The following is a 104,631-nucleotide window of genomic DNA, read 5'->3' as shown; positions in this document are numbered from 1 at the left end:
AATCACGGAGTTCAAATTATAATCATAAATTTACAGATTTAGATTATAATTAATACTTAAATCAACTAATCAAGTTTCACTTAAAACTAGCTTATAAAGTCACACATTCACGAGATTCAAACCATCCCATTATGTGTAGCATATATAAAAATATAGTTTATTGCGAAAATTTGTAAAGTGTTAATTAGGTTTTGAAAAGTATTTTTACTATGAAGCATGCTACTGCCTCCGTTTCATATCATAAGTTCGTTTTGATATTTTTTTCTAGTCAAACATTTTCAAGTTTAATTAAGTTTATAGAAAATATAGCAATATTTTCAACGCAAAACAAATATATTCAACGTTATATTTAGCGAAGCTTATTTGGTGTTGTAGATTTTGCTAGAATTTTTCTATAATCTTAGCAAAACCTAAACAAGTTTGACTAGAAAAAAAGGTCAAAACAACTTAAAATGGAGGGCGTATAAAATTGTTGTGTGGAAAAATATATAATAATGCTATTAGTTCAGCTAACAGTGAAAAGTAATTTAAAATTTTGTCAAAAACATATTGTAAGATCGGAAAATAAATAGGATAGTTTATAAATAGTTTATTTAAAATGGAGCATATGATAAAAAATAATAATAATAAAAGAGATATAATGAAAAATATCAAAGCCTAGATGCGTCGAGAACATCACTTGTGGACTTTTGGCAACCACCTTTCCACCATCTAAGCTACTGCATAGCCTCTTTGTTGTTCTCTTATATTTTATTTATCTTCCACTTCTGATATATATGTTTTAACTAATTTTATTTTGTTATATATACTTGAATATGTATTCAGATTTAACAAGAAATCTAGATGCAACACAAATAGTTTTTTTCTTGGCATGTAAAAGTAATTTAATATGATTATACTAAACTTGTAAAATTTATCGTGAATCACCAAATTTGTAGGACTTTACTATATGCATGCTGTGTTGCCAAATTTCCTATACTATGTACATTTTTAAAATAATTATAGCACTTTTTAGATTCTAATTCTTTTTTTTGCGGGGGTTTAGATTCTAATTCTAAGATTTTGTTTATAATAATTTTGTTAGTTATGTATACAAACATTAAAAGGGACAATTTATTTGCAATATATGCATTGTATTACATTTTTATAGTATTTTTAAGTGTATTACTAGCGTGCATTGTAACGGAAAGATTACCCGCTTAAGATCGTGACACTTTGTATTACTAGAAAATATTTGGGTGTTATGGATCACGACATTGTGTCGCACTTGCTTTGCCGCCGCGCTTGCTTCGCACTTGTTGCGAAAATCAGTTCACACTAAGGTGGGTGGTGTTCTTTTCTTCTGTAGATGAAGATGAAGATTAAATATTTTACGTAAAATGAGATGGTATTAACATATGATTAATTAAGTTTTAATTATTATAAACTTGAAAATAGATTTATATGATATTTCGCATTTGCTATTTTGCAGTCGCCTGCAAAATTTTAATCGATCAGTCAACTTTTGTGCGCGCTATCGGGCTAGTGGAAAGGCTCTTTTTTTGATATGGGTCGTGCTTTTCCATCACCTTTTCCTTGCTAATAAGCCAAGAGCCCGCAGCCCACAGCCCACAGCCCACAAATAGCTCTGGAAAAATCCACCACACCTGTGACTCTCTAGAGAGCGCTTCTGCTTCTCGACGTTTCTGTTTCTCGAGCAGGAGGCGGAGTCCTGCGAGTGGAAGGCGCCGGAGATTCTTCTAAGGCAGGCAATGGAGGAGAAGGGGAGGGGGGCGGCGAGAGGTGGCTGTGCACCGCGAGCGGCCGCGAACAGCGCCGGAGAAGAGAGGCGGGGGAGAGGAGTTGATGCACTGCAGGTTTTTCATCTCTCTTTTTTGTTCAAATCCTCACGTCGTGGCGGCCTGATTTCCTTTGGTCCAGATTTCTATCCTGTGGATTGTGAGCTATTAGGGCTGGATTGGCTACCATTTCAAGGGGAGGGGGAATCCCGTGGAGTTTGTTTCATTGCTTGAGTTTTGAGTTGATTTTGCCCAATGTCGAGTAAAGCATCCTGGATCTGAAACCACATGGTGTGTGTGCTTTGATGTTTTGTTCGATGTAGTTTGGGAAATTTTTTTAGGGTTTTACTGCACATCGTGTATGATATAGTCGGCGGGAGGTGGGCTGTGCCTCTGCCTGGTTCTAAACCTTGGCACTAATTATTTTCTCTCTAACTTCATTTGTTAGGGAGTTTTGCAGTTTCACTACTTGGATCTGATATATCATGGAATGCACACACATGGTTTTACTCTAGATTTAGTCGTTAATCCTGTAGGCCAGTGATGACCTCTGTGCCGTGGCATTTTAGAAAGGGGTTTAGGGATTTGGTAGCAATTCGAGCTCAAGAACTAACCAATATTTCATTAAATCCCAGCAATGCTCTTACATTTGTCCCTCAGTATTGTCAGATTATACAGGGAGTTAATCAGAGGTTACTGTATACATGGATACCACAATTTTTTTGGATTTCAGTGTCACTGTATACAGGGAGGAGTTGTGTTTTCTACTTGTAGACAAAAGCTATCTTTTGTTTTGTGTGCTGTGTATTTTTTTTTAACGGTAGTCCTGCTCAACTGTGACATACTCCTGCTCAACTGTGACATACTAAGCCACTTTTGCTTCCATTCCATCAGTGATCAATCTGAGATAAGCCTCCCTGAAAATGAACTCCAGGCTCTGCTCCTATCAATTATGTTTAATCTTTTTGAGATTACTAGTAGATCACTGAGAGAGGAGAGTAATCGCAATTCGCAAAATCATCGGTCTGTGTCATTAGCAACTCAGCAAATGACAGTGGCAAACGCAAACGAGGGTGAGATTAATGGAAACAGTAGGATTAATCTGAAACTAAAATACAGAGAATAAATGGACAATATAATTTGCGATAGTACTGTATAAATGGACAGTATAAAGCATATCTCTTCATATGCTACATACAGCTATGTTGTATCAATGATTCACTTATTTACTGCTTTAAATATGGCCTCAAACTAAAACCTATGCTTTCGATCAGCACATGGCCTTAAATTTTCATTATTTCTTTTTCTGAAAATTATGTATCTACGCTAGTTGCACTCCCTGACTATTGTAGTAGCCATTTTGAATTTTCGTGCAAGTCGTGTAATAATTTTGTGCAACTAATGTTTTTTAACCAAATTTCCGTTTACTTTGATAAATAGCGTTTGTTGTTTGGGAAAACATGCATACAAGTGAGGACTTTTGGTAGACAACTTGTTTTCTTAGTAATTTCATTGCCTTTTCTTTTTCTTTTTATTATGATGGGAAGGGGATTCATTTGGTGTTTTGCGGGACTCGGGATCAACGCCACAACAAATCGGCGGTTCTTTTGGATGTTTGGCGAGCTCAGGTTTTTCTGGTGAAAAACCTGAAAAACCTGATCTGGTGAAAAACCTGAGCAAACTGCTGTAACATCCTGAAAATTCCCAACAATAAAAATCACTAAAATTTCGAACTTTTTAAAACTTTTGCATCATGCTGGTTGTAATGATTGTTATGGCTTGCCAAACCGTAAATGATCACAAAGAAAGTAAAGAAAAGATCTACATTTAAGCAATAGATATAATTTACGAGAATATATTTAACCCTACAAATATTTATGCACAAGATATTAAAATCAAATAAAAGAAAAGTTATCATTAAGCTATTTCATCAAATATTAAAATATTTGAATAATGTAGGTGGGTGCCATAATATAAGTACACATGAAATAATAATTATTCGCATAAACGAAGCTCTTTATATGAAATAGAATTATGGGAGTATTTAATTCGATATGTAGATCAATATTGCACCAAGTTTCAAATTGCATTTAGGGATTGAAATTTAATAGATTAAACCCCTCCATACAAAATAAACTAACATCTAAATAAGTTGAGCTAATGTGCTACTATGTTAATAATGGTCTCATTAGGAAATTATAGAATCTTTAATTAGTCTTAAATATTGGACAATATTAATTTTGGACAAATTCACATTTGGACACTTAATAGGAGCACTCAAATGCACTAGTGAAAATACAAATTTAATTTGCAACTTTTCTCAATTTATAAATCAACCAAAGCCCTAAACGTAGGAAAATAGGAAAAATTAGAAAAATATATAATAAGAATAAAATATGGGTAATATTAATCTATGGTAAATCTTTTGGTTAGAATAACATGAATATTGGGTAAACTCCATTTGTGAGAAAATTAGGATTTATAGAACAAGATTTGAAAAGGAAATCAATCAAATAGGCAAAATAGGAAAAATTCACTATTCATTAGCCCCTAGGTGTTCGATGTGGTCCCCTAGCCCTTCCCCCTCCTCTGCCACACTGCGCCTAGCCGTCCTCGCGCCCCGCGCCGCCGCGGGCCGTCACTGTCGCCGTCGCCTCGCTGCGCTGCTGCCGCCGCGCGCCGTCGCCGTCGCGGTCCGTCGCCGCTCCCGCGCCGCGCGCTGTCGCCGTCCATCACCGCCGCCGTCGCGTCACCCGTCGCGTCGCCATCGCTGCGCGCCGCGAGCCGTCGCCGTCGCGCTGCCGCGCCCTCGAGCCCTGTGCGCTGCAGCGCCGCGCGCCGTCCCAACGTCGTCGCTGCCGCGTGTCGCCAACACCCACGAGCCCCGAGCCGCCGCGCGCCGTCGCGTCGTCGCGTGTCGCCGTCGCGTCACCGCTTGTCTCAAGCCCCGCGCCGTTGCCGTTGCCGCGCCGTCTCCATCCCGCCGCGCGCCGTCGCCGTCGTCTGTCGCGTCGTCTCGAGCCCCTCCCCTCCGCATGCGCTGTCGCCGTCGCCCCCGCATCGCGCCCCGTGCCGCGCCGCCTCGCGCCGCACGCGTCACTGTCGCCCGACGCCGTCGCCTCGCTCTGCTGCGCGCCGCTCGCCCGTCGCCATGTGCCGCTACCGCGCCCCGAGCCCCACGCCGCCGCGCCGCGTCGCCGTCGTCATTAAGCACTGCCCTCCCCCTCCCCCTATATAAACCCCTCCCCCTTGCCGCCCATTGCTTCCCACACCACCCTCACCACCTCCCCTCCCTTTCCCCTCTCTTTCCCGTCCCCGGCGTCGCCGCCTCTTTGGAAGCCGCCGCCGCTGCTGAGCCGACGCGCCCCGCCGCCGCGCTGTGCCTCGTCGCCGCGCCGTGCTCCGACGTCGACCCCGCCGCCGTGTCCCCGTCGACGGTTTTCCTGCTATGATAATTGCTAGCTTTGCATGTAGAGAAACCAACCATATAAGCATAGCCATTGTAGAAGTCAAAAGCTTCATTCTCATCAGCAAAAACTTTGTTGATTGACGGCACATGTGCACTGTTAGCTTCCTGACCACCTCTCTGAACAGCTGTTACACTTTCATTCTCCAGAAATATGTTTATATCTTCCTCACTAAAATTTTGATTTGGATTTTCTGCACTTTTATCTTGTTCTATTTCCTCAACTTGCTGAAATGTAACTATTGCATGATCAGACAATAAATCCTCTTCTGTTGCTTGCTCAAAGTGCTGGTCAAAACAGGCATCAGCCTCAATGTTTTGAGTCTGCATTTCATTATAAATCACTTCTACAGATGATGCTTTCAATTGTACTGTTGACCTGCACATCTCAGCTTGATTATCAACATCAGCACTTGATTTCTGCATTTCATCATATAGCATGTCCAGTGATGCCACAGGAGGATGCACATCTACACTTTGTGGCAAAGAGTTGCAAATCTGAGAGGTGTCTGTTTGTGCATTTTGCAGGTCATTTTGTTGATAACCATTGTGAGGATCGAAACCCCAAAAGGTGTTGTCATACTCAAATCTATTGGATGTCAAATATAGAGCAGTCTGCAATGGTAAGAAAAAAAATTCTAATAAAGAGACCTTTTTATAATTCTATTTTGATTTGAACTTTTATCCATATTAGCTATATCCACATCAATCATGAATATGTTTTTAATCAAATAATGGGATGGCACAGCACAAATCAAATAAACAAGAGGGAACACACCTCTGATTCAATAGGAGCTTGCAATAGCTGCATGAAACTGCCACAACTGTTTTGGAGCAAAGGAAGACCACCCTGTTTTGCAAAAAAAAAAAATACAGTGGGGGTTATGACTGTGCACATAAAGTTTTAGTTTAAATATTTTCATTTAATATGTGTTTTATTTCTACTCACTGCCACCTGAGCACCAGGAAGAATTGCATTAGATGAGACAGAGACTTGCTGGATTAATTTTGTATAGGTGATGCCTCCCTCCTGTGATAACCTGAATAACATCCCATAGTCTTCATTTGATTCTGTCTCTGTGCCCTGTACATTTGGATAGATGAAAAAAAATGACATTACATCCTTTGTACAATGTAATGGGTGGTCATTCTGGTCATTCTTTGAATTATGGGAGAACAACTACTTGAACCAGAGCAGTTTTAACAGTTAGCGAATCAAGATATTCTGAGTTGTGCACTATTAGAAATTCAGTCACTCTATTATGCATAAGGAAAAGCAGACACTCTGCACAAGATTTGCTATAGTTGACTGCAGTATTGCATTACAACCACATGAAAAAATAGACCAGATCAATATTTTGTGTTGCTTATGAGTTTTTATATAATAAAGTTTTGTGCAGGGAAGCAGCAGAAAACGCAGGGACAGTGGAAAGGTAAGAAAGGAAGAAGAGGTTAAACTAGAGAGAGGGAACACAGAACAAAAAAAACCTCCATCAAGTAAATTTCCTCCAAGTTCTTCCTGTTCTTTCCTCAACACACGTTGTTCTTCAGAGGAAGGGAGTGGTGGAAAGGGAAGAGAAAGCAAATAAAAATCAAAAGATGGGAGGAAGAGGTGAAAAGGAGGGAGGTGGGAACAGAGAACAAAAAGAAAAACCTCCATGAAGTAAAAATTTCTCAGGTTCTTCCTGTCCCCCCCCCCGAGCACACGTTCTTTCTTTTTCTTCGTGTTCTTTCTCTCCCTTTCTCCTTTTTGCTTTTCCAATCTGAGTTTTGATCTCTCCTCTCGTTTTTCTTTTGGATCTAAGTTTTGATCTGAGTTTCTATCTTGGAGCACAAGATATTTTTTTAAGGGAACCAGGGAGTAGACCATTTTTGTGACAGAACCCAAATCGGAGCTAAAAAACCCAAAACGGGTATCATGTGAGAGCCTATTTGTTTTGTTGAAAAAAGCCCAAATCACAGCTAAAAAACTGAAAATCTAGACTCACTGAACTACAATCCAAAAAGACTTGGGCCCATACCTTCGCTGGCCCATAACACAGCACAAAAAACTGGGCCCAAACATTGGGCTTTTGTAAGTTTTTAGACCCAAAAGTGTGTTTTAACCAACTTTGGGCTTTGGGCTTTTTGTTAGTTTTTGGGCCCAAACATCTGCACCAGATTGTGATCTTTTTTGCACGTCACGTTTTGATTTTTTGAGCTTTACCGTTAGATACATATCTAATGGTGCACAAAGTTGACTGATCAAACGCAAAAATTGCAATCAACTGCAGAATAGGCGGTCCCATGATATTTTAGAGCAACTTTTATATAGAAAGTTTCTGCACGAAACATATCGTTTAGCAGTTTGAGTATCCAAATTTTCATCCAATTTTTTTAAGTAGGAAGTCATACATAAGAAGCACTAAAACAGAGCTGGATACAATCTCATAGAAAACAGAGTATGATACTATGACTTATCGCCCGGGAAGCAAGGAAAGCATAGAAATTCCAAAATCATAAACGATAGCCCTAACTGGGAGATAAGATAACCATGGGTGTTTGTGCAGCCAACCCCTATTATATTATTTGTATTTCAACTGGACCAACATTTCATCACAGTGGATTTATAATTAAGCAAATATTTTGATTTTTCCTATATGTACAAACCTAAATTATGCATAGCGAATTTTGGTAGTCGACGTAACCGTCGACAGCGAGACGCATGTAGTGACTTCGTCAATCTCCAGGGTATGTTGGTCCAGTCTTCGAATATGCTCATAGGAGTAGAATTTACGTGCATGTGTTTATAGGGGTGAGTGTGCGTGTGTTGTGAGTCTTGTACTGTGTAATTAAAAAAAGTAGGCATATGCCTAGAGCAGGCTGTTTGTTTCCGTGTTTCAACGAAAATAAGTAGATTCACGTGGGATCTAACTGATGCTCCAGGCTAGGAGAGCACGATATGCTGGTCGATTGTGTTGTAAACCAACACATTTATTAACAGATCACCGGATCTATTTCTTGTCTCTCTTATAGGCATGAGATGATGTAAAACATCTATGCCATTCTCTGTCTCCAAGAACATTGTATAAGTAGAAAATGAATACAGATATAAGGTAAAGCTCTCTCTTTATTATTGATTTGAACAACTTCAAATAGTTAATTGCCATATCTAAAAGTGGCATATAGTTAAATATCTTCTTAGGGGAGGAGATATTTATGTCTAGTCTGATTCGAATTGGTTCAAAAAGAAATTTATCTCCTTAGGAGAGGGTGGACCGTTGACCCAACGACAAATGAAGCGGATTTGTCCGATACCGAGAATAGAAACATATTGGTAAATAGAGTGGATGATGGTCAAAATATTTTGGCCCAAACAATTTTATTTTTTAAGTAGTAGGGATAGAGATACATACATATATGTCTTTACCTATACTAGAAAAAATACCCGTGCTTTGCATCGGAAAAACTAATTGTTTAGTTTCATGACGTCTTGCATACGTAGTATTTTGATATCATGGATCATGATGTTGACCCACATGGCAAGCTATCGCTAAGCGCTTGCTTCACTTAATTGCCAATATCTCTTCGAACTAATAAATGGTGTCACTGAAGCTGAATATGATTTATCACAGTGAGGAGAAACATGATAGCAATTCAAATTTGTTAATGATAGCACTAATATGAAGATAACCAAGGATCCACCTAGGCATTAAGGAAGACAAGCCGCCAGATCTGTATTCCAATTCAATTAGGATTGCATTGTAGCCAATCATAAATCTAATTTGATCATACATATTTAAAAAGTAATGTATGCTATTATATATATATATATACCTTTAAAAAAATTGCATTAGAATTTTCATCAAATTGGAAGAATAGGTTCCTTCAACTTGGTGGACCTCTATAAAGGAACAATATAATCAAATGGAAATTTAGCCTAATTTAATTCAGCTTTACCAATTTACACATAGATAGCTAAAAAAGATAATGACTATGGATTTCACCTTGTTGATATTTTACATGATTAGAAATTTGATAAATACTTTAAAATATATTCTGGTTTGGAGATTACTGTTTACTTGGAAGTAAGAATTACTACCTCTGACACAAAATATAAGCATTTTTAACTGTCCAGATTCATAGTTAAAAATGCTTACATTTTGAGACGGAGGTAATATTAAATATGATTAATTGTGTCTCATCATTAGCAGGCAGCTACTCATGTGCTCGACGGCTCGAGTCCGTCTAACCACACACTTGAGTTCGCATGTGGTAGTTCTGATCCAGGGGGTGTTGGGAACCTTGACGGTGTGGGTCCCACAGTAGCACAACCGCGAATGCAAATATGCTATTTTTATGTAAATTCTAGTTCAGAGAAAGTAGATAATATAAACTTGATCGATAACAATCCTGAGAGACATGTGCGCACGAGGCCACGCAACCAGCCCAATGACCGATACAAGATTTTAATTATGGGTATTCAAGATTTACACCATGACATTTAAAAGAACTATTCTTTGTGTTATCGATGATAAAATGCTAGTTTTTTTTTATAAAAAAGATGATAATGTGTAGAAAAACATAGTAGAAAAATATATATATGCCGATTTAACATGAATTTCACCATGAAATTTGAAAAAACATAGTAGAAAATTATATATATTGCCGGTTTAACATGAATTTCACCATGACATTTGAAAGATATTCCTTATGTTATCAATGAAAAAAAATGCAAAGTTGGTGATAAAGTGTTAAAAAACACAGTAGGAAATTACATATATTACTGGTTTAATATTAATTGCAATCACATGGACGTACTTTTCAAAATGAATTAATAAGAGGAGGTGATAAAAAAACAAAGTGGGAAATTAAAAATATTGCTGGTTTAATATTAATTTTAAACATATGGATGTACTTTTAAAAAAATATAATCAAGCTTAGAAGAGAGAAAAAAATAGGACATACTTTTCAAAAAAATTTAATAAGAGGAGGTGATAAAATGTAGAAAAGCACAATAAGAAATTACATATATTGTTGGTTTAATATGAATTTCAAATATATGGATGTACTTTTAAAAAAATATAATCAGCTTAGAAGAGAAAAAGGAAAAATAAGAGAGGATAAGCAGCAGAAAACTAAGGGGTGGTGGGGGTCGAACTCCAAAACTACCATTAATAAGCTTTCGTCGGCTAACCAACTTGGAATTGTGATGCTTTCGTCGGCTAACCAACTTGGAATTGTGATGCTTGTGTCATAGGATGTTGCTAAAATTTAATAATATGAATATTCTTAGTGATGCAACATCCACGATAACAAATCGGACTCGTTAAATAAGGATCGCTCGTGTGGATGAACCGGAGGATGGACGAAATTTTCTACCGGAAACCTTGCGTATTTTTTAATTAGGTATAAATATTATAAAAGTTTAATATGTTTTTGCCACAAATTTTTCGTACGTCGTCCCAGCGTAATACGCGATTTTTCTGTGCACGATTGTTGAGATTTTTCAGTCCGATTCCCACCCGTATAGCACACGGATTTTTCGCGTTCATCCGTCCCCAGTGCGCCTTCAGCCCTTGCCCGTAAGCCTCACCCCCGATCAGGATCAATAAAAAATAAACAGAATCGAAATATGCCTCTTAACATGATAAATACAAAATCCGAGCAACCCAATTTCGCAGTGTAGAACCATATACTCAAATACACATCCTTCCTACATATTTTCAATAGGATTTGTTCAAAAAAATAAAGAGAGAAGAAAAGGAAACAGAGAAGGAAAACATATGCCAATTTGGAAACGGAAAGACTGGCGAGAGAAGAAGAAAAAAATAACTAGGGAACAAATCCAAGCAGAGCCAAATACGGTAGGATATGCACCGAGATCAATTTGACCACCACCTATTCTTAACAAATCACCGTATGAACTGGAGGAGAAAGGAGGTCAGGACGCTGTCGGGGCGACAAACATCGACGGCGATGGTGCTTATCGCCCACGCCCATACCTCGTGCCACAGGGCATTGGCCGGCACGGCGGGGCAACGGGGAGGAGGAGAAGAGGCTGTTGTCGGCGGCTCGACGCAGGGACCATCAGTGGCGCGTCGGCGCGGGTGCGACGTCGACGTGAGGCTATTGGCGCAGCGGAGACATGCTGCGAGGAGGTGGCTTTGTCTTCGCACTGCACACCATCGCTGCCCGCCGGAGACGTGCGCGGCATTAGCCGGAGACGGGTGCCTTGTCACCCTCGCTCCGCAGGAATCGCCGCCGCCATCGTCGCTTTTCGCGTGAGACAGGAAGGGGATTGGGGGAAATGGCTCTAGGGTTAGGGATTACGGCAGTTTTTTTGTCCATGTCTCGAGCGATGCTGGCCGATCGATAGCATTTGACGGCTCTCAATTCATGGACGCCAACTCGGGCCAGAACCTGGCACATGGGCCTTCAGGCAATTAATCAGGCCACGGCTTGTGAGTCAAAAGAAACTGAAATATGCATGTGGGCCTTCGCGCTCATGTTTGTTGGCTAGATTCTCAACTGTGGGACAAATCTTATCTTAACTACGGCGCTAATTTTCCGCATTATAATAAGGCAGATAAAGCAAAAAAAAATAAAAAATAGATACAAAATCCAATCAGACAATCCAGCGATTGTGAAAAAGAACGGGTAGAAAAATAAAAACATTATCATGAAGCCACCAACACCGTCGTCGCCACCGGATCCGTCCATGGGAAGCTGCTGGTGCCGTCGGTGAAGCCGAATCAACGACGTCTACATCGCCGTTGGATCTGCCGCAGGAAGCCGCCGGCACCAAATCTGCCCACGGAAAGCCACCGACGTCGTTGTCGACGCGACCGTTGGGAGGGCGACGCCAGATCTTGAGGGTGGAGAGGGAGCGATCACCGACAAAAACAAAGAGGCCGGGAGGGAGGGACGGTTGTTGAAGGCCAACAGGGAGAGGGGGAGGGACGGTCGTCGCCGCTGTCTTCGCCGTATCCCGCCGTCGTTGGGCTATGCCGGCGAGACGGGAGGGAGAGGGGAGAGAAGGGGAGGGGAAGCAACGCCGCTTGTGCCATGCCGGCGAGACGGGAGGAAGAGGGGAGAGAAGGGGAAGGGAAGCAACGCCGCTGGAGGGGAGGGGGAGGGAAGGGACAAACGACTCAAGTCGATCGAGTGTCGGGCTGGTCTCCATCATTGGACCGTAGCACTTGGGCTGCACGCGGGCCGGCGGTCCAACATAAACGTGGAAGTGAGAGGAGGAGTATGCGGATGTTAATTAGACTTTACTCGCTTGCGGCCTGAGAAAAGTTAGCCGGCTCAGTTACAGGCTGAAGAAGAAAATGGATTAAAAATGGCACATAGAGAAAGAACGATTTTTATTTAAATAAATGATTAAATGATGTTTCTATTATCAAAATTAAAAATTAAGCTATGTAAATTTCAAGAAAATTTCAAAGGGGTAATTAATATGGAGAATTTAATAAAAATTAAATCCAACCATATAATTTTATTTCTCACACTTACTTTATTTTTAAATTAATTTAATTATATACCTACCTACTTAAAAAATACCCAAAAATTCCAGAAAATTTGTATTTCAATTAATTATAGTTTAATATGTTTCAATTCAGTTTTCTCGTTTTTTCTTCCCGTTGCAACGCATGGGCATATTTGCTAGTATATATACTACTTAAAAAATTTAAGATGTTTCCGTCGTCCATCAACAACAAAAAAAATAGCGAAATAAAACAAAAAAAAAGAAAGTCCGATTCAATCAATGACACGGAGAAAAAAAATTCGTTCTTCAGTCGCCCACATCAGGCACACCCCCTCTCCAAATCCCAAACCATCACAATCCAAACTAAAAACAAAATCCAAATCCAAATCGGAATCATCACAAAATCATCTAAAATAGATCACAGGACAGGAGATAATCCAAACACACCACAAAACAAATCACACAGGAGAGGGAGGGGCGAGCGCTGCTCTCTGCCAGACCTCCATGGCGCCTTGCTGCCGGGAGCCGCCGACCAGCCGTTGCGCAGTCGCGCCGTCGGTGAGCCGGGGATCCGCCGACCCGCTGGTTCGCCGTGGAGAAGCCGAGGGAGAGAAGGAGGAGCCAAATCAGAGTCGCCACGCCACCGAGGAGCCGCTGACCCGCCGGATCTGGAGAGGAGAGGGTGGCGGCGGCACCCTGACGAGGAGGAAAGGGGTTGCCGGTGCAGGCAGGGAAAGCGCCGGTGGGGAGAGAGAGAGGCTGAGGCGCCGCCCACCGAGCGAAGGGCACCACCGGCCGGGTGGAGGGCGTCGTGGCTGAGGGGTAGAGGGAGCGGCACCGCCGTGGGGGGAGGGGGAGGGGAGGGACGGAGATGGAAGGCGTCGGCGCGTCGCTGGCTGAGGTAGCGCAGCAGAGGAGAGAAGGGATAAGGGCGAGCGGGTAGGGGAGAGAGATATAAAGACGGGAGAAAAAAATCGAGGCGGGCGCGCGCCGCTCCCTCCGCTCTGGTGGGTGGAAAAAAAAGCGCACTTCAATCTCTATCTCTATTATTTAATTTAAAAACTGAAGAAAAAGGCGAAAAAACAATATAAAAAGAAAAAAAGAAAGTCCGATTGACGTGGGAAAAAAAAAGTTCTGGCGACAGTTTTTTTAGAAAAAAAATCTTTCAAATCTAATTATAGTGTACAGTTTAAGTAATGTGTAATTCTTGTTTTAGTTCAAATTTGACTGACTGCTCACTCGGTTGAGGCGTGATGCGTGCAACCAGTTGGTCCTAGGATCTAATGTCCGTACTTGCAGTCTAAACACAAAATCAATGGACCCGAAATCTGCTGTGTTTTTGTTTCTCTGGCAACTAGCACGACTCTAAACACAAAATCAATGGACCAGAAATCTGCTGTGTTTTTATTTCTCTGGCAATTAGCACGACTCTAAACACAAAATCAATGGACCAGAAAATCGAAAATTTTCCATAGAAAAAACTGTCAACAGATTTGTAGCCTTTCCGAAAAAAAAAGACCTTCCAGATGGCTCTCTTGCGTTCAATCCGAGTTCGATTAAAGCCACCTATTTCTTTATACCTATTTAAAAAAATAAAATTTGATCCAATAAAATTTGGTTCATTCTTCTGTCGTTGTATTTGATAAGCTCTGTTTTTCGTCACGCACGCGCCACTGCCTAGGGCAGGTCGCTGGTATGTTTCTTGAGGGGGGTGTTCAAGGGGATTTCCGTATTCGGGCTTGGATTTGATTAGGGGGCAATGGCTGTGTCGGTTTCAGAGGAGATGGTGACTATGGCGAAGTCCGGCCTGGTCACGAGCTTAAGACGACACTGTAGTGGGGGCCCACCTGGCAACTTGGGAGGGACAAAAACAAACTTGGGCGGGCTGGGCCTCTTGGGCCAAGAGGCCCACACGGGAGAGGGAGGGAGGGGAGGTGCTGGGCGAGATGAGAGGTAGCAAAACTGAACTTGGCTAGCTGCTTGGAGGTAAATAAGAGGATGCAAGGAAGGGATTGTTCGATTAATGAATCGTCTGGCTCTGGTCTCAGTTCGTGCCACTTTTTTCCCCAAAAATTCTTGATTGTTTAGAAATATTTGATGCTTAAGTGAGAGACCTGTGAATGTTAGGATTCAATTATTTTGTGATTTGTTTTATCAAGAAGTATAGTATAAGTACATAATTATTAATTATTTTATTGTAATTTTTTTTATCATGAAATACTTTACCCGTAGCAACGCACGGGTAAACAAATTTCATACTTTTAAAGCATATTTCATGATTCACTTCTTCGATTCTGATTGGATCTTATGACATGGCACTCTTCTGGATATATATATAATGCCCGTGCTTCGCTTCTGACTAGTAAAATGCCCGTGCTTCGCTACGGGTAAAAAGAACGTTTAAATGTAATAAATATTTCAAGAGCGGATATGAAACACTGTCGCATTTTGATATACTCATATTGTTATAACGCGCTCTCTATCAACTCTCACATGGCAAGCGCATGATATCATTTACAAAATTGAGATGGTGCTTGGACTGTAATATATCGTGTTTTGCGGATGACGGAAAGAAAATAATTACTTACTTAAAATTATTGATTTTTGAATTATCCGTTATTGCTCGTATATTGTCTGCATTATGCACCACACACAATATCCGTGGATCCACATAGTTGCCGCGTGTTGCAACAGATAAAAACTAAATTAAATTTGTGTTGACGTAAAAATTATACTATATATCATAATTATGAAAGCTAATGGCATAGCCAAATTATGAAAATCAGTGTTATTATTTTTTCAATGGGAGTATTGTTTTCCATTTATAAATCACATAGGCAAATATCGAAAAAAATAAGAAGCAGATTAGACGTAGAGAAAAAAAAACAGAAATAAAAACAATGGAAGCAGAGTGACAGGGAGGGGATAAGAAAGCAGCAGCAGAACAGTCTCGGACCTCTCGGTTCTTCCATTCTCAATTTATCTCTATACACGATACTTTGTTCTTATCCTCCCATCTCACTCTCTTAGACACTGGCAGGGACATGTAAAAAAACCACTCCCCATCACTTTCCCCATTTCTCCTCCTCCTGCTCAGCTGCTCTCGATGAATCCGCCGTCTTCCTTTTTCTGCTCTTTCCTCTTGGTTTTCTCTCCTCTCATCTGCTGCTCTCCCTCCTCGACCACCCACCGACGGCGCCGCTCCTTCTCCGCCGCTCCCCCTCCTCGTCCCTCCACCGAGCCCACCGGCGATGGATCCAACTCCCCCGAACTCGCTGGCGATGGATCGGCCTTCTCTGAGCTTGCCGACGACAGATCCACCTCCCCCGAGCTCGGTCCAGCCGTCGTCGGCGTTGGGTGGTGAATCAGTCGACGCCGATAGCAGATCGAGCTCCCCAACGGTGGATTGAGCTGCCACAACGGTGCAGTTCGGTGCCAAGCGGATTGGGGCGGCTTTGGCCTTTAGGCGGAGGGAGTGGTCGAAGACGGGGGGAGGCTGAGCGAGTCGTGGATGCCGGATCCGGTGGGTTTTTCTTGTCTCGTGATGTCCTCCATGATCACTATTTGGTCTGATTGGTGTTTGTTTTGTTGGATTTCTCAGGATCTGGTACAGTGGACGAATGTCCGGCTCGACGTCCCGTTGGTGCTTCTTCTGGTCGTCCAGTCGGCTCTCGAGGCCTGGCTGCGGCCCGCCGAGTTCGAGAGCTCGCCTGCCCCGTGCCTGCCAGTGACTGATGTCCTTGATTCGCCGTCAGTTCCAGCCACTGCCGCCTATGGTAATTTTCATTTTTAAGATAATATATCATGTTGTTCATGTGAAATCTTGGGATCATCTTGCATTGGAGCAATTCTGTTTTTGAAATGGGGGAATTGCGGAACACCAGTGTATTTCCATGCTGATTAATTTGGAACATAGCATAGTGAACAGGGTGACAGGTGGTTATCTTGATCTTAAACTGTCTCCAACTCTTAATTGAATGTTTCTCAGATGAATTGATTCATTTAATTCATTTAAGCCACAGGCATATGCTGACCACTGCATTTCTTGTACAATTTTGAACAGGTACATGGAGTTGGCTCACTGAGTTGATGAGGCTTTGTGGTTCATGGCAGCTGATGGACTCACTATGGATCACCCTATTATGACAACAGAATTCTGGACATCACATGAGTGCCTTCTTCTTCCCTATGAGCAAGCATTACCTGAAAACATTAGAGTGAAACTCCCTCACCTCATACGTGCTGTTCATGTTGCTGTCCAGATAGTAACATGGGTTACCGACCCGATGCATGGTAACACAATGAAGGCTCCTTGTGGCCTCAAGACTCGCTCCTTTGCTACTTTTCAGTATTTGCTTGTTCCTATTACTTCTCAGTAGTATGTAACTGAGTAATTGTCTTATTTTTGCTGGACAACCTAATTGCATATGCACTATGCTGCTATGCAGAGAGAAGCTGTTTATAGGGTGTTTGATGGTTGATTGCGGCGTACGATGTCTGACAGGTACGCGGAAGTTTCCGATGCTTAATTTGAATTGTTGATATTGCAAATTAAATCAGTAAATCTCATTCTAAGTCTTTTAACTCCTGTTATTCATTTTTTATTCCCCGCACAACATACACACACACGCACAAGTTATATCTCACCTTCCAGTATATATGTTTTTTAAGATTGCTTTTGTATTCTAGTAGTTTTTATACTGCATAAGAGTAGTTTTTTTAAAAAAAAAAAACAGAACAGTTAGTTAATTTGATTTCATTGGTTTGTAGCTCTACGACTTATGGAATATTGAGATGAATATAAACCTAGGTGGTACCTGTGGATTGTAATTTAGACTCTACACACATGGGTAATCTTATATGTCTTTTCGATGAATTAAAAAGCTTCACAGTTAAGAAAACATAATGTATTTAAATAATAAAACAATAACGCGAGGATCTCTGCGTGCACAATAAGTTTAGGCCATTAAGAATAGAATGACTGATCTACATGATATATAATAGATTTCAAGGTTCTATCACAAAGCAGAATTCCATCAAGTTTATAGTGACAAAACACTAACTTTTGAAACATTAACAAAGTTCAGGAGATCAAAACTCAACCAAAAATAGCAAAATTAGAAGAGACCTTTAGATGTTCTATCTAAAAGAATAGCATGCAAAGTATATTTATCTAGCAAGATATTGATTAGGAGATTATTTACTGGTAAAAACAAATAATTAGTTTACATTATGTTAAATAATTAGAAGAAGTCAATTTCTAGTGTATGGTGCTTCTTGCTTGATTCTCAAGTAATTTATCTCTCTGACCAGAAGGTCTGCATGATGTGTCTGTTCTGGCTAGAAGGCCATATTGGTGTATGAGAATCTGTCAAATCCCTATGGAATAGCGGGAACTCTCCTTCATGTCCAAGTCTCGCAGTCCTATCTTTCGAAGCCGGTAAGCATTCTGCTTTCATTCCTACTTTTCCAGGCAGCTTTCCTAGAGCCTATTCCTTACGTAAAAAATGACCTCTCGTGGTCCTACTCTGTCTATTCGTCTAAGCCAGCTGTGCTTTTCATTTTCTTTTATCTTTCCGCGAGGGCCTCTGCTTTCCTTTCTATCCCTTTATTTCTGGGGGCATTCTAAGGTTTTCATGATGATCTACTCTGTGGTGCTCAATTATATTACTGATTGATGTCTTACATTTTTACAGCTGTTTTTGTTCGTTTTATTGAGCTGCAGGAGATTAGATCACTTCATTATTTTGACACTAATATGATATTCCAACATTGAATGGTATCCTATTGTGCTAATCATTTTCCTATGTTGATTCCTGTAGAAGTTTATTTTCAATGGCGGACATGAACTTTGGGAGTGGAGGAGAAGCATATGGTAGGTGTTTTGCGCTGCCGCCAGTTGGAAATATGTAAGTTTTACGGTCTCTCAACCTCAACTCCTTCCTGCTTGTTTGTGTTGCGTGATGTTTCATGGTCTGTACTGTTCAGTGGATGTGGTCATATGGATAGTCAACCTCTAAATGATACTACTACTCGTACTGAAGTAAGTACTTCTAGCTTGTGTGGACACTAAGATCTATACTATTATGTGGGTGTGGATGTTCAACCACTAAATAATACTTATCATACTGATTTGTGCAAACATTGATAATACCTCTAAACTGCACTTAGTTAGCTGTGATTTTGAGTGCCACCACGCAATCATGGAAGCAATCTCAGAACAACTTGATATGGATGCATGATGCATATGTATGAGTATTTTGCATGCCACTGTTTGTCTTTATTTCATATTAGAATTGCATATAGTGGAGTAGTTGTTCTTGCTCCTACTACATTTGACCTGGCAGAGTTGATGCAAAGTTGGATCATTCTAAAAAAAATTAATCTGGTTCTAACCTTTTCATTTGTGTGTATGTTAAGAGTGAAAAATAATTGCTGCTAATGCTTGCTATATGTAATTGATTTTGTCTGAATTTACTCAATAATTTAGGTAAAAGGTGGGAAGGTAGTGAGCAGGAAGTAGAAGAATAATTTACAAATTCCAGTCTACGAGAGCATACGAATAATTGAATATCCAGATTCAATTGTGATTGTTCCAAAAGTTATGCCAAAAAATAAATACAATTTTTAATATGTGCATCATTAAGGGCTAAAGAATTACCTGCGACCATCATAAACGTAGATTTAGTATCACGTTGAACCAGAAATTGCTCACTTTGAAAAAAATAACAAATTTGGGGGCATATATTAGTGCCGAGCGAGAGATTGCTCAGTATCCACACCAAATTTTGGGTGCATACGAGTCTTATTTGTGATTTGTGATTTCAGTTTTTTATATAGGTTGATAAGATGTTTGTATTCTACTTGGGCATGTAATTTCAATAGTTGGATTCTGTATGTAATTCGGTATGTAATTTCTATCATTGGACTGTATGCAAATTTTTGGGCCATCTAATTGTTCCTGACTCTATTTGGCCTTTGTAATTTCTGAGTCATGTATTTGTATCCCACTAAATTTGTGCTTCAACCCAATCGGATGGAAAAAAAGAAAACCACGGTAAAAAAAAAAACCGGACAGCCCAAAAAAAACAGGGTAGAAAACTGCGAAAAAAAACCAGACAGAAAAAATCAACGAAAAAACCGGGCCAGGAAACCGTGAAAAAACCGGACGGCCCAAAAAAACCGGACAGAAAAAACGACGAAAAAAACCGGGTTAGAAAACCAAAAAAAAACCGGATGGCAGAAAAAACCGCGTGTGCGTTCAGGAAACCGCCGACGGACGAAAAAACCTCACGGAAGCTTTACGAATATTTTTATTAGGTATATATATATAGATATAGATATAGAGTAGAAAACCGTTTGTTAACGAGCCCTCTTCTGGATGGAATTTCTTATCATGTTTCACTTCTTGTTGTGATTGGATCTTATGACATGACACTGCATATGTTCAGTGTTCTTGCCTTAATCAACTGCCGTAATTCTACAGCTGTTTAGCTCCTGATATTTAAACATAACACTAACACATCTGCACACTGCGCCTACTGAAAATTCATAAACCGAGGAAGGCAACAAAAGCCATGGTTTCTGATTTCCGATGAGCTGTTTCGTCTGGTGAAGTTCTTATCATTGAGTAGCCTATTTCTGATTAACGACTTATTTGTAAAATTAAATTGTACAGAGGATCAAAACATAAAATTGCATTCCATATCCGCGGCAATTTCTCTCGGCCATCTCTTCGTCGCTGGTCTCGTTTCATCTTGAGGTGGCCGAGGCGTTGGAAAGCTCCCGAATTTATTTTTTTTTTTACCGATCAGATCCAACGGCTTCTCTCCTCTTTTTCCTTCATCGGATGGTCTATTTTTTCTTTCTTAAGCCATTTTGGATTTCACACAGAGATAGAGATACTTTGCTAGACTGCATATGCAATTCTGTATGCTGGCCACCAGATGTCGTCACAAACTCACAAGCACAAATTGGGCTAGAACAAACTGGGCTTCAAGAAGTAGTGAAGTATAAGAACAAACTACGAATGCTACACTCCCGCATCCACCTGTCGTCCCTCGACATTCCGTCGAGTTTGTACGACGTCTTAATCTTCAATACCAAAAATCTTTATCTTAAAACTGTGTAAAGTAGGTCTCATTATAGTATAGATAGCTGGTTTCACTAACGTAACACCCTAGTCAGAAAAAAAAATAAATGTGACCCACGTGTAAGTGAAAAAAAAATATAAAGCTTGCATGCGCTCTATCTCTCTCCCCTACTATTGCTGGAAAAAGATCCTCTGACGTAAAGTTACCCCTAACATAGTTACTGACAGGTGAACCCGAGAGCGGTGGAGCCCACATATCAGTCACCACATTCCTGTGACTTTACGTCAGAGGATCTCAATCCAGCTTACTTGCTTCCCCATAAACATACACTCCCGTGGTACGGCACAGCGTGGGTGTGTCCTGGATGGGCCAGCGGTGGGGCCATGTGACACTGTCGCGCGGAAGCAACACGTGGTGCAGTACTGTAGTGCCCACGGACACATCACGGAGGATTTAGATTGAGTGACATAGGGTAGACATGTCATAATGTGATATGGGGTAGATCTCGATCCTCCAAAACAAATCTAACAAATCTAACGCCTCTCAGACGTTGAATTTATTTTAGAGGGCTGGCTTGTGATTCTCAATCTGAATCCCATCGCGGACTACCTCACCCGACCAGACCACCAACAGTGACACCTCCAACAAGTAGAACGAGTCCTACACCATCGCCTGTGGCGAGGAGTTCTTCTCGGTGGCGGCGGCGGCGAGGAGAAGGAGAGTCAAGGAGGACATGCTGTCACTCCTGGCCCTAATCCTGCATACAAAAGCTCCACCAAATGGAACAGAAAGCTCGCATTTTCATCCGGCGCACCACCTAACCCAACCAGGCACCTAGGGTGATCCGGCTCGACGGCGGGCGCCGCTCCCATCCATGTCCAACAGTGAAAGGTACCCGGCAATCCGCTCTTTCAATCCTCCGTAGTTGCTTCCTCCATTTTGATTTTTTTTCTTTTTCTGAGCATGGGTTGATCTACCCGCCGGGGCTGCACTCCGGCTGTTTGATTAAATGCCTGAATCCATCTTGTTGCTATATATAGCCCTACTATCTCCATCCCGTTCGGTTGTACCCGTGGTTTAGGAATGTAGTGTTTTGTAGTTGGTAGAGATGTGTCGAAACTTGCTGGAAGGTAAGACAAATTGCTAGTATTCACGATCACAATCTGGAAGGAAGCAGGAGTTTTCAAACAACCGAGGTTTAATCTCTCCTTTTGTTTTGGGGAGGGTGCTTTTCTATCGACACCGCTTCTGTTTCGACAGCCTCTTGTCAAATTTCATAAACTTGTATATTTGTACGTACCCTCAATCTTAAGTAAATTTGGTCGGCGTTTTCTTCGGCCGGCTCGGCAAGTATTCAGATCATTGTCAGGAGGAAACATTTTATCGATTATGAAATGTTTGGATTGAAAGGGAAGGTTATACAACCGATATACAAGAAAAGACAAATACAGGGAATGGATGAGATTTGGTATTCTGCCACTCCACAAAATTTTCCTGAGTGCACGGTTGAGCTTAAAGAGCTTAAATTTTGGGCTGGATTTTCAGATGGGATTGGAACACGATTACATGATCAGCTGCTATAAGCCCCTAGGATTCTGTACCATCAATATGTTATCTGATGCAGAAATGTGCACAAAAATCGAAATGGATGCTTCCTGGCTGTCGTCAAGTTGAATGCATGGCTATCAACAGTTTTGCCCTAGCCACAAGAGAGGACAGGTGCACTTTGTGCTCCATGAGCCCTGCTTTGCCCAAGAAAAGCCTGTATTTTTCAGTCTTTGACGGTGTCTTCTCTACCCTTATCAATGCTTCCATCAACCCATGATTTCTGAAGTATGTCGCATAACGAGAGTTCAGCTCCATCATGTATGTAAGCTGCTCAATTATCACCCTTCTGATTCCTGGGAACTGTGCATTAGGTTTGCTATTTGCATTTAGTGCATTGATTAGCTTCTCCACAAAAATCTCCTCATTTTGACCTTGTTTAAACGCTTTTGTAAAGCTTTCAGGACTTACACTGCATATTTGTGAACTGAGGCCAACAAGGACCTCGAGTTCTTTTCCGTCTGCATCCATTACTCGTCCCAACACCTGTGGAGGAAATAACACGGCAGTATGTAACTTAGAATCAGATACCGATATTTTTGTTCTCAATACAGAATCCGCAGCCCTCTTGTTTTTTTTTAAAAAAAATAGTTTCTTTAATCTGTCAAGGAGATCTCACCTCTGGTAGGACACTGAAAAGTTCCAGCACATCTGAATCCCGTAGTTCAACTCTAGAGTGCTTGCAGAGGTTTTGCAGTACATTTGCTGCAACATATATGTACCTGTTGTCTTGTAGCATTCTTGCCAGATCCTTAAAGAATCCATGTCTAGGTTCCTTCATGATAGCTGAGCAGTTGTCTGCATTTTCTAATGTTAGCATTGACAGTGCTTGCCCTGCTTTTATTGTTGTAGAGAAAGTGGAATAGATGCCTCACCAATGTGGGGAGGTGAACTCTCATATATATAACAGAATTACAATCAATGCTAGTGCTGAGTTACAATCAATACTAGGGAGTTACATAAGACCAAAGGTCTAGGAGAGTAACTATCTAGGAGTGTAAAAGTTTAGGAGATAAACAGCGTATAGATTAATAAATAATCCTAATACCCGCCCGCAGTCGCAGCGGGAGGAGCACGAACGCACAGACTGGACCGAAAATCAGTAAATAACTGAACCGGCAAGCCTTTGGTCATGATGTCCGTGAACTGGTGCGATGCAGGGACATGAAGTACCCGGACTTGTCCCAAAGCCACCTTTTCACGGACAAAGTGGATGTCAATCTCGATATGCTTCGTCCGTCGATGATGCACGGGATTCGCTGTCATGTAAACAGCACTGACATTGTCACAATAGACAATAGTAGCCGAAGCAATCGGGACATGAAGTTCCAGTAGCAGTTGCCGCAACCAGCAGCACTCGGCGACGGCATGAGCAACGGCACGGTACTCCGCCTCAGCACTGGAACGAGAGACAGTAGTCTGGCGCTTGGAGGACCAAGAAACCAGATTGTCTCCAAGGAAGACACAGTAACCGGACGTGGAACGATGAGAATCGGGACAACCCGCCCAATCCGCATCGGAGTATGCTGTGAGGGACTGACTCGGGCCGGAGCCGATGTGGAGGCCGGTGGAGAGGCTTCCCTTCACGTGCCAGAGGATACGCTTGACCAAGGCAAGATGAGGCTCCCGCGGATCATGCATGAAGAGGCAGACCTGCTGAACGGCGTAAGCCAAATCCGGCCGAGTCAACGTGAGGTACTGTAGGGCGCCAGCGATGCTCCTGTACTCTGAAGGATCGGCAACGGGCAGGCCGTCGGTGGCGGAGAGCTTGGCACGAGTGTCCACTGGTGTCGATGTAGAGTGTCACTCGGCCATGCCAGCCCGGTGAAGAAGATCCACAGCGTACTGGCGCTGCGAGAGGAAGAGGCCGGCGGAGGAGCGCGTCACAGAGATGCCGAGGAAGAAGTGGAGGTCACCAAGGTCTGTCATGGCGAACTCGGAGCGGAGGCGAGCCATAAGCTGCTGAAGTAGTGACATGGTCGAAGCAGTGAGGATGATGTCGTCGACGTACAACAGAAGATAGGCAATATGATCTTCATCTTTGTAAACAAAGAGAGATGTATCGGACGCCGAAGGCAGAAATCCCATCTGTCGAATGTACGTGGCAAACCGCTGGTACCACGCACGGGGAGCCTGCTTGAGACCATACAGGGACTTCTGCAATAGACAGACAGCATCAGGGGCAGTGGGGTCAACAAACCCGGAGGGTTGCTGACAATAGACGGTCTCCTGTAGGTGACCATGAAGAAACGCATTCTTCACATCCAGTTGATGAATTGGCCAAGCATGGGATGCAGCGATGCTGAGAACAACCCGTATGGTGGCCGGCTTGACAACCGGGCTAAATGTCTCGACGTAGTCGATGCCATGCTGCTGCGAGTAACCACGGACCACCCAACGGGCCTTGTGACGAGCAAGAGTGCCGTCAGAGTGGAACTTATGCTTGAATATCCACTTGCCCGTCACAATGTTGGCCCCAGGGGGGCGAGGAACGAGACGCCAAGTGCCGTTGTCAACCAACGCCTTGTACTCATCAGCCATGGCAGTGCGCCAGTTGGGATCAGCCAACGCACTGCGATAATTGGCCGGAACAGGAGAAGCAGCGGTGGCGTGGGTAGCCGTGTAGGTCAGCCTGTCAACCGGCCGTAAGGAGCCAGTCTGGGAGCGCGTCACCATGGAATGCGGCTGAGGAGCAGCAGCCGTGACAACCACATTGGGTGAAGATGATGGCGGGACCGTCACGGTGGGCCGACGGGTGTAGACATGGTGGAATGGTGACACGGTGCTGGCTCGGGTGGCACTGACCGACGGGGCAGCGCCGATCGAGGAGGCGCTGACCAAGGGCGTGCCAGCTGATCGGGCGTCACGTGCCGCAGGGACGGTGTCGTTCGGCAAGCGTCGGCGGAAGAGGGGAACGTACGGTTGCTCAACCTCCGTGGAGGGAGCCACCGTAAGGCGTCGCGGTTGCTCAACCTCCGAGGAGGGAGCCACCGTGAGAGGTCGCGGTTGCTCAACCTCTGATGAGGGAGCGACCGCTAGAGGGAGTCCCTGCAGCAAAAAATCAAAAGACGAGGGAGCAGGGGGAGTTGCCGCGAAGGGAAATCGTGATTCGTCAAACACGACGTGGCGCGAAATGATGATGCGGTGAGTGGAGAAATCCAGACATCGGTATCCCTTGTGGGAGGCCGGGTACCCAAGAAAAACGCAAGCTGTCGAGCGAGGGGCAAGCTTATGTGGAGTCGTGGCACTCAAGTTTGGGTAACAAAGACAGCCAAAGACGCGAAGGTGGGAGTAGTCTGGGGTGGTGTGATGTAGGAGCTGAAAAGGTAGTGAGTGGTGAACAGAGGAGGAGGGTCTCCGGTTGAGAAGGTAGGTGGCGGTGGCGAGAGCCTCAGCCCAGTAGGACGGAGGCATAGAGGCCTGTATAAGAAGGGTGCGTATGGAGTTGTTCATGGTGCGGAGCATCCGTTCGGCTTTACCATTTTGGGGGGAGGTGTAAGGGCAAGAGAGTCGTAGCTGGGTGCCACGACTAGTAAGAAATGAAGTGGTGGCGGTATTGACAAACTCTCTGCCATTATCAGCCTGAAGGGTTTTGAGTGGTAAGCCAAATTGGGTGGAAACATACTCGGCAAACTCAACAAGATGACGATGAACATCAGATTTGTGTCGGAGTGGAAAGGTCCAATAGAAATGACTGAAATCATCAAGCACCACTAAATAATATTTAAAACCCGAAGTACTCAACACTGGAGAGGTCCATACATCGCAATGGACAAGCTCAAAGGGAGCGAAAGTGCGAGACAAAGACCTATTGAAAGGTAATCGGGTATGTTTGCCTAACTGACACGCATGACATAAAGAGGTGTCTATTTTATTACAGGAAATAGAGGACATATTCCGAAGACTGTGGATGGCGGCTGGACCAGGCTGACCGAGACGACGGTGCCAAAGCGTGGAAGAAGTGGCGAGGGAGCAGGACGCGGTGTTGGAGGGAGTGGCAGCTGGAAGGGTGTAGAGTTCCCCGTGACTATTGCAGCGAAGAATCACGCGCCGGGTCTGAAGGTCCTTAACAGAGAAACCAAATTCATCAAACTCAATGGAACATTTATTGTCGCGGGTAAATTGACGAACTGAAAGTAAATTACGAACTAAGGAAGGGGCGACAAGGATGTTTTTGAGTGCAAATTTGGTGGTTCCTATGGGTAGAAAAGAGGTCCCATGACAAGTAACGGGAATAGTTTGACCATTTCCAATAGTAATAAAAGTGTAAGAGTTAGGCAAGCGTGTAACGAGGATACCATCAGTGGAGGACTTATGAGATGTCGCGCCGGTGTCCAAAACCCAGTTGTTTGGGCTTTGGAAGGCCATCTGGTTCAGTGCTACAATGAGGCCAGCTTGCTCCCAATTGGGCTGGCCTGTAGGAGCAGATGTGGGCGACACAAATGGCCTAGCATATGTGGTATTGGCCTGGGAGTAGTGGGCCATCGGAGCCTGCCCAAGAAGGCCGGCCGAAGAGGGGTGCCAGGCCTGTTGCTGGGCCGGCCAGGGGTTAAAACAAACCCAAGGCCCGGCCGGCCTCCAGCTAGAGTTGGCCACCCAGCCGGTCGAACTCCCTCCAGCAGAGAAGCCGCTGCCACCAGAGGAAACGCCGCCGCCACCGCCGCCAGAGAAGGCCTGGCGAGCGCCACCACCACCCCCACTGCCGCCGCCGTTCCCTCCTCCATTTCCGCCGCCGCGTCCACCGTTTCCCTTGCGGTTGCGGCGGTTCGTGTTGCCGCCGGTGCGGGCCTGGCCAGCAGGGAAGCCGCCGCCACCAGTCCCACCGCCCGGGAAGGTCTGGCGTGCGCCGCCACCACTCCCACTGCCGCCACCCCCACCGCCAGAGGAGATGCAGCCGCCGGGAGGGCAGGAACCGGAGCCGAAGCCGCCGCCGGCCACCAGCGCCGTGGCCGCCGCCACCTTGGCTTCGTTGGCGATGCGCAACTCCTTCAGCAGGAGGGTGTTGCGCTCTGAGGTGAAGCTTGGGAGGACGGCTGCGCCGGCGATGTTATCTCCGGTGTTGGAGAAGCGCTCGTTCAGGCCTCGGAGGAGATTAAGCACGAGTTGGGATTCGGTGACGGCGTGGCCGACGTCGCGAAGAGCGTCGGCAGCAGTCTTCATCTTCTGGCAGTAATCGTCGATGGAGGAGTCGCCTTGAATCATGGAGTGAAACTGGTGGCTGAGGAAGATCGCTCGAGGCTCTTTGTTGGCGTGGAACATGTCCTCGATGGCGACCCAGAGCTCCCGCGCGGTCTGATTGGGCTCCATGGCGAGGTCAAGGACGTTGTCGGCGACTGACCCAAAGATCCAGCTGCGGATGCAGCAGTCGGCCTGTTCCCAGGCCGGGTCATTGGGGCGTGGAGGAGCGGAACCGTCGATGTGAGCCATCAACCCGAACTTGCCGCACAAAGATGTGAAGAAGGCCCTCCATTTGTTGTAGTTCGGGTGGGTGTTTTCTAGGGTGATGGGGACGTGGGATTTGACGGCGACCGTGGCGTAGGGGTAGAGGAATTCGCTGGTGGTGCTGGAAGAAGAAGAACCACTCGAGGCCGAGGAGGTGGAGGACTCGAGGCCGAGGAGGTGGAGGACTGAGTTGATTCAGTCGACATGGCTGGGATGCAGCTGCGATGGCAGCGTGCTAGAGCAGCGGAAAAGAAGGTAAGAGCCTAGGCTCTGATACCATGTAGAGAAAGTGGAATAGATGCCTCACCAATGTGGGGAGGTGAACTCTCATATATATATAGCAGAATTACAATCAATGCTAGTGCTGAGTTACAATCAATACTAGGGAGTTACATAAGACCAAAGGTCTAGGAGAGTAACTATCTAGGAGTGTAAAAGTTTAGGAGATAAACAGCCTATAGATTAATAAATAATCCTAATTATTGTCATCAAGCAGCCAGAATGTGAGTCTGGCAGACCATCTTGCGCAACGAATGCAAACATCAACTTCTGAACAATCACCTGGATGCTCCCAATCTCCTTCCTTGTACTCTCATCCATGGCAAGTTTTGTAAGGATATCTATTGTCATCTCCCTCAGCTCCTGATCCTGATTGCTCCTGCTATCCTCCAAAATCTCAGCAAGGTTGTCCAGTAGGAAGGGATCTTCTGATATCTTGTGCCTCAATGTTATACCAGTTTCCCCACCAATGCTTGCCAATATTCTCAGCACCCTCAGTGAAAATTCAATCAGTACTTTCTGGCCTGTCTCATTGACACACATTTTCTCACCGTTGTTGCTGGTGAACCCTGTGATTTTTGGGATTATGTCCATTGATCTGCTGATCTCCACGCAGTTGACAAGATCATATGTAGCTAGCCTCTCAAGAATTACCAGGCCAAGTGCTGGGAGGATATCACTTTCTGCCCACTGCTCCTCCTCCAGAATGGACCACTGTTTAATCATCTGACGCCAACGTTTGAGCACCCAGCAATTCTCCTCATCACCACTATCTGTCTGAATTGTGAGTTCATGTATCTGCTGTTTGTTGTGGTTGTCCAGAAGCGATGATATAAAGTTCATTGCACCAGAGATCGCGACAATCCGGAGACCATTGGCAAGCTCAGCTGTAATCTTTGCAGCAAGTAATCTAATTTGATTGTCTTCCGGGTTCTCCCAACCCAGCATTTGAATCAATGTGGTGACTGTCTTCCTGGAGTTGGTGACTTTTGATAGGACTGGTTTGTCATAGGGCTCTCTGCACACAAGGCTATACAGAATTCGAACCCCACAGAACTGCTCCTTCCTTGAACCTGATTTGAGGGAATCCATGGCAAAAGTAGTGAGGTTCATCTTCTTTGGAGCAAGAATACTGGTGTTCATGCATTTCTCAAAGGCATATTCATAGTACATATCAACAGATTGGACTCCTTTCTGACCCCTGAACCCACCACGACGAGCCAATGATCTCCGAGGAAAGAATGAGAAGAACTCCAATATGCGGGCTGCAAGGTATAGTATCCCTTGACCGAGCACCATTCCATAGAAGACATTAAGCGTTGGCTTGAGGTTTATCTTGCCAGAATCATTTGCAGGATCACCTTCGCTACAGTAATCTTGTGGCAAAAGGCGCATCAATGCAATCTCAACACGTATGACCGCTGCTGGAATCTGTAAGCTGCCACATACAGTTGTCAACAGAGTGAGTACTATCATCAGTATTAAGTTTGGAGAAAAGAACACCAAGGGCACGGCCGCAAGGCACATGCAGAAGACAAGAATCACTTGGTGGCAGGATTGTAGTTTATGGATGACAGGCCTATGAACTATTCTGGTGATGCTTGGAAACTGTAATTTGCTGATGATCAGTAGCAGCACAGTGACCAGTGATATCATGTAAAATGTCCTAGCTATTAGACAATTCCCTTTGTGTGCTACTGCTGTCTGTTTGCATACTATAGAGGGAACCAACAGAAGCATCACAACCAAGGGGCTCCACAGCAATATAGCATTGTGTAATGGACCACTTTTAAGTTTGTGAACTCCTGGAATAGGCATGGTGGCAGCAACAAGCATCAGCATTGACACAACTAGGCTATGGAATTCTCTCCTCTGGTTGCTCCTGAGGTATTCGCTGACATCATCTAGACATATGACCACAATTGCTCTGTTCCATGAGAAAGGCCTGAAAGCTCCCCAAGTCCTGAAGAAGAGTTGGTACTCTGATCTGTTTGGGCTGAACATCCTGAAAATATGGATGGCGCATCATATGGAGACCGACCCAAAAATGGACTATCTGTCAACTAAATGAAAGACAACCACCTTTTCTTGTGCCCAATTAATTTGGCAAAATTGGTAATATAGTACTCCTAGATAATTTTTTTTATAATGGAAATGGTTTACATCAGTACTGATTTGTGGCTAACTCTTAACACTTTCATATTTTTTAGATAATACATAGAAATCTGGCCTCTATATCCACAGGAAGATATACACAGCCAAACTCTAAACACTTTCATGACTAAACTCTAAACTTTAAGGTGCATAATGGGACTCAATTGAGATTTTGGGAGGACTGTTGGGCAGGTAACTCTTCTTTTGATAGGCTTTATCCTTCGCTATATCAGTTAACGAGGAAGAAAAATGTTACTATGGCTGAAGTCTTAGGAAGGGAACCGTTGAATGCCTCTTTTAGAAGGGCATTGGTTGGGGATAATCTTGATTCTTGGTTTTCTCTAGTAACAGAAGTGGTTTCCTTTGAGCTTTCAGATCACCATGGCTGGGATTTTCTCCCAATTTCGCGAGTAATCACCATGGCTAGAGCACGGGGTTTTGCCCTGCCTATCTTCTTCTCGTTCTTTTTTCGTTCTTGGCTGGGCTGGGGATCTTCCCTGGCCTGCTACGACATCGTAATGTCGTTGTAACAATTTACTGTTTTTTCTCCCCAAATCTTAATGAAATTGGTCGGCCGACCTGGCAAAAAAAGCTTTCAGATCAAAATGATGTCTTTATTTGGAAGGCTCATAAGAAGGGGGTCTTTACAGTCAACTGAATGTATAAAGCTCTCATATGTGACGGGGTAATACCAAGGAAAACTTTTATTTGGAAACTTAGAGTTCCTTTAAAAATAAAAATCTTTCTTTGGTATTTAAAGAGAGAGATCATTCTTACTATAGACAACTTGGCTAAGAGGAGATGGAAGGGGAATACCAAGTGTTGCTTTTGTAATGCAAATGAAACAATACAACATCTTTTCTTTGATTGCCAACTTGCAAGATTCATGTGGAATTCCGTGTACATCTCTCTTGGGATACATATTGGGCACATCAATGGTCGGTGTTGATTAAGGAGGAAGACGCTCTAAAGGTGAAAGAAGGTTGCAGGCTTTTGGGGGCGGGATTGTTGGAGCTCTTCTCAAAATTTAGGTGGAATGGGAGAAGAAGATTGGAGGCTTAATTTCGCTTTTTGCTGCCTCTTGAAGGTGTCGTATTAAGTGGTGTAGGAACCTCTCATATGTTTGGGGTTGGAGTCTATGTACTCAGTTTTTCAGGTGTTGGTTGAAACTATCTTGTAAGGCGTCCGAGACTTTGTACTCTTGATTACTTTTGGCTGTGTACATCCTCTCATGTATGTAGAGGCTGGGTTTCTTAATCCATTATCTAAAAAACATAACTAATGCATACCTTGCAGCTTCTAAGAAGAACAATGTCGTGGCGAACACAAAATCCTCGAAGTTGACGCTAGTCGGGTACCCTCCAAGGAGGACGACAGTGGCCCAGGTGAAGGCCAGCGTGCCGAGGGCGTTGCCCGCCCTCTCCACGGAGGCGACAACTCGAACGAAGAGATTCAGCTGCTTTTCCGGTGCCGTGTTAGGCAGCTGGGATGCACAGCTCGCCTCAGGTTGGGCAACCGTAGTCTCTGCTACATCTATCACGACACTCTCGGTTTGTTTCGGCATCCTGACGAGACGTCAGTCCAGGTTCTTCTTTTTATCTTTGCATGCAGGTATCTGTGGATGCTGTGATGACTGACTGGTTCAGCTTCTTTTAAAGTATCAGACCTGATTACCTGAAGTTGCAGGAGATCATGAGACAGCCTATACTCCCTCTGTCTCGTAAAAATACCAAGCTAATACTGGATATGACATATCCTAATACTACGAATATGGATATACTATGCTCAGATTCGTAGTATTAGGAGTCACATCTAGTACTATGTTGATTTTTTGTGGGACGGACGGAGTAAGGCTCTCACGTACGGTTAATCCAATGATGAGACAGCTGCGACTTCGATTACTTCGCATGCGAGGTTTCCTGGATTGTTCTTGCTGTAGTGAAGTTTGGAGAATAGTGACTTGGTGAAGTGGCAGGCGTTGCTGATTGGCCGAAAGTCCCAGGACACCTTATGGATGATGAGTGAGTGACACTCTTTTGCAATCACTAATGGGGATCTCGGTTTAATACGCTGCCCTGAAATTCAATGCAATGCAAAATATTTCTGGAGATGTTGATAAGTCATATATTTTTTATTACAACACCAAAGCGGATATACACTTAACACAGAAATTCTGGCGGAACCAGGCCTAGACTTTGCAATTGACGGCCTCTACGAAGAACACCCCCACAGCCAATCAGGAAAATTTTGGTAGCAAGATTCTTGCAAGGAAAAAAAATAATTTCCTTAAAAGAAGATACTTGCAAAAGGCAGCATACAGTGCAAAAATCGCCCCACTAGTCATGTCCTTGATGTAACAATCCTTCTCAGCGGAGCCTCAAATCGTGTGGAAATGTAAAGTATTTTGTAAGATGGATATGGGTATTAAAATAATAATGATGGAAGAAATGTTGTGATTAACTGAGAAGAAAAACCATGTGAAAAAAATTAAATGAAGAATAATTGTGATTGGTTAAAAAGAGGTAGGCGAAGATATAGTTTTATTTTAGTATAAGACATTAGAAATAGATAAATTTTGGGACGGAAGTTCTCATCATCACAAGAAATTTGCATATTGCTAGTAACTCCTGTATATCAGTATGTGTAGCTACAGTTTGCATGTTGGTATACACGATCGAGTAGCTCTTTCCAACTGAACACGGTCTCTGGGAACCTCACCAATTTATAGAATTCAATGTTCCTTCCACCATATATAGAATATAATGTGTCAAGGATCCTCAGATCTGGCAATCTGCTCGGGTTGAGCAAGCTCACCTCACCAGCCATGAGAATTCACAGACAAGCAGAAACTGGGTAGGCTGGATACATCCCATGAATATGCATGCCACTACAAAGAGGAAAACCCATCCGAAACAATATCAACTTCCACTGAGGCCAGCCACCATATGATATACATAATGTTATATAATATCAACCCTCGGTTTTGAGCAGGGGCTAACTCACACTAGGTTACATATCGAGCAAAACAAAAACCAATACATTCCTTTCGACTCATCAGCTACTGCATGCATGCATATCTTCCTAACTTTGAATATAAGCTACAAACAGGGCCCTGGGGCAACTTCTTTCAGGGACAGCTTGCTTGACAAATGGATTAATGTTACATTATGTACAAGGTCGCTCCCGCAGGCCCTAGTAACAACAATACCCCAGGGTGTAAGATATTCTACATCAAGGCCGCCCCCACAAGGCCACAATTTCAACACAAAACTCACTTCAATAGTGGAGTTTATCATGGTGGCGGCATGTATACCACTCAAGCCCAACCTGGTCCAAAACCGAAAAATTTTCCTCAATCCCCATCTTGAATTTGTGCAACGTCAGCAGTGATAGCGTACAAGCATGATCAGCTATCATCATCCAGGGACCCAATATAGGTTAGTTCTGTCCTCCTCACTCTCACTGCACCCTTGAGCCAGCTACAAGCTTTCAAATTACCATGATCGCCAGCCATGCCACTGGAACTGTTACTTCCAGATGACATGGAGGGGCAACTTGTGCCATCCTCAAGCAATGTCCATGGATCTACTTCCATCTCAGGATCTTGGGTTGCAAACGCCGCCTTGTTTCTGATCGATACATTAGTAGGAACCCAGCTAGTAGAGTTGCCTTTCTGTTGAGGACCTGAAGTAGATGTACCGCTCTGGAGTGGTGATAATGCGGCCAAAGACAACTGAGGTGGTTGGCATGATATACAAGGGTGGCGAGAAGGTGGGAGAACTGGCATAGCTGCTTGGATTCTTCGCCTGATTATTCCAGGCATCTCCAGGTGATCTAGTGCAGACTGCAAAAGAAATTTAGCATTAGAAGTGAAAAAACAACATTGGTTTCAGAGGTGCAAGTTCTATTGAAGATTATCATTTTTATTGAAAACCAAGTGACAGCATTTATTAATTTAAGCATTGATCTGACCTGTAAGCCCTCAGCTGCTTCACTATCAAATGCAGGGAAATCTCTTGGAGTTCTAGTGGTCGACTTAGAAACTGACTTTGACTTCAGCCAACTTGGTTTGCCATTGCCAAGTAATGCATGGAAAACACATATGAGCCTCTCAAAAAGACTTTCACCAGGGCGGTCGAGAAGGACATCTAAGGGAGGTTCCAGCAAAGAATCCACGTCCCGCCTTAAAACGGTAGTGTTGGTAGGAGGAAGGGGCAAATCTGCATCTTCATAAATTATGCGTGCTGAAAGAAGGCCTAGAATTGCAGAAGCAAGTGTATGTCTCATACTCCTGAATCATATAGTAAACGTATGTAAGTGTAAGAGGCAACTATTAATAGAAAAGAAAAGTACCATGATTTCCAATAATAACAGTAGAAAACATTCACAGTTGACCTATTGCCTACTAATATTTAGCACGTGGAACAGAAAGAAAGGGTAATTTTGTGCATATTCTTAGTTCTATTTTATATGAAACATTGAACAATATATATATATATATATAGAGAGAGAGAGAGAGAGAGAAATAATTATAATCTAGGACGACCAATAATAAGCATAATTGTTGAAAAAGACAATACTAGAAACCATCGCCAAGCTCAATTAACTTCAAATGACATGTGTCCTTAATGAAGCCTCACCTATCCGCCATGATTAATGGAAGCAACCTAATGATAAATTGGAGGCGCAACCACACTGTTGCTCGCAGAGCAGATGCTGAAGGAGGAGTTGGATCATTACCAACTGGAGCTCGCCGTCCAATATTTGGACTTCCACCTCGAATCCCTTTACGGCTACTGGATTTGTTCGATGCTGCTTCAGTTCCTGATGGAACTAAACCAGATTGTTTCGTACCATTCCTTGCTATTGCTTTGATGTGTTCACTGATAGTCCCCATCTGCTTCACCAAATCACCAGCAAATATACTACGAAATTCAGCAGAGCTTCTATCAATGCATGGCAACATTAATTCTGAAAGGGCTTTCTCAGTCAAATATTTATTAATAGATCTAATCCCCTCGAAGCTTCTGTCCACATTATGGGGGTTAGCCTTGCTAGGCCTTTTAGCATCAGCAGAGTCATCCACAACTTCTCCTTCCTCAATTGAAGTGACTTCCAATTTCCTCTTGGTACTTTTACTGGCTATTACATCACTAAGCAAGCTGGCCCAGCCCCATGGTTTCCAAACCTGAGTCTTTGTCGAGAGGCCCTTTCTTTGAGCAATATGAACAAGCTGCTGCCTTGTGGATTTGCGTCCCAGAAGGGCATCTTGCCCTTGCAGGAGCCATTTGACATCCACGACAAGTGACTCTTGAAGCTTCCCAAGAAGATGAACAAGTTCTGAGTAGAGGGGAGCAGCATCAGGTCTGGCAAGTAATCTTGACAGGATGATTTCAGTGAACCCTTTCTCACTATCAGAAAGGGCAAAGCTTTCAGCATTAGGGGAAAGCGACTGGATTGCTTCTGCGACTGATGTATTACCAGCTGCAACTTTTTCCAGAAGAGCTTGTTCATCTAAAAGAAACCTCAACTCAACCCATTGCCAATGGAACTTTGCTGGTTGGAGGGTATCCAGTAGTTGTATAAGTCTGTCAGAGAGTTTCAACTCACTCTCTTTTGCCTCGCCAGACTCTGAAGCACATGAACCATCTCCTAGAATTGCCCCAGCTGTTTTACAATCAACAAGGGAATTCAAAAATAGCCGAGCACGAAGAGGTATAAATGCCATTGCTTTTGAACCCTTATCTGGGTTATGCATTTCAAGCATTGCCGCAAACTCTGAATCACCAACATCAGCGGCCAGGAGATCATACAGCTGATGTGTATTACGGAAGCAGATATCCCGAAAAGGCTGATGCATGGTGATGTCATTTATTGCGTTTGACAGAGACTGGTAAAGCTGCACATCTTCACGGCTAAAAGTATATCTCTTCCAAAGGACCATGGCAAAAATTGAATAGGCTGGAGGAAGGACCATACTTAAAGGAAGCATCCGCTGCAACCTTGAGAGTGCAAGAACATAGGACTCACCAAGAATATCAGCAATAAGCCCATCATAGACAGTTCTGCAGTTCCCCAAGAGAATCCTAAACCAATGCACCAAAACTTCTACTGAATTCTCCATCTTAAACGTTCCAGTGGACCGGGATACACCATTTGTGCTTGATCTCAAACCTCTTAGGAGATGCAAAATATCCAAACCATCTTTTATTTTCAGGACAGCAACCATCCGCTCAATATTAACAACTCCATGAATAACAGATCCCACAACAAGTGCAGAAATAGCAGCGGCTACCTTTGTAGTTCTCCCAACAAAACCTTTCCCTGTGTTGCTTAGGTCATTTGTATGATTTCCATATACATCATGGGTCTCTGGAGATGGTTGAAACTGATTACGCTGCATCTTTGGAGGGGCAAAAGTTGCTGTAATAGCTGAAGACGCTTCAACAGCCAGAGCTATTTCAAATACACGGCTGAAGCGATCCCCAAGAGCATCTTTCAGTAAGCAAAGAGAACTTATGTGGACATGCAAAATGTGCCGAATAGAGCTCAATGAACTACCCATGGAAGAAACACCGTGATAGTTACCGGCCGAAAGATCCAAATGTTTAGCTATTGTATGCCCAGCATTGAGAACAATTGCAGAGACAGCAGAAGCAACAATTGAAGGGTCTCCATCTAGACTAGCTCCCCCATTTTGCCTGATACATTCAAGTAAGCCCAAAACAATGTCATGTGCAATTTGATAGCTGTCTTCCCTATCAACAGAGGGGCTCTTGGGTGCCGTAATACCTTTCTTTTCCTCAGTTTGCCGTTGTATTATATCCTTCATGTTTGGAACAATTCTTGAATTCCTTACATTCATTTTTTGACGGATCTGTTCATCAATCTCTTCACCTGCTGAAACCCCAGAAGAAGAAACCAGATCACCATCAACTGAACGTCCATTATCAAGCTCAGCTAGCAGTCGCTGATCACATGTGGTTCTAAAACTTTTCTCCCACCTTGCCACACTAGGAACATCCCTGTATTTCTTCAGGAAATATCGAGTATAAGCAAATGCTCCTGAAGCAGGCTGCCTTGCAGTAGCTAACACAAAATTTCTGCTCATTGAAGCACTTAAAACTTCGGGCAAGAGATCAGTTGCAAGAAGTATGTTCTCATACCTGCACATATTACATGCTAAAGCAATCAAAGGAAAGTCATGTAACAATATAGTAAAGTTCAAAGTATTAGAAATAGGAAGAGAGTCATACGAAACAATAAGTATTGTACACTTTCTGATTGGTGAGTAACAATATCTCTTCCTCACTCTGATCAACATTAATTTTATTTCAAGTAATGCAATAACATCCTGGTGAGTTTTGTTTTTTAGTAAAGGGTTTGACTGGACACCAACTTAGAAAGTACTTTCATGATAACTTATGTAGCAATGTTGAAAAGTTAGCGATGCCAATCATCATATGCACAAAACAAGAACTATGTGGATTAAAAAACATAGCAGAACATAAAAGCCCAAACAAAAGAGTATTCAAATATTGCCCGGTTATCGCAGAGATGGTGAGGTGTAAATACATAGACTGCAGAGATCCTGCAAATATTGGCCGTTTGTTGTAAGCCCTCTTGTCAGGTACATGGACAAGAAAGACACAGGGTTTTTCTTTTTTCGGGAATAAGAAAGACGCAACTGACGTCATGAAAGAACCTACAGCACATTTTACATTGAGACATCAAAGCAGAGAGAGATGAAAAAGGAATGGGGAAGCATAGTTCTCTAGTAACAAGAATCTTCATAATCATTTGCCAGCTCACCCATTTATTCAAATCAATCATTGCGCGAGACATTTGAAGAGAAGTAACATCAAAAGCAACGTACCTTAGCAAGGATGAGAACACAAGTGCCTCGCCAATCTGGCAAACTTGGTTTTCTCTATTTTTGATATGAGTGGCACTTCTCCCTGTTTGACCAGAGGTTGCCATTCCACCACGAACTTTTGTTAGCAACCAAACAAGAAACCTTGCACCAGAGACTAAATCACAGCATATGTCCAATATATAGAGAATCGACAGTAATTCTTCATCACCAAGCCTCCATTTCAATAGAGTTTTATCATCAGACTGCGACGAAAAAGAACTTACGGAATTGCTAGCTTTAGAAGCAGCCATCTCATTTACTTCAATAAGCTGTCTTACTGATTTCAACAACCATACAGAAACAGATCGTCTTTCAAGCAATCTGAGCCTCTTCAACGATTTCCCAACTTCAGACAGATCCACTATCTTCATGTGATCAACATCTTTGACATTGTCAACATCAATGCTAGGTTTATGGTGGGAACAGCCCACCTTGCTCTCGCAAAGATGACTAGTAGATGCCCCTTGGCTGCCTTCAATTCTGGAAGACGCAAGCTGTGCAAGACTTTGTGTTTTCCGAACCACCTTTGCTCTACCTCTAGAGTTTTGTTTAATGGGTTTCTGTGCAGGTTCAGCCTTCAAGGATTCATGTAACTTTGTCCCTTTCCTCACCCACCAAATATCTTCCTCATCTGATTGAATCAATGGGAACCCTTGTAATGGAGAGGCCCTCTCATCCAATTTCTGTCTCTTGGTCCTCGCACAATCCTCACAGTCATGTTTCACATCTACAGTATCAATTTGTGTGACCGTTGAAGCTGACGATCCTTGCGGGTTTGTTTTGATTTGACAATGCTCTTCTTCCACTGAGTGAGGATTTATAAAGCGCAACATGCTCGACACCAGAGCTTTCACATCTTCGACTTGTTCCGGCACCCTCCCATGCTTATCGCCTCCTGATGCAAGAAAAAGATCACTTGCCTTCGGAACACAGGAACTTGAAGCATATTCACCTCTGCTATTTGCATCGAATGCTTGGCCAGTTGAAAGTTCGGAAAGCACAAGGCGACGCTCACTAGAATATGTTGACATCATCTCATACAAATGCTGCTCTTCAGTAATTCTATCTTCTTCAAGAATTTCAAATAAAGATGACCCAGGAAGCTGCTTCAGAATTCTGCGGTGCCTCCTTTTTCTTTCCACATCCAGCAGTGTGTCATTCTTGTCAGTAATTCCACTAATAATTAACTGCCTAACATAAGCCTGAGGATAAAATATACCACTGCGGATAAGTTCTATGATGAGAACATCCACACGTTTAAAACCTACAGCACTGTTAACCTCATGTTGATCAAGCCAACACACAATAATATCATGCAGTGGACCAGGGCTTTCAAATATATCCTTCTTGTCCTTCTCATCCACGCTCTTTGCGTTGTTTCTCAATCCAGAGGAATCACTCACTGTAGCTGCTAAAGAAGTGTTGTTTAATGAAGAACCTTTAGCAGTATTATTCACTGCAATGCGACTGCTACTCTTAGAACGAGACAGGTTATTTATCTCATCCATTTTATTCTTCAAGATGGAGACTGCCAGATGTACCTGAGATAAATCTCTTCGTCCTGTAAATTTTACGTTCCGCAAGAGAGATGTGCGGCAATCACGATAATCACACGTTGCCCATTCACAAAGGAAGAATACTGAGCAGATTAGGGATGACTCAACAGTCCCGATCCACATCAAAGAAGACTGCAAGCAAGGGCTCACTTCTTTAATCCATCTCTCCTCCATTAATGCATCAGATAAATCATTAAACAGCGACAAATATGCCATTGTCAAATTTCCTGTGACAAGAGCCTTGTCCAAAGCTTGCACCACTTTGGCTGCACCACGTGCCTGAAAGTTAGGGTTGGCAACTGTTGCAAGATCATATGAACGTTTCTGAATTGAACAAACAGCATAACCACAGGACAAGTAACGATAACCATCCTGCCTCTTTGAACCAGCAATACCACCACCAGCAGTTATCTTCAGTAAAGCACCTCTACTGTAAACATCAGGAACCACAAAAGATGGAAGAGGAAAGCAATCCAAAGAAACAAACGTATCAGGCACTGCAAGCACCATGTATCGCAGTACCTCAGCTATAACAGAAGAAATATGTGCCCTTTTGGGGTTATCAACAACAGGGCCATCACTCAGACGTCTAACCAATATTTCCACAAACATGCGCACATATGTTTGTGAGAGAGTGATGATGTCAATCATACCAAGTGCCACAGGCATAAGAAGCTCTAAAGCTTCAACTGCAACTCTCTCCTGAGTAAAGGGTAGAAGCATATCACTGGTAAGTAAAGAAAATAAGAGATAACTTAAACATCATTAAATAAATGAGCTACTCAGTCAATGGAAATAAAATCACCTGAAATTGGTTAAATAACCATTCAATAAGTACCGAGGGAACAAGCAATTCTTCGGCGAGATGCCACTGAATAAGGCGGACCATATACCACCATTTGAAGTGCACCAAAGGCTCGTCTATGTCTCCAACAGCTGGGGGTGCTTCGCTTTTCATTTTTACTTGTGTGACCCCAGCAATAAGCCCTGGTGATGACTGTTCTCTAAAAGATGGAGGTACCTCTTTTAAACAAAATTCATCCAAAAGCTGTTGTAAATATTCAACGACATCGTTTGTCCATTGATTAGATCGATGATTGTCAGAGCCTCCTGCTGATGTACTGACCGATGTTGATCGAACCTGTGGCTGCAATTAAGTATATTTGGTTACAACAAAGTAGCATGTTCTTTTGTATTACCTCTGGTCTTGAAAACATGTTTTTTTGGACATGTTTCAAATCGAACTTAAGAAACTTTGACCATCAATATCTTTTAAATATTTAGATTGGATGGAAGAAAATCATGTGTTTAGAATTAGATTCATTTTGTCAAATACTTTCATAATATTATAATCTCGTCAGGTTATAAAGATATATTGCAATAGAAAGTAGTGGTCAAAGTTGTATTTCAAAGACCATCTCGATATCCAAAACGACTTGCTTTCAAGAGCGGAGTGAGTAGTAAGCAAGGCTTAGTTTCGAAAAAGAAATACAAACCTGATTGAGGTACGTGACTTTCACAAACCATGTTGCTCTTAATAATGGGACATTGTATCGAGTGAGAACATCAAGAAGAGATTTCCTACGATAACCATGAGGAACATGTTCAGATAATGAACGCAGTCGCTTGTTTGGCTGGGAAAGGGCCTGCATGGCGATGGCACATGTAATCAAAAAGTTAAAATGGGCAGATAGCCAGATACATGGCAGCAGTGATATCACAGAAGTAGAAAATGATGTCTGTAAACAAAATAACTCAATTTTCTTAGGTTATTTGACTTGCATTGTTCCAACCGATGAGATGATAAGATGCATTAAGGGAGGTCTGCCTCACACAAACTTGACCCTTGACTTCAAACAATAATAAGCAGTTTAAAGTCAAAGCAACACCAAGCAAAAAATAAAGTTTCTAATCGATTGTATGCTAAACCCATAATTCCTAAAAAAAGAAGATTCAAACTAGAGCAGAAAAGTTAAGTATTAACTAGCGACAAGCTCAAGATAAAAGTGCAAGAAAACTTAAATGACAGTTCATAAATTATGCCAACAGTTCCATTGAAAAAAGCATGTGAAAACAGATAACAGGCAAGTATGTCGACCTCGGCCCATTTCCTGCGGGTGTCCTCGTTACATGGTCTTTGCTCTGGATAAACTCCAGGTTTTATCAACAGTGATCCAAAAAGAGGAACTCCATAAACTTGGCCAGCCTGCTAAAACAGGAAAATTAGTTGGTCTGTTTGATATGATGTCAGGAGGTAAATACATCCAAATCAAGAAATATTGCACAACTACCTTTCTCTTCTGAGCACGAGAGTCATTTATAGCTCTCAAGCGCTTCTTTAGTGCCTTCAGCAAATAATGAAGAAATTGTTAAATGTTATACTAAGTACTCTATATCATACATCAAAACAGATCATAAAATAAAAACAAAAGGATGAAGCTACCAATCAACCATGTTAATTAAATGTATCCATGCATTTATAGTTGTGGTGTCTTACAACATTTAAAGAACTACATCTTCAACATACATATTTGAGATTACGAGAGAAACAAGATTTCCTAAAAGAGAACAGAAACACACAACCCACAATCTACAGCAACTTTTTTGCCTAAATGTTTGCACCTGATGATAGCTGGTACAACTGTGCAAGCCAGAATCAATTGTTGATAAAGACTTAATAATCACTAGACTAACTATCCTTGCAGGATGGAATAAGTTCTGAGATTTAGTCCTAATAGTCGGTGACACTTTATAACTAAAGGATATCAGATTAATCTCCAGTAAGTCAAGGTAATCAAATAGCATGGGTAGTAAACCAGCCAGGCAACAAATTATGCCTAGATGCCAAATTGATATACAGAACATTGGAATATAAGGTTGGTGCCAGTGGCAATTTGTCTCTTTGTTACCATGAACTGTCAATCCATTTGCTATTGCAAAGAATTTTTCGTATTTCTTCCGAAACACAATGGCAAAATAAGATCATGCCACGAGCTTACTGAGAAAATATTGGCCAAGTTTCCTCACCTCTTTGCATTTTACAACAATATCTGTCTTGCAGAAGTACGGGATCTGGCTAAGTACAATCTCTCTGGCTTCCTATGAATCCCAAGAAAAAACTGAATCAGTCAATATACAAGATTGGACTATATCCAAACTCAATAAGCATAGCACAGATAGATACATTAATGAATTTCTAATTGGATTCAAACTCATAATACATTGTATACAACATTCATCTCCATACGCACCTCAATTCCTTCAACGGTCTCCTTATACCCAGATTGTACATATTCTTTTGTCAATGTCTCTTCAGGACAGTTTGGTGTTTGAGGATAGTAATCAGGTGGTCCAAGCCTGCAAAAGAGCCATCGTGTACAGTTGGACTGCCTAAGATCAAGTGAAGTAATATCTTATAGGATAAAGAAGTAGTATTTTACTATTTGTTGCTAACTTGCTATTGGACAACACAGATGTGTTTTTTTACGCAAAGAGCACAGCCAAAGTTAAAACGAAGGGCAAAGAAAGTAAAGGAAATGCAATCCCTGAAAGATTAACATCTAGATTAATAAACACCCACTTAACTCCCTGAGTGAACTGTCTTTGGTAAGAAGTATATGCGTACTTGTTATTAAGTGGTTCTTTATCACACTTTAGCTTGTAAGGAGCTAGCTGCTGCTGCCGCCTGAAAACAACAATGAAGAAGAAAAACATATCAAAATTCAGTTATTGTGATGATAAAATTGCACAGGTTTGGTTTGAATTAGGTACCCCCATTTCTGTTGACAGAAAATCGATACTAAGAAAGTGATTGTGACAGTAGCAAGTTCGTTGTACTCTTCATCAAATATTACTTCCGATATTGGACAAGCAATAGAGGTGAAGAATTGACAGAGCAGATATTCTTTATTCCATGTTCAATTATTTGTGAGGGTTGAGGTTTGATCCACCCCAATGAGGGTCGAGACAATCATGGAGGAGCTATGGGTGTGGCGTGCAGCAAAGCTGTTATCTTATCCCTCTATCTTGGCTTCCTAATGTTGCACTTTGATTTTGTCAGGTATGTTTGGCTGCAGCGGTTAAGTAGCATCCAACAATCTTGTTGTTATGTAAACCAACCATTTTCCTCTCTGCTCTTAATAAATTTGGCCACCATTCCTTTGCTGGCCCGGCGAAAAATAAACTACTCTTTTTAAAAGAATGGAGTGATGGTGCTGAGTGAATCTGCCACCCCACTTACTCCCGCTGCAGTTTTTATATATTACCCGTTGAATTCCTTAATATTACACAACAGTCGAATATAAATGAATTGCCAGTTATAAATAAATTAAGGTGAGTATTCCATATAGATCAAAGGTAAACAACATGTTTCATGACAGAAAAAATGCATTTACATATTTTAGCAATATTATGACATATTTTATTTTAAACATGGCAAAGCATATGCATGACAAGTATAAGATTTGAGGCAGTAGTAAATAACCTCTTTCACTACTTCATTCGATCACATATCAAAGAGAAAATGACTGCTCCTTCTCTAACCATACCACAAAGATTGAAGTGGTGCAATATCATACTAATGATACAAACTTGATTATCTATGGCATTCTGATTTCCAAAGCATGATGTCATATATATACGCCTATTAATCTGTATGTTCTACATAATCAGATGGTTATACGAAATACAACTAGGATGGAGGGATTTATCGCGATGAGCTATATTCAATAAAACTGAACTGATGATGGTCTTGTTGATATTCATGGCATGGTAATATATATTCAATCACTATACGTGACGGATTAGCTTGTTCTTTAACTAATAAATGAACAGCCTGACGGAATTTATCTAATTTCTAGAGAAAGTATTGTCGTAACCATACAAATATCAGCAACATCAGTTAAAGAAAATATTTACTAAAAAAAATTTCCTTTGGTCAGAACAACATTCTATACATGTTGATTGCTTGTGGTTCAATAACAGTTTGTGTCAAGGTTATCAAGTCATTCTGATAATAGCTGGGAAATTATACGTAGAACATGTGGTGAGTTTGATTACGGCAGTTACTTCATGCAAGTAACGCAAGTCATAAAACAGTACGGAATCGTTATGATTCGAAGAAATGCCATTACTGTAGCATCCAAAATGTACACGCATCATATCAATTACAACTTGGAAGATTCCAACTAAATAAGAGCATACTAGGGCATCTTATTGTTTACATGGCTTAAAACAAGAAATCATGTTGGATGGAGGGAAAAAAAAAGAAATGGAGCGATAGCGCGTCACCTCGAGCTCAGGGGATAATTGTTGGCGGAGTAGGGCGACCCATCCAACCTCGAGCTGTCTCTACCGCCTCCACCCGCGCCACCGCCGCCACTAAACCCACTGTTGTTACCGGCACCCGCGTACCTCTGCATCTCCCCGAGCAGGTCAGCGGCATGCTACCCCCAACATCCACACCCACCAAAAAGGATCAATCAAGCTGTGTACAGTAGGAGCAGGAGCAGCCAACCCTATGGCACGGGTGGGGGTGGGGGGGGATCACCTCAACCCCCCAAATTCCTCCTGGAAACGAACCAAAATCACTGTTACTACTAACTCTAGGGCAAAGAGAGAAGCAACTTCCAGATCTAAAACCGAAGCTTAAACAAAAGGGTCAAAACAAAGAGGCGGCGGCGGCGTGGGGTGAGGAGGATGACGCGCTCACCGGCGAGGGGAAGCAGCGGGGACTCCGGCGGCGGCGGCGGCGGCGGCGCTGCCTCGGCGGAGGGGGAAGGGGGGGGGGGGAGATCGACTAGGGTAAACTAGGGAGGGGGGAGCAAAAGAGTCAGAGGGAGGCCGACTACGGTAGCGCAGGCGCAGGCAGGAAGGGAGGCTGCGCAGCTTAGCTGGGGGGAATTTGACTATTTGCCCCTTCGTTGGTAAGGATTGAGGATGGGCCCCCTCTCTTTTTTTCAAGAAAATAGACACCATGTGCCCTACTCCACGTTTCTTCCTAAACATAGGATGTGTCTGTAGTTAAGTTTCTCAATCTTCACTCACTTACTTTTCCGTATGTGTTTATCAAAGGGTTAAATGGTGTGCTTTCTTAAAAAGAATATATAAAAAGTTGCTTTAAAATCATATAAATTCATTATATAAGTTTTTAACTAATATTTAATTAATTATGTGCTATAATATATCACTCTGTTTTTCGTATGCGAGTGATTCGATCCCAATCCATACTAAAGAACACAAGTAGTCTTCTTAGTCCTCAATAATACTACTAGGGGTGCAAAGGCAGCGTGGAAATTCATATTTTGTATCACCTTATAGCATCCCCAGCAGCTCGTCCAAATTTGATCTTTCATATGGCTATATAGATGGTTATCCAAAAAAGATTCCTCTTTCATATTTCTCTCCACTCTAACAAATCATCTATATTACATCATCTATATCACATCCTCCTATATTTTAATAGTATCTTTCAACTACTATCAATTAATATTATTTTTCTTTTTTTCTTTTTTCATCATTATCTTCTCTTTCACACGATCTCTCTGTCACTCCAGAGAGATCGAGAGACGCGAGCGAAGGGCGGAGGAGCGGAGGGGTGGCACGAGCGGCTCGCCGCCGCCGACCGCCGGTGGGAGCGGAGCGGAGGGCGCGGCGCGAGCGGCTCGCCGACGGCTGGGCAGACTGGCGGTGGGAGCAGAAGGGCGGCGCGGCCGAAGGTGGTCGACGGCGGGAGCGGCCGACGAAGATTTGCCTCATCCTCTCTCCTCGATCTACCTTCACTGCTTCACCCTCTGCCTCGATCTCGATTCGGATGAGGGCAGTAGAACGGATGGGAGCGGTGGTTGCAGGATGGCGTGAGGAGAGAGAAACGCCAAGAATAGCGCATGTACCATCTATGGAGGCCCAGATGGCGTATCCGTTGGAGCCGGATTTTCTCCCCCCATACGCCATTTTCTGGATGGAAGATGGGATGCCGGAACTGCTGGGGATGTTCTTAGTCCTCTGCATCTTCAACAGCAGTAGGACTAGCTTCAAAAAGTTACGCTTTTGACAGAGTTTGATAGCTGACTCGTGTTCTCGAGCATACATGAGTTTTCTTTTATCGACAGCAATTACTATATGTATCAATATCGCATGATGTATTTTGTTGCTTAACTAGGCCTTTCAGAGAGTCATGACATATTGTTTGTGTGCCTAACGGTAAGGGTTGAAGAAGTTTTTCTATAAGTTAGCAAGTATCATTTTTCTTTCTTTAATAAAACTCTAAAGCAATTCTCCCTCTGTCTCCAAATAGTCTATATACTATTTTTTGATCATTTTGACCTTCGAAGAAAACATATAAAATTTGAAGTACTCCATTAATTAAGTATATATCATGATTTAACTACTTAAAATTTATCAGTGTTCAAAGTATTGTAACATCAGTGTTCAAAGTATTGTAATTAGTTACAAGTGACAAATATTTAAAACAAAAAAAAATAGGAGAGTGAATATATGTGCAAATACTCATTGCACCATTACAAGTTTATAAAAGACATGCTAGAAAACAAATAAAAAAAATTATATAGCTCATTGCGTGCGTGGCATATGCAAGCTCCCCTATATACTAGAGAGCTGCTGATCGTAATTGTATCCAACTTTTAAAATGATCAATAAAGCATTATCTTCCTCAAAAAAAATTTATATAGCTCGTTAATTTTTGCCAGAGGTCAATTTCAAACCACTTGAAAAAAAAAGGAGAGAAGGAAAATTCCATTTTTTTTTCTGCAGAGCACATGGACGTTTTGGTAAAATTTGCTAAAGAGTGAGACTGTGAGAGAGACGGGCTGCCTTTAGTTTCACTGTGTCTCCATGATCTCTGCGATGTGACCGCTCGCAGGTCGCAGAGCCCCCGCTCTGGCCTCTGCAAGGAGCACGGTGAGTCGATTGCTTCCCTTCCGTGTTCCTCCGATGCATTCCTTTTTTTTTTCCTCTCGATCGCGGTTTCGATCGAAAAAAAATTCGATTCGATTCGGTATTAATTTTGCCGCGCCGCGCCCAAATGCTTGGGGCCTAGATCCGCGGGGGAGATTAGGTCTCGATTCCCCGTCCGCTCCTGCGGATTTGGTTTTTCCCAACCTCGAAATCTTAGGTTTCCTCATACATCATGAAAAGCATTTTTGGCGATTTTGTTTAAGGGGGTGTGTGAAAGGCACCCGAATATTAGCTAGGGTTCAACCGTTTAAGCGGTGCTTTTGCTCTCTTCTAGTACTAGTTCGGTGCAAATTAGTAATTTCTCCGTTTTAGAATATAAGTTATTTTAGCATTTTATACATTCATATTGATGCTAATGAATCTAGATAAATATACATGTCTAAATTCATTAGCATCAATATTAATGTGAGAAATGCTAGAATGACTTATATTGTAAACGGAGGGAGTAGTATATTATTTTGGGGGATTAATTTAATTTGCTGCCTAGTGCGCCGCACACTTGGACCTCACGATGAATATAAAAAATTTTCACAAGAGGAAGTGGGATCAGATGCTGCCGGGGGCGAGCGACTAGGCCCCAGCCACTCGGGCAGCAAAACCCAAATTTCACAAATTCACATGGAGCATAGAGTGAGTGCACCAGCCATTCACCTTCCATCGTTGTTCTTGTTCATACGAGCAGTGACGGAAGCACTCACAGACCCACTCACTCCTGCTCAAATTGAACTTGCTATACTAGCTGCAGGGACCAGATAAGCCATATCCGTTCTTCTATAGTCAACAAGAACCGTCCCCCATGCTCGCGACAGAAACTGTTGAGTTTTTCTGCTGAATATATACGGTATACTTCAGGATTTACTTCGAACATCAGAACTGTGTGGTGCTAGTGGTACTGTAACTCCTATTTTCGCTGCCATGGCTGATTAGGTTAGTTGGTGGTGAGTTGTGGTTTTCGTGCAGTTTCCCCTAATTTACCGTGCATTGTAAGGTTTTGTCATGTTTTTTTTTCTTAAAATGAGACACTTTCTTCTTTTATATAAAACGTCGGCAACGGCCTGACCATTAGAAAAAACAGACCCATCCGTGTTAATGTCAGAATATTCTCTTATTCATCACTTATTTACAGGATCATTTATGCCAAACTTGCCTTATTTGATATTTAGTCCAAGAAAACAAAATAGGTTAGGAATCATAGAGTATTTATCAGTACACCATTTGGGATAGTTGCTTAACAGTTCAATTGACATGATCACTTTGATTGGGGAATAAAACAAATGTTGAATATTGAACTCGATGTATGTCAAATAAACATGCAATTTTGATTTTTTTTTCCTTTTTGCGCCTAAGAATCTTTATGTGCATTTGTTTGTTTTGTTTATTTCTCTATAGTCCTTTTTTAAAAAGGATCAAGTTTAAACTGTACAGATAAATTATTAGCCAGAGCTTAGCACCAGTGTTTTCTGGGCCAATCAGTATTTTGAATTACAAAGATATCCTAGTGGACCAGGATGATCCAAAGGCTAGTGGTAAATATGATCGAAAATCTAATTGGATTCTCAAGGCTGTTGAGTTGAATGCACGGCCATCAACTGTTTTGCCCTCTCCACAAGAGAGGACAGATTCACTCTGTGCTCAATGAGCCCTGTGTTGCCCAAGAAAAGCCTGTATTTTTCAGCCCTTGATGGTGTCTTCTCCACCCTTATTAATGCTTCCATCAATTCATGATTTCTGAAATATGTTGCATAACGAGAGCTCAGCTCCATCATGTATATACACTGCTCAACTATCACACTTCTGATTCCTGGAAACTGTGGATTGGGTTTCATATTCGCATTTAGTCCATTGATTAGCTTCTCCACGAATCTTGCCTCCTTCTGACCCTGTTCTAGCGCTTTTGAAAAGCTTTTAGGACTAACCCTGCATATTTGTGAACTGAGGCCAACAAGGACCTCGAGTTCTTTTCCCTCTGCATCCATTACTTGTCCCAACACCTGTAGACGGTATAACGCAGCATCATGTAAGTTAGACTCTAGAATCAAATATCTGGTGAAAACAGATATCCTAAATAAGAAGCTAAAATTTTGGTTTCTCAGCCCCTTCTTCATACAAAATATGTTTGGGACAACCTTTTTTTGCGGCATGCGAATCGAGACAAGTCAATAACGCATGATTAGTCAAGTATTAATTATTGCAAGCTTGAAAATTGGATTTATTTAATTTATTTAAGAAACTTTTATATAGAAATCTTGTACAAAAGACACACCGTTTAACAATTTGGGAAGCGTGCTAACGGAAGACGAGAAAGTTGTAGTTTAGAATGGGGCCAAAGCCCTCCTGTGCTTCTCATTGTTTTTTTTTAAAAAAAATATGCCAAATATTATCATACATAGGTGGAGATCTCACCTCTAGTAGGACACTGGAAAGTTCCACCAAAACTGAATCTCCTAGCTCAACTCTAGAGTGTTTGCACAGGTTTTGCAGTACATTTGCTGCAACATGTATGTACCTGTTGTCATGCACTAGCATTCTTGCCACATCCTTAAAGAATCTATGCCCAGGTTCCTTCATGATAGCTGAGCAGTTGTCTGCACTTTCTAGTGTTAGCATTGACAATGCTTGTCCTGCTTTCATTGTCATCGAGCAGTCAGAATATGCACCTGGCAGATCATCTTGCGCAGTGAATGCAAACATCAACATCTGAACAATCACCTGGATGCTCCCAATCTCTCTCTTTGTAGTCTCATCCATGGCAAGTTTTATAAGGATATCTATTGTCAACTTCCTCAGTTCCTGACTGCTCTTGCTATCCTCCAAAATCTCAGCAAGGTTGCCAAGTAGGAAGGGATCTTCTGATATCTTGTGCCTCAATGTTATACCAGTTTCCCCACCAATGCTTGCCAGTCTTCTCAGCACCTTCAATGACAAATCAATCAGTATTTTCTGACTTGTCTCATTGACACATATTCTCTCACTGTTGTTACTCGTGAACTCTGTGATCTTTGGGATGAGGTCCATTGATCTGCTGATCTCCATGCAGTTGACAATATCATATGTAGCTAGCCTCTCAAGAGTTACAAGGCCAAGTACCAGGAAAACATCAGTTTCTGTCCACTGCTCCTCCTCTAGAATGGACCACTTTTTAGTCATCTGATGCCAAAGTTTGAGTATCCAGCAATTCTCCTCACCACCACTGTCTTTCTGAATTATGAGTTCCTGTATCTGCTGTTTGTTCTGGTTGTCCAGAAGTGATGATATGGAGTTCATTGCACCAGGGATTGTGACAATCTGGAGACCTCTAGCAAGCTCAGCTGTAATCTTCGCGGCAAGCAATCTAATTTGATTGTCTTCTTGGTTAGTCCATCCCAGCATTTGGATCAGTGTGGTGACCGTCTTCATGGAGTTGTGACTTTTGACAGGACTTGTTTGTCATAGGGCTCTCTGTTCACAAGGCTATACAGAATTCGAACCCCGCACAGCTGCTTCTTCCTTGAGTCTGATTCGAGGGATTCCATGGCAAAATTGGTGAGGTTCAACTTCTTTGGAGCAAGGATGCTAGCGTTCATACATTTCTCAAATGCATGTGTGTAGTACATATCAAGAGATTTGACTCCCTGCTGACCCCTGAACCCACCACGACGGGGCAATGATCTCCGAGGAAAGAATGAGAAAAACTCCATTATGCGAGCCACAATGTATAGTATCCCTTGACCGAGCACCATTCCATAGAAGACATTAAGGGAGTGTTTGAGGAGAAGGGGATTGAGGAGATTGGGAAGATACGCAAAACGAGGTGAGCCATTAGCTCATGATTAATTGAGTATTAACTATTTTAAATTTTAAAAATAGATTAATATGATTTTTTAAAGCAACTTTTCTATAGAAATTTTTTGTAAAAAACGCACCGTTTAGTAGTTTGGGAAGCGTGCGCGCGGAAAACCAAACAAACTCTCTCTCTTTCTCCACCCAACGAACGCAGCCTAAGTGTTGGCTTGAGGTTTGTCTTGTCAGAATTATTTGCATGGCCACCTTTGCCATAATAATCTTGGTGCAAAAGGCAGATCGATCCAATAACGATGCGCATGACTGCAGCTGGAATCTGTAAACTGCCACACATTGCTGTCAACAGAGCGAATACCATCATTACTAACAAAAATGGAGAAAAGAACACCAAGGGCACTGCTGCAAGGTACATGCAAGAAAACAAACTGACTTGGTGGCAGGATAATGATTTGTGGATGACAAGCCTATGAACTAGTCTGACGATGCTTGGAAACTGCAATTTGCTGATCGTTAGTAGCAACACCATGACCAGTAACAGTGTGTAAAAGGCCCTAGCTAGGAGTAGCAAATGCCATTTTGGTGCTGGTGTTGTATCTTTGCACCATAGACAGGGGATCAACAGCACCATTACAACCAAGGGGCTCAATAGTGATATAGCATTGCGTAATGGACCACCTTTAAGTTTGTGAACTCCTGGGAAAGGCAAGGTGGCAGCAACAAGCATCAATATGGAAACCGACAATTCTTTACTTTTGGTGCTTGGGAGGAATAAACCAACATTATTCAAACATATCACCACAATCACTCTATTCCATGAGAAAGGTCTCAAAGCTCCGCGAGTCCTGAAGAAAAGTTGGTACTCTGATCTGTTGGGGCAGAACATCCTGAAAATATGCACGGTGCATCACATGGAAACCGAGAAAAACAGGATGATATATCAACCAAATGAACAACAATCCTTTTGGACTTGATAAATTGCTAAGTACTAGATAATCTGATCATGGTCTTACGAATGCTAAGTGTAGTGATAACATGAGTACACAGGTTTGTGACTAACATTATCACATGTGACTGATCATTGATGCATACCTTGCAGCTTCTAAGAAGAACAATGCTGTGGCGTACGCAAAGTCCACACAGGTGATACTAGTTGGGTATCCTCCAAGGAGGACAACGGTGGCCCAGGTGAACGCCAGTGTGCCGAGGGCGTTGCCCACCCTCTCAACGGAGGCAACAACTTGAACAAAGCAATTCAGCTGCTCTTCTGGCATCGCGCTATGCCAGCTCGCCTCAGGTTGGGCAACTCTCTCTGCTACATCTACCAGTACATTCTCTGTTTGTGTCGACATACTCATGAATCAGTTCAGGTTCTTTGATGTATCTATCTGGAATTCTGTATATGCTACGAAGAATACTGATGCACTTTCTAAAGTATACCTCCTGAAGGGGCAGGGTTGTAGGCAATCAGGAGACAGCTGACACGAGAGCACCGGTTAATCCAATGATGAGTCAGCAGCAACTTCGATTACTACGCATGCGAAGTTCCCTTTATTTGTATTATTCTCCCGATAGAGCTGGAGCATAGTTTTCTTGACTGACATGCCAATGTTCATCTTCTAGGAAAATGTCACAGCTGATGGCATCTTCCTCTCTATCTACCTAAGAGTTGTACGCATTACAGAAAAAAAACAAACGGAAGAGGTAAAATATACCATCATGTTATTACTTATTGTCAAGTGGTGCTAAATTGCCAAAGTCCATGAACCATGAGGAGTGATGTGTAGTACAAGAGTTACCTTTTTATTGTAATTGCTGCCGGTTTCTCAGTAGAATTCGATGCACTGAAATTCAATTGAATTTGTTTGTTTGGATGCAGAGTAAACTCCAAACTCCAGAGGTGTTGGATTTGGTGATTGGTCATTGGTTGCGGCGGCGCCGCCGGCCTACCGGGCGTGGAACACCGTACGGCCGGAGAATGATTTCCTCGTTGCGCGGCACGAAATGTACTCTTCCATTCCTGAAGCTACGGGTACGGTTTCTGCTTAAAGAATACACTGAATTCTGCATGTATAAAGCCTGAACCCGTAGGTCTTCAGCTACCCGGCAGTGTTCAGATAAGCAACCCGGATGATTGTTTTGGCTTCTGGATTTATCAAATGAAGTCATTTTGCCTGTTGACTCAGACATAGGATTGCTTGACGTACCCATGATCAAGTAACATGTATATATAAAATCCGAGAAATGTTATGTGATCTAGTCTAAGAGAATGGTTGAATGAAGAGGATCCTCTTAATTTGGAGATTAAAAACAAGTTGATTGAGATGCAATCTGAGTGTACGAGAAGCAGTTATAGAGTTGGCAATGGTATGTAAACCTCTGAAAATGACTGTTGCGTGAAACGGTGAAAGGTTGTCTATAAAGATTTTATTTACTGATTATTGAAATGGATTATGGACTATTTGCTCTATTTATTATTTTTATTAATAAATATTTGATTATAGATAATTCTCACCAATAATCCTTCCAACAATCAAAATCAAACATGTCTTGGCTACTGCACTGTAACATGAGAAGTTCAGCAAGTCTCAACATTACATGACACAAGATGATGTAACCTGCAGGTTAAACAACTTGAAAACCGGCAAGGTAAACACAGCTTTTGCTCCATTGCATTGCGCAGGAATGCAATAAACAACTTGTAATCTACTCGAGCGTGTATCTGAACTTGATGAAACTTTGTTTCTTGCACGTTGAAGCCACACGAATCTCATTTCATCTTTCTCTTCTGATTGCTTTCACACAAGATCCAGCAAAATTAATTTAGATGAAAAATTAGCCTCCCGCCCAATCAGCTCCAACCTTATAACATCACCATGCAAAAAACCATGGAAATTAAACCCCAAGTGCACTTGTGCACGCACTCGGGAATACAAGGCTAATGGCCATCGACACTACGGCTGATCATGGCGGCGGCGCCGGCGCCGGCGGCGTGGACATTCCCATGCAAATACTAGTGCAGCCGCCGCCGTTGCCGCCGCCGACGGCGACGGCGACGGCGAGGCACCGGAGAACGCACACCGGCGACTCGACGGCGTCGTCGTACGAGCCGCAGCGGCGGCCGGTGGAGCACCAGGTCTCGTCCATGCACGCCGCCACCGCCTCCGACGACGGCGGCGGCGTCGACGACGTGGTGCCGGAGCGCAAGGTGACGGCGTTCGCGCTCCACGTCGCGGTGCTCGAGAAGGCCGCGTCGCACGTCGGCGCCGTCTGCTTCGTGTGGGCGACGGTGGTCATCCTCGGCGGGTTCGCCGCCGACCTCGACGCCCGGGACTTCTGGCTCGTCACCGCCATCCTCCTCGTCGAGGGGACGAGGGTGTTCAGCCGGAGCAACGAGCTCGATCTGCAGGAGCAGCCGATGCACCTCCCGGACGCCGCCGCCGCCGCCGCCGGAGACGACGACGACGACCCGCCGCCGCCGCACAAGGCGGCGGCGGCGGCCTCGCCCATCCACCTCCTCCCCCTCGGCGGCTGGCTCGTCGAGGCGAGGAACGTGAGCTACGTCCTCTACTGGCTCCAGCTCCTCTCGGCGTCGGCGTGCGTCGCGCTGTCGCTGCTGCGCCTCGCCACGCTCCGCTTCGCCGGCGACAATGGCGGCGGCGGCAACAAGAACGCGTACTACGCGCTGATGCTGTTCTACGTGCTCGCGCTGTCGGAGGCGGTGATCTTCCTGGTGGAGCGCGCGTACTGGGAGTGGGTGCTCAGCTATCGGCGCCTGGTCGAGGCGGTGAGCGGCGAGTGCGACCTCGGCGACGCCGGCGTGGTGCCGATCAAGCGGTTCTTCTACCGCGCCTTCTCGAGGTCGGTCGAGGGCGGCATCCTCGACGCCACGCGGATGGACCTCGTCTCCTTCGCCGTCGAGCTCCTCTCATCGGACTCCGGCGACGAGCAGCTCATCGGCGCGCACATCCTCCGGGGCTCCATCGCCAACCGCGACTCGGCGAGGCGGGCGGTGCGCAAGATCGGCACGTCGGCGGCCACCGTCGAGCGGCTGGTGGAGATGGTGAGCTGGAAGAGCCCCAGCAAGCGCCGCGTCAGGTCGCTCGCCGCCGAGGTCGTCCTCCGCCTCGCCGGCAAGCGCCGCAACCTCATCCGCGTCGCCACCATCCCCGGCGCCATCGAGTCCATCTCCACCTTACTCGAGACCCCCACCACCGACGCCGCCGCCGGCGACCTCGCCATGAACGAGATGGGGCTCCACATCATGAAGAAGCTGGCGCGCGAGCACGGCAACGCGGCGAAGATCTCGAGCACAAGGGGTGTCCTCTCCAGGATCATACACTTCACCCGGACGAGCAGGGCGGCGCTGCAGATCTGCGCCGGCGGCGAGGGGAGCCTGCCGGCGAAGACGGTGCTCCGGTCGCTGCAGGTGGTGAAGAACCTCTCGAGCACGCCGGGGCACACCGGCGAGGCGATCAGGAGGGAGATCTCCGACAACGTGTTCGTCCTCGGCAACATCCGCAAGGTGCTCCAGCACGGCGGCGAGCGCCACGGCAAGATGCAGCTGACGGCGATCGGCGTCCTCGCCGACCTCGCCATCGACGGCGACGCCAAGGAGAAGATCGGCTGCACGGGCGACATGATCGCGCATCTGCTGGACATGTTCGCCGGCTCGCCGGAGTCGGCTCCGGCGGTCGCCTACGCGGCGCAGGGGGCGGCGCACATCAGGCTGCAGGCCGGCGAGGTGGTGGCGCTGCTCGCCCTCGAGAGCGCCGCCAACTGCGACCGGATACTCCGGGAAGCCGCCGTCGTCGAGAGGCTGGTGATGACGCTGCACCACCCCGGGCTGCAGATCACGTCATCCAGAATCCTACTGAACCTGTGCAGGTACAGCAGGAGCGACCACTTCTTGCAGCTCAGCAGCCTCACTGCAGCTGTCCCAATAGTAAGTTCTCAAAAACCAACCAAAAAATATGAGAGAATTCTTTTTTTAGAAGGGTAATTTTTACCTAGCCTCTACATCTAACCAGATATATATAGCCTTTTTAATAGGGAACTTAGCTGTCCCAATAGAAAGTTCTCAAAAACCAACCAAAAAAGGATGAGAATTCTTTTTTTTTAGAGAAGGGTAATTTTTACCTAGGCTGAGTTTAGTTCACGCTAAAATTGGAAGTTTGGTTGAAATTGAAACAATGTGATGGAAAAGTTGGAAGTTTATGTGTGTAGGAAAGTTTTGATGTGATGGAAAAGTTGAAAGTTTGAAGAAAAAATTTAGAACTAAACAAGGCCGTAGCCTCTACATCCAACCGGATATATATAGCCTTTTTAATTGGGAACTTAACCTATCAAACAGGGAATTTAGCCCTCAAATAACCCAAACTGAAATTCGCTCCTATAGAGACTTGAACTCAGAACCATGAAGTGCTACTCATGTCACTGCAACCATGAGAGAATTCCTGTGTTGATGTTCTTTTGAAACAAATCAAAGAAACCAATAAAAAACATTTAACTAGAGTAAACTCAAGGGCATAGAATAGATTCTCTAGAACAAGATCACTTATTTCATTCTTCAGTAGACATCGTTGCTATGATTTGATGAATGATGTCTGCTACATGATTTCACAGGTGTTCAAAGCAATTATGGTTGAGAAGAGCAGCTTGCTTGAGGTGTCTATAGGATTGGCAATACAGATTACAAGGCTTGCAACACCTGAATTTCACAAGGAAATCTTTGGAAAGGCAGGTGTACCAGATACAGACATTGCAGGGAGGCTAGTGGAGATTCTGAAAGAGCACAGGACACCCAGGGTGAAGGTTCCGAGGATGAGAAGGTTCGTCATCGAGCTCGCCATCGCCATGATGAGAGGCGACGCCGAGCTCGTCCCCTTCTTCAGGAGCATGGAGCTGGAGAAGGAGCTCAGGAGCGTCGTCAGGTCGACGTCCGAGCTCGAGAGCTTCAACATGTTCTCTGGCAGCATTGGGCTGAGCAGGCACAGCTCAACTCTGGCCTCACTTGTAGATGATGCCATGGAGATCATGCAGGCTCTGCAAGACAGTTAACAAATGACCACAGGACAGACTGAAAATGGTAAATGCCTGTGATTGGTTGTATGTTGGGATATGCGATGAATCTAATTGTAAATTCAGAAATAATCTATTCAATTGATCAGTCAAAACTGTAAATAACAAAAGGCAAGTGTATTCTCATCTCAGGCTTCAGTCAACAAAACTAATAGAGGCAGCAGTTTCTGGCATTCAAACAGGAAAACTGAAGCCAAGGTGCCATCTAGAAACGTTACAGGGAAACTCAATCTTCATCTAGAAACGTTACAGGGAAACTCAATCTTCGTCTGGTAATGTGGAGATGGGATCCCGGTTCACCCTGTGCTTCTTGCGCTTGAGTTTAGGCAATGCCTTTATCCAAGAAGGAACCTCGCAGCCTGAAGATATCAGCACATTTGCGATGTTCCGCAAGAATGGCTTATCCTCCTCGGTGAAGAATGTGATGGCCTCCCCTGATCTACCTGCTCTTCCAGATCGTCCTATATAACAAGAAAGGAGTTTTTTTTTTCCCTAGTTAGTTCATGAATCATGAGATGGCGGAAGAAAAACATGATGCCAGGTCTTTCATAAGAGAGAAAAAATTGCATATACATGAAACTGAACTAAACTGATCAATAGAGGTATATGATATATCTGGCTACATTATCAGACTGGAATGTAAATTTAAACAAGCCTAACAGGCAAAATAACAATAATATAAATTTGAAAAGAGGACCATATAATCAGTATCCAACCAATCAAATGCCCATCAGAACTCAGGCCTTCCACGCAGATGCTTATGTACAAGACATCATTCACAAAAATGCACAGACGGGTGCGTGTAGCCTGTCAAAGCCAGATACTTACCTATTCGGTGAATATAGGCAGAAGCTGACTCTGGAAAATCATAGTTGATAACGCAGTTAACACCTTTGAAATCCATTCCCCGGGCAATGACTTCGGTAGCTATCAGTACCCAAGTCTTTCCGGCTCTCAAGTTGTCAACAGCATCTTGACGCTTCAGTGAGGAGATAGAAATTGAGCCAAGTGTAGCAGTGAAAACAAAACTACCACAAACATTTATTAGCAACTAAAAATGATATTAAGTGATACCTGCTCCTCATCAAGGTCCGCATGAATTACATCAGCTCTTACGTCATCAAATGCCAGTTCTTTGTAAAGTTCTTTTGCCCTCTCTTTGCTTTGAACAAAGATCAATACTGGAGGATTGAGAGACTACAGTTGAAATTGTTTAATCAGCTCTCGGAAACAGCAAGATGGAAACTAGGAGAAAACCATCAGAGAAGGATCATGGCTTACTTCTGCAAAGCTTTGGCGAAGAGCTAGCAACTTCCCCTTCTCAGTTCCAGCGAAAATCAACTTTTGCTTAATCAGTGAAGAGGCTGAATTCCTGTATGTGAAGAATTAATGACAAAAATAACCCTGAAAAAATAGTTTTCGCAGTACACACTGTGAAAGCAATACTTACTTTCTTCCCACGATGACTCGAACAGCATCGTGCATTATCGTGCGTGCAAGCGTTTCTATTGAATCAGGCAATGTGGCACTAAACAGAGATCGAATTATTGAAGGATTCGAGCAGGCTTTGACAACTGAATCAATCACTTCAACAAATCCAAGCTCAAAAAGTTTATCAGATTCATCCAAGACAAGGTATTCCACTCTGAAAGACAGCATATGTTACTGTTAAATCGAACTGGGTGCCCACGAATAAAAAGAAAAACAATGGCGAAAATTGCAACCTGTCATTCCTTTATAAATGGCATGCAGACATATAGTTGTGATGCCACTAAGGGACGGTTGAATTGATCTAATTAAATTTCCATTTCGTAAGTAAATTGGTGGGAATTAACAAGGCACAGGCTCTATAGTATTTTTTGAGATGAATAAACACTTAAGATTGTTTTCAGGGTAATATAGTGAAGGAATTTTACCTTCCACTAAAAAGCTAACATTCATGACTAAATACGTGCATTCACTTTCCAATAAAAACGTTAGAATATGGAATTCCAAGGTTGAAAATCATGATAATCCACTAGACAGAGTCATAATGTACCAAGTGTAGCTTCTAGCAGGTAAACCATCACTTCATTACTAAATACCATTATTATCCGGATTGGTATGCATGCATTCGCTTTCCAACAAAAATGTTAGAAATCGGGATTCCAAGGTTGAAACTCATGATAAACCATTAGACAGAGTTCATAATGTATCAAGTTTAGCTTCTAACAGGTAGTAGTGTGCAAATCAAAATAATGAAGGTATGATCACAGACCTACTTAAATCAAGGTCTCTTTTTTGTACAGCGTGGTCCAGACGAAGTGGGGTGGAGATCAGGATGTCACAATGCATATCCTTGAAATTCCCAGATTTTGATAGATCTTTTGTCATTAGTTTAATATAAAACTTTCTTCCTTTTGCTAACTTCTTGCACTCTCTTGTGGTTTGTGCTGCCAATTCCCTTGTTGGGCAAAGAATCACAGCTTTAACACCCTCTTTAGATCCTGGCTATAACAACATGGCTTAAAAAGAATGTACAAGTACAACACATACAAACAGCATAAAACAATATCACAAAGATAAATACCTTGATTTTCATAAGGATTGGGAACAAGAAAGCCAAAGTCTTGCCAGAACCTGTAGGTGCACAGGCAAAGCACTCTCTCCCCTGAAACAAAGCAATTTCAGATATATGACCCTAAAAAACTAAAATTTTCAATCACTAGGGGGAAAAATATCCAAACAGAGTCAAAATGACTTACGGATAGAAGAATTGGAATGGCCTGCCTTTGGATAGGTGTAGGTTCTTGAAATCCAAGTTTTGACAAGTTTCCAACCAAATATGAGTCGCAACCATACCTAGTGCACAAAATCAGGTAGGTTAAAATCCACCTCAGACGGTACCATGATGTGTTGAAGTTAATATGTAGCAGCACCTATAATAAAGAATTTAGTATGTCTGAACTCTTTGAATTATTCAGATACTAACCTTGAAACCAGTTCTTCAAAGTTCTCTAGCGGTGCTGGAACATTTTGTCCTGAAATGTGAATATCAAACTTCTTCCGTAGTATTGCCGCTCTCTGCAAACCAATCCAACACATGCAAACCGAACACACCGAAATGTTAATTTCTGCCATTATTTCTAATCCAAGATAGTTGCTGGATGATAAACATTTTTTTCAAATATTTTACATAAGCACAATTTTGCGAAAGAGAGACACAGCTAGCTCAACGGATTTGCAAAACGCCATTACCTCGATTTCTCTCTCGACTTCCTTCCTCCGCCTTACAACCTCCGAGTCCTCACTCTTACCAGTCTCGACCTTCTTCTCCGAATCGTCCTCATCCTTCTTTGCTGCCAATCCCTTGAACACACTGAACCCTTCCACAGCATCTGCAAAGCGTACAACACTCGACAGAGTAGTCAGAGTCAGATTACACTCCCAAAAAGCAACAACCTCTTGAGAAGAAGAACTCACCGGAAGCAGAGTCGGCGCCTTCCGCCCGCCTCTTCTTGCTCTTCTTCGCCTTGGCCTTGCTCTGGCGCTTCCGCTTCTTCTCCGGCGACGGCGCGGCGGCGGAGGCCACGTCTGGGGCAGGCGGGCCTTGCCGGAACCGGGCGAAGTCGCCGGCGAAGCGCTTGCGGTCGAAGTGCGTGCCGGCGAAGAGCGCCGACGAGAGCTTCGCCTTCTCCATGGCTAACCTTTGCCCGCCGCCGCCGCCGACGAGAATCTCCTCCTCTTAAAACCCTAGGTGGGTCCCACTTGCAGCGTTCGAACCACCGAGGTTGACCAGGCCCCACATGTAAGCGAGAGGAGCTCGCCCTACCTATGCCGAAGGTTAAGATTACGAGAAACAACCGATTAGTAGATACAGTAGTTTTTTAAAATCTTCTAACTTTTCAATTTTAGTTTATTTTATGGATTTCACAACAATAGTTTTTTAGAATCTTAAGAAAAATATTTAAGCAAGTTTTTGATTATAAGAGTAACTGTGGCTGACTACCAAAACTAACTAAGGTCATACTCCATTTTGGTAGCTTAAGGTTCTAAGAAACAGCTAGCGAAAAACTAGAAAAACTAGAAGTCTCAGCTTTTAAATTATAGTTTATTTTCTGAATTCTCCATATACATTCTCTACATGGAAATCGGATAGTTTGGGAAGCTTTGTTGTAGCTCCTGCTGCTCCCTCAAACAGGCCCTAGGGCCAAGTCTTACTAAAAGCGCTTCTGGGCCAGTATCTAATAGGGGCCGTGGCATATCCCTGCGGGGCCCGCATGTCAGGGAATGTACTCACTGACATGTGAGGCCCACCCCCACCGAGGCCGGTGCACTCCTCGTATCCTGTTCTTTGCTTGCCTCCCGGTCCCCCTCCCCGCCGCCTCCTCCTCTTCCCTCGCCGCGAAAAAGGGGGGAAAATAAAAATAAAATTTCACGGCTTCATCTCCTCGTCGTCCTCCTCCTCACTGATCTCCCCCCCCCCCCGGATTCGGTGCTCGCCTGGCGATTCCTTGCGAGATGTTGATCCCATGGGGCGGAGTCGGGTGCTGCCTCAGCGCCGCGGCGCTGTATCTCCTCGGGAGGAGCAGCGGCAGGTGCGGGATTTTTGCAGGGCGGCATTTTTTTGGGCGATTTTTTGGGGGGATTTTGGTGGTTCTGACCGGGGATTTGTTGCTCAGGGATGCGGAGGTGCTGCGATCGGTGGCGAGGGCCGGAAGCACGAAGGATTTGGGTGAGCGAGCGAGCGAGGGTTTGGTTTGGTTTGATGTTTTGTTGGGTGTCTGCTAAATACGTGCTTAATTAGCTGGATTCTGCAGTAATTCTATTACTCTGCGGTTTTGTTAATTTATTGTATTGAGGTTAATGTACCGTGTACGTGGCTTTTGGGGAAATTTTTATGCTTCGAGCTAATTCAATCCTAGTGATGCATGAGATAAAGTGTTAGGAGAATATTTCAGGTCCATCTAGATTCAGTGATGAAGCAGTAGACCTCTGTGTCACCACTTTCTCCAGAGAAGCACAATTTGTTCTTGTAGCACGCGTTCAAAACCTGAGAGTTGTTGTGGTAATTGAAGTCCAGCATTAAGATACTACAAGAATTTATAACTTTATTGTAGTGTGTCAATCTGTTTTTTTTTTTATAAATGAAGTTTTTGTAATTTTGTCCAATTAGGTACATACATAATACTACCTTTTTGTCAGTTTTGTTTTGACCTATCTGTATTGTCTTCAACAGCTGCTATATTGGACACTGCAAGTAAGGTCCTGCCACTTGTAGTGGCAGTCTCTGGACGGGTTGGTTCAGATACACCACTTATCTGCCAACAAAGTGGCATGAGAGGTGTAATAGTAGAGGAAACGGTATCTATTGGTTCCATTTCTACGGTTTCCTTTTCTTTTAGTTTTGTGGCAAGCATATCCTAGCAATTTTACTTAACCATTTTCCTCTGGTAGGCAGAACAACACTTCCTAAAGCACAACGATGCTGGATCATGGATTCAAGATTCCGCTGTGATGCTTTCTGTTAGCAAAGAAGTTCCATGGTACCTGGTAATTAACTGCTGTAGTTGTTATATACTAATTTTCTTTGGTTCTATTGAAACAAGTAATTCAGTTTAGTCTCGATATCAAACAGTGCCATTATGTGTCCAATCTTGGTGACTGTATATCAGCTGATTTATTCAATCTTGGATTTATAGTAGATGAACCATCTAATGTCATATGGATGTCTGGACTTCTGTAATAATCTTGCTGATATAGCTTGTTCTGTGTATAAACCTTGTTTGTCAGCCCCATAGCCTAACCCTACCTACATCGAGCTCCTCCATGTAAACCTAATGACAAGACCTCATCATCTAGATTATTTGTTAAAAAGCTGATGAACCCAATTTTAAGGTAGCAAAAGAGTTTTTTTAATATTGAGCACAAATGGCTTCTCAAGAAAATAAAGGAAAGGAGCTTGATTCTTTTAACATACTATTTAGAGCTCTTTTAGTATCATAAATTGCATATTAGGTTCTTAGATGCTCAATACTACTTTAATATAATTCACCACAGGATGATGGTACCGGCCGTGTTTTTGTTGTTGGAGCTCGTGGTGCAGCTGGGTTAGTTTTAACTGTTGCTAGCGAAGTTTTTGAGGAGTCAGGGCGGACACTTGTGCGTGGAACTCTAGACTATTTACAAGGGCTGAAGGTTAGTACTTAGTAACGATTGCATTTTTATTAATGTAAATGCTTGTAGTAGTATTATTCATGTTTAAGAAATAATGCTTGTAGATGCTTGGAGTCAAGAGAACTGAAAGGGTTCTTCCAACTGGAACTTCATTGACTGTTGTTGGTGAGGTAATTCATAGCTTTAATTCGTCTGCAATGCCTTGTGTTGGTGCCCTATTTTCCTTTACATGGCTAAGTCTTGCTTTCGTTTTTGATTCTTATGTTGTATGAATAGGCCATTAAAGATGATGTTGGAACTATTCGAATTCAGCGACCACACAAAGGACCATTTTATGTATCCCCGAAAAGCATCGATCAACTTATCATGAATCTTGGGAAATGGGCCAAGTATGAAGATGCAGTAGAATATTCTCTCTCTTTTTAGGCTTCTTGAGGCTAATAGTGTGTTTTACTACAACAGGTTATACCAGCTTGCTTCCATGGGATTTGCAGCATTTGGTGTCTTTCTTCTTGCAAAGCGTGCACTACAGCATTTTCTCGAAAGAAAACGACGACATGAATTACAGAAGAGGTGTGTGCTAACCAACCACTTATTTGGATTTAGACGGACATGTTACTCCCATTTACATTCTTCAGTGGTTTGCTCACTTTGCTAGACATGGTCAGAATGAGATGCTTTGGAACATCTTGTAATGTTCAATAGCATTGTGATCTCTGTATCTTTTAAATTGTGGAACCTGCATGTGCTTCCAGCAGCTAATATATATCATTAGGACAAAACTGAAATGGAAGACATTGGAGATGCTGTCTTGAAAAAAGTTTTACCCTGGGAGTAATTTTATATCGGGGGTGAAAATCACAAACTAACATTGTAGCATACAGATGGACACTAGGATATGTTTTGTAACCATTGACGATTTTGCTAATGCAAGATACTGAAAATGTTGTTACAATGCATTATTTTTTCCATACAGGGTTCATGCTGCTGCTGCACAAAGACAAGCTAGAGAAGCTGAAGGTGATTTTTCATTTTTCTTATCAATTGGTTAGGCTATTTTATCATAACTTGTTCATGTCTTATAACATCAGTTTTATTTTGTACAGGGGGCAATGGTACATCAGATGTAGATTCTAACAATAAAAAGGATCAATTGGTCTTGGACATATGTGTCATATGCCTTGAACAGGAATATAATGCTGTTTTTGTGCCGTAAGTATCTTATATTTTGCATTCCATCATATAGCTTTACTCTTAGCCTCTTAGCAATGAGAACTGTCTATATATTGCTGAATAATAAAATAACTCTTTAAACATTACTATAGACTATGCATTACATTTTTTGTTGGAATCTGATCAAATATTTGAATTGAAGAGTAGTTACCTTATCATTACATTTTGAGCTCTGATTGGTACAAAATTTTGATTTTGTTTCTGAATCACCCCCATTGTCATCTTTGTGATCGATACATCTCTTTATGCAACTTTTGTTCTCATTAAACTGTCACCTCAAAAATTTATGAATGAATATGTAAATCAAACACCGTGCAGGTGTGGCCACATGTGCTGCTGTATGAACTGCTCTTCTCATTTGACGAATTGTCCACTTTGCCGGAGAAGAATTGACCAAGCTGTGAGAACTTTCCGCCATTGACAGCACTTCGATGCAAAATCTGGTACCGCATCTTTCAGATCCACTTGATTCTTGGAATGTGGACTGCTGTCACCTGATTCTTGGAATGTGTGTCACCTGCGTACTCCCTCTGTCCAGAAAAACTCAACCGAGGGGATGACCCCTCCTAGTACAACGAATCTGGACAGAATCCAAGAGGGGATGTGACCCCTCCTAGGTTGAGTTCTTTCGGGATGGAAGGAGTATGACATTTGATCTGCAGTATTGCGCCGAAGCAACGCAGGTAAAAACTCATAATAGGATATACTTTCTGGCCATCATGTCGATTGCTGTTCTTGCCTGTAGTGTACAATCGCGTCCAGAATGTCTTGTGTAAATGTGCATTGGTTTTCACAGCACGCTTACTTGTTAGTAACATGGATGTTAATATTTCTTTGTGCCCAGTGTATCCTGCCTATTAGGGGTATGAACTTGTTTTTTCTTTTTTCTTATGAATGGAATGGTTCTTGTGTACTCAGTTTGGCCCCTGCTTGGAACACATAATTTCAGAGTTTCCAGGGCAATTGAATTGTTTATTGTGAAATTTCAATGAAGCCATGTTTTCGTCTGGAACAAAAAGAAATGGTAATGCCTTCAGCCACTCCCATCATCATGTGTATTTTCATCAATTAGAAGTTGAACAGATTATATGGTGGTCAAGAAACCTAGAGGTTATATTTAAAACTAGAAGAGAAGGAACCACAAAGAAATTTGAAGAACTAGGAATAGTGAAGATGAGAGGGCCGGGGTGCCTCAAAGGCTGAGATCGTGAGAGTCATATAATAATAATAATACGAGAAGGGAATGCCGCCATGCAGCCACACGCTGACACGCCGTACACCGTAGTATGATGGATCTAGACAAGCTTTATGTCCAGACCACTTCACGGATCCTTCATCAACTAACCCTTGATTGAAAAAAAAAAACATGCCAGATCACTAAGCCAATTCATAGCATTATGTGATCACTGTTATTTGTTTTCCAAACAAATACAAGGAACTGGACAAGCTGATCTAAATACAATAGTTGCACAAATACTACAAATTCGTAATGAAAATGCATAGGATAAAGTGATACCACCAAATTGTCTCATATAGAACAAAGTCCCCTAACTATTCAGACGACAATGATGGATAATAAGATAATACATGGGTCTGGAAGCAAACCAAAGTACGTTATTCAGAACACTAGCCTAATTGTACCATCTATGCCATAAGATATGTGGCTTTTCGAGTTGTGCTTGATCATTCGGAGTTCCACTTTCCCATTGCTGCCATTGGCGTAATTGCCATTGCCAGTCCCATTGCCATCATGGACGCACGGCACTACATCCGTACCGGTCAAGACAGTAAAAGAGTGCTCCTCAAACTCAATTGAATCAGAATCAGAATCAAAATCAGAAAAAGAGTGCACCTTAATTGAATCATAACCAAATGAGTTCGGTTCCATGGGAGTAGTCCAAGTGTGGAAGAACCTTGCGATGCAGAACCTGCCTGAGCCCAGGTTGGCAAGCTGAGGACAACGCATCTCACTCCAGTGTTGAGGTGCCTCAAGCTCCTTCCAAGTGCCTACTAGCTGTGGCTGGAAGTCCTCCATGGTGGCTGTGGAGATAATAGTGGAGAGGTCAATAGCTCCCAATTTCCAGTCATTGGTGCAAATGCCAAACCACAACTTCAGCTCTGGCACATGCTCAACCTTGCCTGTGAAGGGTAGTGTCCAATCCCCAACTCTGATCCAGGTGTGTTTCACTGTGTCCAAGCATTAGGTGCCAACATGATCCACTGAAATGCAGATGTGTGATCTGCCACAGTCGTCAACAAGCACTGCATATGAGCTGATCTTGGGTCGCTTGTACTTGGGGTCGTAGATGAATGGCGGTGAAGGCAGTAGTTGGTTGTACCAGGTGTTGTGCCTTCCATGGACAAATGCCTCAAATTGACCGCTCAGCAACCGCTGTTCTTGTTCATGGCTGGGACAACGCTCCATGATGTAGATGCTGCTGCCGCCACCACCATTGTCGTCACAGCCATTGGTGTCAGTAGCCGCACCAGGGATGAAGATGGAGAAGGTCGAATTCTTGGGCTCGTTGAGGAAGGGCAAGTCCTCCACTTGGCGCGCCTCGGAGTTGAAGAGGACATGGCGGCCATAGTTGTCCGTGCAGAGCAGCTTGCGATCTGTGAGCGGTGAGCACTTGATGTTCCAGCTATAGCCCCTAGATGAGGCTTCAAGGTCGATGGTTGGCGCGGGAAGATGAAGCATCCTCATCTTTACTGTCTTCTTCTTCCTCTTCTTCTGATGATTGTTAGCATTGGCTACACATGGCGGCCGTTCTGATTCAGATACAGATCTGTTGATCAATGGCAGATCAGCAGGTGTTGTTGTGTTGAACAGCTTGTGGCGCCTCAAGTCGATCGAGAGCAGCGATACAGCGCCTGGGAAGCGGTTGTCCACGATTAGATTCAGGAACCGACGCGAGAGGCCCATCGTTGATTCGATTGTCAGCTTCAAAAACAAACAAGGCATTATACTCTACAGTATGTTAGTAAAATGTATACAACAGATAGGAAAGGTCAATTATTAATTGATTACCTGAGGTGCGCTGGAGAATGGGGTTGGCGGCGCGGAACTTAGGGATTGATGGATTCAAGGTCTGGAGGACAGGATATTTTAGAGGAATCCCCATGGGCTGTCCGTAGGCTCTGTTTTCTCATGAGCCCATGGGCTGCTTTTCAGGATTCTTCACTCGAAGAGGCACAGTGGTCAGCCGTTGGAAAAAGTCCAATTCGACTCCCTCGAAATTATGTGTTCAATCTGATTTTTATCCCTCAACTCAATTGCAAACAGGGTATATCGACCCCTCAACCGTAAAACCGGTGTAAATGACTGCTTCGGCTATTTTGAGGATGGTTTTCCCTAAGCGTGGCTCGTTGACATAGTCCAACCGACTGAGTTAGTGTGTGAGCCCCACATGTCAATGTCCTCTCCTCTTTCTTCTCCTCTCTTACTTTTATCTTTCTTTCTTCTCTCTACTTTCCCATGCTTGGAAAACATTAATTTCCTGTTCCCAGGGAACTTTAATTGTTTATTTAAAAATTTCGATGATAGTGCTCTGTGCGTTTCAAACAAGCCTATTTTGTGAGGCCTGCTTTCATGTGAAACAAAAACTGTGATGCCTTCAGTCACTCCATCATGTGTACTTCAGTTATTTGAAGAAGGTATGATGGCGAACCAACCTATAGTTACCTCAACTATCATATTTATTTTTCAAAAAAAAAAGAAGTTAAATACAAGTGCCAATTTATCACTACACCATGTCCTAACCCTCCCCCACCCCCACAGAACACCACCCCCCACAGAACATCTGTCGGCAGAGGTCACCTTCCACGTCATCTTATCTATCGGAAAAGGCCCTTACCGACTTGATCTAGGGTCTAGGTGATGAACATTTATATATTTATTGCGAGAATGATTATGGGTTGTTTGATTGTGATCCAACAGATGAGTCTATGCCGACAGATAGTTTGACACGAGATTAACAATCAGCGACATATAGTTTGTCCCCAAAAATCCGTAGAGTTCCCGATCTGTCCTGTACCGTAGAACTGCCTACAGATGGTATGTCACAAACCTTTACCGACAGATGGTTAGATGTTGATTCTCTATTTTTACCCACACACATCTGTGGGCAATTCTGTGACATGGCGTAGTGTGTTTTCAGGTTTGCAAGAGATTAATTATAAGCTATCCTTTACTTGATCTACAATATTAGAGCAGCTACAATAGCATACTATAAGCCAACTATAAACATATTTTAAAAGGATAAAAGAAGAGAGAGAAGAGCAGCGGGTTATAGATCTGTAGCCAGATACAGCACGGACTCGGAGACATAATACGTGAATGACATGTGGGACCAGATATTAATAGTGTAGTAATTAACTATTATATGAATTGGCTATAAATGATTTGGAGTTAGTAGTTGGCTATACTATTAAACTTGCTCTTACAAGTGTAGGATTTTATGGAATTTTAATAATAGTCAACTTTCCATAGAATTACCCTAAAACTTTTGTCTTGGAAGAGGCCAATGTCTGATCGGTCGAGCTATCGCTGGTAAACCGTAGATAAATGAACAAAGCAACAAAAAAAATAATTAGTGTAAAACTTTTAAATTATTGATCACGGTCTAAAAACCAATGCTACAGAATAAACTACAATAAAAATACTCCAAAACCAACTTAAAATAAAGTTTCAAAATTTAAATTTCTATTGTGATTGCCAAACAATCTCTAGAGTCTAGAGCAAGATTGTAATTATCCCGATCCATGCCCTAGTATCTTATAATGCTACGATACTATCAAGCCAAAATCACACATAGTATCTTATTTTTCATAGCATCTCGATCTTATTATTCATTTTCACACGATTTTATATAAAATCTTAGGTAGTATCCCAATTCTACGATCTCTACTATCCTACAAAATATTATTTAAAATAAGATGGATTGAAAATAATATGAATAAATATGCTCATGTTTACATTAAAAACCAATTAAATATATCAAAATCAATATTATATGTTTTAATATATATAATACAGTATATTACTCCCTCCATCCCAAAAGTTTGACGCCGTTGACTTTTTTAAAAATGTTTGACCGTTCGTCTTATTAAAAAATTTAAGTAATTATTAATTCTTTTCCTATCATTTGATTTATTGTTAAATATACTTTTATGTATACATATAGTTTTACACATTTCATAAATTTTTTGAATAAGACGAACGGTCAAACATGTTTTGAAAAATCAACGGCGTCAAACATTTAGGGAATGAGGAAATATATATTTTATATAAAAATATGTATTTTATAAAATCTGATAGTATTCCGATCATAGTATTCGATACTATGATAATACAGATAAAAAACGATTATCTCGATAGTGATTACCGGGATGTGCCCATCGTTTCCCTTCTGATGGAAAATGCTTAGGAAATCCTAGTCCTAAAGACCCTAACCCGAATCCAGTGGTATTGGATCACAGATGTCCAAGCGACAAAGCCCAACGAGATGAGGAATCCAATTACCGGCCTGCCTCCCTCCCATCCCAGTCCCAGTCCCACTCCTACACCCACACCAACCAGCAACCCTAAATCCCTAATCCGGTTCCTACCATTCCCAAATCCCAATCCCATCTCCCCTCCGCCGCTTTTGCTCCCGCCGTCCGTCCCGGAGCCGCCTCTCTCCGGCCGCCGCCGCCGCCGCCGCTGCCTCTCGTGACGTGAGGTATTATTCCCTTCCTCCTCCTCCTCCTCTCCCCTCGCCGATGGCCGCAGCGGCTGGCTTTGACATCTCCCCCGCCGTTCGCCTCGCCCTCTCCGACGAACACGCCTCCAGTACTGCCGCCGCCTCGATGACTTCTTCTCTCATCGGCTAGCCGTCGAACTCCTCCTATGGACATGGATAATGGAGTGATATACTACGTTGTTGTAAAACCCTAGCTTGTATGAACTGTTCTGTACATGTAAGGCTGTGTTCTAATGTTCAAAGTTACCAACCTCTGTTCGCTTGTTTTTCGCGCGCAAACTTCCCGAACTACTAAATAATGTGTTTATTAAAAAAAATCATGTTAATCTATTTTTCAATTCTTTTCAGATAATATTAATTATTATATGTTAATAAGCAACTCCTTTTTATATGCACCCTAAGCTGATTATGATTTTGTTCTAGGGATGAGTCAAACTCAGTGCTCCAAAGTTGTGCGTGGCAGAGGCAGGAACAAAAGGAAATGGACAGCCGATGAAGATGAGGAGCTTGTCAAAGCATTGTGCGAGGTTTCTCTTGATCCTAGATTTAAGGTCGAAGGAGGGGGATTCAAGAACTGTTATTCTCAAGGGATAGAGAACATTCTTGCGCAAAGGCTGCCAGGCCGTGGTATTAGATCCAGTCCTCATGTCGATTCTCGGTTAAAAGTGCTGAAGAGGAAGTATTATGCGATCAAAGATATGTTAGCGTTGCCCAGGTTCTCGTGGGACGGCATGCGGAAGATGATTCAGTGTGAAAAAGAGTTATATGATGCTCATTGCAAAGTAAGCCATTCTAAGTATTTTTGTACATTTGTTTTTATCATAATGTGTTTTTGTTACGACTTGTTTATTTTCTGCAGGATCATCCTAGAGCCAAGAGTTTGTATGGTATCCCATTTCCATATTTTGATACATTTGATGTAATATATGGCAAGGACAGAACAGGCAGAGAGGAGGAGGAATTGTCCGATGAAGTGGTTGCTGACATGGAGAATGAAAACACAGACGAGGTCGGAGATGAGGATGGGGACAAGGATAGGGAATCCGCAGGGCCATCTGGTCGCTCCTTGGATGTGGCATCAAGCTGTAAGAGGCAAAAGAAACATAGTAATGGCACGAAAAGGAGTAGGACTGAATCAAACTTTCCTTCTCCAAGGATGCTTAAGGATGTGCATAGCCACTTTCAGAGTTCCATTCAACATGTCAGCACCATGGTGACAGCAATGGAGTTGTTCAAGGATGTGCACAATCACTTCCAAAATGTTGTTCAGCATGCCAATGCGATGGCCACGGCAATGGAGATGTTCAGGGATGCACATGATCACTTCCAGGGTGCTGTGCAGAGTGTCAGCAGCGCAGCATCAGCCATCGAACGGTTCAAAGACGCACATGATCGTTTTCAGAATATCACTCACCATGGAAGCATGGTAGCAGCAGTGATGGAATGTGGTACCGATCATACACAAGAGAAGAAGATGTGCGAGGAACCCCAACAAAAGGCCAAAGTGACAGCTATAGCTGAAATTCAAAAGCTTGGCCTTACTGGAAGCGAGGTGGTCTTCGCAGCAAGTATTTTCGCAAAGGAACCAAACCAAATGGAGATGTTTTTAGCACTCCCAGAAATCTATAAGAGGGACTACATAGTCCAAATGCTCAACGGTATGTTACGCGATCCACAAATCCCTCATAAATTTCATGATTGCAGCTCACTTCATTCTAAGAATGATGAGGGGGTGGGACAGTAAAGGAAAGCATTTGATGCAAATACTAACCTTTCTACTTCACTACTCTTGGATAACTTATCTTAAGATTTTCATGCTATACTTAGTCTTAAATAGTATATGTGCACTAGCATGTTAGGCTGCTAGCCACCCATGAGTACTTGCTAAGTTAGTAATTGAGGGTAATTAAAGCATATAAATAGAGATCAGAACCACCATGTCCCCATTACCAATTACTAATAAAGTTGACTGTTTTTCATCGATAACTTGACTATGATCTTGTCTTTGAGAATTTTAGATTAAACTCTTGCTCCTTTTGGCATTTCTTGCCCCTAGAGTGATATCTAGCATAATACGGAAATACTGTCCCTTGATAATTTGTAGTTTCAGTTATTTGTTTTGAGTTGAGCTGCAGTATTTTTCTTTGTCAAAATGATGCTAATCCAGTGTCGCATTTCACCTTCTCTTTTTGTTCCAGGTGGGCAATCTCTCCGGTATTAGCTGAAGCTAGGGATTGAAACGGATCGGAAACGGACGGAAACTAGCTTTAACATATTCGTTTTCATATTTTTTTCGGAATCGGAATCGAAAACTCGGATACGGAAATGAAATCGAATATTATCGAATACAGATACGGAGCGAATACGAGACGGAACGAATACGGTAGCGAATATTTACCGGTATATAAAAAACCCCTCAAATTGAGTTTCTTGATCAAGGAAGAGATATCACTTATTATTTTAGTTCAACATCTCTAACATTTATATCGTCAATTTTGTAGACTGTCTCACAACCGTATGTGAAAATCGATTTTCATGGTTGTTCCTCTAAGAGATCCATATGCAAATATGATTATCATTTTCTATTCTCAAGACCTTTTACTAGATGTATAACTTACTTGCCATTGTATAAATTGGAGATGTTATTTATTTTACTTCACATCTTCGAAACTTGCAATATTTGTTTTATGCTTTAAATGCTTTCAAATACAAATGTTATAAACTACAAAGTGGTAGATCCCGTTGAGCTCTACAACTTTGATATAGAACACATCTCCATCAGATGTCGTTTGAATTGTAGATCTGAGATTTTATAAAAATTAATATGGTATATTATAATAAATATTTAGACCCTTAAATGATCTCAAATAATAAAATAGTCAATAAGAAAGTTGTAGATCTCATCGAGCTCTACAATGTTGATATAAAGTTTATCTTCATCTGATTCCGTATGAAAAAGTTATGTATATATACGTGTTTTTTCTAAAATTTTATCAATGTATGCAAAAATTCCAGATAGTTTCCGACCGTTTTCCGATTCCGACGGATAGTACCCTTACTGTATTCATTTTCGTTTCCGAGAAAAAAATTCGAATTCGTTTCCGAATCCGAGAATTTTCGGATAGTTCCGACCGAAATTATCCGAATCCGAAAAATGGTCCGGACGAACGGAAACTATCCGAACCATTTTTATCCCTAGCTGAAGCAATATTGGAGAAAGTGAAGATCTTCAAATACTAATTAAGTACTCCCTCCGTCCCATAATATAAGGGAATTCAGTACTCCCTCCGTCCCATAATATAAGGGATTTTCAGTTTTTGTTTACAACGTTTGATCACTCTCTTATTCAATTTTTTTGAAATTATGTATTATCTACAGTACTTTAAGCACAACTTTTCGTTTTTTATATTTGCAAAAAAAAAAATGAATAAGACGAGTAATCAAACGTTGCAAGTAAAAACTCAAAATCTCTTATATTATGGGACGGAGGGAGTATAGTTTAGCGTTGTTAATTGGACTTATCCATCTACATTTGGCTAACGAAATCTTTTATTCTGCGGGCTATTAACGGGTGTTTAGGGTTCTCATTTTTAATGATGCAAATATTCCTGGGAACATGATTCCTCGTTGGCTCATTCCTTTCGTTCCGCTCATGTGCATTCCGTATCAATAACATGCCCTTTAAGCTAGTATGGCCTACCCGTAATGAGTACAAATCACTAACCCACCAAAATGCATGTCAAACCGTTCTACATTCTGAGATGTTTCGCGTTGCAAGATTTAACTTCGGAAACCAAGCCGCATCGTTTCGTTTGTTAGCGAACTAACCAATAACATCCGAACCGAAATTAAGATGCCCAAGAAACCAACCAGATTGGAACATACGCGTCAGGAGTTTATTGCTACGGTGTGTCAAAGTATATCTCCACGCAAGAAAATCTCAGCAAGATGCCAACTCTCACAACCATCATGGTATCGCAAAAATAATACTCGCAACCATTCAGGATCTTAAGGCTTCTCAGTTCTCACCATTTGTACGCCATGCGAATGGTGAAATCAGAAAACACCATGTCACCATAGTGAAGCAACGAGTACATGTAGCCATCACCAATCAAAAGAAAACACAAAGCAGGAACATGCAATTAAATGGGGAAATGCAACGATGCCAATGTTCTCACATTTCTGATAAGTTAGCATCAATTTGCTGACATCAGATATAAACAAATAACAACAAAGCGAACCAAAATGTGCTCAGATTGACAGTATTATTTTGCAACCAAAGACAATGTAGCCTGGATGGTACCACTTCCATGCCAAGTTGAGATACTGAACCGCCTACTCTTTTTTCCCAATACCGTGGGACATGTTGTAAACTCCACGGCCCTGTTTATAAAACAGCAAATAAGTTATTGACTGAACAAGACTACAGGAACAAGAACAGAGTAGCATAGGCAACAAATTGAAACTTTCAACTTACAATCATGAACAAGCTGGTGCCAGCCAGCGCAAGGGGAATGGCAACAGATGTGATCACATCGTAACGCCCCTTCAGGTAGGTGTGCTTGGTTAAATTCTGAAAATATTGCTGTTGCTTAAACAGCTTCTCACGTGGCACAAATGGTGCCTCTGTCATCCTGCATTATGACACAAGGAGCTAAGACAACTTGATCATATCAACACAATAATTTCACTCAAGCAAATCCTCACTTCCTCAGAGAGAATATTAATCTCCATGAACAATTTTATATAATCATTGAACTATTGAATTTGCTAGCCATAAACATCATAATTGGATTTAAACTCCCGTACTGATCTGAGTACCGCACAGTTTTTAAACAGTTAGCTGTCTCTTGCTAGCAAGAAATACTTATTTATAATTCTACAACATAGCACAGTAGTCCGTTTCCCAAGCATTTTCTGAGCTCTTTGAACAGCAAAATGTATTTGAACTTTGTACACAAACATAACCATATGAAGCAGATTCGAAAACTATATAGCAACAGATAATATGTACTTGAATGTGTAACTAGTTAAAGTAATCACCCTAGATCTTACCCAAAATAAAAGCAGACGAGGTCAACATATGTAGGCTGCATAAACTATTTTTGATTGAAATTAATATAGAGCAGTTTAACGGTCGTCATTACATAGTTGATTAGATAGTTGATCATGAAGAACCGGTATTACAAATCATAAAATTAGAACACGGTGAGGCATCTGGAGTATGAGTATGAGACAAATCAGTCATGTCATTGTACGGAAAAGGAAACCGACATAACTATTTAGTCAACACTTGAGACTTCATAATGGCACTAGCACATCTCTAAGAGTACGAGTTGAAACACATAAGCACCGCTACAGGAGCTCTCAAATATCAATGAGAGCGCTATTTCATGTTCAATTAAGCATGTATTCATCACACCGAAGCAGACCCAATAAACCATGAAATGCATGTGAATTCACTCAGGGATACCAAATTCCAAGATATACCAAGCCATATAAAACCCCACATCTAGCAAATTTTAATCAAACAACGGAAATCACCTAGACACCAAGCATACCATATCATCCCTAAAGCGCGGCCGAGCAAAGAGTTCACGTCAAGACACGAAACTTGGGCGCATCCCGCATCAGCTGGATCCTAGCCATAAGGACGAATCCCTCGCCCAACGTCGCAACACGGCATGAATCCTCCCATCCACCGAGCCACGAATCCCGCGAACAATCGAGCGCGATACGGACGAATCCCTCCCCCCAAGTCAACATGGCCACCAAGGGACACGAATCCTTCCATCCCATCTACCCGAGCCACGGATTCCGAGAACAACCGAGAGAGGCGCGCAGAGGGAGAGGAGGGGACGACGCGTACCTCGACGGCTGAGACGCGCGGGTCGGAGGAGGCCGGCGGCGGCGGCGGCGGCGGAGCAGGTGGATCTGCGAAGAGATGGTTGACCTGACGGAGGAGGAAGGGAAGGAGGCGACCCGGCAGCGGCTTTTGTGGACGCTCTCGGGCGGGCCGGACTGGGCTGGGAATGTCGTAAATGGGCCGTTATATTGGGTAAATTTTGGCCCAGGATATTGCTCTTGCCTTGTTCGACCCAGGATAAAGTGTGCAGCTGCTTGCTGCCACATGATCATATATTGGTTTTGTTTGGGAGAGTTTTAAAATTCTGAGTAGTATAAAAAAAAACTATGTTTCTCGGCTTCTGGTTTCTAATTCATGTCCTAGATTATATAACTACAGATTCTTAGAATATAAGAATCTAGGTGAGAAGATTTGAACTGTTTAGGGAACTGGAGATTTTAGAAAAAGCTCCCCCCAAACAAGACCATTATAACTTGTGAGGCAGCTTGAACAATGAACAGATTATGAATTAAGCAGGTTAGGATTCAGAAGATTTGAGGTTGACAGAAATTCAGCGAATCAGAAGGGCAGCATAGCTGTACCAGCATCTTCCCAAATGAAAGTTCTCCAAAAAAAAAAGAGAAAAAGTTCTAAAGAAAAAGGCTGCTGTTGATACCCAAACCGGAGCTAGGCAAACAGGCACAATAACTGGAGCTAAGCCATTTTGTTGGTAAAAACCATGGTAATTGAAATTTTGTTTGCTCTGTAGTTACATACATCTTGGGTCTGGAAACAGCCATATGCCGATATTGTATCATACAGGAATGACAGGCAAATTTCTGTACATTTTGCTTCCCTACATTCCAAATTCAATACAGAAAGAACTCATACTGCTTTATATGCTAGTATGATGCATAAGCTTCATCAGCGTTTTGCCATGACATGTATAAGGCATGTGCTGAATGAATATTACCCTGTTACAAGGCACTGAATAATGGACAACTGTTGGAAAACGTAATAGCAGTAACAGATGACTATTCTCTACTTGATATAGTTTTTTAGTGTATCATACAACTAGCAAGTAAAATTGATATAGAAATATCTTACATAGAGAACTGTAAAACTTACAATTTACATATAATGGTCGCATTGTACCAGTCTAAGTTGTGAAAGAAGCAAGAACACAGAATTCAGAACAAATGTGTTTTTGGTGCCCACTGGCACCAGCGTCCCCATGTGCAGAAATGGCAAAATGCACATATCCAAAAGAGTAAAAAATGGACTATAAATATCAGCCTTGTATCCTATGTCCACTATCTGCTACTATTGGAATCTTGGTGAGAGCTTGATCACTAATGAATGAAACCTACATCACTGAGGGGTGATGTCGATTTTGCAGTCATAACTTTATTCAGTATGTCCTGATTCAAAGGTTGTGTGGGAACAAATCGTCCAAATGCTATTCCAAATTCTAGTGCAGCCTACGTATTTTAACTGAACAACACATAGTCAAATAAAACAAAAATATTTACAGTGATATAAAGACATCAACGAATTGACGCATAGCCAATTGCCATTTGATAACACCAAGTTTAGTTTACAAACGTATCCATAACATAATCAGCACAGCTAAACCAATTTTATTGGCCACATTTCAGTATCTTGCACAAGTAATTGGCAAAAAAGTATAGAGATACAATCAACACTTCATACCAGGTTGGCACGTTGTTTTTTCAGCCTTATCATCATCAATCATCCTCGATATCCCAGCTCAAATCCTCATCATCTTCAGCAACACTGAGCCTCTTCCGCAATTCCTCCTTTAAAGCAGAGCTTGAGTCATTATTGCTCCCTCTCTTCTCTTCATGCTCCCCAAGATCCTCAATCTCATCCCACTCAAGATCCTCTTCCTCGGTCGTTGTTCGCTGCCTAGACACCATGGAGTAGTCACTATCCTTGCTTGAGTCGCTTGTCTCATGCTTTGCTCCGTCTTTCACCGCATCATCTCCTGTGCTTGAACGTGGTTCTTCAGTGACAGCTTTCTTGTCACTTGATTCTTCAATGTTCGAAACGGATGCCTCTTCCTTCTCCCTCTTGTCCACCACCACCATAGAGCTGCCGAAAACCTCCGGTTGCGGTGCATCGGCATTCTGCTGTTCCTTCTCCAAACCGCGTGATTCTTCCACTGCCTCAACTTCCTTTTCTTCCACAATCCTCTCGCTTTCCTTATCCCCCGCTACACGTTCGACATCTTCTTCGATCGGTTCTTGCTTTGATCCTTCCTCATTCGCTTCCGCTCTTTGTTGTTCTTCCTCATCCTCATCATCCACCTCCCAGCTCAAATCCTCCTCGTCCTCCTCCGCCGCGAAAACCCGCTTCACGAGCTTTGCTCTAGCATCCTCCTGCTGCTTCAACCTATGAACACGGTAGAAGTACCTCGCCCAGAACACCTCGCTCTCCACCGTGCCCGGCACGAGCTTCTCCACCATCCCTTCCAACGCATCGCTCTCGTAGCACAACGCCTCGATCTCCCCACTCCTCTCATCCACGCTAAACCCTACCCTCCACGCCGCGAAGTCATCGGAGTCCTCAGGATCGGAGGTGAACGTGGCCGGATCCGACTGGAGCGCGCGGAGCTGCGCTTCGAAGCGGCTGTACCGGACCTGCCCCGAGGCGGAGCTGGGCTCGGATTCGCCGCCGCCGCCGTCCGAGTGCCCGGTGGCGGGGGCTGCGGCGGCGGCGGCGGCGACCTGCGCGATGGCGTCCTTGCCCTGCGCGACGATGTCGGCGAGGCCGTCGAGCGCGTGGGCGTGCGCCGGGAGGTCCCGCGCGGCGCGGGCCGCGGCGTCGCGGAGCGCCTCGGTCTCGCGGCGCAGGCCGGTGCCGAACTCGGCGAGGTCGCGGCGGTAGGCCTCGAGCACGGTCTCCGACTGGGAGGTGAGCGTCTTGAGCAGCCCGCCGAAGCCCCATCCCCCGCCCCCACCCCCACCCCCGCCGCCGCCGACGTCGTCGTCAGTGGGTGGGGTCGACGTGGATCCGGCGTGCTCCTGCTCCGTCTCCGTCTCCGGCGGCGGCGGCGGGGAGGACGGGCCGGGCTCGGGCTCGGCGAGGATGGACTTGAAGAAATCCATGGCGATTTGGATCGGATCGGATCGGAGGAGGAGGAGGAGGGGAAGGTGGTGCGTTGGTTTGCTTGGTGTTGGTGGGCTTGTGTTGCGGTGCGAGGAAGAATGACAAGGGACGTGTTTTGGATTGATTGAGTTGCACACGCTTGCATCGGTCGGCTTGGGAATGGATTCCTTGCCTTGTAACCGCACGTGCGATTTTGTATCTAACGTAATTCAAACAAGTTATATGAGAAAATTGACATTATGCCATTCTCGGAGATGGGCTCCGCTAAATTGCTATTTTTAAATTGGGATTCGCTATAACACCACTCTCAAATAATGACAATATGCTAGAGTACATTTTCTCTCATTTACTTATTTTTTTGCACTTTCTACACATTGAAGGGACTAAAATGCCCTTAGTTCCGTATGTTCTTTTTCTCATGCCAAAGTTACATAATTGTCACTAACGATCTCATCGACCGGCGTGCTGCCAAAGCCGCAGCCTCCTTTGTGGCGCTCTCCTACGACCGTTGTCGTCGACCTTACCACTGGTACGCCCTGTCGTTGTCAGCTGGTCCACCTCGACAAGCTAGGGATGACGCAGTAGGGCAGCCATGGCCATCCCCAACTCCATACGCTCGTTAGATCTACATAGGAGGACAACGGGCTGCACCACCATGCTAGCGTTAGGTGGTGCTTGTGGCTGCGGCATCGTCGTCGTCATTAGATGCAATGAAGCAGGGCGACGTGCAGGTCGTGGTGCTTTTCCCCGCTGAGGTCATGCTGGTTCATTCGGTGGTCGACGACGAATCAGCAATGATGCGTACACAAACATGAGGAGGAACAGCGGCGGTGAGCATGAGTGTAGAGGTAGGCTCGCTGGTCCATTCCTGGCACTGCCACTGTCCTACCAGCCACCGAAACATCTTTGTCGCAGTCACATGAACAAGCTAATCAATTTGATTGTGTTTTTTTGTTCTATAGATGTTGTGTTGAGAGCGCTGATGTAATGATGCTAGGTGTGTCAGGTGATGTAATTTTCGAATGGAATTAGCGCAACTGCCGGCGATGGACACGGATGCAGTTATGCACCATAGCACCAGCCATGACTCGTGGCAGCGGTGAGACAACACGGGATTGAGCAAGGGTATCTTGGTCAGCTCACCAAGGAAATCAGGGTAGAGTTCATTTAATTTGGAAGAAATGAGAGAAAATACATTCTAACATACTGTCACAATTTGAGAGTGGTATTATAGTGAATCCTAATTTCAGGATAGCATATTGACGAAACCTAACTCCGATTATGGTAATTTTCTCGAAATCGAGGAAGTTGAATAGGCAACTCTAACATTGTTAGAACTCCGAGGTGAAGATCCAAGCAAAAACAACGTAAATTTTTTTAAGTTTTTTATTTGCAAAAAATCAAATTTCGACTTTTAGTTTGGTTTATTAGGCTCCGACGAAGCTCTTGGCAACTATGGGTCTGTTTAGATCCTCTAAAATAGTAAAAGTTTTGCTATTTTGGATCTAAACACTAGTAGCAAAAGTTTTTAATTTAGTATTTGTTATTTGCTAGTCTAGGGTAGTAATTTTTGCCAAAAAGTGTTTGGGGACCATGCGCTCTCTCTAGTGCTAAAATGATAAAATGATACATCTAAGCACCAACTCTATACCAAATCTTTTACCACCAAAAATTTTACCATTTGCCATTCTAAATAGATTAACAGGCCCTCTAACAAAAGAACTCGGAGGAGAAGATCAAAGCAAGAACAGCCGCTCCTTTTCTATCAACGGCTTGGATTGAGTCTCTCCCTAAAACCCTCGTCGCCGCCGCCGCCGCCGCCGCCTTGGTTAGTTCCACTTCCACGCCGGCGCGCCGCTTCTTCTCCCGTCGTCGCCGGCGCCGAGACGATCCGCCGGCGATGGCTCTGGCTCGCCTCGGGCACGCTGTCACCGGACGCCTCCGCCGCCCTCTCCACCTCCTCCATCCTCCTCCGCCGCCGCTTACGTAATGCTCCCACTTCGGAATAGATCTCGTTCCCCGCGGCTCGAATCGGATATTCTCTTACTTCCTCTTTGCTGTTTCCGTTTCAGGGATCACCATGCCTCGGTTGCCCACTCGTTCGCGCTGATCCACGCGAATACACGCGCAAGAGGTGAGCAACCCAGCGCTTGTTTTTCTTTCCCGGTTTAATTTGGGCTCCATTTCAATCATTTTTCGTGCCATTAGGTTTTGCAAGCTCGCCGTACAATGCCGGTGGCGTGATTGGTTACAGGGGGCGGTCGCCTGTCTATACTGTGAAGGTTTGAGTCATTATCGAGTTGGGGATGATGTACAATTTGCTGCCAATAAGGTGTTATGTGATTTTGTGCTGTAAATTTGCATGTGCTGCAGGTTCTGGAGCTACTATTCCAAATAAATCATACAAGATCAATGTCGACAGCAGCACAGGCAGAGCCGCCATCATTATCGAAGGCACCGACACCGTCGCAAACATCATCGAAGGTGCCACTTGGTGCCCGCAAGGTGCGAGGACGAATCTGGTTTTCTGGTGTGATTTGGTTAGCTTAAGGGATTTCATATAATTGTTGAAGTTGTGTTCTTTTTATCTTGTTTTTTTTTCTCTGTATAGGTCGGTATGAAGGTTGTCATGATGAGCCCTGGTTTTGTATATGAGCCATACAGCATTCGGGAACCAATCCCCTTCTGGAAAAGGTGAAATTACATTCTATATTTTGACCTTTATGCTTTGTCACGTGAATCAATACGTACGTAAATCAATCTGTACATGGTAATCAGTTCTCTTCCCTTTCCAAACACTGACCCATCTGCTAGTTTCCAGGACAGAATTGTTAGAGTGAGTAGCTTTAAGCTCAACACTAAAAGGTACAAATGACATGCTATTCCAGAGTGCAGCACTTGGGAATGAACATTACAGTTCAGTGCAGTGTTTTTGCCATTCCCCTTCATGGACGATAAACTTACTACTGAGAAGTGTAACCTTTTTCTTTCTTCCTTACTGTATTTTTTTTCCTACAGCACGGCTGTGGCATTGCCATTTTAGTTTCTGAAAATGGATGGGGAAAATCATATATTTTCAGTTAAGACAGAAAACTAAGTTCACCAAGAGCACACTTAAGTGTGGAGCTAACTAACTAATAAATAAGTGATGGAGCCCCTTGAGAATGCAAAATCATGAGATATGCTTTCACCGTCTGCTACCCTAATATCTGCTGCCTTGGCTAAACAAACTTAGATGAGCTGAATGATGCAGAGACATTTCAAGCATTTTATTTCTCATGTTTGGTTATGCTGATTCTCTCTATCTGATCCTACAAAAGTTAAATACTGTTAAGTGGCGCATTGATATCAAAACTTATATGTGTGCTAGAGGAATAAATATCCTTTAAATAAAACTGTCCTATCGCATGATAAAAGGTCTTCATCATCATAACCTTGGCTTATTGTGAATTAGATGGTTTACACCAAGTGGCTGGAGAAGAACAAAGGAGGACGTTATTCTGGAGGTACTGACTCTTTTGTCTAGAAAACTGCTTTTCATCTCTTATTTCCTTCTTACAACCTGTGACTACTTCTTTGATTAGTCAATTGAATTCTAGATTAGAAATTTAAAAGGCCTCCCTCTTTTTCCTTGATCACACATTACTTTTTTTCGATCCTTATCCATAGGCACCTGTGTGCCACCATTGACACAACCAATCTGGTCATACCTGGTTGTACATGATTATTTACCAGCTAGAACAATGATTGTTTACATGAAATGACACAAACTGAGATATTTAACAGAAACCTACTGTAGTTTTTTTTATGTTTTCCTTTTTATTTAGGTTCATGATGCTTGGCAACAGAGTTTCTTTATTATTGCTGTTCTTGAGTTGCCATGTTATAACAGTGCAATGCTGCATATATGAGTACACATTTTGGAGTACTGTCTTTTATTTGCATTATTTATTTTCTTACTTTCTATCCTATCAACATTCAACGATAACTTTTGGAATTTATTTGCTACCGCTGCAATACCTTAATGTATTTGATCTGAGATACCCTGCAATTTTCCTTTGTGATATTTTTATTTTCACGAATTGTGAGCTGATTAGTTGGTTGTTATACTGACAGATGAAGAATGCATATGCTGTGTCAAGATTGAGAAAGAAAACAGGCTATACCAAAAAGGAATTCTATGATCAAGCATTCAAGATATACAAGGAGGTACATTTCCTTTATCTCTTAGGAAACCAAATATACAAGTAGAATAATCTAAGCATTTTGATTACACTTACATAGGTTTCAGGTTTCCATGCAGATATCATGATCTGATAATGGAAGATAAGAGCTGTACCTAGTACCGACTGATTTATTTAATGTTTTCTCAGTACCTATATTCGTTTGGTGATTTTAATTGTAGAATTTTGTAGTGTTCAATATTATTACAAGATAATATCATTTTTAATGGTGTTATCAGGTATACTGTTACCAGTGAAGGTTTGGCATACCTCTCTTGACAATCGTGTTTCCTAGGCACAGGCCTAGACCAATAACTAGTATAGTTTTCATAAGTGTTCAGTAGATAAATGGTCCAAATTACTGATTTGCGATCTTTATGGTTATGCCACTTTGTTGCTACTAAAGGTTGACATACTCCCTCCATCAAAGAATATAAGCACATCTGGAGTTTTTTTTTTTGGAGAGATTAAGTTGAGGTGAGGGATAGCTTTGATTGGTTGGTATAAGTAAGTAGGTGGGGATGTCCTTATATTATGGACAAATTTCAAACTCTAGACTCCCTTATATTTCTGGACAGAGGGAGTAGTAACAGGCTGGTGAATTTTCTACCTCTTTTCCTTTTCTTGAGAAATAGCAATAGTCACTGAGCAGCATTCTTTTTTTCTTTTCCTGAGTTATCTTCTGGCTTGAATTGATCTCCGAGTTCTTCAGTGCATAGCATACATGACTTGTAGTGCGACCTTGCAATTTGTATGTAACATAGAATTTTGATTGTGTTCTCCTTATAAAGAATACTGTCTATATGTCAAATGCAAATTTAAGTGCCAACTACTACATATTTTCCCCATCGGTTACTCACGGCTGATTAGTGATTAAAAAAAGATTTATGGGTAAACCTTTTATATATGTGTTATTTGTGGCTTAAAAGCAAATGTTGAAAAAGCATCAAAATCAACTTCAAAAACAAGTTTTAAAATTCAAAATTTGGCAACGGCTTATAAGCCATAGGGCAAACAATGAGACCCTTCTTTCTCATTCAGGTTAACACACTGATGGCACATGGAGACACATCATCTCTCCGTAAAATATTGACAGAGAGAATGCATTCGGTAAGTTTTCACCTTACTGTGAGTGGATGTTAGACAAACTTTTGGAGGCATGCTATTTATTCTTCTCTCTTCTTTTTATGGGTGAAGACTATAAAAAATGAACTGAAGAAAAGACAATCCATGTGGAGTTCTGTTCACTGGGAATTGGTGGAGCCTGCTGTGTGCATAAGAACTTTGAGGGCTCGCATGGTAAGTTAAGATCTGATTTTCCTTGATTGCTGATTGTTTTTTATCTTGTACATATGTGACTCGGATCAAGTTATAGATGTTAAAATATGTCAGCTCTAATAACCATCCGTTTCATTATTCATGCATTTAATGTTTGCTGTCCAGTGATATTATGATTGGTTAACTATAAAACTTTGCAGATTGGACTCGATAAAAATGACCTTGACAAAGCTTTCATACAGCTTACGCTTGAATTCGTCACTAAACAGGTCCCGTACTTTCATTCCCTAAAGTTTAGCTGTTTGTGTGATTCAATGTGGTGCCACTACTTTCTTTGTTTGTGTCATTTGTCCTTGACTTTTATGGTTTGGCTTTTGTGTCTTTATATATCTTCTTTCTAGAATCTGCAGGAGAGCTGTGTATCTTTGCATTATTTCTTGCCCTCTTTGTGTAAATTGCATAATTTGTTCTGGTTTTCGTATTGCTGACCATGGAATCAATATCTATTATCTAATACTGTACCAAGTATTATGTTTAAGTTGGATAGCATTAAGCTACCTCTTGAAAGTCCCCACATGTGCTCGTATTCATCCTCTGACTGCTTGCACCATTAGGTGGGCATGCCCCTCTTAGTTTTCTTTAGAGCTTTCATGTCTACACAATTTGGAGATGTTCAGAATATGCATTGCTCATAAGCACCTGAAGTATAAACTTCAAAATGTCTACTTTTCAAAGATAGTTTTAATGCCTTGACTAAGTTATTCCCTGTATTTGGTTGGTCTCTGTTTCCTATTATTTTGTGCAATGATCATGAATAGATGGTTTAGTGGTTCTGAGGAGCACTGCATCCTATTGTCTTGTGCAGTACTGTATGTTCATCGCATGACAGTTTCTTAATTGTATTTCTGTAGAAATTTGAAGCCTATAATACAAAAGGTGAGGTCGTGTCTGGAGATAAGTCAAAAGAGGTAAGTAAAATATGGGTGACTATCTGAAGTTCTAATGTTCAAACAATGAAACAAGTGGGACTAGTTTTGTTCAGGCTTTTTTTTTTTTAAAAAAAACACCAAGCATATAACTGACTTCAAATATTAGTTCACAATGATACATTGGAAATAATCTGTTAGTATCTAGTTTGCGACAATATGCTGGAAATTTAACAGCTGATTATTGTCTGGACTCTAGTGATTGAGCATCAGGGATTCTTATTGTTCTGTAAATTCCACAAAAGAGCACAGGGAGACAACATAGAATTTTAATCTTGTGTATTCCTCTGCATGATCCATCATGGGGATGTATATCTATCTTACATGTTATGAAAAGATTACGAAACTGTAGAGCAAATAAATGGAGAGACTAGACCATCAGTAACTCGTTACATTATAAGAAGCAGTTGTTTATATCATTCAAAAGCAGTTGTAGTTTCACACCTTATGACAGCCTAATCAATTGTTTCAACATGGTGACTCATGATGTTTTGGCGTGTGCAAATATTCTTATAGGTGCTTGTGAAAGATATATGGGTGTTTGAAAGATCCCTTTTTCACCCTGGAGCATACTGGCGTGTATGTGGAAGAATTACATTGTAAAAATCTCTTGGCAAGCACATACCAAGCTGAACAGTGGCTTTTGTTATGCACAGTGGTCTCAATAATTCTTTTGCCCTACCATCCTGTATTCCTCCTGTCTAACAATGTCTAACAAGATCTCCAGGCACCTATATACATGATGGTAGTTTATTTATCAGCAGAGGAAATAGGCACTCTTTTCTCTACACTTTTGTTAGGGAGGTAGCTGGGCATGTTCCCCTTCAGAATGGCTCTTTTTTTTTTTTCACTGTCATCAGATTGCTGTCCTACAACAATACTCATACCTGATACGAAGTGATCATGTGACGCCTTCGCAAGGAAAAGCTTGAAATGTTTTGCCAGTTTCTACCTTTATCCTTTTTGCTAGTTACAATGTTTAACGCTGTGAACTGATGCTGATGGTGTGACAAGTAGTGGTACTTGTCTTAGGCTCATTAAATGAATCCTACAGACACTTTGATATTATATCCTGTGAGCTTGGTCCTCAAATTCTGAACATTTGCCATGTTTTTTTGGGAACCAATTCACTAGTCTTGTTGGTATGTTTACCATGCTTTGTTTCCTGGACTTGGAGTATGCTGTCATCTGAGAAAATTGGTAGTGCAGATTACATGCTTCAGGCTTCAGCAATTACCTTCAGAATATGCTGGTTGCTTCTTCTCATGGACAATGTTTACCTTGAACTTCAGCATCCATTCATATCCAACATAGGGAAAGTTTGGGAAATATCATTGTAAATATTCATGAGTTGGGACGTGAGAATGACATGTGAGACCTAGACTCAACGTCAATGGCACATCCGATGGTACTCTCTCCAATATAAGAACTTGTCTAGATTTCGTAGTGCTAGAAAATGTTCCATCCAGTTTTAAGTTCTTATATTTTGGAATAGAGGGAGTAGTTTTCAACTCCCTGATTTTTGCAATGGTGAATGGCAAATTGGCCCATCAAACATACGTGATAGCTCCTAGTCACTTCAGGTGTGTGTCTGTATACAGTAGTTCTCTCTTTCGATGATGCTCACGTGATGGGAGGTTTGGAAGTTGGAACCAGATCCGCGTCCCATGTCGGGAGAAGCATGAACCACATGCACTGCCCGGTAATTGTCAAGCTAGATCCTCCAATGAAGGCCTTGTCCTTTCGAAGAAAAACAAGTACAATGTCTCTGTCTGTCTCAAAGAAGCTACTGCTACTGTGCATGGGTTAAAACTCTGCCACGGTGAGCAACCAAACTTTAGGCCCCTTTGAATCACAGGAATGGAAAAACGGAGAAATAGGAAAAACATAGGATTCTGATAGGAATGTAAGTGTAAAACAGAGGATTGCAAAACACAGAAAAAACGTAGGAATGATCGTTTGATTGGACCACAGGAAAAACACAGGAATTTGAGGAGAGATAAAGACTCAAAGGATTTTTTCCATGAGGTTCTACCTCTTGTTAAAATTCCCCCAAAACTTGTATAGGAAGAGGCATTCCATAGGAATTTCATAGGATTCTATAGGGTTCATTCCTTTGATTCAAAGGGCTTAGTAGGAAAAATTCCTATAGAAATAAAATCCTCTAAAATTCCTATGAATTTACTTTGAATCAAAAGGGGCCTTACTGCATTTTGCCATGAGAAAGTTGTGAATGTTTCCTGCAAGATCCTTGTCAGGTTCCTCTGTGCCAAAGGCGGCCATTTTGATAGGCCAAAAGGTTTGCTCTCACTGTCACTGACCATGCATTTGCAAAGGTTAAACTATGCAGCAAACACTTGAAAAAGAAAATGATAGTGATTTACAAGCTAGTGGTAGCTGCTCACTTGCTCCATCTTTAAACAATGATTCTGCCGGCTATATGTGGCCAAGTTCCTTGCTACAGTTACCAGGACTATTCTAGTCCCATGCCTATCCACAGACCAAGAAACAACAACAAACCCTGTCATCTTAATCTGCAATCCTCCTTAATGGCACCATCATGTTGACTTTGGTAGTTAATCTCCTAAACCAAAATCCCCAACAAGCCCATTACATTACAGTTACAGCATCCTATTATACTGTAAGTCCATCTCTTACCCCTTTTTCCTTATTCTAAATATAGTAGTATCTAAGTATCTGTTTAAGGGAGTTTGAGATTCTAAAAAGCAGTTGGTGATTTTTTTTTAGGAAAAGCTAAATTAGCCACCTTCTAACTTTTAGTTTTTTTTCTTCTAAATTTTATAACTATATATTTTTATGAACTATATGAGAATTTGACACTTCAACTTTTGAAAGAAGTTGGAACTAACAGAAGCTCCGTAAACCAGGCCTAGGCTAGCTTTTGGCTTTTGCAATGTCAACGGGGGATTAATCAAAACATGTTGCATTGGCGTACGCTGCAACTATAGCCCAGCTGTTTACACCACGCAGCCGGTGACATGACAGCAGGTAATGACAAATGCATGATGCACTTCAGCTTCCCCCTTGTGCAGTTGATTATTGGCCCCTCAAGATTAACATAAACACCTGCAGAATATTTCATGAGCAGACTCCTCTGTTATTAGTTAATTAAAGACTAGTGTGTCAGGGGTGTCCTGTATATGACAGTTTTGTTCACAACGACTTTGAGCTGCACAAATTAAAATCATTTCTTTTTCTTTCTTTTGCTTCTGATTTTTTCTCTTCGTCTGACGAAACGATCGGTTACTCAACGCCCAAGTGATGATCGATCGATGAACACAGCGACGACTTCTGAGAGAGTGACTTTTCAGGTCGTTTTGTACGCTGGCGTTTTGTAGGTAAACCCTGTTTTTATTTGATTTGACGTACTCGATTTTGAAGTTTCGGATTTTATATAACTTCATGGTATTCGTGAGCTTTTTCTGACAACAATATTCAGGAGGAATTTTATAAGGTTTAAGGATTTGTTTTTTTTAAGTATTCGTATGTTAGGGGATTTGTTGAGAAAATAATTATACTACAGAGAATCAAATCAGAAAGCTTAAAATTAGTGAAGCAAGATAAACTAAACTGCTTTCGTAGAGCTTTCATTCGGAAGAAAGAAAAATAAACAAAACTTCACGAGGATCTGGTGTTAATAGGAAACCAAATCGATTTATGGTGATTGGTGAGGAGAGTGACAAACCCAGCTATCAAGCCTTGACAGAATAGTAAATTGTGCTTGTGGCGAAAGCGTCTGTGTAGAATATAATCCCTCTGTTTGGCGTGAGCATTAGTATACTCTCTTCAGCATATAATTTGCCAAATGACATTTCTACACAAACACAAATGGGTTAAAACTTACAAAGTAAAAAAAAATCACAAAAACATTTTATCAGGAGTCAGGCATCATTTGCACACGATAATTAATTTTAAAATCCTTCCAAACCATAATAATGTTTTCACCTCAAAGTGCAAGAAATTTTGCACATGATAATTAATATTGAAATCCTTTCAAATCATAAGAATTTGTTCACCTCAAAGATCAACAAAACCCAATCCAAGAACCTCTAAAATACCACACATTCATCAAGCATTTAAACAAGTCTCTCTTTTGCGGGGGAAACATTCGAAGGTTTTGACAATGGCAAATATACAAGTGATTGTGTAAACAAAGTAGCACTAATTTACCATGTGATGCAAAGGCTAGCTTAGTGTTAGGAGTAGCAGTAGTATAGTAAATAGTAGTATGCGAGTGAGGGTCCTCTATATGTAGTACCACTCACTGACATATGGGCCCCACAGACTCTCAGTGCACATGTCAGCTTGCAGTACTGTACAGGATCTGAATTGGTAGTATACTTAATTGTGAAGTAGTAGTATACATAGTGTTAGTGTTAGGAGTAACCAGCTAGCATATACTACATAATTTATAACCCATTCAAGTTTCAAGTCATAAGAATTTTTCCAAGATGAAGAAAATTCAAACCAAGAAACTCTAAGCTGCCACATATTCGTCAAACATCAAACATTCTTTTAAGATGATAATCAAACAAGGTTTTGACAGTGGCACATACACTATTATTCATGTAAACAAAAGAGAAGAGAGGATAAAAGCTGCAACCTAGTAGCACTAGTACCAGGCTACCAGCTCGCAAGTCGCAACCGACCCATGCATCCATCTGATGCAAACTTGCAAAGGCTATCTTTTGTTAGGAGTAGCAGCAGTAGTGTGTGTGTATATATCTTAGTCTCCTAGAATAAGTATATTTTTAGTTAAAAAAATATTTTATAGTAATCGTTACATCAGAGCTTCTGAAAGTTAAAGGTATAAAGAGAAATAATTACATTAGAATTTGATAAAATCAGAATATTTTAGTCTTTTTTAGTTCTGCATTGATATGTACGAGATGGGTGAAAATGAACTTATTTTAGATCGCAGTAGTTAACACACAAGAAAAAAAAGAATAGGAGGGACAGGTTGTGAGGAACAGACTGTACGCACTTGGGTGCGACAGGAGCCCGACCGCTGCAACCTCTCGCCATGCTTTTCCGGGGGGACAGCAAGAGAACAAGAAACAAATGCGTAGCTAGCACCACCCTCGTCAACTTGCGCCACCCCTCCACAACCCCAAAATGCATTAACAAAAAATAAAAAGTTAGTTTCGTTTTGGTTTTGGAGGTGATAGGCTCCTTAATCTAGTTTACTTTGGAAGGATTGTGAGAGGGGGGTTATGAAGTGTCTGTCGACCATGTTTTTGTACTTTGGGGATTTATTATTTGCAGTTAATAGTTTGGGGATGTTTTTTGGGAGTGTACCATGTCGTGCTCCGTGTTTTTGTTGTTAAACTCGGTCACACCACCGAACTCGCATATGCGTGTACTGTTTGAACGAAACATATCACATTGTTTCGAAGGATGAAAGTGGCGGTTTGCTATTAAATTATACTCACTCCGTTTGATCATTTTTCCCTTTCCGTTTATCCCAAAATAGTTTTGTTTTTAAGCAATTACATCAGAATTTGTAAAAATACGAAATAATTACATTAGAAATAAATAAAGAGAAAAATAATTGCATTGTGATTTTTTTGGAAACATAGTACAAATGCATGTGTACATGATGCGCGCATACCCACTTCTATAAACACAAATACGCACGACTTATCTGTATGAGCACCTCCGGGGAAAACTGGATTTGTATATCTTGAGATTGAGATTGACGAATCATGGGCACCTCGCTGTCGACGGGTACGTTGCCTAGCACTGAAAGAATAATTAGCCATAAATACAAGCACTCGTATCAAATCTAAGATTTAAACTCGGGTGGGCTGATTTTATTATTGTCTTTTTAAGTTTTGTATTGGTATATGTGGCAGGGGGTGAAAATAAATTTATCTTGGGATGAGACAGTACACATTCTCTTTGATATGGAACATAGCTTTTTAAAGTCTATACCGAGTTCCCATGATCGATGGTATAAAAACATGTTTGTTTTTTTTTAAAGATTACAAAACGATGTGCAATTGTATTCATTTGATCCTTTTGATGTACAGGTCTTTCAAAATGTCCATACATCCATCAATATATGGTTTGTGTTGACACAAGCAGTAATGCTACTGGGTAACTAGTACACTTGTTACTGATGCAGTAGAAACCCTTCTACCTCTTAGGAAGAAGGAAAAATCAACACATACATTTCTTTGACAAAACTTTTATAACCAGCTGATGTGGCATGTACGTGAACAAAAATCTAGATTTCCTATAACTAGCTAAACCAAACTGTTGAGACTTTTTGTTTGTAAAAGTTTTCGTAAGAATTTCTTTAAAGTGTAGTAGCACTGGTAATAAGGAAGCATTAAGCATTGACCTCAGTTAGTTCGACAATCACAGTTCGACAATCACAGTAAACCAATATAATAAATACTCCCTCCGTCTCATACTACAAATCGTTTTGATTTTTTACTGGTTTAAAAATTTAACAATATTTTTTTACACAAAATGAACATATTATATGAACGGTTAATTTGAATGAAATTCATTTCGGATTGCAGATGTTGTTAATTTTTTTTATAAATTTGATCAAACTTAAATAAGTTTGAAAAAAATTAAAACGACTTATAATATAAAATAATTATAAAATGAATGGAATAATAACAAACTCAATGGCAATTTCCATGCACCAGCTAATCCAAGAGTTATATATGATCAGTTCCTTCTGCATCAAACCATGCATACCTGGAAGTATAACCACACACGTTTATGACGTCATCAACAGCATCAAAAATTAAATTTCAATCATCAAATCCCTCTCAAATTCTCTCCCTCCCAACCGCAGCTAGCACGTATATATAAACCTGCAGGAAACGGCACGACGCGTCTACACATATGCCGCCTCGCCGCCGCCGCCGCCGCCGCCGTAGCAGCAGCATCATCATCATCAACAACAGCAGCAGGGAGGAGGAGCGCGCGCCGCCGTAGCTAGCGCGCCATGTGGTCGTCGTGGGCGTGGACGTGGAGCTGGAGCGGCGCGGCGGCCGTGGCCGTGGCGGCGGCGGCGGCGTGGGTGGCGGTGTACGCGGCGGCGGCGAGGGCGGCGGAGGCGCTGTGGTGGCGGCCGCGGCGGGTGGAGCGGCACTTCGCGGCGCAGGGGGTGCGGGGGCCGGGGTACCGGTTCTTCGTGGGGAGCTCGATCGAGCTCGTCCGCCTCATGGTGGACGCCGCCTCCCGCCCCATGGAGCCACCCACCTCCCACGACATCCTCCCCCGCGTCCTCCCCTTCTACCACCATTGGAGGAAGCTCTACGGTAATCAATCAACACCACCTCGATCGATCACCCTCTAATTAATTAATCTCCATTTCATTCAAAAAAAATTTCTCTCTCTAGTTCCACTCTCCAATTTAATTTCACTCTTATTGATCGATGTGCATGCATACTTACTATAACTTTGAAATTTCAAATTGGTGATTTTGTTTCTCATTTTTGTTTCGATTTTCACACGAATCATATTTTTACATATGAAATTGGCAACACTTTCACACGAAAAAATAAGAAGAAATTAACCAACTTGGGGCATTTGATGGATATGTATACTTATATATAGTACTCCCTCCGTTTCAAAATGTTTGACACCGTTGACTTTTTAGCACATATTTAACCGTTCGTCTTATTCAAAAACTTTTGTGAAATATGAAAAATTATATGTCTACATAGAAATATATTTAACAATGAATCAAATGATAGGAAAAGAATTAATAATTACTTAATTTTTTTAATAAGACGAACGGTCAAACATGTGCTAAAGTCAACGATGTCAAACATTTTGAAACGGAGGGAGTAGTATATATATGAGTATACGCGTAGGCTATCACGCGTGAACGCGGAGGGAATTAGGAAGGGGACAAGGTTCCATGCTTTTGCAAGTAGAAACAAGGATGCAAAAGGTTAAATTATGGTTGATTAGGTGGAGATGAGAGCTTCATTTCGTTTCATATTTCACTTTTGCTGGGTGTGGGTAGTAGCTAGTAGTACTAGCTAGGTGTACTAGCACTGCATGCCTCCTCTCCACTACTACTTGCTCTTTGATAACCAAAAAAAAAAAATGCTGCAGCTAGCTATTCTCTCTCCGTAATATCAAATATAAAAATTTCAAGAATTCAAATGTTGTATATAATACAAATAATTTTGGGACACGGACGTAATTCAATCATTTTCAGCCCATTGAGATCGAGTGCTTAGGAGGGGAATCCAAGTAATTCAAAATTTGATCAATGAAGTGACTAAGAAGGATTTTGCCCTCTTAATCCACTAAACAACCTTCAAATGCTTATATTCAGAAGCGAAGGAAGTATAGCTAGCCAGCCTCCCAAGTCAAACTTGGTGATGTTGTCATCACTGATCACAATGCATGATTCATCCATCCATCCATGGATCTTTCCAACAGGCTGTCAATGTAGGTTAATGATCATGTGAGTGAGTAATTAATTAAATAAACAAGAGCTTAATTAGCTAGCTTACCTTAGCTTGGCTTAGCTCACATCCATGCAGATCCATCCGGCAGTTCAGAATTTCAGAGGACACACTACCCACATGCAGGCTTGCTTAGCAATGAGTCCTCCTTGCAGCTGATGCATACTTGCATATGACTATATCAACAGCAGCTAGCATCTCCTGCACATTGCCAGAGCATTTCAGTTCATGATCTGGTTTGCTTTCTGCTATGCTCCGATTAGTTTATCTCATTAATTGTCACGGCAGCCGATGATAATTCCCTCTTTTTCAACGGTTTGTGGAGTATAATATGCTCGAAGTTAGCTACCTACAGGCATGCACCCGCGTTTAATCCAAGTGAGGAATCTTATTGTTGATCGGTCGGTCAGTTAAGAAATGATGAAGTTAATCGTCGTCTGTCAGTTCCAGTGACGGTTTGTTTTGGCAATTTGTTTACAACTCAATAGATCATGAGCATCACATTGATGCTGGCTGCGTGTTCTTTGAATCTGTCAAAGTTGACCACCTACATACACATGCACATATAGTTTCTTTCCAGTGTCAATCTCTACCGTCCAATTCTCATCGGACGGTCGGAAAATCAAGTCCAAATGCACCCTTATTTATTTCCACTGCCACTGAGCTGATATGGCAAAATGACAATAGGAAGGACCCCTTTGGAATGAATGGATTTTACGAGAATTTTCCTTAGAATCGAACGTATTCTTGTAAAATTCCTATGTTTCAAAGGAGCCTAAAAAGTGTTCCGACCCCACTTTATTACTAACATTTGATAAAGCCGGTGGATAGCAGGCTAGCTAGATATAACATTTGCTTCGTCGAGGCTCAAGAAAATTTCTGATTATCTCTTGGTGGTAAATTTTTGAATAATTTGAAATTTACCAACAGGTCCGATGCATTTGATTTGGTTTGGGCGGACGCCGAGGTTGGTGGTGAGCGAGCCGGAGCTGATCCGGGAGGTGCTCCTGACGCGGGCGGATCACTTCGACCGGTACGAGGCGCACCCGATGATCTGCCAGTTCGAGGGCTACGGCCTCAGCAACCTCCACGGCGAGCGGTGGGCGCGCCGCCGCCGGGTGCTCACGCCGGCGTTCCACACCGAGAACCTCAGGATGATCGCGCCGTTCGTCGCCGGCACCGTCACCCGCATGCTCGACGAGCTGGCGGAGCGCGCGCGCGCCGGCGGCGCCGGCGAGGCGGAGGTCGACGTCGCCGAGTGGTTCCAGCGCGTGCCGCAGGAGGCCATCACGTTCGCCGCGTTCGGCCGCCGGAACTACGACGACGGCGCCGCCGTGTTCCGGCTCCAGGACGAGCTCGCCGGCTACGCCACCGAGGCGCACAGCAAGGTGTACATCCCCGGGTACAGGTTCCTCCCCACGAGGAAGAACCGCCGCGTGTGGCAGCTCGACAGGGAGATCAGGAGCCACCTCGCCAAGTTCGTCACCGGCCTGCAGAGCTGCAGCAGCAGCCATGGCGACGACGCCGATGATGGCGGCGATGGCGGCGGCGGCATGAGGGAGTTCATGAGCTTCATGGCGCCGGCGATGACGGCGGGCGAGATCATCGAGGAGAGCAAGAACTTCTTCTTCGCCGGGAAGGAGACGCTGTCCAACCTCCTCACCTGGACCACCGTCGCGCTCGCCATGCACCCGGAGTGGCAGGAACGTGCCCGCCGCGAGGTCGTCGCCGTCTGCGGCCGTGGCGACCTCCCCACCAAGGACCACCTCCCCAAGCTCAAAACCGTATGTAATTCTTGCGTCACACGATGTCGAATGTTCAGATATACTCCATCCGTTTCATATTATAAATTATTTGATTTTTTTAGTCAAACTTTATTAAGTTTAATTAAAATTATAGAAAAATTTAATAACATTTAAAATATTAAATTAGTTTCATTAAATATAACATCACATATATTTTGATAATATGTTTATTTTGTATTGAAAATATTACTATACTTTTCTATAAACTTGATCAAATTCAAAGAAATTTGTGTAGAAAAAAATGTCAAACGACTTATAAAATGGAACGTAAGGAGTAAGGTGTTTTGATTATTTTTTCTAGTCAAACTTATTTAAGTTTGATTGAGTTTATATACAAAATTTAGAAATACTTATGTCACTAAATTAGTTTCATTAAACGTAACATTAAATATATTTTGATGATATGTTGGTTTTATGTTGAAAATATTGATATATTTTTCTATAAGCTTAGTCAAACTTTAAAATAATTGGATTAAAAATCAAAACGAGAGAGGGATTACATTGCAACGATCCATGAATTCTTGGTCGTCGTCTTCTCCTTGCAGCTCGGGATGATCTTGAACGAGACGCTGAGGCTGTACCCGCCGGCGGTGGCGATGATACGGACGGCGAAGGAGGACGTGGAGCTGGGCGGGTGCGTGGTGCCGGCGGGGACGGAGGTGATGATCCCGATCATGGCCGTCCACCACGACGCGGCGGCGTGGGGCGACGACGCCGCGGAGTTCAACCCGGCGAGGTTCGCCGCCGACGACGACGGCGGCCGGCGCCGCCACCCGATGGCGTTCATGCCGTTCGGCGGCGGCGCGCGGGTGTGCATCGGCCAGAACATGGCGCTCATGGAGGCCAAGGTGGCGCTCGCCGTCGTCCTGCGGCGCTTCGAGTTCCGGCTATCGCCGGCGTACGTGCACGCGCCCAGGGTGCTCATGATACTCAGCCCGCAGTTCGGCGCGCCGGTGATCTTCCGGCCGCTGACGTCAGCCGCAGCTTAGCACACTACTCAAGAACACCCTCCATGTTAATCGGATTCAATTAATTCCTTCTGTAAATTATCATATATACATATATATACCACATATATATAATGTTGTCAAATGTCAACTGAAAAAATAATATGTATAGAAGCATACCCATACGTAACAAGTTTCAACCGATAGCTGTTGTTACAGATCTTGGAATATTTCGTTTCAGTTTCTGAATAGGAGATATGTCTGGCATCAGCTGCCGTTCATAATTCGATAGCTGCTGTCACAGATCTCGAAATATTTCATTTCAATTATGAACAAAGATATGTTTGACATCAGCTGTCATTCATAATTCGAACATGTGCCCACCAGTTGTTCCAAAAATTTTCACAATGGAAATGCACACAGCAATGGTAAAGTGTTCTTGTGACCAACATACTTCTTGGTCAAACTATTTCCCTATGATAAACACCCTCTATACAGGGATCACATTACACAGGTCTTAAAAACAAGAAGGGAAGAAAGGGATCACATTTCTTGACCAGCGAAACTTGAACGGATGGATTTGAATTTCTTGAGGGTCTATACCGATGAATGCACAAGCTTCTCGATTTCCTTGATGATTAAATCTCTCTCCTCTTCAAGTTGCTCGTCTTCACCTATTAAAAGGAGCGCAATTAGTAGTGCCACAACTTGCATCTCTCAACAATTTAACAAGAAATCTTCCTTAAACACCCAGATGCAATTATAACTCATAATGCTTGGTTACTCTATTCCATTTCTGGCATCAGGCTGGAAGTTGAGAGTAAAAACTACCTTTGCTTGTGGGAAGATTGCCTAGTAGCTTCAACAGTTCTCTGTGATTGTCTACCAAAACTTGAATAATATCACGAGGCTTGTTTGGATTGGCAACAAATACCTGCTTACATGCAGTGAAAGTGAAACCCCAAAAAATGGTGAAAGAGAGGTGCTTATCCTATTACAATGGACTAACAATATCAAGTTCAACAGAAAATTTCACAAATCAAACAACATGTGATCAAGAACAAAAACGACTTGATTAGATGAGATAGCACTATAACAATAACCACATCAAGTGCCAAATGGAATAGATTTCGAACTATTCAACGAAATGTTTACAGGATCAGCAACAAAGGAAATTTCCGTTGGAAAGTTATATCAGAAGAAATACAAAACTCCATGGAGGTTATAACTTATAGCCACTGAAGGGTCAAGCAAGCAATTTCAAATGGTGATTATGTGATAATTGACAACTGGTATTGATTTATTTGGCATTAGATGGTTAGTTATAGCTAGCCGAATACAAAGGTCAAAAGATTAAGGATAAAAATTACCTTGAAAATGTGGAAGGCACATATCCTGATATTTTTGCTTGTATCCTACAAAAGCTTCACTTTAGTTGAGCCATAAAGATAGGATGTGCAGAGCCATGAAAAACTGATTACCATGAAGCAAAGGAAGTCATCGGTAACTGTGTTCTAGCCATGGATCTATTGCCTCAACACAAAACTTTAAACCCTGTTCTCCTCAGGAGTGTTGACTAGTTGTACTATTTTCATATACTGGAAAAGCAATGTGGTTGCTCAACCAATTACCACTTTATGACCAATATGGCATTCAAGTGTTCGATCTTTATCAGCTAAACTGCAAATGATGATGACATGTAACTTAGCAACAAATAGAAACCCATTTAGCTCTGGACCTAGGGGCTCTGGTAGACCTAAGAATAGTTACAGGTTTATAATTCTAACCTAGGAAATCCTTTGGTTGACAATACAGTAAGAAAGCAGGATTTCTCGATTCTCATACTGGTAGCACTAATATCCAGAATTGTCAAAAAAGAAAAAAAAAAGGAAGGAAAGAAAAGCTGTGAAAGCAAAAATGGGTAATTACTACATTAGTGACTTCTGAATGTAAAAAAAAGGAAGCATATAACTACTAATCAAATACCTTCAGCAGGCCAATCATGATATTTAAATAACTGACTTCCACAATGTACCGCTTCATTATTTGAGCATTTGGGGCCTCTAACAAAAACTCTGAAAGAAACTGAAATGAAGCACAATACTTTTAGATTTCCTCTTTTGATGCGCAATAATAAATTGAATATATTAATCCAAATTAGTCCAACCTTCACTGATTGTCTTCTTGTAACATAATTAGTTGAAGTTAGAAGTCTTGTGTAGAGCTCAAAGAACTGCAAATGAACACATGGTATCTATCAGTATTAAAAGATATAGCAATATAGACAAGTTGCATGATTCCAAAAATTGTCATGTACAAATGAATAAATGATGGTGCCAACAAGGCAGGGAAAAGGGTGAGGACATCATAAATAAACACATTTCACAAAAGATAACACTCCAGCTAACCTGTTCATAATGGGAGCACAGAAACTCAGAAACTGCGGCTTCATGTTTGGTGAGCAAATCCTGCAAGAATCTTGTCAAGAACAAACATCAATTTTGAAGAACCGAAGCATAAAATACCAAGTTATAATAAAACTGGGTTTACCTTGAAGGTGTTCAGAGCATCAGAAGCAATATCAAAGTTCGATAATTCAACATACTGGAAAAACAACTCGAAGCTACTTGACTCCAATATATATCTGAAAGAGAGCTACAAAATCAAATATTCAATGCATGTACAATTAATTGATTTATTATTAACTAAATGGTATTATTGGTATATTTTCTAGCATGGTTTAGTTAACTGATCTCATAGCTGATAACAAACCCAAGTTGTTCATTGATACATTCCAGAATGTAAAACTGAAAGGAGTAAAGGGTACTTCATAATGCTTGTAAATTAACCATATCAATTTAGTAAGCAATCAACAGGGGAGGGGAACTAGCAAGTAGTATGGTAACTGCCATGGTATGCAAATTGCTAAATTGATTCACTGTTTCTGTTTATACAACCACAGAATTTCTTCAAGGCATACCCATTGGATACCGTATGTTAGCAGGCAACAAAAACAAGGCTCAATTAAATCCCTAATACTTATGCAAAGGAAACAAAATTTATGAAGACTTACTTTGCAAGTGTAGGATATTTTATGCATTCTCGCAACATATTCCCACAGTTCAATGCAACTTCCAAGTTCTTGTAGCTGATGCAAGAGAATCAATCAGCTTCCAGGAAAATATTCAATGACATAATAGTAGACATAGTCATAAATAAATACAATTAATATTGTAGTTATAGGTGAGGACTGACGGCAATAAATTGACGTGAATGATGGGACCACGAGGAAAGGGGAAAAAGAAGGAATTTTTTGTTGCAGCAAATAGACATTTTTTTGGATGGTGTTATATCTGCATTACTACCAATAAACGAATTAGCATGTGCTAAATATTGATTGTTTTCCATAAAAAAACTTGAGCATATGGGCCTTACCAAACTACAAGGAAATCTAGAAGATCAAAATGATTTTCAATATACTGCACGCAGCAATAGGCTTCATCAACCTTCTGCCTCAACAAAATGCTCCAGCAGTGGGCAAGGTCCTTTCTACCCTGCAATATAGAACTCAACTAATAAGTCGAGTAAGCTTGAACAGAAAGGGATATCAAATTCAACTGATGAAACCATACCTCCCAACCCAAGGAAGGCATATTCTGAACAAAGAGCGAAAGGACATCCTCCTTGCAAATTTCAAGGGCTATCTGTAGAACCTGTTCCTGATTTGGTTCAACTTCTCCATCGCCAGAAAGTGTCTGCCTCAAAGTAGATACATTTTTCTCAACATCTTCAAGAGCCTAATTAGAAAACAAATACTACGTGAGATAACCAGTGGGACTGTAGAATCGTGTTCTGTGTATAAAGAAGAGCATAAAACAACTAGAACAGTAAAACAAAGGAACAAATATGCCATTGCTTATGAGTAGGCTCCAGATGCAAGTGCCATATGCAATATACTGGTATATCAACACTGTTAAAAAGAATCTCTCAACAAGAAAGCATATTTTACAAGTAATGTGACTCTTGAAACTCTTTGTGATACACGGAAACCAGTTGCTCAAAGATCCCAAGTAGTACCAAGTTAGTCCCTGCAGCGAATAAATAAAACAAGAGCCCCTTTTCCCGAATCAATATCAGTGACTTGAGCTAAGTACATGCCCTGAATCTTCATTAGACCTGCTCAAGCAAATTTATTTTGAAAAATTATCAGGCATTATTCTTGTTTCACATTATGAACCAACAATTTATTGCGCTATTTTGCCTATTTCCTTGTGAAGTACAACCAAACTCCATCATAGATAAGCTTGAATCACCCTAACATTGACGCCTTCGTCGCCACTAAATTGGGGGTAAAAATGAGCACTCCAATGGTAAGCACAATCTCAGCACAGGCCATAGCATCCAAAGGTCAGTATCGGTGAAGATTTAAACCCAAAAAACTAATCCCACGGTTCTACCAACACGGATTACATTGCATTCCGGGTTTGCTACACTGTAGGTAGGACGAATTCCGACCAAAATAAAGCACATCTTGCACTACCAACGACCTCAGGCACTAACATCTACTAAGATCCAGAGTTCCAGACAGATAAACACTCAATCTCAACACACAAGCTACGGTTAAAGCAAGCGACACCTCGAGCACTAATCAACCAAGATCTCATGCATGTGCGGACTAAGGAAAGAAGCTCGCGAGGGAGGGAGGATGCGGGGAGAGTACCTTGGCGCCGGTCCTGGTGTCGAGGGCGAGGAGGGACTCCTTGATGGAGCGGACGAGCTCCTGCGGCGACGGGCGCGCCGGCCGCGACGCCGCCCGGAAGAAGAAGGACATCTCCGCCCAACTCTCAGTCAGGACCTCCCAACTCTGGTGAAATCTGGTGGTGTTGGTCTCAGCCAGGGCCTCCCAACTCTCTCTTCGTTCGTCAGGACTCAGGAACTTGACCTGCCATTCGGCTGTGGGGGCGTTGACCTGGGGCGGTGGTGGCACTCGGCGGCGGGGTGGTGGGCCGGCGCTCGGCGGTGGGGGCGGTGAGCTGGGGTGGCCAGCACAGTCCAGTGGCAGCGGCGGCGCTCGGCGGCGGGGTGGTGCGCCTGCCTGGAGGGATCCGATCGATCCAAAGAGAAATATCTCTTTTGGTTCTGACAGGTGGGCCCAGAGAAAAATGCCCACAAACCTGTAAAAAATATACTCCCTCCGTCGAGAAAACTCAACATCGTACTACGATATGACAATAAATCTGGACATACTAGTACTACATTCATGGTACTATGATGTGTCACATGTCCAGATTCATGGTACTAGGATGTGTTTAGGTTGTTTTTTTTGACGGAGGGAGTACAAATGGAATTAAGAATTAAAAAACACATGAAAAATAGAGAAAGTGGTACAAAATAGACGAATTAGCAGTCATAATGATATATTACAGAGGGCACGCGGATTGGGTGGTAAAAAAAGTTGAGGCACATGAATTTGATGGTAAATTCTCTAAATTCTCATGTATGCCATATTGAATTTGTGAGTGCTTTGTATTTCAGGAAAGTTATATCAGCTGAAATACTGTGTACATGATGCAAAGCTGAGATTTTTAACGGCATACTATCTTACCACTAGTTTATCACAAAGATAAGCACCAGAGTTGCCAAGAGGTGTCTTTTTTATTATTTTGTAGCTTAGCTATAACTTAGGTCTAACTACCGCCCTTCCATGTAAGTTGTCTATAGTAAGTGGGCTATATGCCTGAAATACGTCAACACGCTTGTGAATTGACTACTGAGTAACTTTTAGTACTGAGGCCAAGTAATCAAACTTAATAGTATACAATAAACCTAAATTAGAGATTACTGAGTAACTTTTAGTACTTAGGCCATGTAATCAAACTTAATAGTATACAATAAACCTAAATTAGGGCAACCTTGTTTATATGCCATTATTACAAAGCTTGAATCAATTTGAAGTTGTAAAATTTCTTAGTTCCATTGTGGTGGTTAAATTCAAGCCTTTTCAGTAAAGTGTTCACTACACCAAGTCTCTAGCACTTTCTATCTTTTACTGCCCAAGAACTGTCATATGTTCACATTATTTCTTTGTTTGTCAAAAAAAATGATTTGGATCCTTGCGTTATAGTTGTTAGGATTAGAATCAGTGGCGAAGCCACAGGGGGTGCCGGGGTGAGCCTGGCACCCCCCCATCCCCATGCGCTGCAAACCCCACCCCCGGATGATTAGCCATCTAATCCATAAAATTAGCTCATTAATTTGTTGCAAGTTGAGCCTATACCTACCTAGCTGTCCAATAGGTTTTAGCTTTACGTGATTACCTAAGTTAATTAACGTAATTAAACGATGTGGTTGCAAGTCTATTAACGTAACTAAGCGATGTGGTTGCAAGTCTCCAAAATTAAAAAGGATGAATAGAAATGATGTCGTGTGTCATTCTGTATTGAGTAAAGTTGGTGCTATTTAGTGACTTTAAAAATGGTTCTTTTTATTCTATATTAACATATATTCGGACATACATCCTCCATTCTAAAAATAAGTTCAATTTTATACACCAAGATCCACGCTATATTATCTACCGAGGCGCTGGTGAGTTCTTACGTCTCCTGGCCAGCACCCCCTATACCCAAATCCTGGCTTCGCCACTGATTAGAATATGTTATCTTAAAGATCTTTGGTACCTGTGGTTTACTATGTTCTTCTAGAGTCATGGAATATAGATATACTCAATAGACCAAAAAAAATATATTGGCATTATGACTAACATCGATCTGACATGCAAACTGCTACATGGGCATGGTCCATGCGGAATAAAAGCATGGTCCATGCCCATGACACTAAGGAATAAAAAGTAGTACGGCTACAAAATGTCCAAATCTAAAGGTAGAGTGGGAGACCTCACCCAAATACAGCATCCTCTCTTACTATAAAGTTATAACCCACTAATTTCTAAAGTTTAACATGCAAAGATGCCACATCATCATTCATTAACAAGATACCACATCATCATCCACTAATAATCATTAAATTTAAACAACATGCAAACATGTTATTTATAATTTATTAAATTTTAAAGCATTTAAAATCCAAACATGTTAAATCATAATTCCACATAATTCACATTATATTTTAATATATATCTTCATTTTTTTTTATAATATGCTATGTACCTATATAGTTCATCATCACTTAGTTAATGTTATTTCTCTTCTCTCATTAAGCCATATCAC

At 42.3% G+C, this 104,631-nt stretch overlaps 10 protein-coding genes, 1 long non-coding RNA gene, 1 other non-coding gene and 1 pseudogene across 14 annotated transcripts; 7 read left to right on the top strand and 6 right to left on the bottom strand.

The window, feature by feature from the left end:
• Positions 1-21,398: 21,398 nt before the first annotated feature.
• Positions 21,399-32,399, top strand: LOC107281506 (uncharacterized). The gene is made up of 3 exons (XR_001547331.3): positions 21,399-21,699; positions 31,585-31,794; positions 31,874-32,399. It is a non-coding gene; the product is annotated as an uncharacterized lncRNA (long non-coding RNA).
• Positions 32,400-33,194: 795 nt separating this feature from the next.
• LOC4344116 (mediator of RNA polymerase II transcription subunit 12) lies at positions 33,195-45,629 on the bottom strand. Of its 2 annotated transcripts, none has more exons than XM_026027024.2 (13): positions 45,470-45,629; positions 45,049-45,327; positions 43,385-43,444; positions 43,011-43,116; positions 42,787-42,858; positions 42,051-42,104; positions 41,858-41,968; positions 41,256-41,405; positions 40,565-40,906; positions 38,165-40,461; positions 34,929-37,454; positions 34,261-34,579; positions 33,195-34,132 (listed from the first exon to the last, which is right to left on the bottom strand). In XM_026027024.2, the coding sequence occupies exons 2-13, from the start codon at positions 45,177-45,179 to the stop codon at positions 33,695-33,697; spliced, it is 6,606 nt and encodes a 2,201-aa protein (XP_025882809.1). In that variant the 5' UTR covers positions 45,180-45,327; positions 45,470-45,629; the 3' UTR covers positions 33,195-33,694. The 2 variants fall into 2 exon arrangements, with proteins under 2 accessions (XP_025882809.1, XP_015646668.1); XM_015791182.3 differs by having other exon boundaries at positions 41,858-41,965.
• A 1,958-nt stretch (positions 45,630-47,587) lies between these two features.
• On the top strand, positions 47,588-53,951 carry LOC4344114 (uncharacterized). Its single transcript, XR_010742472.1, has 5 exons — positions 47,588-47,676; positions 52,610-52,807; positions 52,946-53,214; positions 53,390-53,542; positions 53,610-53,951. It is a non-coding gene; the product is annotated as an uncharacterized protein (transcript).
• Positions 53,952-54,313: 362 nt separating this feature from the next.
• LOC136351160 (uncharacterized) lies at positions 54,314-57,856 on the top strand. The gene is made up of 2 exons (XM_066312267.1): positions 54,314-56,455; positions 57,136-57,856. Exons 1-2 carry the CDS (start codon positions 54,452-54,454, stop codon positions 57,568-57,570), a joined length of 2,439 nt encoding a protein of 812 aa, XP_066168364.1. The 5' UTR covers positions 54,314-54,451; the 3' UTR covers positions 57,571-57,856.
• Positions 57,655-61,349, bottom strand: LOC4344113 (DEAD-box ATP-dependent RNA helicase 57-like). Its single transcript, NM_001422999.1, has 11 exons — positions 61,054-61,349; positions 60,829-60,968; positions 60,563-60,654; positions 60,336-60,432; positions 60,161-60,241; positions 59,849-60,081; positions 59,042-59,236; positions 58,873-58,963; positions 58,666-58,788; positions 58,420-58,570; positions 57,655-58,052 (listed from the first exon to the last, which is right to left on the bottom strand). Exons 1-11 carry the CDS (start codon positions 61,268-61,270, stop codon positions 57,850-57,852), a joined length of 1,623 nt encoding a protein of 540 aa, NP_001409928.1. The 5' UTR covers positions 61,271-61,349; the 3' UTR covers positions 57,655-57,849.
• Positions 61,350-61,903: 554 nt separating this feature from the next.
• On the top strand, positions 61,904-65,943 carry LOC4344112 (E3 ubiquitin-protein ligase SP1). Of its 2 annotated transcripts, XM_015789120.3 has the most exons (12): positions 61,904-62,168; positions 62,253-62,305; positions 62,810-62,934; positions 63,028-63,123; positions 63,631-63,768; positions 63,852-63,917; positions 64,024-64,136; positions 64,210-64,320; positions 64,724-64,767; positions 64,854-64,959; positions 65,299-65,423; positions 65,519-65,943. In XM_015789120.3, exons 1-11 carry the CDS (start codon positions 62,092-62,094, stop codon positions 65,399-65,401), a joined length of 1,032 nt encoding a protein of 343 aa, XP_015644606.1. In that variant the 5' UTR covers positions 61,904-62,091; the 3' UTR covers positions 65,402-65,423; positions 65,519-65,943. The 2 variants fall into 2 exon arrangements, with proteins under 2 accessions (XP_015644606.1, XP_015644605.1); XM_015789119.3 differs by having other exon boundaries at positions 65,299-65,943.
• Positions 65,944-66,475: 532 nt separating this feature from the next.
• On the bottom strand, positions 66,476-67,903 carry LOC107277238 (uncharacterized; annotated as a pseudogene).
• Positions 67,904-70,573: 2,670 nt separating this feature from the next.
• On the top strand, positions 70,574-74,356 carry LOC4344111 (uncharacterized). The gene is made up of 4 exons (XM_015789881.3): positions 70,574-70,700; positions 71,145-71,503; positions 71,581-72,379; positions 72,920-74,356. Exons 2-4 carry the CDS (start codon positions 71,147-71,149, stop codon positions 72,940-72,942), a joined length of 1,179 nt encoding a protein of 392 aa, XP_015645367.1. The 5' UTR covers positions 70,574-70,700; positions 71,145-71,146; the 3' UTR covers positions 72,943-74,356.
• A 507-nt stretch (positions 74,357-74,863) lies between these two features.
• LOC4344110 (uncharacterized) lies at positions 74,864-76,868 on the bottom strand. The gene is made up of 3 exons (XM_015789233.3): positions 76,591-76,868; positions 75,199-75,355; positions 74,864-75,104 (listed from the first exon to the last, which is right to left on the bottom strand). Exons 1-3 carry the CDS (start codon positions 76,857-76,859, stop codon positions 75,057-75,059), a joined length of 474 nt encoding a protein of 157 aa, XP_015644719.1. The 5' UTR covers positions 76,860-76,868; the 3' UTR covers positions 74,864-75,056.
• Positions 76,869-78,105: 1,237 nt separating this feature from the next.
• On the bottom strand, positions 78,106-79,786 carry LOC4344109 (uncharacterized). Its single transcript, XM_015789248.2, is given in 2 exon segments — positions 78,106-78,316; positions 78,318-79,786. Coding segments are annotated over 2 exon segments (1,431 nt in total). The 5' UTR covers positions 79,698-79,786; the 3' UTR covers positions 78,106-78,265.
• Positions 79,787-81,441: 1,655 nt separating this feature from the next.
• Positions 81,442-87,134, top strand: LOC4344108 (uncharacterized). The gene is made up of 12 exons (XM_015789343.3): positions 81,442-81,684; positions 81,771-81,832; positions 81,907-81,980; positions 82,072-82,203; positions 82,310-82,392; positions 83,153-83,204; positions 83,815-83,907; positions 84,963-85,031; positions 85,119-85,220; positions 85,400-85,468; positions 86,111-86,167; positions 86,702-87,134. Exons 1-12 carry the CDS (start codon positions 81,599-81,601, stop codon positions 86,786-86,788), a joined length of 966 nt encoding a protein of 321 aa, XP_015644829.1. The 5' UTR covers positions 81,442-81,598; the 3' UTR covers positions 86,789-87,134.
• Positions 87,135-92,988: 5,854 nt separating this feature from the next.
• LOC4344107 (cytochrome P450 734A5-like) lies at positions 92,989-97,605 on the top strand. The gene is made up of 3 exons (NM_001422993.1): positions 92,989-93,489; positions 95,584-96,437; positions 97,004-97,605. The coding sequence occupies exons 1-3, from the start codon at positions 93,174-93,176 to the stop codon at positions 97,445-97,447; spliced, it is 1,614 nt and encodes a 537-aa protein (NP_001409922.1). The 5' UTR covers positions 92,989-93,173; the 3' UTR covers positions 97,448-97,605.
• An 81-nt stretch (positions 97,606-97,686) lies between these two features.
• On the bottom strand, positions 97,687-102,498 carry LOC4344106 (calcium-binding protein 39). The gene is made up of 11 exons (NM_001422994.1): positions 102,126-102,498; positions 101,038-101,202; positions 100,841-100,959; positions 100,479-100,553; positions 99,956-100,049; positions 99,814-99,873; positions 99,573-99,638; positions 99,392-99,490; positions 98,776-98,820; positions 98,237-98,339; positions 97,687-98,079 (listed from the first exon to the last, which is right to left on the bottom strand). Exons 1-11 carry the CDS (start codon positions 102,234-102,236, stop codon positions 98,003-98,005), a joined length of 1,014 nt encoding a protein of 337 aa, NP_001409923.1. The 5' UTR covers positions 102,237-102,498; the 3' UTR covers positions 97,687-98,002.
• Between the last annotated feature and the right edge of the window lie 2,133 nt (positions 102,499-104,631).

Source organism: Oryza sativa, chromosome 7 (genome assembly GCF_034140825.1).
Source record: "Oryza sativa Japonica Group chromosome 7, ASM3414082v1".
Taxonomy (NCBI): domain Eukaryota; kingdom Viridiplantae; phylum Streptophyta; class Magnoliopsida; order Poales; family Poaceae; genus Oryza; species Oryza sativa.
Note: the sequence above shows the minus strand (reverse complement) of the source record. Positions and strands in the feature narration are given on the sequence as shown.

What these genes read in the sequence shown, in the direction of transcription:
- LOC4344112 (XM_015789120.3), top strand. Translation starts at nt 62,092, where the DNA reads ATGTTGATCCCATGGGGCGGAGTCGGGTGCTGCCTCAGCGCCGCGGCG. An exon ending in ACTATTTACAAGGGCTGAAG is followed by an intron (nt 63,769 to 63,851) that starts GTTAGTACTTAG and finishes TAATGCTTGTAG; the next exon opens with ATGCTTGGAGTCAAGAGAAC. An exon ending in TATAATGCTGTTTTTGTGCC is followed by an intron (nt 64,960 to 65,298) that starts GTAAGTATCTTA and finishes AACACCGTGCAG; the next exon opens with GTGTGGCCACATGTGCTGCT.
- LOC4344106 (NM_001422994.1), bottom strand. Translation starts at nt 102,236, where the DNA reads ATGTCCTTCTTCTTCCGGGCGGCGTCGCGGCCGGCGCGCCCGTCGCCG. An exon ending in CTAGATTTCCTTGTAGTTTG is followed by an intron (nt 100,554 to 100,840) that starts GTAAGGCCCATA and finishes CTCTTGCATCAG; the next exon opens with CTACAAGAACTTGGAAGTTG. An exon ending in CAAGAAGACAATCAGTGAAG is followed by an intron (nt 99,491 to 99,572) that starts GTTGGACTAATT and finishes GCTTCATTTCAG; the next exon opens with TTTCTTTCAGAGTTTTTGTT.
- LOC4344113 (NM_001422999.1), bottom strand. Translation starts at nt 61,270, where the DNA reads ATGGAGAAGGCGAAGCTCTCGTCGGCGCTCTTCGCCGGCACGCACTTC. An exon ending in CAATCCTTATGAAAATCAAG is followed by an intron (nt 60,082 to 60,160) that starts GTATTTATCTTT and finishes ATGTTGTTATAG; the next exon opens with CCAGGATCTAAAGAGGGTGT. An exon ending in AGAGACCTTGATTTAAGTAG is followed by an intron (nt 59,237 to 59,848) that starts GTCTGTGATCAT and finishes GCTGTCTTTCAG; the next exon opens with AGTGGAATACCTTGTCTTGG.
- LOC4344116 (XM_026027024.2), bottom strand. Translation starts at nt 45,179, where the DNA reads ATGCAGAGGTACGCGGGTGCCGGTAACAACAGTGGGTTTAGTGGCGGC. An exon ending in AGACCGTTGAAGGAATTGAG is followed by an intron (nt 42,859 to 43,010) that starts GTGCGTATGGAG and finishes TGGGATTCATAG; the next exon opens with GAAGCCAGAGAGATTGTACT. An exon ending in AAGTCACGTACCTCAATCAG is followed by an intron (nt 40,907 to 41,255) that starts GTTTGTATTTCT and finishes ACTTAATTGCAG; the next exon opens with CCACAGGTTCGATCAACATC.
- LOC4344110 (XM_015789233.3), bottom strand. Translation starts at nt 76,859, where the DNA reads ATGATCATGTGGCAGCAAGCAGCTGCACACTTTATCCTGGGTCGAACA. An exon ending in CGCGCGTCTCAGCCGTCGAG is followed by an intron (nt 75,356 to 76,590) that starts GTACGCGTCGTC and finishes GTCATAATGCAG; the next exon opens with GATGACAGAGGCACCATTTG. An exon ending in GCACCAGCTTGTTCATGATT is followed by an intron (nt 75,105 to 75,198) that starts GTAAGTTGAAAG and finishes TTTTATAAACAG; the next exon opens with GGCCGTGGAGTTTACAACAT.
- LOC136351160 (XM_066312267.1), top strand. Translation starts at nt 54,452, where the DNA reads ATGGCCATCGACACTACGGCTGATCATGGCGGCGGCGCCGGCGCCGGC. An exon ending in TCACTGCAGCTGTCCCAATA is followed by an intron (nt 56,456 to 57,135) that starts GTAAGTTCTCAA and finishes ATGATTTCACAG; the next exon opens with GTGTTCAAAGCAATTATGGT.
- LOC4344107 (NM_001422993.1), top strand. Translation starts at nt 93,174, where the DNA reads ATGTGGTCGTCGTGGGCGTGGACGTGGAGCTGGAGCGGCGCGGCGGCC. An exon ending in CCATTGGAGGAAGCTCTACG is followed by an intron (nt 93,490 to 95,583) that starts GTAATCAATCAA and finishes ATTTACCAACAG; the next exon opens with GTCCGATGCATTTGATTTGG. An exon ending in ACCTCCCCAAGCTCAAAACC is followed by an intron (nt 96,438 to 97,003) that starts GTATGTAATTCT and finishes TTCTCCTTGCAG; the next exon opens with CTCGGGATGATCTTGAACGA.
- LOC4344111 (XM_015789881.3), top strand. Translation starts at nt 71,147, where the DNA reads ATGAGTCAAACTCAGTGCTCCAAAGTTGTGCGTGGCAGAGGCAGGAAC. An exon ending in TATATGATGCTCATTGCAAA is followed by an intron (nt 71,504 to 71,580) that starts GTAAGCCATTCT and finishes TATTTTCTGCAG; the next exon opens with GATCATCCTAGAGCCAAGAG. An exon ending in CATAGTCCAAATGCTCAACG is followed by an intron (nt 72,380 to 72,919) that starts GTATGTTACGCG and finishes TTTTTGTTCCAG; the next exon opens with GTGGGCAATCTCTCCGGTAT.
- LOC4344108 (XM_015789343.3), top strand. Translation starts at nt 81,599, where the DNA reads ATGGCTCTGGCTCGCCTCGGGCACGCTGTCACCGGACGCCTCCGCCGC. An exon ending in CCTCCTCCGCCGCCGCTTAC is followed by an intron (nt 81,685 to 81,770) that starts GTAATGCTCCCA and finishes TTTCCGTTTCAG; the next exon opens with GGATCACCATGCCTCGGTTG. An exon ending in GAACTTTGAGGGCTCGCATG is followed by an intron (nt 85,221 to 85,399) that starts GTAAGTTAAGAT and finishes AAAACTTTGCAG; the next exon opens with ATTGGACTCGATAAAAATGA.